General features: G+C 43.5%; 7 protein-coding genes across 15 annotated transcripts in view; 3 read left to right on the forward strand and 4 right to left on the reverse strand.

Annotated features, from left to right (window-relative positions):
* The window catches only part of LOC110497855 (receptor expression-enhancing protein 1), an 8591-nt gene extending 8454 nt beyond the window's left edge, over window positions 1–137 (reverse strand). For both annotated transcript variants that reach the window (XM_021574287.2, XM_021574286.2), the window contains exon 1: window positions 48–137. In XM_021574287.2, coding sequence (XP_021429962.1) covers window positions 48–79 — 32 coding nt within the window. In that variant the 5' untranslated portion in view covers window positions 80–137. The remainder of the gene's footprint in view (window positions 1–47) is intronic.
* An 821-nt stretch (window positions 138–958) lies between these two features.
* Window positions 959–5818, reverse strand: LOC110497858 (charged multivesicular body protein 3). 5 transcript variants are annotated; one of them, XM_036954815.1, is made up of 7 exons: window positions 5746–5761; window positions 5264–5386; window positions 3874–3934; window positions 3495–3674; window positions 3125–3246; window positions 2715–2826; window positions 2393–2577 (listed from the first exon to the last, which is right to left on the reverse strand). In XM_036954815.1, exons 2-7 carry the CDS (start codon window positions 5279–5281, stop codon window positions 2444–2446), a joined length of 627 nt encoding a protein of 208 aa, XP_036810710.1. In that variant the 5' UTR covers window positions 5282–5386; window positions 5746–5761; the 3' UTR covers window positions 2393–2443. The 5 variants fall into 5 exon arrangements, with proteins under 5 accessions (XP_021429965.1, XP_036810710.1, XP_036810711.1 ...); XM_021574290.2 differs by lacking the exons at window positions 5264–5386; window positions 5746–5761 and adding an exon at window positions 4576–4781 and having other exon boundaries at window positions 959–2577; XM_036954816.1 differs by lacking the exon at window positions 5264–5386 and having other exon boundaries at window positions 5746–5818.
* A 5396-nt stretch (window positions 5819–11214) lies between these two features.
* Window positions 11215–24443, forward strand: LOC110497859 (heat shock 70 kDa protein 4L). Its single transcript, XM_021574292.2, has 19 exons — window positions 11215–11586; window positions 13016–13073; window positions 13214–13354; window positions 13619–13741; window positions 13902–14001; window positions 15533–15666; window positions 15785–16029; window positions 16126–16202; window positions 16352–16503; window positions 16660–16766; window positions 16903–17036; window positions 17410–17606; window positions 18384–18458; window positions 18546–18692; window positions 19299–19424; window positions 19555–19662; window positions 19859–19978; window positions 22932–23093; window positions 23212–24443. The coding sequence occupies exons 1-19, from the start codon at window positions 11480–11482 to the stop codon at window positions 23392–23394; spliced, it is 2496 nt and encodes an 831-aa protein (XP_021429967.2). The 5' UTR covers window positions 11215–11479; the 3' UTR covers window positions 23395–24443.
* A 198-nt stretch (window positions 24444–24641) lies between these two features.
* plk4 (polo-like kinase 4 (Drosophila)) lies at window positions 24642–34374 on the forward strand. Its single transcript, XM_021574294.2, has 14 exons — window positions 24642–24867; window positions 25604–25699; window positions 26181–26276; window positions 26431–26545; window positions 28102–29080; window positions 29189–29280; window positions 29408–29718; window positions 29821–29925; window positions 30038–30140; window positions 30698–30847; window positions 30990–31218; window positions 33163–33256; window positions 33390–33640; window positions 33786–34374. Exons 1-14 carry the CDS (start codon window positions 24838–24840, stop codon window positions 33883–33885), a joined length of 2751 nt encoding a protein of 916 aa, XP_021429969.2. The 5' UTR covers window positions 24642–24837; the 3' UTR covers window positions 33886–34374.
* A 219-nt stretch (window positions 34375–34593) lies between these two features.
* LOC110497861 (inositol-tetrakisphosphate 1-kinase) lies at window positions 34594–74217 on the reverse strand. Of its 2 annotated transcripts, none has more exons than XM_021574296.2 (11): window positions 73932–74217; window positions 73214–73402; window positions 65115–65139; window positions 53480–53605; window positions 49995–50112; window positions 42035–42133; window positions 41461–41501; window positions 40725–40890; window positions 38740–38807; window positions 38454–38616; window positions 34594–37877 (listed from the first exon to the last, which is right to left on the reverse strand). In XM_021574296.2, exons 2-11 carry the CDS (start codon window positions 73306–73308, stop codon window positions 37543–37545), a joined length of 1236 nt encoding a protein of 411 aa, XP_021429971.1. In that variant the 5' UTR covers window positions 73309–73402; window positions 73932–74217; the 3' UTR covers window positions 34594–37542. The 2 variants fall into 2 exon arrangements, with proteins under 2 accessions (XP_021429971.1, XP_021429970.1); XM_021574295.2 differs by having other exon boundaries at window positions 73877–74217.
* Window positions 74218–80691: 6474 nt separating this feature from the next.
* LOC110497862 (putative E3 ubiquitin-protein ligase UBR7) lies at window positions 80692–88488 on the forward strand. 3 transcript variants are annotated; one of them, XM_021574299.2, is made up of 12 exons: window positions 80692–80985; window positions 84427–84544; window positions 84934–85067; window positions 85214–85274; window positions 85371–85466; window positions 85658–85711; window positions 85849–85954; window positions 86235–86380; window positions 87282–87479; window positions 87699–87864; window positions 87992–88053; window positions 88280–88488. In XM_021574299.2, the coding sequence occupies exons 2-12, from the start codon at window positions 84428–84430 to the stop codon at window positions 88352–88354; spliced, it is 1215 nt and encodes a 404-aa protein (XP_021429974.2). In that variant the 5' UTR covers window positions 80692–80985; window position 84427; the 3' UTR covers window positions 88355–88488. The 3 variants fall into 3 exon arrangements, with proteins under 3 accessions (XP_021429974.2, XP_021429973.2, XP_021429972.2); XM_021574298.2 differs by lacking the exon at window positions 80692–80985 and adding an exon at window positions 83948–84047; XM_021574297.2 differs by lacking the exon at window positions 80692–80985 and adding an exon at window positions 84108–84246.
* A 4968-nt stretch (window positions 88489–93456) lies between these two features.
* LOC110497863 (BTB/POZ domain-containing protein 7) lies at window positions 93457–120938 on the reverse strand. The gene is made up of 11 exons (XM_021574300.2): window positions 120565–120938; window positions 112882–113114; window positions 109724–110860; window positions 99601–99809; window positions 97306–97381; window positions 96818–96978; window positions 96508–96651; window positions 96195–96384; window positions 95921–96099; window positions 95333–95734; window positions 93457–95204 (listed from the first exon to the last, which is right to left on the reverse strand). The coding sequence occupies exons 2-11, from the start codon at window positions 112961–112963 to the stop codon at window positions 94455–94457; spliced, it is 3330 nt and encodes a 1109-aa protein (XP_021429975.2). The 5' UTR covers window positions 112964–113114; window positions 120565–120938; the 3' UTR covers window positions 93457–94454.
* Between the last annotated feature and the right edge of the window lie 6682 nt (window positions 120939–127620).

Here is a 127620-nt window from a genome sequence, read left to right on the forward strand (position 1 = left end):
GTGGGATTTTTATGAAAGAAGAATGTGATTTAAAAAAAAATACTTACACCACAAGTCTAGAGATTATCCAAGAAACCATTGCGCTGAGAAGGGGACGGAACGTGCTGTCAACAGGGCGGAGTTTCCTTCTTGAGCGTTGGCAGTTGCCATTTGACAGCAGCGTCAGCGAGGACCAACCACGGCGTCAAACGTTCCGCTGCACGCAGACATGAACGTGATACAGAATATTTTTTGTCTATTTAAATAGTTACTGGCCTAACTAACTACCTGATGTGGATGTTCATTTTTTAATTGAACACTAACTAGGAAGATTGTGAGGTTGTAGTGACAACACCAACACCTTCTGTGAAATAGAAAAAGTGAGCAGACCAGACAGGGTAAATGCTATTCAGAATCATTGGGAAGTCACTAGCCTAACTCACCATTTAACATTTCAACTTCAATCAGGTATCTTCAGAGTTGAAACATCCCAAGGATCCCTGATAGCATGGACCAGGCAGTCTGGATTAAACATCTCAATAGTATACTATAATTGCAATACACCTGTAAATGCTCAGTTTCAGAAACAATAGTAATTCAATATAATCCACTGGCATTAGTTGAGGCTTGTAAATCATTTTGGGAAGTTTTCCCTAAAACATGAGACCGCTACAGTGCTTTTTTGGACTGGTAACCTACATCAACAGAGGACAGAGATAGGGTTTGGTTACATTTGGTTATAAAGCTAATCCCTTTGAAGCCAAGGGAAAAGCAACCCAGACGAAAGATGCACTGTTTCGCTCTAAGACTCTCTCTCCTGAATGTGTTTTCACAGATGTTGCTCTTTCCCATAAAATAAAGCAACAAAAGTAGTGGCCTACCAACCGAACGAAACACACATTTGTTCACTTTTTCCTTTCATCCTACTCGTCCATTTTCCTGAACTTTCAGGTAACATTCAAGTATTGAGAGGCCAGGCAACAGTAAAATCATTCATGTTTATTTCCATAATTTCCTGGCCACATAAAAAACAAAAGTATGCACAGAAAAAAAACAACCCATAACACACAGGATCTGAAACGAGACTAACCAATCAGATTTTTTACTGAATAAGCAGAACAAATTTAAGGACAACAATACACAGTTAAAGAAGCACGATTTCAACGTCCAAAATCGGTTAGAATTTGCATTCCTTTTTTTACCCCTCCAAACAACATTATATAAAGAAAATAGATATATGCACTGTACAGATAACTTTGCTTTTTAGATCCTGTGTTTCAAATGAATAAATGAAATACATTGATTGTACAAAACATTAAGAACACCTGCTTTTCCATGACAGACTGACAAGGTGAATCTATGTGAACGCTATGATCCCTTATTGATGTCACTTGTTAAATCTACTTCAAATCAGTGCCGATTAAGGGAGGAGACAAGATAAATAAGGATTTTTAAGCCTTAAGACAATTGAGACATGGATTGTGTATGTACGCCATTAAGAGGGTGAATGGGAAAGACAAAATATTGAAGTGCCTTTGAACAGGGTATGGTAGTAGGTGCCAGGCACACCAGTTTGTGTCAAGAACTGCAACGCTGCTAGGTTTTTCATGCTCAACCGTTTCCCGTGTGAATCAAGAATAGTCCAGCAACCAAAGGACATCCAGCTAACTTGACACTACTGTGGGAAGCATGGAATGTTTTCAACACCTTGTGGAATCCATGCCCCGACAAATTGAGGCTGTTCTGAGGGCAAAAGGGGGGTGTAACTCCTTATTAGGAAGGTGTTCCTAATGTTTGGTATACTCAATGTATATTGTTTTACATTTTAGATTTCAGAACTAGATCAGAGTAGTGATGGATTAAAGTTTCATGAAATCTAAAATTTGATGAGTCACTCATTTAATGCCGCAATGTAGAGCAAGACATTTCCATTACGGATTAGATATGTCAGTGACCGGCTCAGAGTAAGTCTCTGCCCACTGGGCACAGACGTCAGCTCGACGTCTATTCTATGTTGGTTCAAGTAATTTCATTGATTAGATGTAGAAACAACGTTGATTCAACCTGTTTTCGCCCAGTGGGTGGTTAATCCACCCTATTGCAGGATGAAGCCTCAGCTTCCCCAAAATAATCAGACCACACTCATCACTTTAGATAGGCATGAGCATTCTTTCAGCGATCTTGGGATTAATATAGATTTTCGCAACATTGGGTAGGTTTCTAGGGTTACCCAGATTATATGCAAGGTCATAAAAGCCAACTTTCATAAGAACAGATCTGATATGTTATTTAGCCCTAAGCATTCAAAAGTTCTCAGCCCAAAGCTAATCAAAAACAATAATGTGAAAGAAAGAGACAATATGTTTGAGAAGAGACTAGATTAACCCTAGACCAAAATTGTCTTTGTTCATACTTGAGCAGGCAAAAATACTTTAATGGGACTAAAAGCAGTCAAAGCTCAATCTTAGCTCCTTAAGGCTGCCAGTCTAGACTGCATCTCCTCAATGTCCTCCTCCGACTCATCCTCTGAGGCTGCGGCAGGAGGCTCCATTTCAGGTAGGGCGTCTGTGACTTTGCTAGGCGCTTTGCCAAGGGCGCCTAATATGGAACAAAACACCAGGGGTCAGCATGTACAACATTACATTTTTACCATCAGCCCCCACCAGACAGGTGAACATTTACAGCCCCAAACAACTTTTTGAGACCAGTTTCATTACCAGAAGGACCATCTTTACCTGCTGTGATCTCAAAGAGGATCCTATCAACTTCTGCCTCTGCTGCCTCCTCCATCTCATCATCCTCCATGCTTTCAAAGGTATCCTCCAGCATCTCCTCTATGATACCAGCCTGTGGGACATACACAGCACCAAAAGGTTATATCAATAATCAAACAATATTTACTAATTTATTCTTCAATATAAATTTGAACATAGTGCATAATATTGTTGGTTATATTAATTGTATGCTTGTAGCTTCAGATCGTAGCAGTGGTTCAAAACTGGACGGCTTCCCTGAGTCTCTCTAAAGAGGGTTTCACACCGGTACGTGACGCAGCAGCAATAGAGCAATGCACATGAGCAGTGATGGATTTATGTACCCAACAGTAACACAGAGGCCACAGTGTGTCAGCGGATATGTGACTGACCTTCATCATCTCCTTGGACAGCTCCCTCATGGTGCCCTGGATCTCTGGGATCTTCACTAAGCTCTGCATGGCTTTCATGACCTCTGTGCTCTTCTGAAGGGCGCCAGCTACACGCAATACAGCTGGAAAAATAACAGCAGAGTCACATACCAGACACCACCCCTTTGTAATGTAACACGCAGCATATTACATGTGCAGTACATATTCATATTAGGGCCATGACTTGACCACTTGGCCTGACCAGGAAAAACTCTGCACCCCTACTAGCTTCCAGTGTTACAAAGCATTTCTATTCATTTGTCATCACATTAACTTATCCTGGGCATTTTGTAACTGGTGATGCTACATCAGTAGTTTCCTTCACACTCACAAAGCTGGTTCTTCATGCTGAGGAGTACAGAGTTCATTTGGGCTTTGGAGGCATAAAGTTTGCTGACTGCACGCTTCGACTGGACCATCTCTTTTGCAAGAACCACACACACGTCCCTGTGTCCCTTTTTAGCAGCATCTTTGATGGATCTCTTTACCTTCTCCTCCTCCCTCTGAATGTCTGAGATAGAAGAGGAACAATGAGAGACCACTAATATAATGTAATATAACAAACTAATGTAGAACATTATGACAGAAGTTTGACAGCAGCTTTCCTTGGTGTTTATATTATTATAGTGTATTGTTTTTGCTCTCTGACATTCTTAAACCAATATTGGACTGGGCTTCACATAACGTAGCCTTAAAGTACTTCTTCTCACCTCGAATTTGTCTGTCAATCACTCTCATCTCTTTCCTGATTTTGAGTGACCATTCATTTACCTTAAATGACAGAAAAAAGTGAATTAAGCTTCAACAAATCACTAGTAAAATATTACACTCAGATGTGTCATTCACTGTCAAGCTTAAGGAAATGACGTGTAAACAATTTTTTCTTCTTTCGTGTGAATTTGAGGCAGAACCATGTACAGTCACGTTAGATTGATGGTCGTTTGTTTACATCCAAAGATGGTGCTGGCTGCTAGTGTGTAAATGAGCAACAGGCCAGCAGCCATAGCATTTGGGGGAATAAAGTTTGTAAATGTAGGCTACAAATGATTCCAATGCAAGTAGCTAGCAAACAAGCACGACTTATATTGAAGGCCATAAACTAGCTAGCAAGTTAGCTACTGTGTAGCTAACAATCAAACTGAAATGGTAATGTTAGCAACAATTGGCTTACGTTAGCTAACTCGTAAACTGCCGTAGTAAACGTTAGCTAGCTACATTACAATATTATTCGATTCAAGTTTAAATAAGACGGAGATCGTGATGAGAGGTATTGGATAAACGTCGCCCTTGTTACAGTACCATAAATAAACAGAGCAAGCTAGCCTAGCTGTTAGGTTCTGTACCTAGCTTAGAATTAGTTGTTTGGCTAGCTGTCAAGCTCGTGTCGCCCCTCACCAGAAGCCTTCCCTTACCAAGTCTTTTGGTGGTTTATCTTGTGTTTTCCCGAACAGTCCCATTTTCATTACAACGATTACGTTAGCTAACCTAGCTAAACTGGTAATACAGAACACAACAGAAACATTAGCATACACCCTCTACCACTTTCGGATCCAAGCTACGCCACTTCGCCTCCCAGGCCACGTTCCAATACGTCAATGCTCCACCCTACTGAAGTGATGGGGAAAAGTACCCAACTGTCATACTTGAGTAAAAAAAAGTAAAGATATCTTAATAGAAAAAAGTAAAGATACCTTAATAGAAAATGACTCAAGTAAAAGTCAATCAGTAAAATCTACTTGACTAAAAGTCTAAAAGTATTGGGTTTAAAATATACTTAAAGTATCAGATGTAAAAATATAAATAATTTCAAATTCCTTAAATTAAGCAAACCAGCTGCCATTTGCATGACCAGGGATATTCGGTTGAAGTGCGTGAATTTGAGTATTTTCCTGTCCTGATAAGCATTCAAAATGTATCAAGTACTTTTGGGTGTCAAGGAAAATGTATGTAGTAAAAAGTACAATATTTTCTTAAGGAATGTAGTGAAGTAAAAGTAGTAGTAAAGATATATATTTTAAAAAACTACTTAAATTGTACTTTGAAGTATTTTTACACCACTGCCCTACGATGTCAATCAGATGCATCTAACTCTTTACGTACCTGGCGGAAGTCATTCATTTTCAATAGAGCAGTCCGGAACGCTACGTTGGGGGTGCCGCGCTCGGCTACGGTGCGTTATGTGTACCATATGCGTTCAATATGTCCTACTTGTGCATTGTTTCACTGTAGCGAGGTACAAACAAAAGTACACACACTGACTCCAACTAGTTAGTTTTTAGCAAGTTGAAAAGCGAAGCACTACATACGCCAAGTACGGGGAAATGCGGTCAAAACGTATATGCGTCCTGTGGGCATGAAACTAATGTTGCGCTAGTTTATTCAATATTTAAAATGATAAGGTCGTTCGTCTACTTAAATCAATAGACCCTGGCCAAAGCATATAACTATATCAGAGATAGGCCAAGTAGATGTACGCTAATTGTAACACCCTGATCATTACTTATTACTTATCCGTATTTTTTAAAACTGCATTGTTGGTTAGAGGCTCGTAAGTAAGCATTTCACTGTAAAGTCTACTACACCTGTTGTATTCGGCGCATGTGACTAATACGTTTTGTTTCACATGTCTTGTGCTTGTCTCCACCCCCCGCCAGGTGTCTCCTATTTTCCCAATTATCCCCTGTGTATTTATACTGCGTTTTCTGTCTTGTCAAATTGTCCTAGCGTGGTTTCCGTGTGAAACAAGTTTTTGTTTTCGAGTCCTCCCGGTTCCGACCTTTCGGCCTGCGGTTCTGTCCCTTTTAGAATCTGCCTTGTACTACGAGCCTCTACCTGCCCTATTACCTGCTCCTTTGTTATAATAAATATTCTGAGAACCGAACCATCCGCCTCCTGTGTCTGCGTTTGTGTCATATCCTGAGTCGTGATTCTGTGTCAAATCTAATTTTATTTGTCACATGAGCAGAATACAACAGGTGTAGATTTTAGTGAAATGCGTACTTACAAGCCCTTAACCAACAACGCAGTTTTAAGAAAAAGAAGTGTTAAGAAAAAAATATACAATTAAAGTAACAAATAATTAAACAGCAACAGTTAAGTAACAATAACGAGGCTATATAAAGGGGATACCGGTACAGAGTCAATGTGCAGGGGCACCGGTTAGAGGTAATTGAGGTAATATGTACATGTAGGTAGAGTTAAAGTGACCATGCATAGATAATGAACACAGAGTAGCAGCAGCATGAAAGAGGGGTATGGGTAGTCCTTTGATTAGTTGTTCAGGAGTCTTATGGACAAATCTTTTCAGTCTCCTGAGGGGTAATAGGCTTTGTCATGCCCTCTTCATGACTGTCTTGGTGTGCTTGGACCATGTTAGTTTGTTGGTGATGTGAACGCCAAGGAACTTGAAGCTCTCAACCTGCTCCACTACAGCCCAGTCGATGAGAATGGGGGCAGTCCGGGATTCCTCCGATGGCATTGAGGAGTACACCACATCAGTCACTGGCTTCATCAATAAGTGCATTGAGGACGTCGTCCCCACAGTGACGATACGCACATACCCCAACCAGAAGCCATAGATTACAGGTGTCCAAGAGGCTTCTAAACAGCTTCTACCCCCAAGCCATAAGACTCCTTCCTGCACATCTAATCAAATGGTTGCCCAGACTGTTGCCCTGACCTCAACCCCATCAAATACCTTTGGGATGAATTGGAACACCAAATGCAAGTCAGGCCTAATCGCCCAACATCAGTGCCCGACATCACTAATGGTCTTGTGGCTGAATGGAAGCAAGTCCCTGCAGCAATGTTCCAACATCTAGTGGAAAGCCTTCCCAGAAGAGTGGAGGCTGTTATTACAGCAAAGGGGGGACCAACTCCACAAAGTGGGGACCAACTCCATATTAATGCTCATGATTTTGGAATGACAAGTTTGACAAGCAGGTGTCCACATACTTTTGGTAGAAGCCGCAGGTACACATTCAGCACCATGTACAGTGACATGATGAACGCAAACTAAAACTAAGGACTGGGGCGTATTCATTAATCCGATTCTGTTGCAAACAGATCTTTGGAAATACTGTTCTCTCTTTGGTACCAGTTTACCTTGTGTACCTAAAGGCTGCACCTGTTCAATTTAGGCCAGAACACATTTTGCTCAACGCATATTCTGTAGTCCACTACAGTGTTCTTGAGCTTTGATTGATTTGTTTACAGCCTCCATAATACTTTGGTATGTATGAACATTGAGACATGCTAGGCTAGGCTTATGTAACCGATGTGAAATAGCTAGCTAGTTAGCGGTGGTGTGCGCTAATAGCGTTTCAATTGGTGACGTCACTAGCTCTGAGACCTTGAAGTAGTTGTTCCCCTTGCTCTGCAAGGGCCGTGGCTTTTGTGGCGTGATGGGTAACGATGCTTTGAGGGTGGCTGTTGTTGATGTGTGCAGAGGGTCCCTGGTTCGAGCCCAGGTAGGGGTGAGGAGAGGGACGGAAGCTATACTGTTACACCTACATATTTGTATCATGAATGATGACATGACACTAGGGGCTCTATTAAATCCGTAATCGTGGAAGTTCTGCGTTACAGCGTGATTGAAATTTAAAGGCAATGTCACGCGTTAGCAGAGAATGCATGAAAGAGAGGGACCCGCCTCTACTATTTTACTGGTTTGTGACCCACTGACACCACCCCCAGTTAGAGGGGAATAAGGCAACCCAAGAGTTGACACACACAGAAGCCTTACAAGTCCTCAACTGGCAGCTACATTAAATAGTACCCGCAAAACACCAGTCTCAACATCAACAGAGAAGAGGCGACTCCGGGCCTCTGGCCTTCTAGTCAGAGTTGCAAAGAAAAAGCCATATCTCAGACTGGCCAATAAAAATAAAAGATTAAGATGGGCAAAAGAACACAGACACTGGGCAGAGGAACTCTGCCTAGAAGGCCAGCATCCCGGAGTCGCCTCTTCACTGTTGACGTTGAGACTGGTGTTTGCGGGTACTATTTAATGAAGCTGCCAGTTGAGGACTTGTGAGGCGTCTGTTTCTCAAACTAGACACTCTAATGTACTTGTCCTCTTGCTCAGTTGTGCCCCGGGGACTCCCACTCATGATGATGCTGATGCTCCAGATACTCAACTAGTATAAAGAAGGCCAGTTGTATTGCTTCTTTAATCAGAACAACAGTTTTCAGCTGTGCTAACATACAGTGCCTTGCGAAAGTATTCGGCCCCCTTGAACTTTGCGACCTTTTGCCACATTTCAGGCTTCAAACATAAAGATATAAAACTGTATTTTTTTGTGAAGAATCAACAACAAGTGGGACACAATCATGAAGTGGAACGACATTTATTGGATATTTCAAACTTTTTTAACAAATCAAAAACTGAAAAATTGGGCGTGCAAAATTATTCAGCCCCTTTACTTTCAGTGCAGCAAACTCTCTCCAGAAGTTCAGTGAGGATCTCTGAATGATCCAATGTTGACCTAAATGACTAATGATGATAAATACAATCCACCTGTGTGTAATCAAGTCTCTGTATAAATGCACCTGCACTGTGATAGTCTCAGAGGTCCGTTAAAAGCGCAGAGAGCATCATGAAGAACAAGGAACACACCAGGCAGGTCCGAGATACTGTTGTGAAGAAGTTTAAAGCCGGATTTGGATACAAAAAGATTTCCCAAGCTTTAAACATCCCAAGGAGCACTGTACAAGCGATAATATTGAAATGGAAGGAGTATCAGACCACTGCAAATCTACCAAGACCTGGCCGTCCCTCTAAACTTTCAGCTCATACAAGGAGAAGACTGATCAGAGATGCAGCCAAGAGGCCCATGATCACTCTGGATGAACTGCAGAGATCTACAGCTGAGGTGGGAGACTCTGTCCATAGGACAACAATCAGTCGTATATTGCACAAATTTGGCCTTTATGGAAGAGTGGCAAGAAGAAAGCCATTTCTTAAAGATATCCTTAAAAAGTGTTGTTTAAAGTTTGCCACAAGCCACCTGGGAGACACACCAAACATGTGGAAGAAGGTGCTCTGGTCAGATGAAACCAAAATTGAACTTTTTGGCAACAATGCAAAACGTTATGTTTGGCGTAAAAGCAACACAGCTGAACACACCATCCCCACTGTCAAACATGGTGGTGGCAGCATCATGGTTTGGGCCTGCTTTTCTTCAGCAGGGACAGGGAAGATGGTTAAAATTGATGGGAAGATGGATGGAGCCAAATACAGGACCATTCTGGAAGAAAACCTGATGGAGTCTGCAAAAGACCTGAGACTGGGACGGAGATTTGTCTTCCAACAAGACAATGATCCAAAACATAAAGCAAAATCTACAATGGAATGGTTCAAAAATAAACATATCCAGGTGTTAGAATGGCCAAGTCAAAGTCCAGACCTGAATCCAATCGCGAATCTGTGGAAAGAACTGAAAACTGCTGTTCACAAATGCTCTCCATCCAACCTCACTGAGCTCGAGCTGTTTTGCAAGGAGGAATGGGAAACAAATTCAGTCTCTCGATGTGCAAAACTGATAGAGACATACCCCAAGCGACTTACAGCTGTAATCGCAGCAAAAGGTGGCGCTACAAAGTATTAACTTAAGGGGGCTGAATAATTTTGCACGCCCAATTTTTCAGTTTTTGATTTGTTAAAAAAGTTTGAAATATCCAATAAATGTCGTTCCACTTCATGATTGTGTCCCACTTGTTGTTGATTCTTCACAAAAAAATACAGTTTTATATCTTTATGTTTGAAGCCTGAAATGTGGCAAAATGTCGCAAAGTTCAAGGGGGCCGAATACTTTCGCAAGGCACTGTAACTTTAGTCCGTCCCCTCGCCCCGACCCGGGCGTAAACCAGGGACCCTCTGCACACAGACAACAGTCACCAACGAAGCATCGTTACCCATCGCTCCACAAAAGCCGTGGCCCTTGCAGAGCAAGGGGAACCACTACTTCAAGGTCTCAGAGCAAGTGACGTCACCGATTGAAATGCTATTTAGCGCGCTAACTAGCTAGCCGTTTCATATCCGTTACACTCGCCCCCCTTTTGTCCTCCTCCTTTTCCGCAGCAACCAGTGATCCGGGCCAACAGCATCAATGTAACAGTATAGACTTTACGTCCGTCCCCTCGCCCCGACCTGGGCGCGAATCAGGGACGCTCTGCACACGTCAACAGTCACCCTCAAAGCATCGTTACCAATCGCTCCACAAAAGCCGCGGCCCTTGCAGAGCAAGGGGAACCACTACTTCAAGGTCTCAGAGCAAGTGACGTCACCGATTGAAACGCTATTTAGCGCGCACCCCCGCTAACTAGCTAGCTGTTTCACATCCGTTACACTGATAACAGTCATCAGCAGGGACTTCGTAACGTTGCATTCACGGTGAACTCTGCATATGTGGGTTTAATCGGAAATTATCTTTACATTTCTATTGTGCAATCTGTAATCTGGACATGTCCTCCCCACATACTGAAATTGTGTTTTATCCGCCACAGTGTTATCATTGGAATGTGATACAAAACGAGGCAACAGTGTGCTTTAGAACCATGTTGATGCCTTGGAGCTGTATGGTAGACTGTTTGGAGTGTATATCCAATTGGATAAAAAATATATAATCATAATATTATGTCCCCCCCACTTCTAAAACCAAAATTGCGCCCCTGATATTAAGGACAGGTAGTGGAAATAATTCTTATTCTGTAATAATTTACACCAGTAGCCAAACTACATGTAGTGGTCTGCAAATTGCATTTACATTTTGCCTAATGGCATGCTTCTCATGGCAAATTCACTTATCCCTATACCAGCAGACAATGCCCTACCTACACTGTCACTCATGATGTAAAGGCTGGTTCTCTTTCTAGGATTTCTAGATTTTTCTTTCAAGGATTTCTGGATTTTTCTTTCGTAGATGCTCTGTCGCACCAATCAAGTTCACCTTTGGTGACATGTAACCAATAACAGATAGCAGAGGGCGGGTTCTAGAGGCATTCGCGACTGCTCTTTGCGCATGTTTGCTTGGATTACCGGTTGTTACGATTGAAATTGAGAGAATCCTGTGGACATTTTTCCTCCCTGGGATTAGGTTGAGTGAGTTGGCTATAAAGATTTGCTTTACATAATAGCTAGTAGCCTAATTCAGTTAGAACTGTAAGAGCAAACTGTCTCAAATATATGCTGAAAACGAAATAAATAATTTAAAATAGCCTACAGTCTCGCATAGTGGAATATTTTATTTTCTCATTGGAAAGGTGTCAAGTGTCAATCGTTACGGAAAATTGCGCAAACTAACAGCTACACTCATTATGTCAGTAGTAGGTATTGATGTGGGTTTCCAAAATTGTTACATTGCTGTTGCGAGAAGCGGCGGGATTGAAACCATTGCCAATGAATACAGCGACAGATGTACACCGTAAGTATACCATTGACATCAATATATAGAATGTGATTTTGCTACGTAATGTTTGCGACTGGATGCTCGCTGTAGCATACCCTGATGGCGTAGTGATAAAAAAATGCTCCAACAATGGATGCTTCATGTGTTATGATGAATATTTTACATTGGATGACATTACATTGGATTGTATTTTTTCTTCCATGTAAATTTATAGTAATATTTGCAGTTTTGGTTATTACTACGTTATAACGTCTCCATTCTCAGAAGTCTTTGTTGCATGTTCATTTACCTAATGACCTCTTAATAATTGCAGCCGTCTACGTAGTGCTTGGAATGTGGCCTTTTTAGTTTCATTTGACACTTTTCTATCATATTCTGTGATATTGTCTATGTCTATATGATATTTAATGCATCGTCATAGCCTATATCGACATTGACCAAATTGTTCAGTATTAAAATATATTGTATCAAATCTCATGTCATATAGTTTAAAAAAAATGAATATCCCTGCATTACTCTAGTTTTCAAGTAAGCTTTGTTGTGGTGTAGTTTTTTATTCAAAGCGCATCAGCTAAATGTATAGCTCATTTTATTTCTTGCGAGTGTCATTGAATTGCTGGGAATTGACTGCTGTCATACACTTTTGCTCTCAGACTTAAAAGTACTGTATGACAAATTCCCATATGGACAGAATAATTTGTACAAGATAAATATAGGCTATAGATGGGCTGCTTGTAGGCCTACTGTATGTGAATATGACTATCACACACAAATGTTATGACATTGGATTAGGTGACTGTGAATACATGGGCATTTAGTTTACACCAATTCCTCTCAAAACTGCAATCTTCCCCTGCTCCTCCTAACAGGCCACTATGCAAGGTGCACCAATACTCTGCGTGAGTGAGAGGGAATGTAATGACCTGGGTTTTATTACAGGATGTTCTTGCTCAGCCTCATTCACAACTCATTTTCCAAATAACTTAACATCTGACATCAGACCAACTGCATAGCCCACAATCACAATGCCAATTGGGCATAACCTCAGACATAACATAGCATTGCAGTGTACAGCTCTCATAAAATTAATTTGATGAGGAGGAGAAGGAGGGGGAAGATGGGTAGGTTGAGCAGAGTAAGACCTTCAATACCAGTTGACGGAATTGAGTCTTCCATTCAAGGAACCTGGATCACTCTGTGTCAGCAAGACAATGCAATGAGCTGATGGAGGAAGTGAGTCAGTTAAATGAGTTTAAAAAGTGATATTTTAAATGCGGATCTTCCTTACACTTTGAAGGTGAACTGTTCTATCTTACTGTCCTAATTTGTCGTTTCTTCATAGAAATTCACTTAATAATCTGTAGATGTTCAACCTCCATTGCCTACTATTAACCATTAGGCCTATATTATATTTTTGATGTGTTTATTTGTTTTGGTTCCCCAGGGCTTGGGTGTCTCTGGCCTCCAAAAACCGAACCATTGGAAATGCAGCCAAGGGTCAAGTAAGATGATCAAATGAGAACAGTTTTTATAATGTAGTAGTATTATTGTGCAAATGTCATTTTGCAGATCAATACTTTTTTGGAAATGGTCAAATTGGTCAGCATCAGATCACATGACTAAAAAAAACTATTTATTTCAGATTATAACAAACTTTAAAAACACAGTCCATGGCTTCAAGAAGTTCCATGGCAGAGCGTTTGACGACCCATATGTCCAGGGGGAGAAACCCAAGTTGCCTTACAGCTTGCACAAGCTGGCCAGTGGCAACACTGGAATCAAGGTAACACCACTGTAGACTTTTCCACTGTGTTCCCTTTTCACTGCACTCCATTTTGAATATGTTCCCTTTAGCTCCATCACCCCAAGCTCCATTGTCATTATGTAAATTACTGTTGTTATTTTGCTCAATTGTTTGTATTTTCCAATGTGTTTAACCTCCAAACCATCTTTTTTAACCAGCACTGACACCATCAAACCTCCTCTGGTTTCAGCTGGTTTTCATATAGTCTAAATAGTCTCAACTAAAACTGTGTCCCATTCATAGGTCCGTTACCTGGATGAGGACAAAGTGTTCACAATTGAGCAGGTAACAGCAATGTTGCTGACCAAGCTGAAGGAAACTTCTGAGAGCTCCCTGAAGAAGCCAGTTGTGGACTGTGTGATCTCTGTGAGTGACAACAATATATATATACTGTAATACACTGCAAATGAAACTAGTCAACGTAGTATCAATATGCTACACGTGAATATACCTTGATATTAGCCAAAGTAGTTTTTTTCATCCCATTTCAAATGTATAATTTTCTAACAAGAGTTTTGTTTCACAGGTCCCAAGTTTTTTCACCGATGCAGAGAGGAGGTCTGTGATGGACTCCACCCAAATTGCAGGGTTGAACTGTCTGCGTCTGATCAATGACACCACGGCAGGTCAGTGATTCCCACAGAGTCATCAAGGTCATATTCTGTGATGGATATGTCTATAGCACAGGAGGTTGGTAGCACCTTAGTTTGGGAGGAGGGGCTCGTGTTAATGGCTGGAGCGGAATTTGTGGAATGGTATCGAATACATGGTTTCCATGTGTTTGATACCATTCCATTTGCTCCGTTCCAGCCATTATTATGAGCCGTCCTCCCCTCAGCAGCCTCCACTGGAGATTTATTGGTGGTAGTTGTCTAAATCATTCATGTGTATTTAATTGTTTCACATTATTTCAACCAACAACTTTAGTTGTTTAGGAATATCATTATCCCAAAATAGGCTGGAGTTCCCTAGAGACAGCTGTTTTTCAAGTTGTTGTTTTCTCACCTGTAATCAGCAGGCACTGACATTCACAAAGTGTACTTGAAAATGCCCTTTGTAGGAGCAATGTCTAGGCCTATAAGAAGCACAAACATATCATTGTATAAAAAATATATATATTTTATTGTCACACACACTGGGCAAGTGCATTGAAATGTGTTGTTTTACAGGGTTACCGTAGTAGTACGGCACCTCTGGAGCAAATTAGGGTTAAGTGCCTTGCTCAAGGGCACATTGCCAAATTTTCCACCTTGACAGCTTGGGGATTCGAACTAGCGACCTTTCGATTATCGGGCGAACACTCTAACCGCTAGGTAACCTATTATGTTATATTAGGTTTAGGGGACCAAAATGACTTGATAACACATACATTGCTTCTAGTCATTTCCATCCACTAAAATGCTCTTATTCATGCAGTGGTGTAGGGTTAGAGCAGGTGTCCCCAATTACATTCAGCCGCTGGCCGATTCTTTTCTTGAGCGGATGGTCGGGAGGCCGGAACATAGTTATAAATTATTTGTACACTGCAAATTGACTGCAAGAAACTCCAAACAGATATAGTATTTCACAAAAACATAATCATTTCAAATCTTGATTACATTGGGATACGATCACATGTAATAATAATAATAAAACGAATACATTTCATTTGTATAGCGCTTTTCATTAGTGTTCTCAAAGCTCAAAACAAATACTGATAATCAAACAAAATACAATAAAAATATCATACATTTAGAATCAGGGCATAGCAATAGTAGACTAGGTGCTAAAATGACTTTGCAGATTAGGACTATAAAATAGTCTGTAGAAATGTGTTTCAAGACCCGTTTTAGAAGTTCAAGTTGATGGAGTGGCTCACAGATGGTCAGGGAGAGCAATTCATAGAGGAGGGGCAAGGGAGTAGAAGCCTCACTCCCCATAGTACAAAGACGTGTCTTGCGGACTCAAAGTAGTATGCCTCTATTTATGCATGGGAATACTTAGGAAAATATTTCCTAAATTAAAATCACTTTACGCTCATTTCCTGGTGATTGTAGAGTCTTTTATGTCCAAGAACATTGTTTTTATTTAAACATTTTTTTTTTTTACAAAGTTTGTCTCTTTTTGAGGAACCCTGCATTAGAGTGTCTCTCTCAATTTGTTGTTTCTAAATGGCAGTGGCCCTGGCCTATGGGATCTACAAGCAGGACCTGCCCACCCCAGATGAGAAGCCACGCAATGTGGTGTTCGTGGACCTGGGACATTCATCATTCCAGGTCTCCATATCAGCCTTCAACAAAGGCAAACTTAAGGTGGGTTCTTCTTCCTAAAGAAGCAGAGGCAGTCTATCACTATTTATCACTATTTCCCACCTGTATTTTTCTTTATCTCTTCCATATGTAACCCCTAATTGTCTGGTCAATTAACCAGGTACTGGCCACAGCCTTTGATCCCTACCTGGGCGGGCGTAACTTTGATGAGGTACTTGTGGAGCACTTCTGCGAGGAGTTCAAGGCAAGGTACAAGCTGAACGTGAAGGAGAACCCCAGGGCTATTCTGCGGCTGTCTCAGGAGTGCGAGAAACTGAAGAAGTTGATGAGTGCCAACTGCTCTGACCTTCCCATTAACATTGAGTGCTTCATGAATGACATTGATGTGACAGGCAAGATGAACAGGTACACATATGGATTTGTGACTCCTTTGTTTAGCTTCCTATAGAGATGTATATGCAATAATAATCATTCCACTTTCCCCCTTCTTTTCTTTTTCAGAGTCCAGTTTGAAGAACTGTGTGCCCCATTCTTGATGAGAGTAGAGGCGCCATTGAAAGCAGTTATTGAACAATCAAGTATGTCATTTTTATCAAATCTAATTTGATTTAGTTGATGAACATTCAGTGATAGAGATAGTACATTTGAATTCAATAGTAAAACTGAAAATGTATTATTTGACCCTCTCTGTGTGGGTGTGTGTGTGTGTGTGTGTGTTTTGTGTCAGAGCTGAGCCGGGATGAGATCTATGCAGTGGAGGTGGTAGGAGGAGCCACCAGGATCCCTTCCATTAAAGAGAGAATCTCCAAGTTCTTTGGCAAAGATGTCAGCACCACACTCAACGCAGATGAGGCTGTGGCACGGGGCTGCGCTCTTCAGGTGCTCACTTCCCTCTCCTCTTACAGTGATTGAAACCTCAGCCATCAATTTTATATGCAGCTGATGAATAATTTGCTGGAATATTTGGTGTGTAACAAAGTGATTGTGTGTTTGTGTCCTTGTTTTGGTGTGTGTTGTATGTGTGTGTGTGTGTAGTGTGCAATTCTGTCCCCAGCGTTTAAGGTGCGTGAATTCTCTATCACTGATGTGGTTCCCTTTCCCATAACCCTACGCTGGAAGTCCCCCACAGAAGATGGAGTCGGGTAAGGGCACATACTGAGCTGGCTCTATAGAAAGAAACGTTCATTTGTGGGTACTGTGTTGTTTGTAATAAGATGCGAAGACATTACAACACAGGGATTTCCAGGTCCTCATTCAACACCACTGTCTGTTCTACAGAGAATGTGAGGTGTACAGTAAGAACCATGCAGCACCCTTCTCCAAAGTCATCACCTTCCACAAGGACGAGCCCTTTGACTTGGAAGCGTTCTACAGCCTCCCACAGGAGCTGCCTTACCCGGACATCAGGATAGGTACACCTGCTTATTCAACTAAGCCCTCTGCAGTTCATAGAGGTCTTCTTTCATCTTTGATGTACCTGTTCAAGGAATTGGAAGGTGGTCTCACTGAACGTAAAATATTTAGCTGTTACACCCTGGCTGGCACTTAGCTATTCTGCCTTGAGATCCCCTTACAAGACAGCTACTATATGTCTGTCCTGTGGTTGGCTATTTGCAATTGTTTCTTGGTGGCCTGCCTGATGACGAACATTTAAACCATATAGTGGGGGTCATCATCCTCCTTCCCCTGTCAATTCTCCAGTGTGTTTGTGTAATTTAATGTTACTCCATCAGGTGTGACATTTGAATGTCTCTCCACCTGCCTCATCCTTTCTGGCTTTCTCAGGGCATTTTTCTGTTCAGAATGTGGTGCCCCAGCCTGATGGAAACAGCTCCAAAGTGAAGGTCAAAGTGCTCATAAACGTGCATGGCATCTTCAGTGTTTCCAGCGCCTCCCTGATCGAGAAGCAGAAGGGTGAAGGAGAGGATGTTCAGATGGACATGGAAGCCACTGTGCAGAATGAAGGAAGGCCAGAGGACCAGGTAACAGAAAGAGAATGAGTGTGAAGTTTTCACCTGAATTTCACACTCTATTTTAAGATTTAAGAACGCATGTCAAAGAAGCCGTTGTTTTAATCTTCCCATTTGAATGTCTTATGTCTAAGACATAGAGCACTGATATGACTTCATGTCTTTACCTGTGTGGTTATTTTTACTCAAGACCATTTTCTCTCTATTCCTGGCTCTTGAAGCTGCACCCCTTTCCTCCCATTGAAGATGACATCTATAACGATATGAACTATATGGGGGAGGTTTTGTGGTCTGGTCTCATCTGTGGAGCACTGGTCTCATTAAGGTTCATCACATTGAGCCTGAGAGAATGTGTATGTTTGTATAACCGGGCTTGGCAGTGTGTGACGCCAAAGGATACATGGAGCCAGTGGAATAGCTATTAAGTTGAAAATACTTTCCACGTCTTCATAGCTCTATCCTTCATAGGCTGTGCTGTGCCTGTGTCTGCTATAAAAATCATCCTCCACTCCTTTGATATGATCAGGATGTCAGTGTATTTGAATGTGTTACTCATACAGATTATAACATTCTAATTGGCATCCTTGAATAGTAGATAGTTTGATTACGTTAACAGGAGGGGTGTGCTGCTTGAAGTAAGCTGATTTATATAGACGTAGGTGTAACATTATTAATTACATTACTAAGGTGTTCCATAAGTCAAAGCTACTGTAATTAGAGCAGGAGAGCAGCCAAGCGTTGATTTTAAGATTCAGGTGATGTTGCTGTGAGAGTGTCCTACTGTCGCAGACTAAAATGCAGGTAGACCAGGAGGGTCAAGGCCAGGGGGACCAGCTGAATGAGGACGCCAGCCCCTGCAGTAAGGTGAGTACGTGAATCATAAGAAACTATAATTACACTTCAACTTTTATGTCTTGTGAAGCATAAAACATTTTAAATTTCCCAACAAAGAACGGAGTCCCTGGTGAGAAGCAGGACCCAGCATCAGGGGCTTTAGGCAAGCCTAAAGTCAAAGTGAAAAGCACTGACCTTCCGATTCTGGCCAACACCATCAGACAGCTGGACAGGGGGGTGCTCAATGACTTTGTGGAGTATGAGGTAAGTCACTCTGAAGTCCCTAACTCCCCAACAGCTGAGTCAGATTCTCATCGAACCAAGAGAAAAGACTTACTGTAATGTAAAACTTACCTGCCTTGTTTAGTTCAAAGACATAAAACACAAGTAGTAAGGGTTTCTGTAGGAAGATGAATCATCTGCAGCTTTGGAACTGTAAAGGCATGTTCTACATTAGTTGTCTCTTTCATGTTTTATCTATGTTGTACACTTCTACAAAACTGGCAGATGATGTAGCTAACGTGCCCTATATTTCTGTGTGGCCGCCTGGGAGTGGGTATTAGAGGAAGCGGAAGGCTGATTTTGGCTCTCATTGTTGCCGACGTCAGTGTGCTGCTAACAGTTTAGCCTCCTTCACTGTCCCTGTCCCCATACCGGGCTTGATCTTCTGCTTCGCAGCACACATGACAGCCCTCCTTGAAAAGATGCTAATCATTTGAGCTATACATAAGGTACCCATTGGATAGGTCCATCGGTGACATTTCAAGCTAGCTGTGTTGTGAGCTTATGGCATGTGAGAGTGTCCTACTGTGTCCTCTGTTACACGTGTCTCACTTTGTCTCTTCCTCTCTTCCTCTCTGTGTCCCTCAGGGCCAGATGATCGTCCAGGATAAGCTGGAGAAAGAGAGGAATGATGCTAAGAATGCTGTGGAGGAGTATGTGTACGACCTGCGGGACAAACTGTGTGGCATCTATGAGAAGTACACCACGGAGGAGGTAAGAACCTAGATGAACAGTTTCCTTTTATCAAAGAAATAAATATGGCCACATTGAACACAGAATAAGTCTTTGGAATACATTATGTGTTTGCTGATCCCTGTTTTGGCCTTTTTCACCTTTCAAAAAGGACAGTAATCGTCTGACACTGATGCTCGAGGACACAGAGAACTGGCTTTATGAGGAGGGAGAGGACCAAGACAAACAGGTCTATGTGGACAAGCTGGAAGATCTCAAGGTTAATGTTTATTTAGGATAAAGGATTTCTATATCTAGCCTCTGCCTGCACCAGTCTGCTATTATAGCAGTTCTGAAATCAGGAGAAAGAAACATGAATAATAAACAAATATATTTGGGGCATTTAGGTGAACAGCCTGAAGGTTTAGGAACGTGACTTGATTTGAGTGATTTATTTGACTGATGTCCTTTTCCAGAGGTTTGCCCAGCCCGTTCATGACAGGCACAGGGAGCAGGAAGACAGGCCGAGGGCATTTGAAGAGATGGGCAAGAAGATCCAACTTTATATGAAGGCTGTGGAGCTTTATAAACAGAAGGTAAAAACTGGAATATTTTTATCTTATAGTTCAGCATCCTTTCATCCTTGAGCATCTTTGAGATCTCTTAGTTTTTTGGATAGTACTGAAAGGCATTGAGGGAGTTATTATACGCTGCCCGTGTTGAACTGGGCAATAGCCTGTCAACAGGCGAGAGCGGGGAGGCAGGAATGCGCTTCTCAAATGGAACAGTAATATGCGCTGCTTGGTCATGTTGTCAACAAGGCAGTATGGTGCAACTTCCAGAAACATACACCTCTTTTTCATAAAATAAATGTTTGCATTTTCAAATTAGTTTTCATTGAGAAGGCAGATAAACTGTTTTTCTCAAAAACAATCACTTTTGCGTGGGAAAAAAATAATCCTATTAAGTACTGCACGTGCTTAATTACATCACTTTTGTTTCAAGCCGACTTCACCGTCAGACAGAGCGGGGCACCTGGCTCGCGCCCAGGAGGCAGCCTGGTTCCAAATCTAACCCAATCAACTTTCAGCCATTGCATTATACATCTACACAGGCGCCCGGGCGGGATTAATCGAACCCCCTCCCACTTTAGAAACATTTAACCCATTCTATGATTAAAATGGTTTTGCTCCTCATTGGGAACATGGTTTCTGTGGAGTGATGTCATTACAGCTCAGTATAAGACACTAAGAGACAATTTATGCTTGATCAGAAAATGTGGTCAGAGGCGTCATATGGATGGTGTGACGCAGTTGCGGAGCCTCCAGAGGCACGCAGTACGACATCGCCGTGAGCCTCTCAGATCTTGTAACAATGCGGATGGCTCCGTATAGCTCCGTATTGTCTTGAACGGTTGACCGTAGGTGAGGGCGCGAGTTCCTGTATAAACACAAACTCACTTCCTTGACAACTTCCTTCACAACAGCTCTGCACTGCTCGGCGAAGCACAAGAAGTATGAATGACCTGACTTCTGCACAGACCATATCACCGTAAATGCTGCATGACCAATGCAGACGTCAGATTGACCATGCAGCGCCTTTAAAGCTCAGTGTGAGATGCAGTGAAATGAAGCTGAGCCCATTTATAATACCTCTATTTCTCTGTGAACTACTACAGTCGTTGCCAAAAGTTTTGAGAATGACACAAATGTTAATTTTCACAAAGTTTGCTGCTTCAGTGTCTTTAGATATTTTTGTCAGATGTTACTATGGAATACTGAAGTATAATTACAAGCATTTCACAAGTGTCAAAGGCTTTTATTGACAATTCCATGAAGTTGATGCAAAGAGTCAATATTTGCAGTGTTGAACCTTCTTTTTCAAGACCTCTGCAATCCGCTCTGGCATGCTGTCAATTAACTTCTGGCAGCCCATTCTTGCATAATCAATGTTTGGAGTTTGTCAGAATTTGTGGGTTTTTGTTTGTCCACCTGCCTCTTGAGGGTTGACCACAAGTTCTCAATGGGATTAAGGTCTGGGGAGTTTCCTGGCCTTGGACCCAAAATATCAATGTTTTGTTCCCCAGCCACTTAGTTATCACTTTTGCCTTATTGCAAGGTGCTCCATCATGCTGGAAAAGGCATTGTTCATCACCAAACTGTTCCTGGATGGTTGGGAGAAGTTGCTCTCGGAGGATGTGTTGCTACCGTTCTTTATTCATGGCTGTGTTCTTAGGCAAAATTGTGAGTGAGCCCACTCCCTTGGCTGAGAAGCAACCCCACACATGAATGGTCTCAGGATGCTTTACTGTTGGCATGACACAGGACTGATGGTAGCGCTCACCTTGTCTTCTCCAGGCTAGCTTTTTTTCCAGATGCCCCAAACAATCGGAAAGGGGATTCATCAGAGAAAATAACTTTACCCCAGTCCTCAGCAGTCCAATCCCTGTACCTTTTGCAGAATATCAGTCTGACCCTGATGTTTTTCCTGGAGATAAGTGGCTTCTTTGCTGCCCTTCTTGACACCAGGCCATCCTCTAAAAGTCTTCGCCTCACTGTGCGTGCAGATGCACTCACACCTGCCTGCTGCCATTCCTGAGCAAGCTCTGTACTGGTGGTGCCCCGATCCCGCAGCTGAATCAACTTTAGGAGACGGTCCTGGCGCTTGCTGGACTTTCTTGGGCGCCCTGAAGCCTTCTTCACAACAATTGAACCGCTCTCCTTGAAGTTCTTGATGTTCCAATAAATGGTTGATTTAGGTGCAATCTTACTGGCAGCAATATCCTTGCCTGTGAAGCCCTTTTTGTGCAAAGCAATGATGACGGCACGTGTTTCCTTGCAGGTAACCATGGTTGACAGAGGAAGAACAATGATTTCAAGCACCATCCTCCTTTTGAAGCTTCCAGTCTGTTATTCGAACTCAATCATTATGACAGAGTGATCTCCAGCCTTGTCCTCGTCAACACTCACACCTGTGTTAACTAGAGAATCACTGACATGATGTCAGCTGGTCCTTTTGTGGCAGGGCTGAAATGCAGTGGAAATGTTTTTGGGGGATTCCGTTCATTTGCATGGCAAAGAGGAACTTTGCAATTAATTGCAATTCATCTGATCACTCTTCATAAGATTCTGGAGTATATGCAAATTGCCATCATACAAACTGAGGCAGCAGACTTTGTGAAAATTAATATTTGTGTCATTCTCAAAAATGTTCGCCACGACTGTACACCGCTGCTCTGTTGGGATTGTGCTAATTACTTTCCTATTCCATATTCAGGACACCTCTGATTTCCTTGTTTAGTCTTATCAGTCCTCTGGGGCCTGTACACACTTTTCAAAGCTAGTTAGGTCATTGTCATAGTAAAGTAATTGAGCAATTGTGACACTATTGTGACTTAGTCTGTCTCTGGGTTTAACCCAGGATGTATGTAATAAACCATCTGTGACATTTTTATTAATTGATTTGTTTGTGAGGGCATAGACAAGGTGATTTACTTAATGAGACAGAGGTGTGCTATCTCTAATTGTTTTGTTTCCTATCTACACTCAGGATGAGCGTTACCAGCATCTGAATGCTGAGGAGATGAGAAACATGGAGAAGTGTTTAAATGAAAGCATGGCCTGGATAAACAGCAAGATGAATGCCCAGAGCCAACTCACCATCGCCCAGGACCCAGTCGTCAAAGTAGCAGACATAATTTCCAAAATACAGGTGTGTGATAAGTGTAAATGATTTGACCATATGACATACTATTGGCCCATCGTCACCAGGTACTGATTATTTTACTAATACTGCATCCACCTATCTTCCACATATACCTATACTTTAGGAACTGGATGAAGTATGCAACCCAGTTGTCAACCGGCCGAAGCCCAAAGCAGATGACGTGTCAGAGGAGAATGACGAGAGCAACGGGGCCCATAACAGCCCAAGGCAAGGAGCTGGCGGGAGGGGAGTGGCAAAGGGTAGCAACCAGACAAAGCCTCCTTCAGCAGAGATGGAGATTGACTGAGCCCCTTTGTCAAATATCCTCTGCTACCAGCACTCTAGCACCCATCAGACCATTTTGACAAGGTCTACCCAAACATACAGTACAAAGTGTATCCGGGACCATTTTTCCATGTCCACCACCACTCAATGGACTGTTTTGTGCATTTGTGTTCAGAGTCCCCCTGTTCAATTTTTCCTTTTGATCTTTTTTTGACTTTCTCTACTATGTTACAACTGTGTGCTCCTCCCTCAGAGGTTAGACAATACCTTATATAGTCATTAACTGTAAGATTAGATATAGATGAAAACAATTCTGGCTCTCCTGAGAACAGTTTTTCCTAACCATAAGTGTTTGCATTTCAAAAGGCCCATAAGCATCAGATCTCTAAGGTGACTCTTACTGCACATAAGCTTGTAGTGGAACATAAGTAGAATTACTGTCTGAACAATCGCTATGGCTAATTAAACTATTAGTAAAATATGTATGCAATAATACATATTATATATATTTGTATTTAATATATGAATTTGAAAGGATGTCTGTATGCCTAGATACTGTAAATATTATTTTAGTAATTTAAACTGGCCAGTGCCTATAGTTGTGTATATAGAGGATGCATTCCTAATGTTGTTAGCGAAGAGAGAAGAGCAATGGGCTGGATGCCTATTCCTTTACTTATTTTCATGCATTTCCATATTTTGAGTCATGAGATTTAAAGATGGAAAGTAATAAATGTATAAATAAATAAATGTATGTACTCACTAATGTAATTCGCTCAGTATAAGAGCGTCTGCTAAATGACTAAAATGTAAATGCATTATTTGTCTTTAAGACAAACATTGTACTATTTCATTCCCGAGAGGCGCAGCGGTCTAAGGCAATGCACCTCAGTGCTAGAGGTGTCACTACTGACCCCTGGTTTGATTCCAGGCTGTATCACAACCGGCTGTGATTGGGAGTCCCATAGAGCGGTGCACAATTGGCCCTGCGTCGCCCGGGTTAGCGTCATTGTAAATAAGAATTTGTTCTTAACTGACTTGCCTAGTTAAATAAAAAATATACATGTATTTGACTAAAGTGCTAAAAAAAAGTGTACTCAATGATCTTCATATTATTTAAGACTTTTATGCTACAAAGCAACTTTAAATGTCAAGTTACTAGATGGGAAAGTTGTTTTCACAGGAGGACCCAATGTTATTTTAAGGCATCTAGTGCTTTTTGTTCCCGAAAGCTCTCCTTAGCTCGAGAAGGCAACATTTGCTTGTTTTTATATGACGTGTATAGTCACGTGACCACGAGGGTAACGGGCGGATATTTTCAAAATGGAAGATATACGAAAGTTTTGGAGGGGCAACATTCATTTGTTTTTATCAAAGGTCGTTTATGGCCGCTGATGAGTTTACCTGGATGAACATGTTTTGAATAATAATTTTGTATCGATTGGGAAGACAAATAAGAAGCAAGATGAGTGTTTCAATCGGCGATAAAATCGAGGTGAGTTGTCGACCTAGCTAACACAGTACAATTAGCTAGCAAGCGAACGTCAGTTGTCTGTAAACGTTACCAACTTTGCATAATTCGTAGTCAGCAACGCAGACGAGTAACTTTTATTTAGCTAGCTGGTGGCTAAAACTAGTAGCACTGGCTACTACAGCCGAGTTATTGTTGATTATTTTGACTGAGACATGTCCCCTGCGATTTACCGCAACGGTTTATTGTTGCCAGGTGACGGGTACCACAACGCCTGCTCATTAGCGGGAAGAGAGCCGGGATAATTAAAGGTTTTGGTTGGCTATATGACAGAGACAGGTGTTTTGATGTTTTACTTCTGACGGTTGGCTAGCCATAACGACCAAATGGTAACGTTAACATTAGCCACAGTTGTTGTAGTCTAGTACTCAGTCACTGTATGTCTAGTCGGCTACATGACACATATCAGAGAGAAGATGTTCGACAAAGTTTTAAATTATTTATTTCAAAACCTGACAACTAAATGCAAAGCCAGTGAAGATGAGGAGAGAATCTTATTTACAGCTGGGGAGCTAAAGATTGAGGTATCACATCAGAATCATCCTCTGTCAAAGATAGCTGACAGCCAAATCCATTTCTAGGACATAGGCATAGCTATAGGACATATTCTAGTCATATTTGTTGCAATATAAATATTAGCTTATTGATTTTGGATTTATATATTGCAGATATGTGAAACTGTTTTCATTCTCTTTTTCAGGATTTCAAAGTTCTCACCCTCCTTGGTAAGGGCTCCTTTGCATGTGTTTACCGGGCAAAGTCAGTGAACACTGGCTTGGAGGTGGCGATCAAAATGGTAAGAACGTATAATAATAAAACAAAAGTTGCTATACAGTCCACATCCAATTACTCTTATGATGTAAGCTTGTTTCATGCTGTTCCTGTATCATGGGGCGGCAGGGTAGCCTAGTGGTTAGAGCGTTGGACTAGTAACCGGAAGGTGTTTAAAAACACATGTAAGAGCTCATCAGCACACTTTTTGTCAAGTGCAAGCAGACAAATCACAGGTTTAGAAATGTTGACAGGCTCCACAGTGAAGACTTAACCACTCATCATCACCATCTCACTACCAGGTGGTGTTTAGCAGTCTTGTATTTTTTCTAAGCCCCCCTCCCAGGGGTCACCTGGGGACTGTTGGAAGTGTAGACAGTCTGTTCTGTTCCTGGATAGCTCTCACTCTCTTTGTGGAAGACCAATCGTTTGTTTACCACAAGACTAAAGCAGTGTATTATAATGCTCACTGTATAATTATCTCCATCGTTCCCCTCTCTGTTCAGATTGACAAAAAAGCCATGCATAAATCTGGTATGGTCCAGCGCGTGAGTAACGAAGTGGAGATTCAGTGTCGATTGAAGCATCCGTCAATACTAGAGGTAAGCATGGTTGAACTTTGTTGGGCCAGTTTTGGCATATCTGATCATTGTTGTGCTGAAATTGGTGCTACTTTAATAAGGTCTTATTTACTAATTTACATAACTGCGTTAACCCCGATATAACATTTTGGCTTGTAATTTTGCTATTTTGCAGCTGTACAACTACTTTGAAGACAGTAACTATGTGTACTTGGTGTTGGAGATGTGCCATAATGGAGAGATGAGTCGATACCTGAAAGACAGGAAGATGCCCTTCTCAGAGGATGATGGTCAGTCTCATTGTTTACCTGAGAGTGCATTAGGCTTGGGCAATCTACAGTTTATACTGGGTTATTTCGAAGAGTATGATTTTCAATTCTGTTTAAAAATATACAATAATAAAAAATATTTACCTTTTTTGTTGGGGACTTTGCGTTAAGTATAACTAAAAGAAGTCTTACACCGAACATCAAACCGGCCGCGCGCCATCGTGCACAAATTGATTTTGTCCCCCCACACCAAACGCGATCACGACACGCAGGTTGAAATATCAAAACAAACTCTGAACTAATTATATTAATTTGGGGACAGGTCAAAAAGCATACATTTTCTGGCAATTTAACTAGCTAGCTTACTGTTGCTAGCTAATTTGTCCTGGGATATAAATGTTGAGTTCTTATTTTCTGTACAGCACTTCAGCTGATGCAAGAAGGGCTATATAAATACATTTGATTTTACCTGAAATACACAAGGTCCTCTACTCAGACAATTAATCCACACATAAAACGATAACCAAATTGTTTCTAGTCATCTCTCCTCCTTCCAGGCTTCTTCTTGGGACTTTATGGCAATTGGCATCTAACTTTCTTAGTTACCATGACCACCGACCAAACTCAGTTCATCTTTCAATCACCCACGTGGGTATCTCCTTCTATACACCAATGAGGAGATGGGAGAGGCAGGACTTGCACTGCGTTCAGCGTCACAAATAGAACTGACTTCTATTTTAACGCTTGGCAACGCATTTCGCTTGTTGGCGCATGCACGAGCAGTGTGGGTGCAATAATTGAATAACATGTATGTTTAAATTTATTTTGCAATGCGAGCGGTGTGGTCAGCATGTAAGATGTGTAAAATAAATTCTATACAGCTCAGGACGCTAAGTGGCTGTTGCCTAAATTGTTTTGTGCGCCAAGGTAATTGTTGATTTTTTTTTAACTTCATTTTGTAAAATTAGCATAACCTTTCAAACCATACCCTGTTTAACTTCTCCTCTATTACAGTAAAATTATGTCTCTGTGAGTTTCGGTATCCATATGACTCAAATGCAAATAGCGAGTTGAAACTGTTTGTCAGAGAGGAAGAAGTGATCTCTCATCTTTGTTGTTTTGAGTGGTAGGGTTCTCTCACCAAAATCTGTCAAAAATAAGCCCTGTGCGTTTCTATGCGCTTATTTTGAACCTAAGCTTGTCGCCTGCCTTCCCGCCTTTGGGACAATGACACCCATTGTTAGGGCGGAAACATGAGCATCTCGTCATTATATACAGATCTCTGGTGTAAATGGGAAGGTGCACAGCACAGATGGAGCAGACAAGACCAAAAAGCGGACATAAACGGTCATAAAAAAATGTATTTACAAAAAACTTGATTCTACAATTCAGGCATTTGGAATATTGCTCAAAAACATAAATTAGAATTAATCAAATGAATTTGATATATTGCCCAGCCCTACAGTGTGTCAGTGATACATCTCTTAACTTATGAAATCTACGTTAACATGTCTTGACACCTGTCCTCATTTCCTTTTATAACAGTTGTTTTCATTTGTTTTTTTTTCACGTTACAGCACAGCACTTCATGCATCAAATAGTGAAAGGTATGCTGTACTTGCATACACATGGCATCATGCATCGGGACCTGACCTTGTCCAACCTGCTGCTGACGAGCAATATGAACCTTAAAATAGCTGACTTTGGCCTGGCCACCCAACTGAAGCTCCCCAGCGAGAAGCACTTCACTATGTGTGGCACACCCAACTACATCTCCCCAGAGGTGGCCACCCACAGTGCCCATGGCCTGGAGTCTGATGTCTGGTCTCTGGGCTGTATGTTCTACGCCTTCCTGATGGGCCGGCCCCCATTTGACACAGACACAGTGAAGCACACCCTCAACAAGGTGGTTCTGGGGGAGTATGACATGCCCAGCCATGTGTCCCAGGAGGCCCAGGACCTTATCCATCAGCTGCTGAGGAAGGACCCTGCGCAGCGGCCCAGCCTGTCTGCCGTGCTTGACCACCCCTTCATGACCCAAAGCCTGCTTGCCAGGACCAAGGAGCTGAGCCTTGGTGAGCCAGGCTCCATGGACAGCGGCATCGCCACCATCTCGACAGCCTGCACCTCATCCACCTCAGGCAGCAGCCGTCTCCAGAAGAGAGCAGCCAGGCATGTGATCGGACCTGCCCTGCCCAACCGCATGGCACATATCTCCACATTGCCCCGGCCGCCAAGCAGCGCCTGCTTTGAGGGGGTTGAGCAGTGGCAGCAGCACTCCGACAGAGTAGGGAGGAGCAGGGCAGTTCTGGGCTGGGAGAGTGGACGGCCCCACTCCCGGTACCTACGGAGGACTCACTCCTCAGACCGGTCTAGCTCCTCTGTCACTCCAGCCCAGGGGATGGGGCAGGCAGAGCTGGAGAGATGCCACTCTGAGGAGATGCTGACCGGGTCGGAGAGACTGGCCTTTCCCATGTCCTCCAGCTACAAGGACACTCCACAACCCTTCGCAGAGCATGGAAGGCTCCCATCGGTGCCTGTCAAACAGACAGCCAGGTAAGATGTGACCCCAGTGTGATGTAATTAATAGAATGTATTTTTTTAATTAAGATGGCTGCGTCTGTCTGACTAACTGATACATGTATGTACCCTTTATTTCCTCAGCTCAGGATGTTCATATTCCATACAACCACCACATCCACTAAACCTGCAGTTACAAGAGTCAGAAGGTGTACAGAATTGGTTCAGTAAAGAAGGTATAGTACACCTACTTGTTTCTTTGCTGTATCTTAATCTTATATCCCAATGTAAAGATTTAAAAGCTCTAAAATAAAGATTTTCTCACAAGCTTGACCGCATTGTTTGTTCATCCTGCCTCACTAGGCCTGTTTCCGAGGCCCACTGATGTCACCTCTCACAGCAGCAGTGGCAGTTTCCATAGTGGCAGGGAGCCTCTAGGTGTACACAACACCCGGAGTGACAAACCGGCAGGCAGAGGCACCAGTCCTCACCTCCACCGCAACACCTCAAACACTGACTCCTACAGGGAGAATGGGCAACCCGGTCATGGGGAAGAGTTGCAGAGTCTATCCAAACCAAGTGTAGAAAAGGAGAAAAAGTCCCTGAGAAATGTGCTCCCTCCTTTGTGTGCCTCAAGACTGAAATCCATCAGACAGAAGACTAAAAACGCTGTGGTAAGACAGACGTACACCCTAGTTATCCCCCTGTCTATTCAACTGATCTGCTTTCAATGCCTGCCTGCCCTACAGCTGTGGGTTCCGTCTCCTTCTCCCCAGGTGAGCATTCTGGATACAGGAGAGGTGTGTATGGAGCTTCTCAAGGGCCAGGGCCCCCAGGAGAGGGGCAAAGAGGTCCTCAGGATATCCTGTGATGGTTTGATGGTGAGTTTCAGGAATAACACAACACTTCATATCCTTCAGAGAAGATGTATCATGGTATGTCTGTGAAATAATGGCAAAACACTAATGTCACCCTTTGACCATGATCCTGTAGGTCACTATTTACCAGCCCAATGAGGGGAAGGGTTTTCCTGTGCTAGACCGCCCCCCTGCTCCCCCTGAAGACATCTTGATCTGCAGCTATGAGGACCTACCGGGTACACCTCAATACCAGATAGTGACATCTCGCAGTGACATGATTTAAAAACCACAATTTGGGGTCTCCTGAGTGGCACACCAGTTTAAGGCACTGCATCGCATGCAGTGCTAGATCCATTACTACAGACCTGGGTTCATTCCTGGGCTGTGCCACAACCGGTATTGGCCGGGAGTCCCATAGGACAGCGCACAATTGGCCCAGCGTCGTCCAGGTTGGGGGAGGGTTTGGCAAGTGGGGCTTTCCTTGGCTCATCGCACTCGACTCCTTGTGGCGGGCCGGGTGCCTGCGGGCTGACTCTGGTCTCCAGCTGAACTGTGTTTCCTCCGACACATTGGTGCGGCTGGCTTCTGGGTTAAGCTGGCTGGTGTTAAGGAGCGCGGTTAGGCGGGTCATGTTTCGGAGGACGCATGCCTCTCCCGAGCCCGTTGGGGAGTTGCAGCGATGAGACAAGATCGAAAAAGGGGGTAAAATAAAAAAAAAAAGATGTAAAACCACAATTCGATAAATATGTTAGAAATCTGATTTCAACTAACCTTTGTCCTCTGTCTTCAATAGAGAAGTACTGGAAGAAATACCAGTATGCCTCCAAGTTTGTGCAGCTGGTAAAATCCAAGACTCCCAAAGTTACCCTCTATACCAAGTATGGCAAATGTATGCTGATGGAGAACTCCCCTAATGCAGACCTTGAGATGTGCTTCTACGATGGTGAGGATCATTTACAAAGAATAAATTATATGAAACATAATGACCTTGAAGGATAAGGTGTATTTTCCTTCTGAGATTGAAAAGTTGTTGTTGCACAGTTAAACTAAATAATCCTGACCTGTGGTCCTCTATGCTGTGACAGGAGCAAAAACCCACAAGACGTCAGAGCTGGTCCGTGTGGTGGAGAAGAGTGGGAAGTCGTACACGGTGAAGGGAGAGGTGGGTCTGAGTGGCCTCAGTCCAGAGAGCAGGCTGTACGTGAAGCTGTCTGACGAGGGCCACAGCATGTGTCTGTCTCTAGAGACGGCAATCACTGCAGAGGAGCAGCGCTGTGCCAAGAGCACTCCCTTCTTCCCCATCACCCTCGGCCGGTGAGCAAGAGAGCCATGACTGTCTGTTAATGCAGGACATTGTCACGTTTGGAAGCACTTAATTTCTAAAATGTTCAACTTCATATTGATCTCCAGCACCACCCCAACATCAACATATGTGAAAATGGTGCATTTCTATGTTTTTTGTAGTAAAAAAGAGAGGAAGATAAGCGTTTCCAATGACATCATCAACCAATTAGACAATTGGTAGAAAATGCCTTCTCATAATTGGTTAAAATCACATGAAGCTCATTGATGTCATTGGAAACACTTATCTTCCTCTCTTTTTTACTACAAAACATAGAAACGTGCCATTTTCACATACATATGTTGATGTTGTGGTGGTGCTGGAAGTGATGAATATGAAGCTACATTCTTTTGACATTTCCCTTTAAAGAAAGCACCATGTTGCAGAATGCAGACACTATTTCAGTTCTAATCAGTCAGTCATACTTTGCCTCCTAATCAGTCAGTTTGTTGAGATATCCAGTCACCTGTCAGTCAAATCAAATCCAATTTTATTTTTCACATACACATGGTTAGCAGATGTTAATGCGAGTGTAGCGAAATGCTTGTGCTTCTAGTTCCGACAATGCAGTAATAACCAATGAGTAATCTAACCTAACAATTTCACAACTACCTTATACACACAAGTGTAAAGGGATGAAGAATATGTACATAAAAATATATGAATGAGTGATGGTACAGAACGGCATAGGCATGATGCAGTAGATGGTATCGAGTACAGTATGAGATGAGCAATGTAGGGTATGTAAACATTAAGTGGCATTGTTTAAAGTGGCTAGTGATACATTTTTACATACATTTTTACATAATTAAAGTGGCTGGTGTTGAGTCAGTATGTTGGCAGCAGCCACTCGGTGTTAGTGGTGGCTGTTTAACAGTCTGATGGCCTTGAGATAGAAGCTGTTTTTCAGTCTCTCGGTCCCAGCTTTGATGCACCTGTACTGACCTCGCCTTCTGGATGATAGCGGGGTGAACAGGCAGTGGCTCGGGTGGTTGTTGTCCTTGATGATCTTTATGGCATTCCTGTGACATCGGGTGGTGTAGGTGTCCTGGAGGGCAGGTAGTTTGCCCCCGGTGATGCGTTGTGCAGACCTCACTACCCTCTGGAGAGCCTTACAGTTGTGGGCGGAGCAGTTGCCGTACCAGGCGGTGATACAGCCCGACAGGATGCTCTCGATTGTGCATCTGTAAAAGTTTGAGTGCTTTTGATGACAAGCCAAATTTCTTCAGCCTCCTGAGGTTGAAGAGGCGCTGCTGCACCTTCTTCACGATGCTGTCTGTGTGGGTGGACCAATTCAGTTTATCCGTGATGTGTACGCCGAGGAACTTAAAACTTTCCACCTTCTCCACTACTGTCCCGTCGATGTGGATAGGGGGGTGCTCCCTCTGCTGTTTCCTGAAGTCCACGATCATCTCCTTTTGTTTTTGTTGACGTTGAGTGCGAGGTTATTTTCCTGACACCACACTCCGAGGGCCCTCACCGCAAACTTGATGATTGAGTTGGAGTCGTGCATGGCCACGCAGTCGTGGGTGAACAGGGAGTACAGGAGAGGGCTCAGAACGCACCCTTGTGGGGCCTCAGTGTTGAGGATCAGCGGGGTGGAGATGTTACCTACCCTCACCACCTGGCGGCATCCCGTCAAAGTCCAGGACCCAGTTGCACAGGGTGGGGTCGAGGCCCAGGGTCTTGAGCTTGATGACGAGTTTGGAGGGTACAATGGTGTTAAATGCTGAGCTGTAGTCGATGAACAGCATTCTCACATAGGTATTCCTTTTGTCCAGATGGGTTAGGGCAGTGTGGTTGCGATTGCATCGTCTGTGGACCTATTGGGGCAGTAAGCAAAATGGAGTGGGTCTAGGGTGTCAGGTAGTCCCAGTCCTTGTCACTAATCTTGCGCCTCTGTTTATCCCTCCCAGAAGACCTGCCAACCCAGACTCCCCTTGCCCCTTGGGCGGTGTTGCCCCTGTAGATGTGGCATCACCGCCCAAGCACCTACACATTACTCCCTCTGTGAGTTTCTCCTGAAGCAACATTTCACATTCTATCAACTAAGCTATTTATTCCATCCATTTTTATTTAGGAAGTGTAAGATATTTCTGGTGTTTTTATTTTGTTGAATCTTTTTCTCTTCTCTAATCTTCAGATGATCTCATATGATGGGTCTGACTTCACCTCGGCTAGCGTGAACAAAAACTGCTCTCCGCTGTCGGTCAAACAAGACCACACAACCAACACAGGGAAAGTGCTTAAGTCCGTCTTTGTGCCAAACATTGGTTGGGCCTCACAGCTGACCAGTGGAGAGGTGTGGGTGCAGTTCAACGATGGCTCCCAGCTGGTGGTGCAGGCAGGGGTCTCTTGTATTGCCTACACATCCCCAGAGGGACGGACCACCAGGTACTGAACACTTACACAGCACACTGACCCATGGCTTCACCACCCTTTCATACAGTGCTATGTCAATGTCCATCTTTTGTCATTTTGATATGAAATGGTAATTGTCAACCCCTTTTTGCTGACATGTTCCTGCTTGTTGCTCCAGGTACAAAGAGAATGAGAAGTTGCCAGAGCTTGTGAAGGAGAAGCTGCACTGTCTCTCCACCATCCTGGGCCTGTTAGCCAGTCCAGCAGCACGCCGCTGAATCAAACAACCTCAGCAGCATTGCAACGTCCCAGTAAAATGCTGTTGCAGGGCGGAGACACTTGTATAGGCTTTATACCATGACATACATACCTCTCAAGTGTGCTTGTAAATAGTGTTTTTATGTACAGATGACAAAATTATGAAAATATATATTTTATAAAGTGCCCATGTTGTACAGTATAATCTTGTAATTGTAATTTTCTACGTTGTCAAACCATAATCTCCATGAAATGTCAGATGCATAAAAGCTGAAGCAATAAACATCTGCAGGCTGGGTAGAGTTCAGTCGCACTTTGGTGTTCAGGGGTCTTTTGTTCTTTGTCACCTGCAACAGCATGACTGGGTAAATGTTTACAACAAACTAAAATATTAAAGGATGAGCTGTTATGTTAGCATACCTTACTGGTGTATGGTATTAATATGCAGGACATGAACATGAGGCCTATCAAGTGTAAGATACCCAATACAACATTGTGGGAATTAATTTAATAACTTACTGTTTCTCATTATCTGGGCTGAAGTACTAGAATAGTAATGGCAATTTCTCAACGATATTGGTTTAAAGGGGGGATTATTTTATCCCCTTTTGGTTTAGCCATTTAATAAAGTAATTGTTTAGAATTAGTTTCTTTAAAGAACTGATACATAACATTTTCAGATGGAAGCTCAAAGCAATGACATTGTCAGGGTGAAAAAATGATAAAGGTTGTAAGTAGGGGTAATATTTATTTCCCATTTAGAAGCACAATGAAAAACAATGTGAGACACAGTATAGTTGTGTACAGAAATGTCAGTGTTTTCACAACATACTGGGCATGGCTTGGTTAAGACATCCTCTCCTTTGTCACTGTTTACAGGGTTGAGGATCTGTGTCTTCACTAGGAAAGGCTTTAGGAGCATTGCTACTCAACGCTAGTCCCGGAGGGCTGCAGGTGGAATGGCTAAACGGTTTAGATTGTCAGTCATTGTCACTAGGCCATTGGGGCTAAGTAACCTCTGTGTCGATTCAATTTGCTAGCCTACTTATTCTACGTACATGCTGAAGGACTAAGAGCCTGTGCTCAAGTAAATGCCCTATTGTTTTTACATTGAGTTGGCAGCCCTGTACTCTTTTCCTTGCACTTCAACTGGATGCTTACTAAGGGTGACGACAGTGGCAACTAAGCTGCTTGGTCTCGAAGTTCTGAAGTTGGTTGGCAAATGAAACTAACTATTTCACTACTCGTCTGACAAACATCCATTGTTTGTTCAACTTGCTCACTCCATTTAATAAAAAAATAATTTCCCCCCATAAAATCGCTAAATAAATTGTTCTTAGGAAATCATGACAAAGATGTTAACATTTACATTTCAGTCAAATAGAAGTAAAAACTAAATGGTTCTCTCACAGTGAACATTAGGAGCAAATTAGATGTTCTCTCTTATTTTGTGCCACCTCAAAAGGACAGCAGCTGGACAATAGGATTCATACAGGGAGTTTGGCGTCTGTCGATACCAGCTATACAAGAGAGCGCAGCAGGTGGACTACAGGGTGTTTCACTGTTTAATAGGTGCAGGAGTCTGCTGTCAATAAGGCTGAAAGTAAAAACAAACAAAAATATCCTTAGCATTGTAATCAAGAACAATTAATTTAATGGTCACAAAAATAAACTTGCCGATTTAGTGTGTTCAATACCAATTGAACATACTGTTCCATTGAGTCGTAATGGAGGGAGAGTTTCCTGTGTCCAGTCATTTCAAGTCCATAAAACAGTACTGTGTGACAGTCAGGTTATTTTCACTAAAGCATTGGAATTCTTCTCGAAAACACCCACATATACAAACGGAATGTGATCCTCATCTTTCAGCTGGAGGAACGCAAATCAAGTTGAGAAGCAGGGACATGGACTTCTTAGTACTTGCATAAAACACCTGTATAAACCTCAACCACATCTGACATAAACACTCAAAGGCCTTTATAAACATTCCATATTTAACTTGGTCACATGAAGAGATTTATTTTTTCCCCTTTTACTGCTGACAAATGTTTATAAATCAGGTGTGATCAAAAGGATTATTCAGGCATTCTCAGACTTTCGTGCTACATACATCTTGATAGAAAATATTTTGTGTTTTCTGTAGTTGTGAAGACTATGAAATTGACATGACAAGAGCCTTGCCAATAAGATGGCACACAAGAAAGTAAACAGCGTTCAATTGAAATTGTATCTAATGTAGGGCTGGGCAACTTGGCCAATATATATTATCACAATATCTTTCCCCATTTTGATGCTATGGCGGTATTTGGCATAATTTTAGTTGAATTTTAGTCTGAATAATGAAAGTTCTGAATATGTTTTATGAGTAGTGCATGACCCTAGGATTGCAACCAACAAAAACATTTCTCCATGCTGATTGTTATATACACAACCAAACTAGGGCAACACTGATAGTGAAGTAGTCCCAGCTTTTCATTTATATAGCACTGTATCAACAGCTCGTTATAGACCTTCGGTGTCAAACTCATTCCACAGAGGGCCAAATGTCTGCCGGTTTTTGGTTTTTCCTTTCAATTAAGACCTAGAAAACCAGGTGAGGGGAGTTCCTCACAAGGTGAAAGGGGGATACCTAGTCAGTTGTACAACTGAATGTCTTCAACTGAAATGTGTCTTCCGCATTTAACCCAACTCCTCTGAATCAGAAAGGTGCGGGGGGGGTGGGGGGCTGCCTTAATCAACATCCACGTCTTTGGCGTCTGGGGAACAGTGAATTAACAGCTCTGCTCAGGCGCAGAATGACAGATTTTTTACCTGGTCAGCTCTGGGATTCAATCCAGCAACCTTTCGGTTACTGATCCAACGCTCTAACCACTAGGCTACCTGCCACCCCACTACTAATTAGTGACCTTAATTTATCAATCAAGTAAAAGGGAAGAGCAAAAACCTGCAGACACTCGGTCCTCCGTAGCATGAGTTTGACGTGTTAGACGGTTTTGTAAAAATCCATACTGGTATGAGGATCCATACCGGTATACCTTAAAAGACGATAGATATCGCCCTAATCTAATGTCCACCAAGATCCCATGACTTTCTTGCAACAGAGTGGGCTCTTCCGCTTTAAGTCAGTTAACACAGGCAGCTGGTCCAAACCAGTGGAGGAGTATTAGAATACAGACAATCCTCTAGCCATACATCCCTTCTACCCTAACCACACACGACAGAGTGGCATTCAGACACACATCACTAGTGAGTTTAAATGCAGGAAATGTGTGAACGTGCCTGTGTGCCTGGAGCATATGTTTAATTGCCCTTTTCTTTACTGCTGCAGTCAAAGGTCAGACATGGCTAGTCCCCCAACCACCTCATGTGGACCACTTGATTACAGAGATTTCACAGAGAGAAACTAAATCAGCAACTAAGCAAGCGGAGTTCCCAAAAGTTCACATTACTGTAAGTCTTATTAAACCAAACAAAAAAAATCCAAAAGGCAGAAAAGAAAAGATCAAAGACCCAATCACCATCAAGATCTACATAGAAAAAGTTGGTTTTAGATTACAGATATATTATACTTAATATCATAATTATTATGATTATTATTCATTATCGTCACCATTATCATCATCTGTTTTTGTTCGCGGTTAGAACAGGGTGGGGGCTAAGGGGGAAGAGGATGGCAGTCATTGGGAGGAAGCCTTGGTGGCTATCGTGGACACACAGTGTTGCTGGAAGTTGGGGGACATGGCTGAGTTACAGCCCAGTCTCTGGCGGGGGCCCTTCAGGTTCCCATCCCCCTCCACGATCCAGGGGCTGCTGCTGGCGTCCTTCCCCAGCATGCTGCAGCAGCCTGGGGAGTCCGGGGTCGGGGCTGTGGGCACCGTAGCGATGGGGGTATGGCTGGATGCCAGGCTTTTGGGCTGCCCGCTGGCTGGGGGGCTGTCGGGGGAGTGAGCCTGAAGCACACTGGTGATGTGGGTCAGGAGGTCGTTGAAGAACTCTGGTACACCCTCGTAACCTGGAGAGAAGAGGGTGAGCCTTGAGACATGGCTTACCGATGCTTATATCCCACCTCCAATTCAGAGGGCAGCTGATGGTAACAGTACCGTAGAGGTAAATTAATAAAATTGTCTTGTAGTTATTTTAGGACTTCTTGCTTGTATTTTGACTGCCTAGCTTCTGTCCTTGAGGCACAAAGGGTGAATGTTTGTGAAAGTAGGGATTAGCTCAGTACCATTCTCCTCACACTCCAACCGTCAAAGGTGGCAACAGAGTGCAACCCGAGAACAGTGTTACCATAGCGACAGCCCTAGTCAAGAGAGGCATGTTAGACTCGCCTCTGAGCGTGCTCAATGCTCATTTAAGACTGCTGATGACATCATTGTTGAGCTTACTCTCTCCGAGACACCTAGCCTCCGTCTCCAAGCAAGACCATGTCATGCAGGCTATCAATGCCTTAAAGCAATCTGTCAAAGACTTGAGATGACATACTGGTAGAGATGGTAAAACTGAGTATGAATGCCCATCCATCGTAGACTTCAACAGAAACACACATCTACTCCTACTCCCTACGGCAGAGGAACAAACCACTCACCAGGGAATGCATTGATGTCGATGACGGCGTGTTGGCCCGTGAGGTTGTTGATGATGACGTCGATGCCAAACAAGGACACGCCCAGCGCCTGTCGCAAGGACCTGGACAGCTCTCTGATGACATCATCACTGGGTGGCTGGGACACCCCCTCCACGTTGTCCCTCTGTGGCAGGAAGGAAACTAAGTCTGAGTCTACTGAACTAGGGGCATTTAATAACACTGGTTTTAAACAGATTTAGGTGATATGATTTTAGTGATTTTAAGTATGTTAATGTTTTGTACTTACAGAAGTCAGGTCTGAAGAGGACTCTGGCTTTGATACATTATGACTGTTGAAGAAAATTGCTTTTCTGTCTGTAATGGAGAAAACATGTACTTTAGTCAGATGACACATTACCTCTACTGAACTATTTGTTATGGGTGTACAGTTCTCATCTCAGGCACTAGGAGGTAGCAAAAACTAATTTGAGCGACAAATGTCCAGCAAAGTCCACTGGTTGATGGAAACAAAGGCACAGGAGCAGCCATAAACAATGAATGAAGTGGTACCAGTATCACATTCAAGTTCAAGTGCACTAATGGGAAGGTACCGCGCAATAAAAAAATGGACAGTGATGTTAACATCAAATAAATTCTAGGCTTGCGTATATTAGCTGCCGTTGGCCTCGCGTGCATGTGTCCTCAAGATTACATTACCAGAAATCCCATGAATAATATTTTTGTTTGAGTGTTAGAGGGGTGCTCTATTCCCTCCAACAAGCATGCAAGATCCATTCATTCCTCACATGTGCTGCTCAATTATCTTAACCATCTCTAATCATTATAAAAACAAACACTAAAGCCAAAGTAAAGCCTAATGAAGAATTTGGATAATTTAACACATGAAAATAAACTCAATGTCTGGCAAAAAAATACATATCTTACGCACACAACTCCTACTTGTAATGGTCATACATCACTCCATTTCAATGGCCTTAATAAACTGAGTGTACTAAACGTTACGGACTCGTTCCATGACAGACTGACCAGGTGACAGCTATGAACCCTTAGAGGTCACTTTTTAAATCCACTTCAAACTGCAATGCTTCTGGGTTTTTCACGCTCAACAGTTTCCTGTGTGTTTCAACAATGTTTTGTACACAATGTATATCCCCATTACCAGTCATGTAGCTGGTAATAGGGATATGGCTGGTAATTTGGTAATTTGGGATTTCCCTCAAGCAAAAACAGACAATGACTACAAATGTGTGCCTTGTAGCGAGGTTCTAACAAGACAAATGATTACTCCCTTTACATTGGGTAGGGCTGGAAATCAATCTAACACCAAGCGATGGCTTTATAAAGAAGGAGAGGGTGAGGAAGGATTGAAGTAAAGCAGGACTTTGTCCGAAACGAGCCCAGGGCCTCGGACTACCAGGGTGTGGTAATACTGGAAGCGTTAGCTACACAAATCATTCCCAGGAAAGCTGAAGGAAAGACCCCTAGGCACATATCACCTCTGCTGGGAGCGTGGGCGGTGGGATGGGACCTTATCTTCGCCTGACACCAGGCCCTCTTTCACAACACTGAGGTGCTTAAACACCCAACCCCTCTCTCCTTACCTAACACAGTCCTCCCTTCTCTACCTCCCTTTGTTTATAATCCATTTTGTCTGCTCTATATATAGTGCGGGTTTGTTTTAAATCCGGCCAACGCCCTGGCCAACGCCCTGGCCGGCACTCTGTATACAGTAGCATAGGTGTGGTGCGTGTGTGGCAGGTCGGGGCACTTTACTGCATGTTTCACTGTGCTGCAGCACACAGAGATGACCCTAGTCTCTTTCAGAAGGTAAAAGCCGACGATTCCACTGAAGCCCAGACTGGTTTGCATGAGGGCTTTTACTGTAGTGGATGCAAATGGTGCAGCTTATTCTGTCACGGAAAAGGGCCACATTCAGATTACTTCAGCCTAATCAATGCTCTGATTGCCTCATGATGTTTGGTATCGAAAACAACTGATTGCCATACAGGAATAAGATATGACAGTACACCATGCTCTTCCTCTAGAGAATGAAATCAATTAAAGAAAAAACAAGTTGACCAACATTTAGAAACAACCAAGTCCACTGCACTCCCTTTTTTTAAAGAGAGTGGGAGTCCAGTCTTGAAGATGTTTAAAAGCCTTTATGAGGTATTTTATTGGGCCTGTTAGGAGGACAGCAGTGCTGTAGGCTTTCCTCAGAAATGGCACGCTGTGTGCCCATAAATAGACAGTCTCCTGGATCCTCCTCACCTGCTGGTCCAGCGGGGAAGTTCTTGAGGGATGGTCTCTCCACCAGTGTGTAGGACTCCCCCACCACAAACACCTTGTAGAGCACCGCATTGTGGTTGATGAAGCTCTGGATCACACACGGAGGCTTCACATCCTTCAGGTCCTCCTCACTGAAGATGATGGCCATCTGTGGAGAGGGAGAAGAGGTCATCAATACAGTTCATCTCATTTCATTCATAAACTTGTCCATATACCATAACATCCATCTAACCCGTTTCCACTGACTTGACTGGTTCAATGACAGAAACATGTATGAATGTTGACCATAAGGGCGGACGGAGAAGCGGCTATTGATTGGGCTGACAGAACTGTAGAGTGTTTGATGTGTTAAATGATTATCTAGTTAGAGACACTAATGGATTACAGGGATTTAGCTAACGATCGAGGGTGTGATTAATCTGTGACCCTAAGCGCAGGTTGCCTAGCGGTTAAGAGCGTTGGGGCTAGTAACCGAAAGGTTTGGTTTGAATCCCTGAGCCGGCAAGGTGTAAAGAAATATCTGCCCTTGAGCAACACAGTTAACCAACAACTGTTCCCCAGGCGATGATGACGTGGAGGTGGATTAAGGCAGCCCCCCCGCACCTCTCTGATTCAGAGGGGTTGGGTTAAAAGCGGAAGACACATTTCAGTTGAATACATTCAGTTGTGCAACTGACTAGGTATCCCCCTTCCCCACCATGACCCTGGTGGCTCTTACCTCGTGGGAGTTGGTTCCATGGGCTACTCGTGTTTTGCAAACTGAGAGATGGAGGGAGAGGAAGAAGAACAGGTTGAAAATGTTTGTGAGGAAACCACACTTCCCCAATGGCATCCGTTGAGAAAAAACATGACCGTCACAAGATGACAGAGGGTTATTTTTACACTGACCACAACTTTCAAAAGCCCCGCTCCATAAATGGCTGTCTGCAGACAAGAAAGCTAGGTAAATTGGACATACAAGGTGGCTTAAAAATAGAGGAGGGTTTGAAAATAATTAAGCTAAAAATTAACTTCCAGAAGTTAAACCAAGATATTTATAGTTCAACACTGAAAAGTAACATCAGGATTAAACCACACCACTCTCCTAAATAATAAACTAATTGCGGTGTAGCTAATGTGTGGATACTAAAACCAGGTTGTTGTTTTTTTTAGAGTGTTTGGCAGTTTCCCCCTCACTACAAATTGTTTCCTAATGTCAACCCCTACAAAGCTAGGAGGAAGGACCCTGTGTAATCATCTGGGTCAAGTGACAATTCCTCTTCCTCTATCAAACTGGAAAGGGAGGGACTTACTAAATGGGAAAGTGAGTCCATGCTTCTCAATCTTCTCCAGTGTATCTGGACCACACTCTGTGTTCAGAACCATGAACGGGGGAGAGCAGATTCTCTCATCTAGTGAGGAAGGGAGATGAAGAGAGGGAGGGGAGACAGAGGAAGGAAAGGAGATGAGTAAGAGAGTAGGAACTAGGAAGGAAACCCCCATCTTAATATCAGAGAATCTGTTGAAGGAAAATAATATCTAAGCATGTCATTCAGAAGTCCTTCGTTTCAGCCTGACTATCCAAGAACAGACTCTCACGCACACAGAAACTCAAAACACACTGACTGACGCCAAACATACCCTACTCACACAGCCAAAACACAGACAAGAAAGCTACTTGTCATCTGATAACAGAGGCAGAAGGCCATCTAATTTTAGATACACAAACACACCACCTGTGTGTCATTGCTTTCCTTTATACAGCTGGATTAGGGAACCCCAAAACACACAGCTGCCACCTGAGCAGAGGAGGTAGAGAGGAGAACAGGCTCCTGTTCAAATAAATAAACAAGAAAGCTGCCAACTCTGTCTGGCCTGCTCCGCCCAGAGACGCCACAGCACCAGACAACACATAGATCAGGACCAGACAGAAAACAACAATGACTACTAGACCGACAGACAACATACACCAGACAAGTCCACAGCTCTTCCAAAACCAGATAGGGGTACATACAGTACATGCACAGTACACATACTCAGGATGGGAGTGCTTGTCACCCAGACTGTGTAGCACTTTGGAGAATTGAATCAGAGCTTCATTCTCATTGTTTACATAGTGGCCTGCAGCGGTGGCTGTTTCTCCATCTCCTCTCATAAGACTTGAAGTAAGAGGTTCTGCCATCCCAGGAAATGACGGACAAACATCCTGCAGGTAGAACACAGTAAATCTGCCCTCGTGTAAGCCGATACAGCGATCCAGACTAACGTTTTCCCCTGGTGGCACCAGTACATTATTTAGAAGCGCCTAAAAACGTTCTCCTGGCGTAACGCAATAGAACAAATTAGTCATTTAAAAAAAAAAAAAAATCATCCATGGTGCTTTATTGAAAAAAATACTACGGAGTGATTATAGTATGATTAAATAAATAAATCAAATCGTCAAATACATCCCAGCAGGAATGTATGATTGAAGTATTTTTATGTGCAACATAAACCAGTGATTGACATGAATTTTGGGTTGACAATTAGGCTTTTGTTGCTATATTTCTGTCAAAATAGGGCTCCAGAATTTTCTGATTTTGCAAATGGCCAATGTGCAGTTTGCGTGCGCCACATCTCAAAGACATACCGGAAACATCCGTTATTTAAAAAAAGGTGTTCATAATATGATTATAATAACACCCCTAATAAAGCCGAAACCCTCCTCTCTTCAGCTAGAAAACAGCATACCTGTTTTCAAAACTGTGTTAGTGTTTTACCACAACTTATTTTTAAATAATGCATTTCTCTCACCCTCATAATAGAGTCCACAGCTGGAGGGAGAGGGAGTGGGAGTGAGCCACAGAAGCCGACCGGAAGACCACGGCAAAACGGGCACTGCATGGGCAGGGTAGGCTCTTTCATAGCAGAAATTAAAGCACTTTATTTTAGGTGTACTGTTTGACCAAAATCATAGTTTTAACTTGCACAGCCAAGTCAAAGGGTCGCAAAATGCAACTAAATGGTCGCAGTTCTGGAGCTCTGCTATATTAAAGTTCTGGAGCTCTGCTATATTAAAGTTCTGGAGCTCTGCTATATTAAAGTTCTGGAGCTCTGCTATATTAAAGTTCTGGAGCTCTGCTATATTAAAGTTCTGGGGCTCTGCTATATTAAAGTTCTGGGGCTCTGCTATATTAAAGTTCTGGGGCTCTGCTATATTAAAGTTCTGGGGCTCTGCTATATTAAAGTTCTGGGGCTCTGCTATATTAAAGTTCTGGAGCTCTGCTATATTAAAGTTCTGGAGCTCTGCTATATTAAAGTTCTGGAGCTCTGCTATATTAAAGTTCTGGAGCTCTGCTATATTAAAGTTCTGGAGCTCTGCTATATTAAAGTTCTGGAGCTCTGCTATATTAAAGTTCTGGAGCTCTGCTATATTAAAGTTCTGGAGCTCTGCTATATTAAAGTTCTGGAGCTCTGCTATATTAAAGTTCTGGGGCTCTGCTATATTAAAGTTCTGGAGCTCTGCTATATTAAAGTTCTGGAGCTCTGCTATATTAAAGTTCTGGAGCTCTGCTATATTAAAGTTCTGGAGCTCTGCTATATTAAAGTTCTGGAGCTCTGCTATATTAAAGTTCTGGGGCTCTGCAGTAATTTCCTGGCTATCGGAGATAAGGCAGCTGGTTTGACACAGAAAATCAGTGTCCGGGCCAAACCAAGCGCTGGCATATTGCTGCTGATGCCAAAAACACAATAGAAACACTACAGTGTTTGTGTTGTGTGGGCAATGTGATGTCGGTGCTTCCGGTGAGTTGTGCTGAGGTCAGGAGAAGCCCACAGGACTGTATTACACTGGCTAGTGGCTATACCACTGAATGCTGCTGAGCTGTGGTCGCAGATAGACTGCACAGACACACAGCTCAATGATCACATTGTGGATGTGGAGAGCATACATCAAATACAGAAAAGGTAGACAAATCTCACACTTTTCTGGTTCATACACAGTCAATGAACTATATTTTTTTCAACAGTAAACAACTTCATTTATCCACCATCTTTACATACACTACACAAGATAACTTGCGCTTCAGACCAGTCAGGGAGTGATCGCCCAGGCAGTCATGAGCAGCTGACTCAGGAGGGGAGGAGTGATTGGAGGAAGTAGGGGGATCACCAAGGTGTCAAAGCCATGGGTCTGCTTCCCATTTTGCCAGCATGCGATTTGACCTATATGTAATGTAGCCAATCACAATCCCCTAATACGGATAGGGTAGGTTCTTATCAAAACAAAACCTTAAAAACAAGCTGTCTTTTGTTAGAATAATCAACAAAAAGGAAGCAATAAATTACCAACAGAACATTTAATAACAATACAAGGATTAACTTAATGAAATACAAGTTAAAAGAAATGCGTAAGTATAGAACGCTTTCAGACTGATTTTAAGGTAGCTAAACATACATTAAAAAATAACCTAGGCACAAACAAACATCACTTGATTGTTAATACAAGACAAAATGTGATTGTACTCTGTGCTCCTTAACTTGTATTTGTCTGTGGTGCTCCTGTTCTGTCAGTGACCATCAATGGAGACGTGGCAGCAGCCTAGGAGTGTGGCGTGATGAGTGAGACAGAGGCCTGGAGGGTTTACCCATCACCCCACTGAGCTGAGCTCAGAATTCACACTCACTCTGCTGTTGTTGTGGGAGGGGATAGTAATGTCGGACTAACGTCACTCAAAAACAATCCAAAGACCCAACATGTATTTTATCTGTGAGAACAAAAACTGACTTTAAATCCAAAAAGACCGCCATCACATGTTCCCATACCTGTGGATCGTGACTTGAGCAAAAAAAAACAAACAAAAAAAGCCCATTTGGAAGCATCAGGCCCAGATACAGAGAGACGAGAGGAGATATGAGGATGGTGAGTGAAGCACACGGTCTGTGTGTCATGCGTTGGCGTCGTGCTTGGCCCTGGCCGTTTGGCTCTGAGTGCAGGGGATCAATCTCCTCCTCTGTCTAAACACTGTGTGCACTCAGCAGACGTTTACGGGACGTCAGTCCGACTCGAGGCAGACAGCATACACTACTGGCTGGCCTGACGCTGTGGAACCGCTCAGAGTTTGTGGATCTGGAGTAGGACAGTACTATACAAGACCCAATACTACCATGACAAAACACCCAATTAAAATGAGAGATTCTCATCTTAAAAGGATGTTATCAATAGGGTTTGATCCTTAAAGGAAAAAACAGGACAGTCTTAAGGAGGCCTGGCTGATTGGAATGTTCATACCAGACACTAGTGAACTCTTTCTATAAAGGCAAGCAGCCACAGGTGAAACTGACCTTCACATTTTCTTTGCAAAAGTTATCAGCATTATCAAAGGATTACCAAGTAGGCCTATACTGGTACAAGTCCAGTGTTAACAGTAGATTGACATCTAAATGTTGCTATTTAAGGCTACATTCCTAGTATTACCAGCTCCTCTTCTATTCCCTTGCTCAGAGCCAAACCAGGGATGTTTTCAATATGTCAAATTGAACTCCAAACTCTGTGTGCCCTGCAAGTAAACCCATAATTCTCCATATCCCGCTGTAAGGAGTTTACAGTGAAAATAAAATGAGCCATTAATCTTTGTGAGAGAACAACATCTTCAACTCGGCGTCGTAGAGCACCTCCACTGACGTCTTGATTAACTTCATCAGATCAATCGAACAGAACAGGTCCATAAAGTAACAGTGAACTGCTTTAAAGGCAGTCTTTATGTAAGCAAGGCAATCAATCTTAGTGGTTTTTATTCAGCCCATACTGACTATTCTGTGCTGGGGATGGGCCTGGATGTGTCTGTGCGGTCCTCAGCAGTCCCTCCACAGCTCGTTTTCTTTCATCTGATGAGCCTTTGTATAAAGATTGACTTATTGCATCAGCAGGACACTTGTTATTGTTGGTCGCGTTTGAACCACAGAAACATTAGATTTATGTGGACACCAAATACTCCCCACATAACAAAGCACTACCATAATCTGGTTAAACAAATACCTCAAGAGTCTGGTTCATTTTGATTCCACAAAAACATCTGTTCATTTAAGGGTGTCCTAGTCCCAGTCCCTTTCTTTTGAAGTGGAAAAGAAATACCAAGACGAAGAGCACCCTGAATGAGATCCTTCACGTTGTACAGCCTGACGACTGTTGCCATCTTTACAAACACCAAGTGAAATATCGAGGCAGCAAGGCTGACTTCTAAACGGAAAAGAGTGGATTCCACCACCTAAAGTAAACAACCGCCCTGCCAAAACAGACTTCGACAACACTCTGGAAAGCTGATGAGCGGAACAATGAGTCATGTGGTGTAGAGGAGACTAATGGGACCAGGAGGACTAACCCCTGTCTAGTTAGGCAACCCCTGTGTAGTTAGGCAACCCCTGTGTAGTTAGGCAACCCCTGTGTAGTTAGGCAACCCCTGTGTAGTTAGGCAACCCCTGTGTAGTTAGGCAACCCCTGTGTAGTTAGGCAACCCCTGTGTAGTTAGGCAACCCCAGTGTAGTTAGGCAACCCCAGTGTAGTTAGGCAACCCCAGTGTAGTTAGGCAACCCCAGTGTAGTTAGGCAACCCCTGTGTAGTTAGGCAACCCCTGTGTAGTTAGGCAACCCCTGTGTAGTTAGGCAACCCCAGTGTAGTTAGGCAACCCCAGTGTAGTTAGGCAACCCCAGTGTAGTTAGGCAACCCCTGTGTTATTAGGCAAACATTTCACAGGGCTGTCTACTGATCTCCAAGTACAGTTATAGAAGTTTAACATGTATCAGCTTACACACAAACAAGCACAAAGCTCTAGTGTTTCCTCCCATTGAGTACTATTCTCAGCCACTCAGGCAGCCCTCTCATGGCAGGCTCTCCGCAGCCTCTGGTACTGGGCAGCCAGCACTGCACTGGGGCTACATGGTCTCCACTGATAAGGAGGAGGAAGTGGCCGTGCCAGAGTGTGCACTTTGGACTTTCCACTCTCATTACAACCAAACAGGAAGAGGAGAAGAGGTTTCATGCCAGACAAAATCTGTCCACGAAAATAAGATCACAAAGTGAGGAATTTTTTGTAGAGGTCCATGAGTGTCAAATTTGGTGAACAAAAATGTTTAATTTCTAATTTGCTACGTGAGGCTTATTTGGTCAAACAGAAGTTCCGTAATGGTTCGGTTGTTACGAATGCATTGATAAGTAGAAGTACCAACTGTACATCAGCGTTATGCTTGTTGTTCACATGCGCATCTGCCCTCTCATTGGCTAGAATGGTCCCACCTGATCTTGCCTCCACCTTCGAGGACATGCATTTAATCTCCATTGTTAGAGCGGTCACAACTATCTTGTCAATATAATAGAAAATCTTTGCTACAACAACCCTCCCCTCCTCTCCTCTCCCCTCCATGCTCCCACCAGCACCAGCCACGGTTGTTGACGACCAGAGCGGAGTCATTTTAGGTCACTGGTTTTGGCTCGATTATAAAATAAATAAATCACGGTTTTCTGTAAAAAAATTGTTTACATTAATTGCACTGTGCATTATGTGGGTTAAATGTTGTAATACTGAATAAAACCATTAATAAAAGTCCCATGGTGGTAATGACTGACCATTATGGCATAATTTATTCACATTACTTAATCAAAAATGTGTTTTATTTGATGACTGTTTTATTTGCTGACTTTTATGACTGCTGAACACCAACTCCCAATCACTTAGCTCATGTATTTTCGGGCTCGCAAAGCAACTGCTTTCTATCCCTCTCGATTAAGTGTTCACTCTTCTCTCAGTGTCTGCTCCTCACAGAGCAGACAAGTTAAAGCAGCCACGCAAAGGATTATGGTCATTGTAGTTAATTACCACTTTTATGCACTAAACTATGTAGAATATTGGCCTGTTGGAAACTACAATTCCCTACATCGCACAGTTCAGACTTGAACTGATTTCTCTAAATAAACTGCACATCGAGCGAAATGGAATTCTAATAACTTAACCGACGGTCAATTAGCAAAAAAACTAAAGAATAACCTACATTTCGGTCAATCGCTCAGCACTATTGACTACAGACACGAACACTTTAATTCACGAGTTTTCTTCTTGTCATGTTGTAATGCGATCTGACGGTTTACATTTCAACATCCCAGTCCAACCTTCCAGAATCTTCTAGGTGAAAACTACAGCATCAGAGTATTCAAAAGGTTCACCACTTCAGTCACTCAATAGCAGATGCATCTCATCATTATAGCAGGCCCCTTATCCAACCATGTCCGAAGACCCCCCCCACATAGTCGTGTGAACCCATAGGACACAGAGGCTTTCCTAAATACAGACAGCTTACAGACCTTGTTACATAACCACCAACATGTCTATTTGGGAGAGAAAAAAACTGCAATTTTCGGTGTTATATTTTAAGCAACTGACGCCACTTTACATTCGGAGACATCTCTGATCTATTCCTCTGACCCAGGGTTACACTGAATCGTTCCATGTAGCTGAACATGCCACCCACAAGCACTGCACAACTACACACGTGTACAGTACACGTCACACACAAAAAATGTGTACTCAAGTGGGCACACATGCATACACACACTCTTTCGGTCTCTGTCTCTCTCTCCACCTGGTGCGTGCGAGTACAGAAGGGTTTTCATGTAATGGCTCCAGGTTTATGTCCCATGCCATGTTCTCAGTAAATGAACAGCAGATGAGTCACATGTGTGTTTACAGTAGAGAAAAGCTTTGTTGTTAATGTGCCATCATTCCACTGCTCTGCTCCAGTCTCTGGACCCAGACAGGCTACACAGCCAGCCCACTGGGGACCATATGGTTCGTGTGACAGAAGATCTAGGTGCTGTTGGCCTGCTGGATGACAGCCTCCTCTAGCTAATACAGCTTTAGTCCATCACTGGAACCAATGCACACTCTGGTAGAGGCAGGAGCCAGGTTCACCAGGGGTTCACAGAGGGGAGAGAGGAGGGATGGTGCTGTCGTAGTGGGAGTTATGTGCCTGCATAAAGCACCTGGTAGGAAGCACAACTACAGGGTGACACGATCCACCGCTGAAATACGTCACACCACCATCTCCTGGTCACTTTCTCAGAAATTAAATCAAAACAATTTGTTATCACAACCAATCCTTGACACAACAGATAACTCACTCAAAAATTCCCACGTAGACACTCCTATGGGATCTTTTGCGATCTAGGACGGGCAGTGGCACTGGGTATATTGGGAGTTAAATCATACCAGCGTGAGGCAGTGCCAGTGCTGCATGTGTGGCTACCTTGCATGCAGTCCTCTATCCTGTGGATGAGCTGGTAGGACTTGCAGCGGTCCAGCAGGGTCCTGATGGCTGGGAGGGGATCCAGCACGATGGTCTCAGGGTGGGCCTCAATGTAGTCCTGAAAGGAGGCACCACACACACACACACACGGGAGATTATGAGGGAGCACACATCACAGCTAATGTAGGCAGTCTGGACACTGTGCAACACTTACACCTCACAGTAGGACAGGGCTCATGTGTATTTCCATTTTGGTACCCTGCTCATTCCTTCATGCCCACTGTGTTGTGGTGTGTCATCATCCCTGTGCCCTGCATGGCAGGCTGTTAGGTCAGCGTGAGGTTTCCTGATTTATATAACCACACCCCCATCTCTCTATCCTCCTCGTCTCTACATTCCATCCTCTTCTCCAAGCCATCTCTCACTCTCTCCACTTTCACCTCTCTGCACAGTCCTGCTTCCTGCCAGCCTGTCATCATGTCAGTATTTTAGCTACTCTTCAACACTGGCAGATGCTTTGGCCTAAACATTATGCAAAACAGTCAACACCCCCCCCCCCCCCCAGTGAAATCTAATTTTTCCGTAAATACATTTAGACATAGGCTACATTAGACCTCTTTGCCTAACAAACACACACACACAAACACACACACACGCCTGCCTACACACAATCTATTTTCCTAGAGACTGAACATCCATCTGTGTTGAGTATGACTCCTGCCAGCGCTGATCAAAACGGTAGTGTGGTTACATAAGACAAACATGTTGCCATCAAAAACTAAAGCCAAAACAATCTTCCAGTGGTTTAAAAGAACTGACAACTCCTCTGAATTTTGGCCATCAATTTGCTTAAAAAATATATAAAAAATGTGTGAGAGAAAAAAGGGTGGGACAGACAGTGGATTCCTCCATGGGGATTTGAGTGTGGCAGAGTGTGCTAGGTAATAATGGAGAAAGACATCAACCTACAGGTAGCTGCCATAATAAAAGGAAACACTTTCGTAAATGAGGGTTCTGGCGGCTCTTATGGTGTGGGGTGCATTTCCTGGCATGGTTTAGGTCCTCTCAACCCATTAAGGCGACCGCATGCTTCCCAGCTGAAACAGCTCTGAAGGCTTTGTCCATATATGATATTCTTCAAGGCAAGCCAAAATTGGTAGCCGAAGTCTATGCCACTTCTTTTGTAATTGGTAAACAGTAAGGATTCTTCATAAAAGACTGTTGTCATTCAACGAGAGACTGCTCGTTTACATGCACATTTTTTTCACTGAGAAATACCTCACCAAACATCTCAGCTAGAGGTAAAAATTGCACGACTAAGATCTCATCAGCAAAAATAGTCTAAATTAAATTACAGATTTCTTGAGTCATTTTAGATCAATTTGGTCTATTATGAGGAAGTGTATACTGTATACTATGGTGTCTCAAAATGGACAAACGGTACTATTGGCGCTTTTTAAAAGTTTTTCAAGCGAAGGTCTTAAGGGAGTATGTGAACACACTCGTTGGTTTAGGCACCAGAGGGCAAGGGAAACACCAATAAATACATAGCCATTCTGAGCGATCACTTTCAACCTATGGTAAAGCATTTCTATCCTGATAGGAGTGGTCTCTTCCAGGATGAAAATGCCCCCATCCACAGGGTACAAGTGGTCACTAAATTATTTGATGAGCATGAAAACGATATGCCATGGACGCCCAGCAACCAGATCTCAACCCAATTAAATACTTAAGAGAGATTCTGGAGTGGCGCCTAAGACAGTGTTTTCCACCACCCGCAGAACATTTTCTGGTGGAAAAATGGTGTCGCATCCGTCCAGTAGAGTTCCAGACTCTATGGCAAGGTGCAGTGAAGCTGTTCTGGCTCGTGGTGGCCCAACACCCTATTAAAACACTATGTTGGTGTTTCCTTTATTTTGGCAGTTAAATGTACATATGCAAATGAAACGGACCAACATATTAATTATGTATAACCCAATTCATAGGCCTATACTTGAAGGCCATGCAAGTCCAAGTGTTTATTGATGGTATTCTTCACAATCAACAAGCACTAGCTGTGGTTCCCTGTTTTGCAATAGAAGGCGGTTGTGGTATTTCCCCCTAGAAGTCCTCTAAAGAAAATAATACCACATTCACCTTAATCCACAGGATATGGTTGATGCCCATTAAGATGTAAACAAAGCCTTGCAGAGTTAGAGAACATCTAATTCAGTTATAGTCAAAAGAAGGTATGCAAACTATTGGGCAATGTTTCCACAATGAAGTCCTCATTCCCTAAACTACAGGATGCAGTAACAGGTCTGATCATTAATGCTGTTTATTTCCATGCCACTGAATGACGGACTGACTAAATGCAAGGCTATATGTGACGTTCAGTGGCAGGGTCAAAGTTCAATTCTAATCTCCCTGAAAGAAAACCTGCCAGCCAACTGCTTGTAATATTGCTGCGTAGCGTCTCTGATAGCAATAATTACTATGCCTTCACACAGCAAGATGGGGATATTCTGAGTCATAAAATACCTACAGGAGGGAGTGGAGATCAAATCAACAGTTGTTAACCAACCCTCCCTTTCAACCATCCTAGTCATCTGCAGCCAAGATCGATATCATTTCAAGAGGTGGGGTCCTTGACGGGCTCTATTGACAGGTACAATAGGCTTGAAGAAGAGGACTGGCCACCCCTCAGAGCCTGGTTCCTCTAGGTTTCTTCCTAGGTTCCTGCCTTTCTAGGGAGTTTTTCCTAGCCACCGTGCTTTTACATCTGCATTGCTTACTATTTGGGATTTTAGGCTGGGTTTCTGTATATCACTTTGTGAAATCAGCTGATGTAAAACATATATATATATATTTTTTTAAAAGGCTTTAAATAAATTTAATTGATTGATCCCCACTTTTAAATTGGCATAAAAGAAAGGAACTGAACATTGCGTGCTGATGTGCCATTAAGATTAATATATAAAAAAATCTGAGAAGCATTTTGTTCTGTTGATTATCTGTCCCTTTTGAACATCCCCATCTTTCCTTTCCAAATAAGCAGTCAGCAGCAGCGTAGTCTCAGTCCCTGGCAGGGAGGATGGCGTGACTGCGTGACTCTGCACACGATAACAGCAGAGCCCTCTGAGTCATCCAGAAACAGAGGAGGAGGGGGAGGGCGAGAGAAGGGTGGCATGGATGGAGACCGCATCTAACACCTTTTAAAGCACTGCCAGATCGATCCACACAAGAACAAACACACAGCAACCATCACCACACACCTCACACTTCAAAACACATTCATTTCAAACTGTTCCCACTAAGAGACACAAAATGAGTGCACAACATTCACAACACAGGCTGTTCCTGTGAGATACAGAAATACATGACCACTTCCCCCTCTAATTAGCAAAACCACTAATTACCAGACGTGTTGTAGTGGTGAAATCTGTTAGTGGTGTTGTGGAATCATAGACTGTTGGCTGTTGTAACTCAGGCCCTCCTTCCCTCACCTGCACTCTCTGCACCAGCAGGACTGACTGGGTGTCGTTCTGGTCGGCCTCCAGGATCAGGTCGGTCAGCTTGTGGATGATAACATCTAGGGGACCTTGCTCCTCCAGGGGCTGGCTCAGGTCCAGCTGGGAAGACACAGGAGAGGTCAGGGGTTAGAGGTCAACAAGGAAACATTAACAAGGAAAGCTACTGTACTACCACTTAGCCATAACCACTGTCTTTTTGTTTTGTATGTTTTTGGTAACACTCTTGCTAAACAATGTAAAATGATGCCGCAGGGGGTGTTTCCTTCCTGCAGAGATACAGAACTAGCTCTGCCTCAACAGGCATAGAGTTATAGGATAGGTCTGGCTGCTGTGGTCAGTAGTGTACTGTAGGTCGATACTGGTGTTGTGTGGGGGAGTTGTGTGGGTCAGTACATATACCCAGAGAACGTACACCCAAGCACACACACACACTCTCCAGAAGAAGTGACAGGCTTTGGGGCACAACGGTCCCTCTTCTACTGGGCTACATGATGTGTCCAAATCACAATGAGCCTCTATTGTGATCTAAGCTGAATGGATCCACTGTGGTATGAGGGAGGGAGGGGTAAATGTGTGTGGAAGAAACCGTATGTACGGGTGTGTATTCTGATTCTCTAAATCTCTGGGTTTGTGTGCTTTAGACCGTACCCTTTTCTAAGACCCTTTTGTCTCCAGCAGAGGGGCCATGCATTTCTAACCTGAAGAAACGGCTCACTGATAGTGAAGGGCTATTTTGATACACACAAATCAGCAAAGACAGGACAGGTGAACAATAACGTTCAGCACAGAGAGATGTGAACATTGAAAAGCTGCTGAACACTAGCATGGTCTGGCAGTGTAGGGAAGAGGACAGGTCTTATGCTTGGATCACACCGGCAGCGTTCCTGCGCAAAATAGTACGCAGCATCATCTGGATACGGACGCAACAAAAATTCTAAATTCACCTTCTGATACCATTTCTGTCAAGCTGTCTACGCATACAGTTTGACGCATACGTTCGACAAATCCAACATATGCACCACACTGAACGCACTGCAACGATGCTGCAAAGCAAATCCCATTTTATTTGTCATATGCACCGAATAAAACAGGTGTAAACTTTACAGTGAAATGCTTATTACAAGCCCTTAACCAACAATTCAATTTTAAGAAAACAGCAACAAGCAAAAAAACATTAACATAAGAATAACAAATAATTAAAGTGCACCAGTAAATGACAGCGGGGCTATATTGTCAAGTACCATTGTCAAGTTAATTGAGGTAATATGTACATGTAGGTAGAGTTATTAAAGTGACTATGCATAGATAATAACAGAGTAGCAGCAGTGTTCCGGGGGGGGGGGGGGGGGGCAATGCAAAGAGAACAGTCTATAACAAGTGTGGCTGGAGTCTGACAATTCTTAGGGCCTTCCTCTGATACCGCCTGGTATAGAGGTCCTGTATGGCAGGAAGCTTGGCCCCTGTGATGTCCTGGGCCGTATGCACTACCCTCTGTATTTCCTTGCGGTTGGAGGCCGAGCAGTTGCCATACCAGGCAGTGATGCAACCTGTCAGGATGCTCTCGATGGTGCAGCTGTAGAACCTTTTGTGGATCTGAGGACCCCTGCCAAATCTTTTCAGTCTCCTGAGGGGCAATAGGTTTTGTCGTGCCCTCTTCACGACTGTCTTGGTGTTTTTGGAGCATGTTAGTTTGATGGTGGACGCCAAGGAACTTGAAACTCTCAATCTGCTCCACTACAGCCCAGTCGATGAGAATGGGGGAGTGCTCGGTCCTCCATTCCTGTAGTCCACAATAATCTCAAATGCAGAGTTTCATTGGAAATGAATGTAATTCTGGTGTACCAAAATGCAATGATGCAGTCAGTGTAATCGAAGCGTTAGTGCTGGGCAGAGCCTGTCAGTCGCAGTACAGGGCAGGCTGTTTAATCATTTTAGGAAAAATAATGGATAGATGACTCATTAGCCTAACCTTGGTCCTGATCTTGTAAATGCTTAGAAATTGAATTTTAAAAAAATCATCTAATCTAAGAAAGACAAACATGTACTGTACCAATCGACACACCTTTATCCAAATTTGGTTCAAGATTATGAACTAACTTTTTGTCAGTAACACTAACCAGGCAATGGTTTACTGTATATTATGTCATCATGTATGTAAAGGTGACACTCCTTTCCATTATGTTAGGGATTAACTAGAATCTCATACATACAGTAGGTCTACATTGTATTGTCTGAGAACCTTTATGCAGAGCAGGGAACAATAATCTCTGTTAATCCAGAAGTGAAATCTAGCATCATTTGGGTCAGATCCGTGATTAACTTCTGTGTTCATACGGGTTAGAAATGGAAAGATCTGGCAAAAACGAAGTATTCACCCTCGGAAACTCAGCCCCCCTCCAATCGACGCACTGGAGCAGTTTAAGCACTACCTTCGCCCAAACCTGATACGTCCAAATAACCAGTGATGAAAACCCCCAAAAACGTAACTAATGCAGCTCGTTATCTCATGCATCCCATTCAGTCCTTTGGTCTACACGCAGAATCTGCCCATGGGAGATTAAGGGAGGGCACACACACACACACGCCTGGGTGTTCCTCTTATTTACAATTACATTGGAGCAATTTAGCAGACGCTCTTATCCAGAGTGACTTAAAGTTAGTGTGTTTATTTTAAGATAGCGAGGTGGAACAACCATGTTTTATAACCTTCCCCTCAAGATCTATTATCTTACATTTACCCCCCCCCTCCTCTGTGGAGAGTCCCTGAGTGTCCTCCTCCAACTCTTACAACCTAAAACTTCTTACCTGGGAATATTAGACTCATGTTAAAAGGAATCACCAGCTTTCATATGTTCTCATGTTCTGAGCAAGGAACTGAAACGTTAGCTTTCTTAAATGGCACATATTTTACATGGAACATATTGCACTTTTACTTTCTTCTCCAACACTTTGTTTTTGCATTATTTAAACCAAATTGAACATGTTTCATTATTTACTTGAGGCTAAATTGATTTTATTGATGTATTATATTAAGTTAAAATAAGTGTTCATTCAGTATTGTTGTAATTGTCATTATTACAAATAAATACAATTAAATAAATCAGATTAATCGGCATCGGCTTTTATGGTCCTCCAATAATCGGTATCGGCGTTGAAAAATCATAAAATCGGTCGACCTCTAATATATAGGCACTGTATATACACTATACTGCAACAAACTATTAAAAAGACAGGGCACACAACACTAAAGGAGTAGTCGAAGCACACAGGGACAATTTAGTCAGTACTGAGACGGAGGTAGCTAGAGAGGACACGCTGCACCACTGCTTCCAGGGTTCGCCCTCCAACCAGTCTCCTCTTACTCGCCGTCTCTTTGGTATGGGTTGGAGAGCAGGCAGAGGGGATTTGGCTGTGCACCACTGAGGCGCAGTTTCTAATCTCCTAAATCCACAACAGAGAGGTCCTGTCAACAGCCTGCCCCCACCTCACACACACAGGACTTCACACCATACACCGGAAAGCAGTAGTGTAAAGTACTTAAGTAAAAGTACTACATACAGTGGGGCAAAAAAGTATTTAGTCAGCCACCAATTGTGCAAGTTCTCCCACTTAAAAAGATGAGAGGCCTGTAATTTTCATCATAGGTACACTTCAACTATGACAGACAAAATGAGAAAAAAAATCCAGAAAATCACATTGTAGGATTTTTAATTAATTTAATGATTTCTGGCTCTCACAGACCTGTAAGAGGCTCCTCTATCCTCCACTCGTTACCTGTATTAATGTCACCTGTTTGAACTTGTTATCAGTATAAAAGACACCTGTCCACAACCTCAAACAGTCACACTCCAAACTCCACTATGGCCAAGACCAAAGAGCTGTCAAAGGACACCAGAAACCAGGCTGGGAAGACTGAATCTGCACTAGGTAAGCAGCTTGGTTTGAAGAAATCAACTGTGGGAGCAATTATTAGGAAATGGAAGACATACAAGACCACTGATAATCTCCCTCGATCTGGGGCTCCACGCAAGATCAAAATGATCACAAGAACGGTGAGCAAAAATCCCAGAACCACACGGGGGGACCTAGTGAATGACCTGCAGAGAGCTGGGACCAAAGTAACAAAGCCTACCATCAGTAACACACTACGCCGCAAGGGACTCAAATCCTGCAGTGCCAGACGTGTCCCCCTGCTTAAGCCAGTACATGTCCAGGCCCGTCTGAAGTTTGCTAGAGAGCATTTGGATGATCCAGAAGAAGATTGGGAGAATGTCATATGGTCAGATGAAACCAAAATATAACTTTTTGGGAAAAACTCAACTCGTCGTGTTTGGAGGACAAAGAAATCTGAGTTGCATCCAAAGAACACCATACCTACTGTGAAGCACGGGGGTGGAAACATCATGCTTTGGGGCTGTTTTTCTGCAAAGGGACCAGGACGACTGATCCGTGTAAAGGAAAGAATGAATGGGGCCATGTATCGTGAGATTTTGAGTGAAAACCTCCTTCCATCAGCAAGGGCATTGAAGATGAAACGTGGCTGGGTCTTTAAGCAATGATCCCAAACACACCGCCCGGGCAACGAAGGAGTGGCTTCGTAAGAAGCATTTCAAGGTCCTGGAGTGGCCTAGCCAGTCTCCAGATCTCAACACCATAGAACATCTTTGGAGGGAGTTGAAAGTCCGTGTTGCCCAGCAACAGCCCCAAAACATCACTGCTCTAGAGGAGATCTGCATGGAGGAATGGGCCAAAATACCACCAACAGTGTGAAAACCTTGTGAAGACTTACAGAAAACATTTGACCTCTGTCATGGTCAACAAAGGGTATATAACAAAGTATTGAGATAAACTTGTTATTGACCAAATACTTATTTTCCACCATAATTTTCAAATAAATTCATAAAAAATCCTGCAATGTGATTTTCAGGATTTTTTCCCCCCTCAATTTGTCTGTCATAGTTGAAGTGTACCTATGATGAAAATTACAGGCCTCTCATCTTAAGTGGGAGAACTTGCACAATTGGTGGCTGACTAAATACTTTATTGCCCCACTGTATGTCATTTTTAGGGGTCTGTACTTTACCATTTATATTTCTGCAAACTTTTACTTCACTAGATTCCTAAAGAAAATAACGTACTTTTTACTCCATTCATTTTCCCTGACACCCAAAAGTACTCACCACATTGACAGGAAAATGGTCCAATTCACACACTTATCAAGAGAACATCCCTGGTCATCCCTACTGCCTTTGATCTGGCAGACTCACTAAACACACATGCTTAGTTTGTAAATTATGTCTGAGTGTTGGAGTGTTACCCTGGCGATCCATCAATAAAAAATAAAATGTGCCATCTGGTTTGCTTAATATACATTTAAAATGGTTTATACTTTTGATACTTAAGTATATTTGAGCAATTCCATTTACTTTTGATGGTCCATTTAAAACCAAATACTTTTAGACTTTTTGTCAAGTAGTATTTTACCGGGTGACTTTCACTTGAGTCATTTTCTGTGAAGGCATCTTTACCTTTACTCAAATATGACAATTGAGTACTTTTTCCACCACTGCCGGAAAGAACAGGTCTGTCCCATGCAGCTACTCACGTCATGGCTGTAGCATGATCTTGCTCCAGAGTAACCACAGAACTCAGTGCGAAGCCATTGATGTCATGCTAAACACTAAAATCAGAAAATGGCATCTGACGTCTTTTGGAGCCCCCCAGGGACAGGAGTACAGGCCATGCCTGTGACAGACATCACAGAGAATACCCACAATAGAGAACCGTTCAAGGGCAGAATGTTGAGCTTTCATGAGATTAAGGGAGCTACGTAGCGCCAATGAAGCTACGTAGCGCCAGGCTCCTGAATCTCCCTGGAGTACATAGGGCAGTGTCCTTCTCCCTCCTCACTGGGAGTGTGGAGGCACCCCACCAGGCTATCCACACTGCTTCGAGTCCACTACTCATTTCTCTTCACTGTAGGTTTGAGATCACTGAGAAGTAGAGAGGACATGATCTCCATGGCGAAGATGACAGCTGCTGAGCCTATGCTCTAGTGACTCTGAAAGCCTGGGAGAGAAAGAATGGAGGACGCTACTGCTGAGCTACTCTCATCTGAGGCTTCATTACTGAAGGCCTGCTGCTCCCAGCCTCCTCTCATGCCAATTCCATCATACCAACTCCAGATGGCTGGGGTGATACCATGCTCTAGATATCCGAGAGATGAGCATCTCTGTCAGAGATATAGATAACATCCAGGGAAAAAAAACTAACATTTTAGCACTCCCAAGATCATGCTACAGAGGGCTAGGACTGGGGGGGAGGAACACAGAGTGATCTTCCCTGAAGTGATGTAATACTTAATGTTCTGTGCTCATACAATATTGACGAGAGCTGCAGACTTACTCATTATGCATTCTTTATCTTGGCTTTGAGGTAGTCATTTACAAAATAAAAATAAATACAAATAAAGTTATTTTTTTTACATGAAAATGCACTATGAAATAATGACATTAAAACGAGTGTTTTAATGAAAATGCAAGCCTAAAATAGTGAACGTTCAAAATATTCCTTTGTCTGTCGGGTCCCCACATACATATATATATTTCAGTTGTGTGTATTACTTGCTTTTATTTAATTACTTTAGCAAATAAAGAATTTGAGGCAGTAACAGCCAGGCAGCAAATCATCTAACATTCTCTGTTCTCCCCATACGGAACGGTCTTTAGTCATACTATTTAGCTAGAATAGCCTGCCTACGTACAGTGCATTCGGAAAGTATTTAGACCCTTTGACTTTTTCCACATTACACCCTTATTCTAAAAATGGATTAATAAATAAAAAAATCCTCCCCATAATGACAAACAAGTTGACATTTTTGCAAATTTATTCAGTACCAGTCAAAAGTTGACAAATACTCATTCCAGGGTTCTCTTTATTTTTTAAAACTATTTTCTACATTGCAGAATAATAGTGAATACATCAAAACATGTGGAATCATGGTAAACAAACAAGGGAAAACAATCCATTTTAGAATAAGGCTGTAACGTAACATTTTGAAAAAGGGGTCCAAATACACTGTCAGACAGAGCTGCAGCAATCAATTTACTAGTTCTTTAAAGATGATAATGCATACTTTCACAAACTGTCACTCGCGCTCGTCATTGGGTTGTCTGCATTCCTCTTTCATGCAGTGGCCTATGTCGTCTGTGTGTATTTAACCTAACATAGGCGTAAAAGTCTTAATTACCATGTTTCGTCAATAAACTATACAGAACAAAAATATGAAAACACAACTTACAACTATTTCAAAAATGTAACCGAGTTACAGTTCATAAGGAAATAAGGAAATTTAAAGAAAACCGTGAGGCCCTAATCTATGGATTTCACTTGACTGGGCAGTGGTGCAGCCATGGTGGACATAGGCCCACCCACTGGGGAGCCAGGCCCAGCCCGTTAGAATGATTTATCCCCACAGACCATCCTGCAGGTGAAGAAGCCGGATGTGGAGGTCCTGGGCTGGCATGGTAACACGTGATCTGCGCTTGGGTCCAGTTGGACATACCGTCCAGAGAAATTAACATTAAATTCTCTGGCAACAGCTTTGGTGGACATTGCTCCAGTCACCATTCCAATTGCACACTCCCTCAAAACTTGAGACATGTGTAACATTGTGTTGTGTCAATACTGTACATTTTAAAGTGGCCTTTTGTCTATAGCACAAGGTTCACCTGTGTAATGATCGTGCTTTTTAATCAGCTTCATGATATGTCACACCTGTCAGGTGGATGGATTGTAATGGCAAAGGAGAAATGCTCACTAACAAGGATTTAACCAAATTTGAGAGAAATAACCTTTTTATGCATATGGAACATCTGATGTTTTATTTCAGCTCATGACACCAACACTTTACATTTTTGTTCAGTGTAGGTAGAATATCTACTTAATGAAAACTACAACTCCCTTCAGCTCAGCATACGATTAAGTGAGGCCCCCGCACCTCTGATTCAGAGGGGTTGGGTTAAATGCGGAAGACACATTTCAGATGAATACATTGTTGGACAACTAGGTATCCCCCTTTCCCATATAGTTCTGGACTTACTTGCTCGTGAATTATTTGATTTCTCGCTAGAGAAACGGCACATTGGGCTCACAAAAAAAGCAGAAGTAAATGGAATGCAAGTAATTGAACAGACGTTGGTCAATCAGTTGTTTAATAACCTACCCCCCCCCCCCCCCCCCCCACACACCATTTTTAATAAATTGTTTAAGTTGTTCAGCACTAGTAAACACCCAATGGGTGGGCTGAAGATACAATATAAATCAATAAAATCCCACTGACTCAGTATTCCAAATAACCCCACAGTTATTGTTCAATCACTGCAATAGGTATCAAACTGGTTGAGTCAAGTAGGCAGTCACTTAAATCGCCTCAGTCAGGAGTCCCTGAATTAAGCTGCAAAATGAAATCCAAAAGATCACCCCCACTAGGATGTTGGATTCCTATGGCTAGTAGCTACTCCCAATGGACTAGAAGAGCAGTCAGCTACGTAATGCTTCTTGGAGTGAGTATTATCAATCTCAATGGGCTTCAATTTTAAAAAAAATATCTGTGGGAGAGATACAGTAGCAACCAGGAAATGAACTTGAAATTCCCTAGCACTCAGCGCATGATACATTTAATTATATTTTTCCTGGACAGCAATGGCCATTTTCCTTGATCAGTTCTGGCAGAGAACATCGGTGTCCCAAGTCTAGTGGGTTCATTTGATCAGCTCTGAATAATAAGGACAGACCAATGTATGGATCTCTAGGAGACGGCCGCTCACTCATAAGCTCAGGGCAAACGTGTCAATATTGATGAGGTTGTGGAAATCGCTTAGAGGAGGATCAGCATGAATGGAGGGAGTACCACATCAGGGAGTGTGTAAGGACAGATTGTGGATACATGAAAAGGATGAAGATTGAGGTGGAACAAAAGGTTCCTCTGACTCTTCCCTCTCTCCCCCCCAGACAGGCTAAAGTTTTTCCCACACTAGAAATATGAAATGAGCTCCCTTAGGGCCGACCGATTTAGGTCTGTTCACAGAGCATGATGTCACAACTGCTGCCATGCTCTATAGTGCTACATCTGTCATTGACATTAGTAAACTTCAATTTTCAAGAGGGACATTAAATATTACTTTATTGCAAGCTCTGCTCCAGTAAATGAGTGATAGGGATTAATGGGCCTAAGGAGGAAACGGTCCATCATGGCCCCAGAAAAGGTTCTTAGCAAAAAGACTCATTCCCTTTGCTTAAAATACAACAACGTTCTACGGCCATTTTTTGTCTGCATTTAAAATCAGTGAGGTAAGTCCCATGAATTAGGTATTAACAGAAAAGAAAAAAATTACCCAGACTGCATCAAAGTGAACCAAAAAGCCCTGTTCAAAGGAAAGTAAATTTCCCAAATGTTTATGCAAGAAATGATCGAGTTTAGAACATGATTATTTTGGTTGCCATTATTGACCTTGTTTACCACCAGATAGAGACTTGGACGTTATCAACAGGATCAGCTTGAAGACTACAAGGACATAAGTGAAGGCTGCGAGCCTGAAGCTTATCTGGAACAGGAGGTGTGTGGTGGGGTGGGTTTTAACCTTGATCAGACAACAGCCTCAGAGATTCACCACACATTCAGACCGACATAGTAAACGAGTTCTCCTTGTACAGTCACACACACCCCTCCAAATAGTGTAGAAGACAACATCCCAATTAAAACATATAGGCATATCACGACCAGACTGGCTCGCTATTGTGACTGATTCCTCTGGGAAGCACACAGACCTGTAAGAGAACATTGTCATGTTTCACTGGCTCAGGCTAGTGTGTCACATTTCATTTGAAAGGGTTAATTGCATCGAACTGTCCCTAAAATGTTTGCAAATATCAGGATCAGAAGTCAGTATTAAACAGCACATAAAAAAGGGGATTTAGCTAAATTTATGTGAAATGTGTTCTTTATCCTGTAAACAATGTGAAAAGACTGTTTGGGAACCTCTATGACCCTCTGTGCCCCACTCGCTCTGCCTCCCAACAGAGCATCTCAGTCCCTCCTCATAATAGGGGGTGACAGCTTTATACATGTACAACGTAACAACGCCAGAGCATCGTCTCCATGCGAGGAGGTCGTGCCACAAGAAAACCTGACTGGCACAGCCCTCACCTTCCAGGCAGCCCACAGACTAAAACATAAAATAAAAACTTGCAGGTGTGTTTACATTGTGCTCTCCCAATTGGCATTGACAGCACAGCTAAAAGTCTGAGCATGGGAGAGGCCAGAGATAGCCCTGGTGGTTGTAGACCTGTGTGTGTGGAGGAGAGGGGTGGGGGTTCCACAGGGTCTGGGCTGTAAGGAACTGCTGGCCTTTTGGGAGAGATGAGAGCGCTCTGAGAAACAAAGCACTGTTTACTTTGGGACCATTCCCTGTACGTCTTTCTGTCTGGGTGTGCTGGAGATATCTCCAAAAAAAAAAAAAGGAGAAAGATCATAAGACTACATAGAAAGAGTGAAATACACCACAAAAACGAGAGGCAGGGAAATGGATGGCTCTCGATTTCCTCCTCAAGATTTTTCAGTTAACTAACAGATTGCAGAGAGCTATTCAGAGCCCTGGGACACAGTCACTCATACTACACAACCTGCACATGACAAACGGTCACTAGTGTTTCAATGAAAGACAAAAGATAACGTCTTCCCGGATGTGAACACACATTTGGTTGTTGAAATGACCTGAGAAGTAATGCCCCAAGCAGGAAGCCCATTATTGGTGGTGCTCATGTTACTCTTGCCTCCTCACAGACATACAGAACAGGGGCCTGGGGAGCATCTACATGAGGCATCTATGAGGAGACGGTGGAAACATGCACACTGTTTCCACCACCGGCCGTTTACAGTAGAATATCTGGGAAATATCTGGGAGTAGGGAGACATGAAGGGCTGTGTCATATCCTAAAGAAGCCGAAACGTCCACACTGACAGGCCAGGCTACTGGATGGATGAGTGGACGAAGGGGATGGGGCTAACGGTGCTCATCAATCATTCTTCCTCCAGTATTCTCCCCATCCACCCGTGATATGAACCATGCACGCTCTACCTCAATGTACAAACCCAGGTAACATGTACAAATTCTCTGGATTTCAGCAGCTTTAGACAGGTGTTGCTCAATACAATATTCAATTTTAAAGCATGGACATAGTGGGCACGAACACCAGATCTCAGTTAGGCAACAGGAACAAACTAGAATCAAACAGTGTGTTCAAACATAGATCAAAGTTCATAGGGATTAGAACTAGGGATAGGCTATTCATCTGCATTATTTTCTGGATAACTGCTAAACTTTTCAAGTGTGTTGATACCAATGATGCATGTTCTTTGCAACCCATGACAACATCTGAACTGCAGGAAATAATCTTCAGACCTGCAAAATTCTCTCCACCAACAACAGGGGTATGAACAGTGCTTGTGTGAGCAGGATATTCCCCAATTAATCTTTTAATCTCAATTAAAAAAAAAGGCACAAATGAATGTGTTTGGGTAATTGAGTTAATGTCTTATTGAACTTACCTGGACCACTTCTATTCCTCTTTTCCTGAAAGGCAGATAAGAAAAAAAAATCAGAATGTGTACAATCAGTCATTATTCTAATATCCTGAAAATGTAGAGGTTGGGGGAAGAGACACAGCAATGCCTTAACTCCAACAGATTACCCTGACAAATCTGCAGACATTAAAACAAAATTGACTACAATTCTCCAGTGTATTTTCAAGCTCTCTGTAGTGGTGAACCAAAATGGCTACCAATCATAAGGGGAATCTCACACCATTACAAATGTTATGGCTGTTTTGAAGGGCAGCGAGATGGTTGGCAAAGAAACCAAGATAGCGCATGCACCTCACCACTTCAATGGTCCGGAGTCTGTCTCGCATAAAACATTGACAGTGATATACTTAAGTGCCAGACTTCAGCATCAGTGTTTAAATTCAGAACACACAAATCTTATGAAATTCTGGGAATGGAAACCAGTGGCATAACACTCAAGAATAGAATGTGAATTTGTTCTAGGAATTCATAAATAAATGGCCATTAAGTCTAAATTAAATCATCTCTGAATGCTTAGTCTGGGAGTCCAGGGCCAGGGAATGCCTTTACTTTTCAAAGACACAGCGATGGAGCTTTCGGTATAAATAAATAAATAAATTTAAAAAAAGGAAGGGTTGCTTGGCAACGCACCAACCTACAAGAGCGAAGTCCTTAGTAGCGTTTGTGTAAGAGACATCCAGCTGCTCTAACGTAATAAACCACAATGCTGTCCGACGACCACTGAAGGACTTGACGGTCTTTCATATCCACCCCAGTCTGCCCAAACAAACAGAAGTAGTATAAAGGCCGTTCACACTGCACCTTAGCTCAGGTTTAAGAGTGTCCTTAGCCCTGAGCTAAGGGAGAGCTTAGCCCAGGGCTAAGCGAGTGTTCATACTTGCACATTCTAAAGTCAGCTAGCACCAACCTTAGCCCAGGGCTAGCTGGCCCTGCACCAGAGCAGGGTTCGCACAGACTTTGGGGTTAGCCCCAGAAACACAGTGCCAAAATATTACGTGTGAAACGGGGTCAAGAGCAATGCGTAGACTGCCCAATCACAAGTGGCACATTCACTTAACTGACATGTGAAATAATGCGCATAAAAAGCATAAGTAATTTCAAACTATTTAATCCAAAAACATTGTTTGCTAGGCCAAACAAAAATGGTTGCAATGCAGGCTGGCTAAAGTCTTCACTTAGTAGCTTTACTTGGCTAACTCCACAGCTGGAATGGTAGAAAACTCAATTTCTGTTTTCATAGATTTCTATTGACATTTAATTGCATATATCCATGACAGTAATTGTGTTGCACTACTTCCCCTGAATCAGAAAAGTTGGTCTCATTCGTTCACAGCATTCGCGTGATAGAGTTTCAAAAGTGAAACATTGTTTACGAGGATGCCGACAGGAAAACAGCAAGGTTTATACAAACCATGACTGTTGGAAGTCAAATGCTAGGCTAGAAGCAACATTTAATAGCGTTAATAAATGTCTTGTTTATAACATTGGTTGCATGTCAGATATAGAATGTTGGTCACATGTTGTGTTTGTCCATTGTCCCAGGGCTTTGGAATACAAGTGTGAATCTTTAGCCCAGGGCTAAAGCTTAGTCTAGAGCCAGCCTAGCCTGGGGCTAAGACAGCCTGGAGCTAAGACAAAAGCAGTATGAAATGGCCTTAAGGGGCTGAGTTCAAGTTTGAGTGTTTTCCGTACTATAAAAACACAGTGATCAAAACAAATGTTAGAGGTCATCAAGTAGTGAGGACATGCAGGTCCTACTCATCTGAACATACAGACAAATATGGATGGAGGACGGAATGAACACTAAGCTAGGGTATGTGGAAAAACAGTGAACTTTCAGTGGGCACCATGTCAGAATGCTTGAGGGTATTTTTGTTTCAATAGAAGCTGTTCAAGCTTCTTAGAAATCTGTCAAGGCAGTGAGAGGGATGGGACATGTAGAAACCTGCTGGTTCTATGGGAGCAGTTGTCTAGATCAGATATTTCCTCATTATGAAAGCATGAGGTCCAAACGCAAACACGGAAGAGAGATGGCATCTTCCACAGAGCTGTAGATTTTAATGGTGATTAGCGGCCTCAATGAGACCGGGCTTTCTGATGACTAAACATAATTACATGCTTAGTTAGACACAGAAGGAGATGACAATTGTCACAAGATTAGGTATTTTCGGAGTAAGGCATAAAAATGTATTATATGAGTAAAACATTTTACTGAGCCGGCAATTCATAACGTTTGAATTCTGCTTTCTTACCAATGCATGTTGCATTTGGATCAGTTTGGACTCCCAGACTGATGCACTCATCTTAAACATTTGAACCAGGGACCAATGCCTATGGGTGAATTGTTACATCCCTAGTGACCACATAATGCAATCAGAAAGGAAGTCCTACTATAGTGGACACATTTTCTCTTTGTGAAACTGAAATGATACTTCAGACTATTGACAGCAATATAACCTACAGCTAGAAATCATGGTGTGTGTGTGTGTTAGGCCAATGGCACCATGCACACAGGCACACTCCAAACAAACCTTTGACCTTAGTGCAGTAAAATAGGTGACAAGTGGAGTACATGTTACAGCAAGGAATAACCTGCTACTTAGTACTAGGCGAAATGACACCCCCTTCAAAAAGGGATGGGCACGGTTATTCCAATAGCTAAACGCACGTTAGCATTTGATTACCTCGGAGAGCATTCATAGTAAAATAGCATTTAAGGTTTAGTCAAAAATGTAATCAAATTATCTACGCAACATAGCCTACAAGTATAGACCATTACATTTGAAACGTTAAACAGTTTAAATGACAGTGCCCCCCAAAACAAATCCGTTTCACGTGTAGCTTCTTAATGTCGGTCAAAGAAAAGTGACTATAGTCCATGTGTAGCAAGTGAGGTGGGAGATTTCTAAATCAATGCAAAATGTAATTAAAATGACAGAATTACATTGGCTAAATGATCAACCAACAGGTAGGTGTTTTTTTCATATGAATTGAGATGTAGACATTGGACAGAGAGCACAGCAAAATAGCCTCAATTAGCCTTGCTACTTTAGCTAGATAGTTAGTTGGCTGGCTACTGTAGCTAGCTTCTTTACAACAATTTGAAGCAGTCAAGACCGGCACTAACAGATGGTAACTTATGGCTGCAACAAGTTTGTCTAACTTGCGAGTCAGTTTGGCTACTTTCCATCCCCATCTCCTTGCCATAGACTGAGAGACAGAGCATCGCACTGTCTTTTTTAAAAACAAGATTTAAACCATCTTAAAATAAAAAATAAGATACTATATGAATACTTAAAATCATTTAAAAATGCCCATCCCTATTCCTTAATTATATTTTCCAAGAGTAGGCAAAACACAGAAGATTTGATTGTTCAAACCCATCACTAACCACCCTATAACCTACATACTACACGCCGAGCCATCCTCCAGAGGGAGTCATTTGGTTGGAGGGTTATGAAGAGATTTAAAATATTTGGAGGATTACATTGTCATAATCTGTGCTGGCTCAATCAGGTTGCCTTGAGTCAACAGCTCCCTTGGCAAGGTGAAAATCACTCACCACTGCCATCAGCAGAGAGAATCCACTCTGAAAAAATATCTTACCTAACACACAGACCTGCCCTAGTTGAATGGTTTTTGGTCATTTCACATTGTCTGCCCTTTAGGTGTTTTCACACGGGCTGAGTGTGACACTCCTAAAACACAGGCAACAGAGAGAAAGGATTGATTAAAGCCAGTTTGCCTGAGTGTTGTGGGTCCCATCCCTGCTTGTTGATACCAAATACAGCACTATTTAGCCATCAGCAGGCAGGGTTTACAGTCAGTTCTGCTGAGGAAATCCAATGCAATCCCTGCCCCACTTTACATCGCCTTATATAACCATTCACTCTGCTGGAGACTGATACAGCAAGGCACAATGTAAGGTAAGAGATACCATCTCCCTCTACTCGAGAGTCAAGCACATTGCACATACACCTACTAGGTGCTTTAGTAAAGCCTCTTTTCCAAATTCCAGTTGCTCAGGTTTCACAAACCTAACACACCCATGTTATAAGAGAGGCACCTGGAGCCACAAACCGCACCCACATACGCACCCACATCTTACACACACACGTATGTGTGGTAGTAGAGTAGTGGCCTGAAGGCACACACTTAATGTGTTGTGAAATCGGTTGTGAATGTATTGCAATGTTGTTTTTCAAATGTTTTAACTGCCTTAATTGTGCTGGACCCCAGGAAGAGTAGCTGCTGCCTTGGCAGTAGCTATTGGGGATCGATAATAAATACAAATACACAAACAATTGCTTCCCCCCCCCCCCCCCAATCTGCTGGTGTACTACTTAAGGCCTACATTCACCACAACCTCTCTGGTCATCTTTTTTTCAGTGAAATCATTAGACTAGACAAATTCATACATTTCTCTCAATGAGGACTCAAACAGTAATGGTGAGAGCCTCCTCCACACTAGTGTGCCACAACTCTTGTGCCCACACATACAGAACTCAGCATCACGCAGAGAGCAATTATCACATCACAGGAGACCAATCAAAGGTCTAATTAACTATGCTTCAAGTCATTTCCTCGCCATCTTAAATAAGTATGCCCCTCAAAATGTAGAACAAAAGATATAGCCCTTGTTGGGTCACTCCATACCGGACTGCCCTCAACCAGCACAAAAACATAATGTGGCGTACTGCACTAGCATGGAATAGACTCCGCGATATGCAACTTTTCAGGGAAGTCAGGAACCAATACACACAGTCAGTTAGGAAAGCAAAGGCTAGCTTTTGCAAACAGAAATTTGCATCCTGCAGCTCTAACTCCAAAAGGTTCTGGGACACTGTAAAGTCCATGGAGAATTAGAGCACCTCCTCCCAGCTGCCCACTGCACTGAGGCTAGGAAACACTGTCACCACTGATGAATCGAAAATTTCAATAAGCATATCTCCACGGCTGCCCATGCTTTCTTTCTGGCTAACCCAACCAACAGCTCCGCACCCCCCGCAGCTACTTGCCCAAGCCTCCCCAGCTTCTCCTTCACCCTAATCCAGATAGCTGATATTGTGAAAAAGCTTCAAAACCTGGACCCGTACCTATCAGCTGGGCTAGACAATCTGGACGCTCTCTTTCTAAAATTATCCACCACCATTGTTGCAACCCCTATTACTAGTCTGGCCAACCTCTCGTATAATTTGAGATCCCCAAAGACTGGAAAGCTGCCGCGGTCATCCCCCTCTTCAAAGGGGTAGACAGACAGGGCAGGATGGATATAGGTCTGTAACAGTTTGGGTCTAGACTATCTAAAGTCTTCAAAAGCCAAGTTAACAAATAGATCACTGACCATTTCGATTCCCACCATAACTTCTCCGCTGTGCAATCCGGTTTCCGAGCTGGTCACAGGTGCACCTCAGCCACGCTCAAGGTACTAAACGATATCATAACAACCATCGATAAAAGATGCAGCCATCTTCGTCGACCTGGCCAAGGCTTTTGACTCTGTCAATCACTGTATTCTTATTGACAGACTCAGCCTTTTAAATTATTATTATTTTTTTACCTTTATTTTAACTAGGCAAGTCAGTTACTTAAGAACAAATTCTTATTTTCAAAGACGGTCTAGGAACAGCCTGTTCAGAACGACCGATTTGTACCTTGGGGGTTTAAACTTGCAACCTTCCGGTTACTAGTCCAACACTCTAACCACTAGACTACCATGCCGCCCTTGGTTTGTCAAATGACTGCCTCGCCTGGTTCACCAACTACTTCTCAGACAGTTCAGCGTGTCAAATCGGAGGGCCTCTGGCAGTATCTATGGGGGGGGGGGGGGGGGGGGGGGGGGGGGGGGGGGGGGGGGGGGGGGGGGGGGGGGGGGGGGGGGGGGGGGATCACAGGGTTCAACTCTCAGACCAACCCTTTTCTCTGTATACATCAATGTTGCTCTTGCTGCGGGTGATTCCTTGATCCACCTCTACGCAGACAACACCATTCATGATACATCTGGCCCTTCTTTGGAAGCTGTGTTAACAAACCTCCAGACGAGCTTCAATGCCATACAACACTCTTTCCGTGGCCTCCAAATGCTCTTAAATGCAAGTAACACTAAATGCATGTTCAACCGATTGCTGCCAGAACCCGCCCACCCAACATCAAAACTCTGGAAGGTTCTGACTTAGGTATTTGTAGTTGTCCACATATTCTAGGTGTCTGGTTAGACTGTAAACTCTCCTTCCAGACATTAAGCATCTACAAACCAAAATGAAATCTAGAGTCAGCTTCCTATTTCACAACAAAGCCTCCTTCACTCACGCTGCCAAACACACCCTCGTTAATTAAACTGACTATCCTACCGATCCTAGACTTCTGCGATGTCATTTACAAAATAGCAACCAAAACTCCACTCAGCAAACTGGATGCAGTGCCAGCCGTTTTGTCACCAAAGCCCCATACACCGACCACTGCAACCTGTATCCTCTCGTCGGCTGGCCCTCACAACATATTCGTCACCAGACCCACTGGCTCCAGGTCACCTATAAGTCATTGCTAGGTAAAGCGCCGCCTTCTCAGCTCACTGGTCATCCCCAAAGCAAACACCTCCTTTGGCCGCCTTTCCTTCCAGTTCTCTGCTGCCAATGACTGGAACGATGTGCAAAAATAGATGAAGTTGGAGACTTCTCTCCCTCACTAACTTTAAGCATCAGCTATCTGAGCAGCTCACCGATCGCTGCACACAGCCCATCTGTAAATAGGCCATCCAGCTACCTACCTCATCCCCATAGTTTTTATTAACTTTTTTGCATACCAGTATTTCTACTTGCACATGATCTGCACATCTATCACTCGTGTTAATTTGCTGAATTGTAATTATTTCGCTACTATGGCCTATTTATTGCCTTACCTCCTTACTCCATTTGCACACACTGTATATAGATTTTTCTATTGCTATTGACTGTACTTCTGTTAATCCCATGTGTAACTGTTGTTTTTTGTTGCACTGCTTTGCTTCATCTTGGCCAGGTTGCAGTTGTAAATGAGAACGTGTTCTCAACTGGCCTAACTGGTTAAATAAAGGTTAAATAGAAAATGTCTGCGCTCTACGGACAATTCCTTCGACCTCATGGCTTGGTTTTTGCTCTGACATGCACTGTCAACTGTGGAACCTTAGACAGGCCTTTCCCTTTCATGTCTCAAGGATGATCAATGGAAACAGGATGCACCTGATCTCAATTTTGCATCTCATAGTAAAGGTTCTGAATACTTGTGTAAGTAAGGTATTTTTGTTTTTCTAAAAACCTGTTTTCGCTTTGTCATTATGGGGTATTGTGTGTAGATTGCTGAGGATAAAAAAAGTTTTAATCCATTTCAGAGTAAGGCTGTAACATAACAAAATGTGGACAAAGTCAATACTTTATAAGCACTTGCCCCAAAAATGTAAATGCATCAGTTTCAACTTTACACTGGGAAGGAACAAGAAAAGAGAGTTATTTGCATTTTGGTTATTGCCAGTAACAACAAATCACCTGCCCAATGAGAAACTGCTTGCACAAGGCAATAGGGAAACCCTGTTATGTCAATCACTAATTCTGTTTCATATATAAAAAGGCTGTCTATTCAGAGACATTGAGAAATTAACATGGCCCAGAAACAGTTACATGATAGATGCAAATTGAGCTCGAGCTCACGTTGGTTCCATTATTTGAATGTGTGTGAAATCTACCACAGATTCTGGGGTTTAGCCTACCCAATGTAAGCAAGTAAAGTGTTCTCTACAGACCACAGAATTTGTCATAGCCTCGTCAAAATGTGTATTCCAAAATATATCAGTTAAGAAAAGATGGATACATTCTTGGTTCTTGAGGCCATTAAATGGAGTGGACATTGGTCACAGTTAAAGAGATGATTACCTAGCCATATTTTCGAGACTGGATAAGTGTAACAAATAGCTACATACTGTAGCTACACTGCATCTCTTCAATAGTGCTGTCTATATCGCATCACGACTAACTACTGTACAGTGGACTAAAAATGTAACCACCAGTAGCAGCAGTGTTCTCACCACATACCTGCACAAATCAGCGAAGGCCTGAAAATTCAGCTTCTTCATCTTCTTCTCGCTGAGCCAGTAGCCCACTCTCCTGCCTTTCAAAAAAGTCTGCATCTCTCCACCTCACCTAACGTATGTTCTTAATCCAGATGTTAACAGTTACTGTCGATTCAACCTGGAAAACAGGAAACCGTCGTCTCACACAAACCTAGAGGGAAGGGATGAATTACTTAGCTAGCTAGCATTTCGTATTATGTGAGGAAACCAGATAGGTTGGTTCTCCTCAAATCTTCCAACTACTTTAGTTCGCTAGCAAACTAACGTTAGTCAGCTATAACAACAATATTCCGTTTATGACAGTGCTAGCGTACGTTAACTATACAGCCAACTTTACTTAATGTCAAATAACTATTAGCTACCTACATTAATGTTAACCAGATAAAACAAATGTGTCCCGTAGATAAATCGTCTTCCCCCCGCCTGATTGGCTAGCTGCATTTCCCGAAAATAGACTAATTTCTACAGATGCGCCACAACATAAACCAAATTATTACTAATAATATACATAGCTAGCTATACAAGGTGGTTTCTGGAAACATTCTCGAGCATAATGACAAAGCTCGAGGAGAAGCAGAAATGCACAGCTAATAAATATCAGAAGTTCAATAAAATGTATAGCTACCAGCTAGCTAGCACATTTCCTCCCTAAATGTCGTTGTCCTAGTAAGGATAGCCACCTAGCTAGCCTGATAGCTGTCCATTCTCCGTTCCGCTGGATGTTGAAGCTGAAGTTGTTATGACTGCGCGGAGGTCTTCTCTTCAATCTAGACTGGTCGAAATTGGACCCTAACTGACAGTACACACACACTCTCGAGTCGTGCTCATTTAGGTAGCCCTAGCGCGTACCCCCTAAACAACTATGCATACCGCTAGCTACCTTGCTGTCAAACAGGGCAGAGTTTTTCACCCTCATTAGAAAATAAAAGCACGTCAGCACAGCTTCAAAGCCATACTGTAATGTCTTTGACGTCAGTTTAAACAACAGCTCCCCTATGTGGCAGCAATAAATACTTAACCCTTAAAGGGAACGTGGTCTTATTTTTCTGGTAAAATGTGTGGATTCCATTAAAAAAATGTTTTTACTTCATCTGAAAAAACAACTACACTTTTGAAATGAAACACAACATATTCGAACTGTATGCCTCAACTCCCCCTAACACCTGCCTTTAAACCTAATGATACAGAAGGAACACATTATCATTCAAACTGGTAAATGTTTCTAGGAACTACCATTGCGCCATCTGCTGGTAAAATATTTTGAATGTTGAAGTTGGTTTTGTCTCAGAAGTCCTCAAGCAGAGTTTACCAAACTCAGTCCTGATTTGTTGTGTGTCTGCTGCCCAGAGGGCGAGGGCGCTACATATTTTGTGACTCGGACGATAGATGTGTCCTGCTTTGCTCTCCGGAGCAGAGCCCTGCTGAAAGGAGTGATAACTGGGGTGACGTTGAGTGTTGAGGTGGATCAACTGAAGTTGAGGATCCCCAGTGTCTGGGATGCACACTGTTCGGTGTGACAAAGACCCACTGGCGAGTACGAGACTGAGGAGACCCTGTCTGTCCTTCTGAATTTTGATGCAGAGTGTTTGCCGGATGACGTTATGCTAGGGTATATCCGTTTTCCTGTGAGAGCTGTTGTTTCGGAGCCCACTACGGTGTTTTAGGTGCCAATATTATGGTAATGTTGCAGCAGTATGTAGGAGGGAGATTCCGAGGTGTGAGAAGTGTGCAGGAGGGCATGGGACAAAGGAATGTGTAATTCTGGTGGAAAAAGTAAGGTGTTTCAATTGTGGGGGTGGCTATGTTGCTGGGGATCAGAAATGTCCTGTGAGAGTGAGACAGGTTGAAGTTTCCAGGGTAAGAGCAGTGCAGAAAGTGTCATATGCTGAGGCAGTGAGGACAGTTGAGAATGGAGGGCAAAAGTGAGGGAGCCTGAGAGGATCCCTGTGAGTAGTAGGCCAGGGTCATTAATTGTACCGCTGTTGTGACTTTTGGTTAATTAAAATTCAAGATCATTTATTGATTAATTCCTGGAATAATTCATTAACCGTTTTACCATTAATTCTAGATCAACAATATTTTCCGTCTGAGTAGGATAGGAAAAGTCAATCAGTGTTTGGTTTCCAAGGAACTGCGATAATTCAGTTCAATTTGCTGTGGCTGCAGCTCGAATAAACTTGGGTTTCATTGGCCGAGCAGCTGCACACAAGCCTAAGATCCCCATGCACAATGCCGAGCGTCGCTGGAGTGGTGAATCATGCTTTACCATCTGGCAATCCGACTGATGAATCTGGGTTTGGCGGATGTAAGGAGAATGCTACCTGCCCGAATGCATAGTTCCAACTGTAAGGTTTGGTGGAGGAGTTATAATGGTCTGGGGCTGTTTTTCATGGTTCGGGGTGGGCCCCTTAGTTCCAGTGAAGGGAAATCTTAACGCTACAGCATACAATGACAATCTAGACGATTCTGTGCTTCCAACTTTGTGGCAACAGTTTGCCGTGCACAAAACGAGGTTCATACAGAAATGGTTTGTCGAGATCGGTGAGAAAGAACTTGACTGGCCTGCACAGTGCCCTGACCTCAACTCCATCGAACATCTTTGGGATGAATTGGAATGTCGACTGCGAGCCAGACCTAGTCACCCATGATTTTAGGGGTGTTATGTTTGTTCCATATATAATGACAACCCGGGGCGTAGGTTTAACTACTTTTAATGAACATATACTTCAGCTAGAAAACTCCATGTTTAGCCATGCAAGGCATCCTTTAACCATCTGCCTAGCCTGCTGGGTAACGTAGTCTAAATGTTATTAACACATTACAACACAAGGGGAGGGGAGGGTTTGTTCGAAATTAGTAGGGATTTATTTGTTTATTTATTTTTTCTTAGTAGTACAGAATTAGGCAAACCATGAATGCTCGCAGACTTCAGCACAGTAGGTGGCGGCATGCGCCTTAAACGTTTGTTTTCTGACCGCCATTATACCAGGGACGTAAGTGGGCATTTCATATCAGTGTCGGTTGTTGAACGTCGGGGAACGCAGGTCGAGCTGGCTGACTGTTTGGAAAGCTGTGACTAGCGATCAATCGTTCATAAACAAACAATCAAACTTTACTCGGTGTGGCGACGGTTTGGCACGGCTGTGCTGTGACTGGGTCAGAGATGGTAGGAGATAGTGATGGAGAAGAAAGTGAAGCAAGTATGGAGCATAGTGGTACAAATAAAGGAGGGGGTAAGAAGGAGAGAAAGGGAGCAGGGGTTTGAAGGGGACCGAGAAGTCTATGGAGGCAGAAAGGAGGCAGAAAAGGAAGTTTGAGGAGACCAACAGTTTCCAACGCTAGCGGCAGTTCGGAGTTAGAAAGTGCCGAGGAAGAGTAAGATCAGACACGAGATGAGCATGGAGATGAGGAAGAGCAGAAAATGATTCTGAAGTTTAGGGAGGAAATGGGAGTTGGGGTGAAGAGTCCGATAAGGTTGACGGCTGTGATAAGAGTTGATTGGGGAAGTTGTCATTGCTAAAGTGCTAAGAGATGGAAGCGTGTTGGTGTTCTGGAAGGACATGGCGCAGAGGGAAAAAGCTCTGAATGAAGCAACTAGGGAAGTGTAAGGTGGTGTCGAGCAGCTGGAATGATCAAGCAGGGAAGCAGTGGATTAAAGGGGTGATAACAGGAGGGCCTGTGAGTGACAGCACTAAAGAGATAAGGGACAATTTGAGAGGAGGCGTTCTAGTGAATGTTCAAAGATTGCAAGCAACAAGGTGTGGAGTTAGGGTAGATAGCACGTCTATTCTGTTACACTTCAAGGACCAGGTACTGCCAAATATGCTATCAATAGCACTGCTTAAGTAGAGTCTAGAACAGAGAGGATTCAGCTAATAGTGAAAGCTGCTGGGAGACATCTGAGTATGACAGAGTTGACATGGGAAGAGGTTTGAGATGACCTCAATCAGCCGAGGATGGAGTCATGTATTACTGGATCTTAGTTATGGTAGTAGTACTACAACATAATGCTCAAAGCCTGTTGGCTAATGGGCAGGAGATCAAGCAGTTCATTGTAGATATGCCTGCTAAGGCTGATGTGATTTGTGTGCAGGAAACATGGCTCAAACCAAATGGGGAGTTTATTATACCGGATAATATAGTGGTTCATAGGGGGGGGGGGGGGATGTGCCACCTTCATAAAGCAAGAACTTCCCTACAGGATGCTAGGCAGAGGTATTGAACAGAAATATGTGGTGATGGAGTTGTGGTTGAGAAGTGGGGTGGTAGTGAATTACTATAATCCATGTCAAATACTGGACCTGGAAGTACTGGAGAGGGTGGCGTGCCAGGATAGAAGTAAGGTAATGTAGTGTGAGGATTTTACTGCCCACAACACGCTCTGGGAGGGGGGGCAGATGGATGGAAATGACCAAGGATGGAAAATCGAATGGAAATGAAAGATCTGGTGTGCCTGAATGATGGCCGAGGATTGATGTAGCCACAGGGAAAGAGTCTGTCTTGGACCTCACTCTGGTATCTAGTGTGATGGCAGGAATCTGTGAGTGGGAGGTATGGGAGGAGTCAACAGTAGGGAGTGATCATTACCCCATACTATGCACAATAGGCCGGAGGTAGGAAGAGGTGTCAGTGGCTGGAGTAGGCAGGTGGGTGTTTGGAACGGCAAAGTGGGATCAGTTTCAGGAGCTGAGTGAACAGGTGATGGCTCAGGTGGATATGAGAGGGGATGTGGATAGTATGAATAACTGGGTGAGAACAGCGTTAGTGTGGGCAGCTACTGAGGCTATACCTGAGATTTCATGGAGAAGGAGGAGGAAAGCAGTCCCATGGTGGACGGAGGAGATTGGACAATGGTGAGGAGTAGGAACAAGGCATTTAGAGTACTGAAAAGGACATAACTTTCAACATCTGATTAAGTATAAGCAGGCCCAGGCCCTGGTGAGAAGAATTATCCATCAGGCAAAGAGGTCATGTTGGCGTCGGTTCTGTGACACCATTGAAAAGGCAACACTTGTGGGAGAAGTGTGGGAGATTAGTGGGGAGTGGGATCATCCAGTGTTGACGAGAGGGAAGGATGTGGCAGTAACAGATGAGGAGAAGGCAGAGATGATGGCCAAAGTGTTTGTAGAAGTGTATAGCTTGGCAAATTTGTTAGAGGAGGGGCAGAGGGGGAGAGAGAGAACGAGAGAGGAGCATCCTGGAGTGCTGGATAGAAAGGAGGATGTAAATGATGCATTGAATGCACCATTTACAATGGCAGAGATGAAAAGGGCAATAGGTAAGGCTGGTTTAACTTCACCTGGGAAAGATGAGGTGTGCTTTGTTTTGTTGGCCCATCTTAGTGATGAGGCACTGGATAAGGTTTTGGTTTTGTACAACACAGTGTGGGAGGATGGGAAACTATCAAGCAGTTGGAAGAAGGCAGTAGAGGTACCAATCTGGAAGCCATGGAAGGACCCAACGAGGCCAACAAGTTATCGGCCAATAGCTTTAACATCACATCACATCACACATTTTGGAACATATGATTACGGAGAGGGTAACTTACTTCCTGGAGAGCAAGGGGCTGGTATCGCCACATCAGAGTGGGTTCAGGAAGGAAAGGGGAACTATGGACCCAGTGCTCTGTTTAGAAGCAGAGGTCAGGAAGGCTCAGGTGAACAAAGAGACTGTTGTAACTGTCATTTTTTTGATGTGCCTATGATATGATGTGGAAGGAGGGATTGTTTATCAAGCTTGATATTATCGGGTAGGAGGAAGAACGTAAAGGATTTCCTGTTTGGAACGTCTATCCAGGTGAGGGTAGGAAAGTCACTATCAGGCAGCTAGCTACTTGGTGGATAATGGTACACCACAGGGGATTGGGATTAGTCCTCTGTCTTTCTCAATCATGATCAGTGATGTTTACTCTCAGGTACAGCCGGATATTGGGAGGTCGTTATTTGCAGATGTTGGGGCCTTGTGGAAGAGGGGAAGAAATGTGCCATACATAGTTAGGAAGGTACAGGAAGCAATTGATGAAGTAGAGCGGTGGGCATTAATGTGGGGATTCAGGTTTTCTGTAGAGAAGGTGGGAGATGAGGTACGCTTGAAGTTATATAGGAGAAAATTGGAGAGGGTGGGGGCCTTCAGGTTTCTTGGGGTATACTTTGACACTGGACTGACCTGTGCAGAACACATTGAGAGAGTGGTGGGAAAGTGTAAGGTGCTAAATGTGATGTGCTGTCTGGCAGGGAAGGAGTGGTGGGGCTGGGCGTCCTTAATTGAGGACCATGTATGTTGCATTGATCCGATCTATAATAGACTATGGCAGTATAGCGTATGGTTCGACAGCCCGACCTCATTGGAAAGGCTAGATGTCATACAGGGGCAAGGACTCTAATGTAATGGGGCATTTCAGATGTCCACAGTGGTGGCACTATAGGTAGAGATGGGGGATATGCCATTGCAGATTAGGCGACAGCAGCTGGCAATTAATTATTGGGTGAACCTACAAGGACATGTGGTGTCACATCCTGCAAAATGGATTTTATAGACATGCTCGGAACATGGGTGGGTAATACCCAGGCGAAGGAGATGGAACTGTATGGAAGGGAGTTTAGTCCAACGGTAGCTATTCTTGTAAATCCACCATGGCTACTCCCGCCTCCAGTAGTTAATCTAGAAGTGTAGAGAGACTACAGAAAGATATGGAAGGTGTTGATCCATCTGATTTGTTTAAGAAACTTCTGGAAACTGTGCATCAGGATTTTGTGGCCATTTACACAGATGGCTCAAAAGACATACCGGGTCAGCATTTGTAGTGCAGGAACGTGGGGTGGAAGTCAGAAAACGTATTACAGATAATCTGGCTGTATATACGGCAGAGCTGATGGCCATACCGTTGGCCTTGCAGTGGGTGGAGGAAGTTAAGCCAGACAGAGTAGTTATTTGCTCTGATTAATGTGCAGTGTTAATGAGTCTCCAGTCCTTTAGCTCATGGAGCAGACAAGACCTGCTTTATGAGGTGCTACAAACCCATGGCAGGATTAGACAGATGGGTATACAGATCAGATTTACTTGGGTCCCAGCCCATGTGGGGGTGGAGGGGAACGAGGCAGTTGATGTACTGGCTAAACAAGCACTTAGAAGTGGGGATGTTGATGTGGTAGTTTCAATGAGCAAGGCAGAGGCAAAAAGCCTGATATGAACAGTGGTGCAGAGAGGGCAGGAGCAGTGGAAGAGAGATACTAAGGGCAGGCATTTATTTCAAGTACAAAGGAAAGTCGGGGAGGACAGCAGGAAGGGACAGAAGAGAGGTGGCTATTTTTACAAATTAAGGGTGGGACTCAGCCAGTTGAATAAGTCCTTAAATGTGATAGGACAGCATCCAACAGGAAAGTGTGATTATTGCCAGGAAACAGAGATCGTGGAGCAGGTACTGCTACAGTGTGGGCAGTATCAGAGGGAAAGAGAGAGGCTGAGATCTAGTATGAGGGAGAAGGGGATATAGGACATTAGTTTAAAAAGTATATTGAGTAGAACGTCATTAGATATAGTCTCAAATATTTTCTTTTTTTTAAAGAGCAACAGGGCTGGCAGGTAGGATTTAGTTTCTCCCTGTCTCTGGCCCACACTACACTCTAGGACAGTATGTGGTGGTAATGCACCATAATGTTGGATGCCAACTGCCGATAAACCCCACCGAAGAAGAAGAAGAAGCCATTATACCATAGAAGAATAGTGCATCTACAGGTGAGACACATTTCCGTTTAACCGAAGGGTGAAAAGGTTCCCGGCTTTCAATCAGAGACTGGCATGATCCATTGTTGACAAAAGGTATAATGTATTTATCACATGCTTCGTAAACAACAGGTGTGGACTAACAGTGAAATGCTTACTTACGGCCCTTCCCAACAATGCAGAGAGAAAGAAAATGGAGAAATAATAGAAAAGTAAAACACATAATAAAAGTAACAATAGATACACAATGAGTAATGATAACTTAGCTATATTCAAGAGGTACCAGTACCGAGTCCATGTGCTGAGGTATGAGGTAATTGAGGTCGATATCTACATGTAACTAGGAATAAAGTCAGTAGCAGCAGCGTATGTGATGAGTTAAAACATTTCATTGCAAAAAGGGTCAATGCAAATAGTCTGGGTAGCTATTTGGTTAACTATTTAGCAGTCTTACGGCTTAGGGGTAGAAGCTGTTCAGGGTCCTGTTGTATCCGGACTTGGTGCATCGGTACCGCTTGCCGTGCGGTAGCAGAGAGAACAGTTTATGACTTGGGTGGCTGGAATCTTTGATCATTTTTAAGGCCTTCCTCTGACACCGCCTGGTATATCAATTTATAAAGCCCTTTTTACATCAGCCGATGTCACAAAGTGCTATACAGAATAGAGGTCCTAGATGGCAGGGAACTCTGTCCCAGTGATGTACTGAGCTGTCAGTAATACCCTCTGTAGTGCCTTGCGGTCGGATGCCAAGCAGTTGCCATACCAAGCGGTGATGCAGCGTCAAGATGCTCTCAATTGTGCAGCTGTAAGAAAGAGGTCAGATGAAGCAGATGCTAAGCTACAGGACTGTTTTGCTAGCACAGACTGGAATATGGTCTGGGATTCTTCTGATGGCATTGAGGAGTACACCACATCAGTCACTGACTTCATCAATAAGTGCATCGATGACGTCGTCCCCACAGTGACCGTACACGTACATGCCCCAACCAGAAGCTATGGATTACATGCAACATCCACACTGAGTTCAAGGGTTGCTTTCAAAGAGCGGGATTCTAACCCGTAAGCCTATAAGAAATCCCGCTATACCCTCCGACGAACCATCAAACAGGCAAAGCGTCAATACAGGACTAAGATTGAATCGTACTACACCGGCTCTGATGCTCGTCAGATGTGGCAGGGCTTGCAAACTATTACAGACTACAAAGGGAAGAGCTGCCAAGTGACACGAACCAACCAGACAAGCTTAATTACTTCTATGCTCGCTTCGAGGCAAGTAACACTGAAATGCATGAGAGCACCAGCCACTCCGGACGACTGTGTGATCACGCTCTCCGTAGCCGATGTGAGTAAGACCTTTAAACAGGTCAAAATTCACAAGGGAGCAGGGCCAGACGGATTACCAGGACGTGTACTCCGAGCATGCGCTGACCAACTGGCAAGTGTCTTCACTGACATTTTCAACATGTCCCTGACTGAATCTGTAAAACCAACATGTTTCAAGCAGAACACCATAGTCCCTGTGCCCAAGAACACTCAAGTAAGCTGCCTAAATTACTACCGACCCGCAGCACTCAGGTATGTAGCCATGAAGTGCTTTGAAAGGTTGGTAATGGATCACATCAACACCATTATGCCAGAAACCCTCCAACATATCCACAGATGATGTCATCTCTATTGCACCCAACACTGCCCTTTCCCACCTGGACAAAAGGAACACCTATGTGAGAATGCTATTCATTGACTACAGCTCAGCGTTCAACACCATAGTAGTGCCCTCAAAGCTCATCACTAAGCTAAGGGACTAAACACCTCCCTCTGCAACTGGATCCTGGACTTCCTGATGGGCCACCCCCAGGTGGTAAGGCTAGGGAACAACACATCCACCACGCTGATGCTCAACACGGGGGCCCCTCAGGGGTGCGTGCTCAGTCCCCTCCTGTAGTCCCGGTTCACTTATGACTGCATGGCCGGGCACGACTCCAACACCATCATCACGTTTGCCGATGACACAACAGTGGTAGGTCTGATCACCGACAACGATGAGACAGCCTATAGGGAGGAGGTCAGAGACCTGGTCATGTGGTGCAGGGACAACAACCTCTCCCTCAATGTGGTCTGGACAAAGGAGATGCTTGTGGACTACAGGAAAAGGAGGATCGAGCACGCCCCCATTCTCATTGATGGGGCTGTATTGGAATAGGTTGAGAGCTTCAAGTTCCTTGGTGTCAACATCATCAACAAACTATCATGGTCCAAACACACTAAGACAGTTGTGAAGAGGGCACGACAAAGCCTATTCCCCCTCAGGAGACTGAAAAGATTTGGCATGGGTCCTCAGATCCTCAAAAGGTTCTACAGCTGCACAATCAAGAGCATCCTGATGGGTTGCATCAATGCCTGGAATGGCAACTGCTAGGCCTCTGACCGCTAGGCACTACAGAGGGTAGTGCGTACGGCCCAGTACATCACTGGGGCCAAGCTTCCTGCCATCCAAGACCTCTCTATATAAGGCGGTGTCAGAGGAAGGCCCTAAGAATTGTCAGACTCCAGCCACCCTAGTCATAGGTCCTAAAGGCTCCTTAACAGCTTCTACCATAAGACTGCTGAAAAACTAATCAAATGGCCACCAGACTATTACATTGACCCCCCCCCCCCCCATTTGTTCTGTACACTGCTTCTACTTGCTGTTTATTATCTATGCACAGTCACTTCACCCCTACCTACATGTACAAATTACCTCTAACCTGTACCCCGCACACCGACTCAGTACAGGTACCCCCTGTATTTAGCCTCGTTATTGTGTTACTTTTTATTATTTTGTAAATATTTTATTGACTCTTCTTGAACTGCACTGTTGGTTAGGGCTTGTAAGTCCACAGGTCGGTCTACAGTTGTTGTATTCGGCGCATGTGACAAATAAAGTTTGATTTGATTTGATACACCATAATTACGTTTCTCTTTGACGTCACAATTGCGTGACTTCACTTGGCCAAAGTCGCAGTCACAATACAGCCTGAAAAATCTTTGTTCTGTCGCAGACTCGCAAGTGTCTGTCTAGCCATTTCGCTCACCAGGTAAGGCTACTTGCAAGTAATTAGCGATATAATTAAAATAGTTATCCGCAAGTACTACTATAAAGATGACAACGAAGCATGCTTCTAGTCGAAATATTGAACGTTAGCTAGCATAATCTGTTGTTAGCTAGCTTGTCTGACGGAATGTTTTGAATATGCCAGCAGACAGTTGGAAATTATTTTGTTGCAATCAGTCAAGGTGAGATGACTAGCAAATCGGCTACAAATGTGGCAGAATTCAAATGTATTTACACTACATTGTTTGACTTTGGCCGTAGTGTTGTTTTCCTTACTCCCCCCACGTGGTCACTGACCGAGGAATGTAGTTATGTGCATATGTACATCCATCCATTTGAGTGGGTGTTTATTTTGTTCCAAGAATGTCTGTGAAGGAGGAGCGCACTGTGACCGTACAGGACATTCTGGAAGACGAGGAGCTGCAAGAGGCGTATGCTGTGTTGGCTGGAAGTGATCCAGATAATTGTTCCTATCCCCAGGTAAAGATGCTGCCTGCCCACATCTGTGTCGCCACATCCAGAGAACTGCCACTGACCCCAGATTCAGTGTGGCCTTTTGTGTCTTCTTTATGTTACTACATACAATATGTCATTCTACCCCCACCAGTCAGCTACCTACTCCTCCTGCCCCCTCCATTTTATTTTCTTCCCCCACCCTCAACAGACAATTACCCTGCCCACACCCCAATGGACATTTATATTTATCATTGTCACAGTTGTAAATATGTATACATTTATTTAATTTTTTATTATTTAATTCACACCTGCACTATTGGAGCTCGGAGCTTAAGTATTTCACCGTACACTGCAATTATATCTGTGACCCTGTGCATGTGACTACATATAATATCTATTCTATTGTGTTACAGGGATATGTGAAGAGACAGGCTGTTTTTGCCTGCAACACTTGCACACCCAGAGGGGTAGAACCTGCTGGGCTCTGCCTTGCCTGCACCAACCATTGCCATGATGGGCATGACATATTTGAGCTCTACACAAAAAGGTATGAACCTGATGTAAAGGGACATTCACAAATTCCAGGAGTACAAACAACACTAAGGTTTAGGTAGCTGTTTACATTTCCGTACTCATTGTAGTACTTGTTGAGGTCTTGAAATTGCTTATTTGCATCTATTTGTTTGCATGTAGGAATTTCCGCTGTGATTGTGGAAACAGCAAGTTTGGCGTGTTTAGGTGCCAGCTGAGTCCTGTAAGTGTCCTAATATCCTATCTACCCCTCAGTCATGTCATCCTGACAGCTGAAAACATTGATGCCTGATTTCCATTCTTCCTTTTCTCTTTGCAGGGCAAAGACCGACAAAACGCAAAAAATCATTATAATCACAACTTCCATGGCTGTTACTGTACCTGTGACAGACCTTACCCAGACACTGAAGATCAGGTATGGATTTGATTCCAGCATTACGCATCCTTCCCTTTCTCCATCCCTTCACATTTTGCTGTTGATGAATGAATACATGTTTTAGTTCTGTCTGAATCATAGGCTTTGTTGATATGCTAGGTCTCTAGGATTCAGTTCGTGTTGTTGAAAGAATTAAAAAACACCCTCTCATGCTTCCTCCCTCCCATAAGGTTAATGAGGATATGATTCAGTGCATCATCTGTGAGGACTGGTATCATCCCAGGGTATGTATCAAGGGGCAACATCATGATTGTTTTCAGGTGTGTTTTGAGATTTAATCTTTGTTAGCTGGGATAATGGTTTTGATACAAAGACCAGAATGATTACTTCTCCTTGACCATGTGGTCCTTCTCTGTGACAGCACCTGGGTTGTACGGTGGAAGACTCTGAGGAGCTGCAGGAGATGGTGTGTGAGACCTGCATGAACAAAGCCCCCTTCCTCTGGACATACTCCACCCACATTGCAGGTGTGTTATTCCTCCCACTAACAAAGAGCGAGAGCTAGGGATCCAGAGCTCTGGGCTTGGGTTATAACCCACCCCATACTACTTATGAACATACATATATTTCCATTTTGAACTAGTTAAAGATGGAAGATGTCAGTCTTCTTCATCTAGAGGTAATTTGGGCTAGGTTTTTAGTGCACAGACAGTGACGATGAATTAAACCTGATCACTATACAATGCCATGCCCTTTATGTACATTCTGCAGTTAAAACAATAGTAATGTATATTGTTGTTTTTCAAGAACCTCCTGTGGTCAAAGTGAGCCCCTGTAAAGGGGAGGTTGAAGTCAACAAGGAGGAAGATAAGGAGCCAGAGGACAAGAGGAGTGATGAGCCCTGTAAGAACGGGGGCGAGGGGTCCTCTACCAGCCCCAGCTGTCAAGAGAAGGTAAGGAGAGCCAAGCTTTGACTTTTACAATTGCGTTTGAAACCTAGACTCCTAAGTGCATGACTCACCACTTGCACCAAGCAAATGGGAATGACATCAGGGTGAGGAGAGGAATTATTGGCTGTGTTTTCATTGAAGGCAGACATAAACACACATCTATACTTAAGCAGACATTTGGTTAATACTGCCTGCTAAACCAATTCATACATTCTTCAAGAGTCATTCGGCTCCCGAGTGGCGCAGCGGTCTAAGGCACTGCATCTCAGTGCTAGAGGCGTCGCCACAGACCCTGGATTGATCCCGGGCTGTATCACAACCGGTCGTGATCGGGAGTCCCATAGGGCGGCGCACAATTGGCCCAGTGTCGTCCGCTTTAGGGGAGGTTTGGCCAGGGTATAGGCTGTCGTTGTAAAATAAGAATTTCTTCTTAACTGACTTGCCTAGTTAAATAAAAATCCACTCAGCTATTTGGTGTGATTTGCGGTGTGTCACCTGACTCCCAGCAGATGGCAGTGGAGGGTAATGTATTGTGCGGATGCAAACAGTGGACTCCTGTTCTTGTTGTGCTGCCTGGCTGCCCTCCCCTTTGGGTAATTAAGGAAGAAATTATCCATGGGACACAGATTCCCCTGCTCTGGGGACTGGCTTGGCCAGGCTTCACAGTTCAGCTTACTGTAAACAAGACTGATTTCATCAGCCCACCCTCTCATTGTGTCAACTCCTATTAGAGAGCTTGTGTGTGTTGCTTCTGCGGGATGTTGTATTTATTTATTTTTTTAAATGTTTAAACAAGCCCCCTGGATTATGGGATCGGTCCCTCTTCCTCTTCGTTCTCCACTAACACAATCCTGAAAAGACTAAAACATAATGCATGTTTCCTTGCTTGCTGTCTTGTGTCCAGAATGAGGCTACGAATGGGAGGACTGCCTGCAAACGGACTCACCAGGAGATGACAGGCCTTCCTGTGAAGAGCCAGGACAAGACTGTGTATTGCAGGCTGAGGGAGCTGAAGACACGGGGCCTGGAGAGAGCTAGGGAAGGGGCTGTGTTCTGGCCTTACCACTGGAGAGCCAAGCTGTGCACCTGTGTCAGCTGCAAGGTGGGTCACTAAAGATTCTTCTCTTTTGAGATTATGTATTTTGCCATGACTGATTTCAAGCACAGTGCAGCAACTGTGTTGTTTTTAGCTATTTGATGTGGAACAAATAGATTGCTGTATTGGACTTTACTGGTCATTCAGCACATTGTAGTGTCAGCCCTTTTAGATTGGATAAAGGTGTAGAGCTGTTTCCATTGTATGTTTGTTGTTTCTGCTCAGAGGGCCTACGTCGACGCGGGAGTGCAGTTCCTGCTGGATGAGTCAGACACTGTCCTGGCCTATGAGAACAGAGGCACTGTAGAGCAAGGACCTGCTAGTCTTGACAGTCTGCTCATGTCAAGCCTGAGTACTCTGGACCGCGTGCAGCAACTGGAGATTGTTTACCGTAAGGATGGGGACTGTCTTTTTCATTCCCTTGTTTGGCAGTTATTAACTGTAGATGAAACCTAACACGGTGTGTTTCTTACCATTTGATGAACTGGGTTGATGAAGTAAAATGTTCCCTCATTCAGAGTTCAATGAGATGCAGACTGAACTGATGACGTTCCTACGGCAGATAGCTGATGAAGGAAAGGTGAGGAGCTGTATGTTTGTTTACTGAAGACAAAATGTCTGGTGGTAGTTTCCAAGAGGGCCCATGAACACAGCATAGGAAACCAATATATGAGCAGTAGTCCATAGGTTACTTGTCATGTCAGCACTTGATTGTCATTGATCTGCTTGTGTCCAAACAATAGCTGAAGAACACTGTGGTCATTCACCTCTAATCACCATTGAACCACTCCTCCCCTCTCCCTCAGGTTGTCACAGCAGAGGCCATCCACCAGTTCTTTGGGGAGCTGATGTCCAGGAAGAGGCGGCAAATGAACAGCTGATGTCATTCTGCCCCTCAGTGGCGTTGTCTACTTGTTTTTTAATGTTACTTTGGGTTCATAGCAAAACAGTTTGATGTCCCTCAAACGCCTTCTGCTTTAAATAAAAGATGCTGTTGCTGAGGTTTGAAGTTGAACATTTTGCTAAAAGGTTCTTGAATGGGTCTCCATGAATTTCAAATGACATTCCTTGTCTTATGAGATGCTAATGATTTTAATCATGGACATTAAGTCTTAAGTTGTCAGACTTTCATTATGTGACACCTGACTATGCACTGCCATTCATATTGAAGCGTGACAATTTGATGGTGTCACTGGTATTAAATGAAACAGTTCATTCAGCATACTGTGTGAAGTGATTCCACGACTACTTGTCATTAAAATACCAGAAGGTACTGCTTTACTCAAGGTTGAACTAAATGACTGGACAATCCAGAATTATATTGAAGCAGTTTATTTCGAAGATGCCCAAGTTCCACACTGTTATGCACCATTTGAGTTAACAGTAGAAAAATAGAACACGTAAAACCAAATACAGGGATCTACAAAAGTGTTTTACATACAGCGTACCTGTTCAATTATCAAACACAGTTCCAGAGGGTTACATTTTAAAAAGGTACCTAAAACAAAAAAAACATGTACACTAATAACTAGCTACATGAGTTTTACAAAGGGCTATTTGATACAAGCTGGTAGAAAAGGCTTGCATAGGACAGTCACTTCTCAAATAACAGCCCAGCCTCTTGGCAGGGGAAGGCACTGACTTCTACAGTAAAGAGCAAACAGGATGTGGAGGGTTTTTATTCATGGGGAAACTGTCCTGGAAAATAAAGCAACTAACCAACATGGGGAGGAATCTAAAGTTTTGCATTTTTTCCCCATGAAGTAAATTGGAAGGAAAAGGGTTCTCTGCCCGGCAACTTCATTATCACAATGCAGAGTGAATATCTACATGTCCATGTGCTACTTAAGTAACTGCCCAGTGAAAATGTAACTTTTAAAAAGTTAATATCCAAATGTTGCAAAAGCATGAATTGGATTAAAAAATGTAAAAAATCCTTAGGACATATCTCTGAGAAGGATGAGCTGTCCAATCAGCAGTCTACTTGCGCATATATTTTAATGACCGGTATATGCCCACACCATTCCACCACAAAGCTGCTTCTGTAACAATTATTTTCTGGAAGGAAAAACTATTTAAACTCATATTGTAAGTAACTATAGGTCAGATTTCATAGAAATCTGGAAACACTGGGCAGTTTAAAAAACCAAATGGTATAAAACCTACAACGTCATGGTATTCCACACCAATAACAATATTAAAAACATTTTAATGAACTAAAATCAAAAGTTTGAGTCTGACCATCTTTCAGACTATCCTTTCTTGGTGAAATGTGGTGCTGAACACAACCTCACAGTGTAGTCCACCACAGCTACAAAACAGCTGAATAATTCATTTACAGTACCACCACTAAGATGTAATAAGGATCTGTTGTACAATATATTAAAATATTACATGAATAATTACGATTTATGCTCAGGATTTCTGAATGGTAGAAATGCATGTGACAGAGGCCATCAGGTTTAATCTAAGAATTATGCAGTTGTTCTGGAGCTCTTTTGTTCTAAAATAATGTATCCCCCTGCTCCCATGTGAAATGGATCATTTCTACAGTGCAATGTTGCCTGTATCATGGGTTTGTCAGTTTGTGTTAGAGGAGACATGTGTGGCTGATCTTACAGGATCTGATGGGTGCACTTTGGTTTCTGTAGCAACAGCCCCAGTAGCTCTCATACAGTATGCCGTAACCTCCGACGACAGAGAGCAGGTCTTCGCAGGTCCAGGATTAGCCAAAAGGTGGAGTGACAGTGGTTACATTGTACATGGGAACAACACAAATGAACAGACTGAGGACATGTGAATGGATAGTGTTCAAGGGTGAACATTAGATTCACACAAACAACTAGTAGAGCCAGTGGTGGCGTCACGCTTGATGGATCCCTTATGGTCACTTCAAAAAGTGGATTAAGACTTCTAATTGTTTATGCCATTAAAAGAGCAAGGTGGTTTCAAGCATATTGACCACAGCATTCTATGGTCGGTCTCTGGTTAACCATTTCAGATCAGAGCCTTGTGTTTATAGGTAAATACAGACCTGATTAAAAATGGAGTGTGTACAGTACTGAGATTATTTACAGTTACCTGGAATTAAACTACACACACATATTCAGCTGAAATAAAACATCTCCTGACTAGCGTGTTCATTGCACCATTATTTTACCCAGTGTACCTCAGTCCTTAACCTCTGCCCCCTCCCTCCCTCCCTCCCGTCTTGTTCCAAAAACCCCCAGGCTCATGTTTTTGAAAATACACTGTCAAGAAAAAGTATGTGAATCCTTTGGAATTACCTGGATTTCTGCATAAATTGGTTATCAAATTTGATCTGATCTTCATCTAAGTCACAACAATAGACAAACATAGTGTGTTTAAACTAATAACACACAAATTATTGTATTTTTCTTGTCTATATTGAATACATAATTTAAACATTCACAGTGTAGGTTGGAAAAAGTATGAACACCTAAGCTAATGACTTCTCCAAAAGCTAATTGGAGTAAGGAGTCAGCTAACCTGGATGTTGATGAGAGCTGCCTTGCCCTATAAAAAAAAAATCCACAAAATTTGAGTTTGCTATTCACAAGAAGCATTGCCTGATGTGAACCATGCCTCGAACAAAAGAGATCTCAGAAGACCTAAGATTACGAATTGTTGACTTGAATAAAGCTGAAAGGGGTTACAAAAGTATCTCTAAACGCCTCGATGTTCATCAGTCCACGATAAGACAAATAGTCTATAAATGGAGAAAGTTCAGCACTGTTGCCACTCTCCCTAGGAGTGGCCGTCCTGCAAAGATGACTGACTGCAAGAGCACAGAGCAGAATGCTCAATGTTAAGAAGAATCCTAGTGTCAGCTAATAGATTACAGAAATCTCTGGAACATGTTAACATCTCTGTTGACGAGTCTACGATACGTAAAACACTAAACCTGAATGGTGTTCATGGGAGGACACCATGGAAGAAGCCACTGCTTTAAAAAAAAAAAAAAAAACATTGCTGTACATCTGAAGTTTGCAAAAGTGCACCTGGATGTTCCACAGCTCTACTGGCAAAATATTCTGTGGAAAGATGAAACTACAGTTGAGTTGTCAGGAAGGAACACACAACACTACGTGTGGAGAAAAAAAAAGGCACAGCAACATCAAAACCTATGGTTGAGGGAGCATCATGGCTTGGGGCTGCCTCACAGCCTGGGCAATTCTTCTTAACATTGAGCATTCTGCTCTGTGCTCTTGCAGTCATCTTTGCTATCGTTGACGGAAAAACGAATTCCCAAGTTAATTAATACATTGTGCAGGAGAATGTTAGGCTATCTGTCTGAAAATTGAAGCTCAACAGAAGTTGGGTGACGCAATAGGACAACGACCCACAACACCGAAGTAAATCAACAACAGAATGGCTTCAACAGCAGAAAAAAAAAGTGTCCTGACCTCAACCCGATTTTAGATGCTGTGGCATGACCTCAAGAGAGCAGTTCACACCAGACATCCCAAGAATATTGCTGAACTGAGACAGTTTTGTAAAGAGGAACGGTCTAAAATTCCTCCTGACCGTTGTGCAGGTATGATCTGCAACTACAGAAAAACGTTTGGTTGAGGTTATTGCTGCCAAAGGAGGGTCAACCAGTTATTAAATCCAAGTGTTCATACACCTTTTCCACCCTGCACTGAATGTTTACACGGTGTGTTCAATAAAGACATGAAAACGTATAATTGTTTGCGTGTTGTTAGTTTAAGCAGACTGAGTTTGTCTATTGTTGTGACCTAGATGAAGATGGGATCAAATTTGATGAACAATTCATGCAGAAATGCAGGTGTTTCCAAAGGGTTCACATACTTTTTCTTGCCTTCGGGAAAGTATTCAGAACCCTTGACTTTTTCAATATTTTGTTACCTTACAGCCTTATTCTAAAAAGGATTCAATAAAAAAAAATCTCAGCAATCTACACTCATTACCCCACAATGACATTGGAAAAAACAGGTTTAGAATATTTGCAAATGTATTACATTTAAAAAATAAAAATAAACTTTATTTACATAAGTATTTGGAACCCTTTGCTGTGAGACTTGAAATTGAGTTCAGGTGCATCCTGTTTCCATTGATTATCCTTTAGATGTTTCTACAACATGATTACCAACTGTGGTTAATTGTATTGATTAGACATGATTTGGAAAGGCACACACCTGTCTATATTTAAAGGTCCCACAGTTGACAGTGCATGTCAGAGTAAAAATCAAGCCATGAGGTCGAAGGAATTGTCTGTAAAGCTCCAAGACAGGATAGCGTCGAGGTACAGATCTGGGAAGGGTACCAAAACATGTCTACAGCATTGACGGTCCCCAAGAACACAGTGGCCTCTATCATTCTTAAATGGAAGACGTTTGGAACCACCAAGACTCTTCCTAGAGCTGGCCGCATGGCAAAACTGAGCAATCGGAGGAGAAGGGCTTTGGTCAGGGAGGTGACCAAGAACCTGATGGTCACTTTGACAGAGCTCCAGAGGTCCTCTGTGGAGATGGGAGAATCTTCCAGAAGGACAACCATCTCTGCAGCACTCTACCAATCAGGCTTTTATGGTAGAGTGGCCAAACATAAGCCACTACTCAGTAAAAGGCACATGACAGCCCGCTTGGAGTTTGGTAAAAGGCACCCAAAGACGCTCAGTACATGAGAAACAAGATTATCTGCTCTGATGAAACCAAGATTGAACTCTTTGGCCTGAATGCCAAGAATCACGTCTGGAGGAAACCTGGCACAGTCCCTACGGTGAAGCATGGTGGCTTCGGGACATGTCTCTGAATGTCCTTGAGTGGCCCAGCCAGAGCCCGGACTTGAACACAGATTGAACATCTCTGGAGACCTGAAAATAGCTGTGCAGCGATGCTCCCCATCCAACCTGACAAGCTTGTAGCGTCATTCCCAACAAGACTTAAAGCTGTAATCGCTGCCAAAGGTGCTTCAACAAAGTTCTGAGTAAAGGGTCTGCAAATATTTGTTTTTGCTTTGTCATTATGGGTTATTGTGTGTAGATTGACAAGGGGAAAAAATCTATTTAATCAATTTTAGAATAAGCCTGTAACATAACAACATGTGGAAAAAGTCAAGGGGGCTGAATACATTCTGAATGCTCTGTATTTCAGAGACTGAAGAGGCAGCACAATGACAGACCTACAGGACCTCAACAGACCTACTTCCTGCCTGATCTGAACTAGCCTGAGCCTACTACTCATCAGCATTTCTGTGTAACATGCAGCACCAAAAAGGGGAAATCAAATGTAACCTGTCAGGTGAGGTACGTACTGGAGGAATGCAGAGAGAGGGAATACAAATGAGAGGAGCAAGAAAATGTTTTTACACGATTTTATCATGAAGATAACGCTGATTGAAGCTATGTGCTGGTGTTAACTAGTTTATACTGAGATCCTATTTATACATCTCCCAGTTAAAATATATCCTGAGGACTACAGTCCATATGTATATTATACCTCCTCAGCACATCTGAACTACATTTCATGGTTGACGATCATAGTAACGTCTTTGTTATGATCTTCTTTATGATAACATCTTTGTTCCTGATTCCCACAACTTTGAGGTCACAACAAACCTGTGGTGCAACAAGGCTCAAGGGAAATAGGCAAAGCCCCTCCCAAACAGTACTGCTGGAGTTATATTGTAAAACTGCAGCATTGAGGTTGGCTTCACCAAGCTTCAATACAACAGTCTGACAGTCACTGCTGTTTCTCCAACTAACCTACAGTCCTGATGCTGCTTATCTGTAGCACTCAGAGGAGACGTGAGGTGAAGACAGCACTATGTCATGGAGAAAGGCCTGGAGGAGGTAGGGTACTTACACACACACACACAATAAATAAAAATCATTAGCCACCCCTTCACACACACTCATTAGTGCTTTGCTGTCCATGACAGAGGGTTGTTTCCCTCACTTTCCCTTTTGACGACTCAACCCCAGGTCCTCCCCGAGGGTTATAGTGCAGACTTCTTGTAAGGGTAGTCAGGGTTGGTGGGTGACCTGCGTTCTCTGCTAGCCTCCTCGCTAATACTGTTCCTATGTGGCTGCTGGGCCCCTGAACCTGGGGACTCGCCAGTAACCGCCATCTCCTTCGGGCCTTCCCTGTGGGCTGATGACCGCTCCTCATACCCGTCTAGGTTTCCACTGGGGGAGCCACACAAGTTGCCAAGACCGTGAGTAAGGTCGGTCTCATTGTTTGATCGTCCTCTGGGGATGTGTCCTTCCCCAGCCTGGGGACCAGAGGGATTAGCCAGAGCTCCATCCTGCCACTGGGGGGGCAGGCCTAGGACGTCCAGGCGCAGGGGGTCAGAGCGTGCCTCAGCTGCCCGTCCCTGGCTGTCAGACATGTAGGAGGGAGGGTGGCTGGAGGAGCTGTGGCTGTAGAGGTCTGGCCCTGCATAGGGGGGCAGGGGGTGGCTGGATGTTGCGGTGGTTGTTCGGCAGGAGAAGTCATACAGATCAGGGAACTCTGCCTGGGCCTCCAGCTTTGGCTCTGGAGCGTGCCTCTTGCAGGAGTGACCATGACTGAGGCTGAGGCGAGTGGAGGGACAGGGGCCGGGGGGGAGGTGTGGGGCCGGGTGTGCCATGGGGCCATGAAGTTCGTGACCGTCCCTGTCCCCCATATGGTGCTCCCTCAGGGTCATTACAGAGACACCCAGAGCGATGTCAGGCATGAACTCCCTCATCACAGGCTCCATGCTCAGCTGGAGAGACAGAGAGAAGCACACCAACACGACTAGTTATACATGATTATACATGATCACAGCACAATACACTTCTACAGCTACAATGACCAAAAGCAACAAACACAGCATGACATGTGGACCTTCACCTGTGGTTCTGGGAGCAGGGCTCGGCCCTTGGCCTGGGGGTTGCTGCAGTCTGGAGGTGGAGGCCTGGGGGTGGAGGGGTAGTCTGGGCTGCCATGTTTGGCTGTGGTGTGGAGCTGGAGAAGAGTGTGGTTACAGGGGTAGGAGAAAGAGCGGGTGGGGGGTGGGATGGGCACACGAGGCCTCCAGGCCCCCTTTAGCTGGGCACGGCTGGGGGTGGCAGGGGGGTGGTATGGGGGTGGTGGGGGAGGCAGTGGGGGGTGAAACCCAGCCAGGCCCTCCAGGTCTGAGAACATGCTGTCCATCGCTGGGCTGCTGTTGACCCGACAACGACCTGCCTGGCGCAGGGCCAGAACAGGACTCTCGTCTCCAAAACGCTCCTCTGGGAAGAACTTGTAAGGGTTCTGAGAATAAACAAACAAAACATTTAGCATCCCAAAAACCTTCTACTATAACACACACACACGTTATTACGTAGTACACTAAGTGAGTGATACTTTTGTCTTTCAGGGAGGTCCTTAGGACAGAGGTCTCCCTTTAACAAGTCGACAGCCTGGTCCTCCCTGTACCCTACGGGGCTTCCCCCTCACCTGCAGTAGCTCAGTAGCCCCGTCCGCCAGGCCAAACTCCCTCAGCACACGCAGCTGCAGCTCATAGCTGACGGTGGGCCCCTCGCCACAGTTGAGGGCGTAGGCCCTCTGGACCTGGTCGGTGTGACTCAGCTCCTGCAGCCTCTGGACCATCTCCTTAACCACCGGCAGTCTGGGTACTGACAGGACACACCGAGGGTTGGTGGGCCATGTCAACGTTTCTAATATGTTATACTAAATGGCTTTCTTATTGGCACCAGTCTTGTCCTCTTACCTGGGATCTCATTGGCTACCACGGACGGAGCGGTGGTCTGGCTGCTGGCCATCTGCTGATGGTTGATCATGTGACAGCACTGTGGCACGGCGTTGTTGACCATGTAGAGGGTGTCTGGCACGTTGGACATGCGCACCAAACGTAGACGCACCAGATCTGTCTGTTCCACCATCATCTCATCCAGCACAGACTGAGTGGGGGAGGAGACGGGTTAGGAGTCGGTCATACCCTGGCCTGACCCAAACCCTCTCACAGAGATGAGAGATAAAATACTCTCCGTTAACCAGCAACCCCTCGATGCGGAGTGTCCTACCTTGGCCTCCTCCACGTATGGAGAGAAGAGACGTGGTCGCACATAGATGCCAGCGTTCTTCTGCCGTAACCACGAGTTGGCCTTGCCCCCCTCAGTCGTGGGCAGCATGTCCGAGGGAGGGGTGCTGATCAGACCCCTCTTGGTCTGTGAATGGAAAGAGGGTCATTTAAAGAGAACACACCAAGAAGGTCAGGTCAATCAACAACTAAGGCATTAATAGGGCATAAATGATAGATTGCACGATCTGTATTGGCAGCAATCAGAAACTGTATTGAAACATCCATATGACGCGTCATCCATGACTACTAACCGCGTCAGAGAGGACGTCGCTGTTGGCAGGGAGGATGTGCTCAGTGCGGATGAAGGGAAGCAGGGGGGACAGGATCTCCTTCAGCTCCTCCACATCCAGGTCCTTCCTCTTCACCCCCCGCTTGTTCACGCTGTGGGCTGTTCCGCTCAGCACGTTAGGCTCTGGGAAAAGAACCCGCCCACAAAACACACACAGTTGGTAGTGATTCTATATATAATTATGTGGTTAGTAAGGCCAACACACACTCGTTATTTTTTAACGATACAGTATTTTTCCAGTCGGGTTCAGAGCCACACAAAAAACAAAAAAATACTGCGATCTACGATCGTGGTGCTTCAGTCTCCCATTTTTAAGGATAAAACTTGGAAAACTAAATTATTTTATAGTCTTTTAGTGTATTTTGGAGGTGCTGGTACTGTAGGTGGGTGCTTTTCCAACAGCCATTAGAAGGTCTGCTCGGAGGGTAATTATAGAGTGTATCATCTTACCCCGGTCTGCCATCCTCTTAATAAGCTGCTGCTCGCCCCACTTCACAACGTACTTGAGAATGTCCTGCTCACTCGCCTGTGAAAGAGAGAGAGAGAAGAGGGCAGGGGAGGAGTGCGAGAGAAAAAAGATAGCGTGATGAGAGGGGGATGGTGATAGGGAAAGAAAGGTGTATGGACAAGGTTAAACATTGTAGTGTGGAGCAACATCTGAAGAGGCGGTTCAGTGAGGAGACTTGAATATGTGTTTGATGGTGTGACACGGTGTAGTGGTGGCTGAGAGTTGTACAGTATTTGTCTGATTGGATTACAACGTTTCACCTGAGCCGTCCTGTGCGACACCCAGGGAGCTTGGCACAGCAGAGCAGACCAAAGCTCAGTTTCAATTAGTGGCCATGTCAGAAGGCAATGCCTCCAGGGAACGTTCTCACTCCGTCTGTACTCCAGACGCTGTGTGTTTGGGTTTGTGTTTATGCAGCCGTGTGCGTGTTGCCACTCTTCACCAAATAATTGTCAACCCAATCATGCCCTAGCTGCCTCGCAGACGGGAGGAACTCTGGGGAGGTGAAAGGGGGAAATTCTAAAAAGACAGTTACATTTTTGTAACCAAAGCACTGACATTGCCCCATACAGTACATAAATAGTCAATACATTTAAAAAAACTATTTAGGATTCATTTATTGAAACTAATATCAACTAGTTATATTATAATGGAACACAATCTTCTGGAAGGCAGTAACCTCAGCATTGGCGCTTGTAGAAACCTATGGTTCAATGGCATAACATTGTTCAGTTAATTTAGCAGACAAGAGGCTCTTATTTCCAGAGCCCTATTCACAGTCAAGACACACCTATGTTATAGTAAAAAAACATGTAATATAACAGACTAATATAGAACAGAGTATTTTTCCAAAAGTTGCCAGTGCGAAGTGATGCGCATGTTGCTTCTGGAACAGGTATTCCCAATGAGTGATCATTTGAAACAGGGCTCAATTTGGTAAGGGTTTGATGGTTACGAACCAAAAATTGGTCTACTTTTCGATATACAGACGTTCGATTTAGTTTATTCTGACTGTTCTTTGGAATTTTCCAAATGGATTAATAATTCCACACGGAACACTGCATGGTGATGAATTATGGCTACGGCATCAGTTTGGTGAGAAGCCTACGCTCAGTCTTTATCAAACTCACGCGTTTGCACATTTTCAGTGTGGAACCTGTCTGTGTGTTCAGGGGGTTATAGCCTAGGCTAACCAATTCTAAATGACACTAGCAGTTCGCAAAGTAGCGTAAGTGGAGAATAGACGGGATACAATTTTTCCAAAACTGCAACTCGTTGTTGAAACACATCTTCCCAACTTCAATCCACCAGTCCATTTTAAATTAGTGAAAGGTGACATCATTTGGCAAGGAATGTAGGTTGTGTCTCCCATCATTTAGATATGTTTTTTATAGCCATTTATTTCTGTAGGCCTAATGGGAGCTTGTGTATCCCATCATTTAGATATGTTTTTTTATAGCCATTTATTTCTGTAGGCCTAATGGGAGCTTGTGTATCCCATCATTTAGATATGTTTTTTATAGCCATTTATTTCTGTAGGCCTAATGGGAGCTTGTGTATCCCATCATTTAGATATGTTTTTTATAGCCATTTATTTCTGTAGGCCTAATGGGAGCTTGTGTATCCCATCATTTAGATATGTTTTTTTATAGCCATTTATTTCTGTAGGCCTAATGGGAGCTTGTGTCTCCCATCATTTAGATATGTTTTTTATAGCCATTTATTTCTGTAGGCCTAATGGGAGCTTGTGTCTCCCATCATTTAGATATGTTTTTTTATAGCCATTTATTTCTGTAGGCCTAATGGGAGCTTGCGTGCAAACTCAGCACACGTGTGTTGAGGGAGCAGTCAGAACGCATTTGAGTGATTGAGAAACAGAGGGGAAAGGCAATTTAAGGAGAATAACTGTGTGATACTTGGCTTGGTCTCTTTTTTGTTGTGCCCCGCAAATAAACATGCACAACTGGAACACTTGAGTCAAACCAAAATAACGTAATCTTCAAGACAACATGAAAACAATTTTCGGGACAAAATGTAACTTGTCCAGTCGGGCAGTCACGAAAACCATTCCACCAAATAGTTTTACAGTATTAAAGAAAGAAAAATCTCTGACAGATAGTTTTGTAAGTCTGTTCGAGTACTCGATTACACATGCCCATCCATGACAGGATACGATCTTAGGAGTCTGTGGAGATGCATCCAGTTCAATCACACACACAGCGGCGTGGGTATCTCACCTGTAGGTAGTCTGACTGGATAGCGGTGAGCAGGTGCTCCTTGCTGAGCTCGTAGAGTACGTCAGAGGTCACGACCTGGCTGAACTCCTCACACAGGAAGTGTAGGGCCTGGCGGTGGACCCACTTAGAGCCGTAGGGCTGAGAGCTCCATTTCAGGATGGGAACCAGGCAGTCCAGGGACAGGCTCTCCACCACAATGTCCTCACAGCCTGGGTGAGGAGACAGGAACACAGAGCACAGGGGTCACATACCTCTAACACTCATATCACGGAGTGAACAGCACCTTTAATAGCCTGGTGGTCCAGTCAGTCTGTGCTTCAGCCAACCCCTCTCTGTGTCATGCCAAATATGTATTGTTGAGTTGGCTACAGCACAGTATGGGCCCAGGCTACATTTTTGTAAATCTATTGTATGGGAAGCCATACCCTGTCAGAACATTAGTAAGAGTATTAATGGGTGACTTAATTGAACCATAAATACCCCGCCACACAGTCACACAGGGGTCACTTCTGGAGCCATTCAGAAGCCTACAGTAGTTTCCCTCCGATTCATCACTACAGGGAGCACTCCCCCCTTTCCCCCGGCACCCCCCTCCATGCGTTTCCTAAATCAGAGCACATACCAGAACAGCAGGCAGTGGTTTAACACTGTTACACACAACCCCACAGAAATGCCTTTGATACCTTCACGTGTTCCAGTCACTCTACCTCCCGTTCACCACACTAACACAGCAGCCAGAGGGAAGTATGCCGCACACACACACACACACACACACACACAACACACACACAGTATACACGCACACAGAAAACACATGCACAAACACACACGCTCTCATGCACTCGTATGCATATGCACACACACACACACATTAATCAAAAACGAATTAAAAGTTGCAGAGGGTTATTAATTATTACTTGATATACTGTAGCCATTTGAACACATCTTGGGTGAAATGGAATTTCAGAAATGGCTATAGTGGCAGTCATAGTGGCAGTAGCAATTGAGATAGAACTAAAATAAACATCAAACAATCAAATGACATCAACTTGGATAGGAAACTAGTGCATGTCCACAAGGGAACATAAATAATTTGGCTTCACTTTTTGACAGTCAACTCAGTGGAAAATGAGAGCAGGCAGTGCGATGCCAGTGAGAGGCACACAGTGTGCCTCTGAGGCAGACGGAGATACTGGTCTGCTTTGAAGTGGCCCCTGCCCAGGCCCCATACTGCTGGCTCTGTCTTTAGCTTGTGGAGAAGAGCGGAGCAGGCTGCCCTGCCCTAGGCTTAGCTGGGTTATGAGCTCCAGTACCAGTGCTCCTCTGGGACTCTTATCTGTGGGCTGCGTGAGATCTGCTGCACTGCCATTCCCTTTGAAACTGCACTCTGGGAAATTGGACACTGACGCTCAGGGAGATGACGCCTGCCCTCCTCTTTAAATATATATATTTTTTCCCTCCTTCAACCGACACACACAGTTAAAGATACATTTTCCTAGATTTTCCCTTCCTTTACTTTTATTAGCTAGTCAGAGCGATGCAAAGCAGACCCCAACAGTGTTAAACGCAGGATGGAAATCCTGTGTCGTTAAGAGGACAAATGAGGTTGAAATGTGGACGCAGACATTTAGCCTTTTTATCTTCCATAAACAGCCTGAAGTGGGAATAGATTCCACACTTCCTTTCCTTCCTTCCTTCCTTCCTTCCCTACCGGTATCTCTTCTCTCTGTATTCCGCTCATTCTATCCTAATTTTCTCGCACTCTCTGAGCAGGGGTAGACATGTAGAGAGAGACACACACACACAGACAGACACAACTTCCTTTGAAAAGGTAAAGCTTCCCCAGTGGAGACCAGCAGCACATGAAAGCAGACAGCTCTGTTCTCTATTAGCCCATTAGAATGCATAGCACCATTCAGCCTTTTAAAGCTTTGCACCCTTATTATGAGCCGGAGATTAGACTGGGCATTATATCTAATACTTAAGCCATTTCCCCTTCCTCCTTCCCCTCTCTCTCTCTCTCTCTGGCACTATGCATTCACTGCAGCCTAGCAGACTGACTAGAATATCAACACAATGAGCATTATGGCAACTGCATCTGTGAGACGGCAATAACTGAGGATGTGGGCTTGCTGTTTTTTTTTAGCTCCATGTTTATGAAACAACGTTTCCAAACCCACTTAAGACATCAGCAGCACTCAGGACCAGTAAACACTGGTGGACTTGAATCATGTCTGATTACTCAAGTAACTAGAGCTTAATTTTTAGCGGAGGTCTCAAACAAAACAAAAAGGAAGGAGGAGAGACTAAAGAAGAATGATGGGCTTCACTCCGACTGCCTGAGGTCTAAGGCCAACTTCCAAGCAAACCGATTGCAGAGGAGCAACTGGAAATCCCCCTCTGCTTGGAACAATTAGGGTTCACTCATGTAATAGGTCAAGTTCTGCCTGTAACCAAAGATATGATTGATCAGACAGCAATATCACAGACCAAGACTCCTTAAACGTAACAGGAGAAAGTTGAACGGCTGACAGATTCTCCTAATGGAAGGTGCTATGACAGAACTAAGGCTGTTAGTCACACAGGGCCTATCAATAGCCTCTTAAATGCAATGGCAAGTTTAGATATCAATTCTGATCCCATTCACTACCACTCAAACACTTTCACATCAGCAAGCAACTCTGAAGACTGACTGACTAACGTTATTTATTGCCCACCCAGGGTGTGGTCATTCATGGTATTAATCAATTACTAAAACTTACCGCACAGGAATCATGATTGTAATGGCACGCATGTCTCCACAGATGAGTCATTACTCTCCCGCTCTGTCTGTCTGTCTGTGTGTGTATATGTGTAGAAAGGAAAATCTACATTGGTATGCTGATCTACTCATTATCAATGCTCTCACTGTGTTTGAAAAATGAACAAGGCTTTTAATATCGGCCAGGGTAAGTGAGAGTAAGTAAAAGAGTGAGTGAGCGATCTCTGGGTAGGGAGCTAATAGGGTTGATAACTGCTGATGGAGACGAGAGGCTCTCAGATTGAATCCTACCACCAGTGAGTGTACCCCGGCCTGGACACAGCTCAATCAGATGGAGGGGGAGCAGATGAGGCACAGAGAGGAGGAGAAGGAAGGGACTGCTAGCCCGGAGATAACTCGATGCGCATGACAGCTACCCCAGGTCTCTGACAGGAGGCTGAGGTCACTCAAGGTTGTCACATAGAAATTAAATCATGGGCCTTCTCAGCTCATTTGACACTTGGGTGAGCAAGAGTTTTGGCAGCCAACGGCGTGTCAGTGGAGGCTCCTCACAGGAGGATAGGGGGGACCATCCTACTCCGTGAATTTCAGAAAGATAGAAATTGTGAAACACCTAAAAAAACTAACATTTTTAGATAAAACTATACTAATTATATTCACGTCACCAAATAATTGAATCAAACACACGGTTTTGGAATGAAGGTCTATAGTTGCCTAAACAACACTCTGTTAGGAGCAACCCCCCTCCTTGTGGTACATTGACTTCAATACAAAACCTAGGAGGCTCATGGTTCTCACCCCTTTCCATAGACGTACACAGTACACTTCCGGAGGACATCCTCCAGAGCTCTTGCAGCATGAACTGACAGTTGAACAGTTTTGAAAAAATTTATTTCTTTAAAAAATTGAGAAGCAGCAGAGAGAGAGAGCTATATTTTGTTGTATTTTTTTCAATAGCTAATGCCGCTAATTTAGCCTACTCAACAACCTGACTCAAACAGAGAGGAATGCTATGTATGTTAGCTAGCTGGCTAAGGCTTTCCAACACTCCAACTCTTCCAAGTTAGGGTAAGCGTTCGGTTTTATTAAATTTATTGCCACCATGGCCCACTGATGTAACTACTAAACTGCTTGCTGTACTCTGTACTGCATGATGGTACACATGGATTTAATTGTGGGTTTACTAATGCGTTAGTTTTAGTAGCTATGTTGACTATGACGTTAGCTAATACTGTGACAACGTAGACTGTGTGTGAAGCGGTTAGCATTTATGTTATGAAGGTTTGGCTTGAAGAGGTTTGTTCACCTGGTCACAGACAGCTGTTTGTGGTGCACTGAAGTTCACAAACTAAAGGAAATGTGAGAGGAGAGCACGTAAATGCGAGAAGGAACTATACAACAAGGAAAGTGATGCTGTTTTTATGTGGCTGCTGAAATTTATCGGTGATCATCCGATTGTGTTGCAAAATGTTTCTTAAAAACGGAACAAAAAACGGGAATGGACCTACCTGAATTTGTCCAATAGGAACTCTCATTTAGTTTGTAACTGTTTGGAATAATGATTACACTGTCTGTCACCTTGTTCACTCCAATTTGTCTCTCGACCTGTGCACCTACATTATAAACTTCAATTTGTAGGCTAGGTTGGAGCAACCTCACGATGGGTATAGGGAAAATGTGAGTATCATGTAGTTGCCCAAACCTAACAATGTTACATTGGGCTGGGTGAATGGAATATGAGTGACAGCCATCCAATATGCTGTAATGGCCACGATCTTAAAAATAAATAATTGTTCTCCCTAATCTTAAAAACGGCACTGACCACCAGGTGCGTGTGTGTGTGTGTGACTGAGCGTGCAGGCATGTTAAAACGGTTAGGGGTGTCTTTGAGAGGAGGATAACTAACAGAGGAAAGAGAAGAAAAAAAACTGGAGAGATGGAAATGTAATTAACTAAATAAGACGGCTATCGTACAGACGAAATGAGAGGTCCTTGATACACACCACAACATGGGGTTTCATGGGAACTGATGAGATTGTTGCTTCTCTGTGGTCAAGAGAGGGGATATAAATACCCTATAGTAAAGGCTTGGAGGAGGGGGGGGGGGGGGATTTGAGGGGGTGACAGTTTGCCTGGTGCAAAGCTGCCTTGGCAACCCTGAGAGACATGGTGGTGTAGGGAGTAGTTTGGAAATCGATAATGTGAACGGGACAATATTGCAATATTATTTTTGCGCTAGTCAGCTCTACCTGCACCAAAACTTCAGTATTTTTCCTTCATAGCTTGTAAATAGTATTTTTCCTTCATCTTCTTTGAAAAGAGAGCCAATTTGTTTAACACTTAATTTCCATGACTGATCAAAACTGTTTTTTTTTTCTTCATGGCTCTCTTGTCCCTCTGCAGCAATATGTTTGGAACATTGTATCTTGAGGTCCCTGGCAATTCCCAGCCCTCGTACAGGTGTGAGGAAGATCTAGCCAGCTGTGTGTGTGTGTGTGAGAGCCATCTTTTCTACTGTGCCTTTATAACATGCAAACATGGAGTTGTGCTCCCCATGCTCTTTTAACTGCAACAGCACTTTGAGATTTACAAGAAAAGCTTTAAAAAAAATGTTGTAGGACAGACAAAGGTTAAATCTTCCCACTGTCCCGACAGCCCAGTAGTACATTGTTTCCTGTCTGTGATGCAGCTAGTGACAAGAGGCACTAATCCCTGTGTCTGTATGTATTTGATGGAGTGGGTGGGCAACAGCTATGATCGGTGTCTTCTTTACTACCGAATATGTAATACTGTCAAAACCCCACTGATCTCCAGCAGAGATGGAATGTAGCTGTTAAAGACAGATGTGCAAATGGACACTATTCTTTGACACATCAACCACAGTATGTATGGTTGAGATATAGAGATATATATATATATATTATATATATATATATATATATATATATAAAAATTCAATGATTTTTTGTTTCTCAAATATCAGAACCCATCAATCAGCTGGCAGATAATGGTGTGAGTGGTTTCTGTTAGTAGCACACCTCACATCCTGATCCCTGCCTAGCGGATGTGAGAAACACCTTCATATTAAAATGAACCTTGCAGGCATGAAGAGAGCAATCACCCCCCACAGGTTTAAAATCACATCACTCATTGGAATGGGAGGTGACGGTAATAAACTGACAATATCTACGCTCTTGGCTCCATCTGACCTTCTAGGGGGGGCTTCTGGGTGAACTCCAGTACTCAGAGTGACAGCAGCCAGAGAGAGGGAGAGCAATGGAGAGACGGCTGCGGTCTTGTGATAAATAAAAGGAGTGATGAGGCCCTGACAGGAGCGCTCGCTGGCTCTGCAGAGATGTGTGTATCAATTAAACTGTCTGTCACTGGAGACCTTCCTGGAACAGGGAGGGAGGACAGAGGAACAGTCCTGAACCGGACATGCTTTTTCCATTTACATTGGCCTACCGTCTGCAGCTGAGAAAAACACAATTTGCACTAAAACAAGCTATCAATATAGGGATTCTGTTCAGAGAGATGTCACCCCATGGTTACCTTTTGCTCGTTCTTGCATGGACTAATTTAGTTACATTGTTGCATGGGGGACATATTTTGGAGCTGGACCTATTGCTAGGCAACAGTCTGAGGCGTGAGAAGGTTAACCCCCTCAACTCTGTGACTTGTCAAGACGGCTAGTTGCAGTGCCTTCAGAAAGTATTCACACCCTTCGACATTTTCTGCATTTTGTTGTGTTAACAGGGTGGGATTAAAATGGAATGAATTGCCATTTTTTGGTCAACAATCTACACTGAACAAAAATATAAAATGCAACAATTTCAAATATTTTACTGAGTTACAGTTTATAAGGAAATCAGTCAGTCAATTGAAATAAATTCATTAGGCCATAATCTATGGATTTCACACGACTGGGAACACAGATATGCATCTGTTGGTCAGATACATTACATGACTAAAAGTATGTGGACACCTGCTCATCGAACGTCTCATTTCAAAATCATGGGCAGTAATATGGAGTTGGTCCCTCCTTTGCTGCTATAACAGCCTCCACTCTTCAGGGAAGGCTTTCCACTAGATGTTGGAACATTACTGCAGGGACTTGCTTCCATTCATCCACAAGAGCATTAGTGAGGTCGGGCACTGATGTTGGGCATTAGGCCTGGCCCGCAGTCGCTGTTCCAATTCATCCCAAAGATGTTCGATGGGGTTGAGGTCAGGGCACTGTGCAGGCCAGTCAAGTTCTTCCACACGATCTTGAAAAAACATTTCTGTATGGACCTCGCTTTGTGCTCGGGGGCATTGTCATGCTGAAACAGGAAAGGGCCTTCCCCAAACTGTTGCCACAAAGTTAGAAGCACATAATCGTCTAGAATGTCATTGTATGCTGTAGCGTTAAGATTTCCCTTTAATAGAACTAAGGGGCCCACCCCGAACCATGAAAAACTGTAAAGTTTCCTCCAGCAGAGTTTGTGTGGCCTACCACTTTGCAGCGGAGCCCTTGTTCCTAGACGTTTCCACTTCACAATAATAACACTTACAGTTGACCGGGGCAGCTCTAGCAGGGTAGAAATTTGTCTAACGGACTTTTTGGAAAGGTGGCTTCCTATGACAGTGCCACGTTGAAAGTCAGAGCTCTTCAGTACGGGCAATTCTACTGCCAATGTTTGTCTATGGAGATTGCATGGCTGTATGCTCGATTTTATACACCTGTCAGTAACTGGTGTGGCTGAAATAGCCAAATCCACTAATTTGAAGGGGTGTCCACATACACTACATGGCCAAAAGTATCTTGATTACATAAGCATTCAACATTTTAGAATCACTTTTAGCAGCGATTGCAGCTGTGAGTCTTTCTGGGTAAGTCTCTAAGAGCTTTGCACAGCTTGATTGTACAATATTTGCACATCATTATCAAGTTGGTTGTTGATCATTGGTAGATAGCCGTTTTCAAGTTGCGCCATAGATTTTCAAGACAATTTTAGTCAAACCTATAACTAGGCAACTCAGGAACATTCCATGTCGTCTTGGTAAGCAAATCAGGTTTTCCTCTAGGATTTCTTCTGTGCTTAGCGATTCCATTTCTTTCTATCCCCCCCCAAAAAACCTAGTCCTCCCTAGTTAATTTCTTTGACACAATTTTTAAAGTTTTACTTTAGTGTGTTGTTGCAAACAGGATGTAAGTTTTGGAATATGTTTTATTCTGTATAGGCTTCCTTCTTTTTACTCTGTCATTTAGGTTGGTATTGTCACGTAACTACAATGTTGTTGATCCATCCTCAGTTGTTTTCCCTCCCATCACAGCATTAAACTAACTCTTTTAAAGTCACCATTGGCCTCATGGTGAAATCCATAACCAGTTTCCTTCCTCTCTGGCAACTGAGTTAGGAAGGACGCCTGTATCTTCGTAGTGACTGGATACACCATCCAAAGTGTAATTAATAACTTCACCATGCTCAAAGGGATATTCAATGTCTGCTCTTTTCCGTTTTACCCATCTACCAATAGACCACCCCCCCGGTCTTTCTGTATTTGAAATATATCTGTGTTTTAAATTCACTGCTCGACTGAGGGACTTTACAGATAATTGTATGTGTGGGGTACAGAGATGAGTTAGTCATTAAAAAAATCATGTTAAAACACTATTATTGCACACAGAGTGAGTTCATGCAAATGATTGACCTGTGAAGTACATTTTTACTCCTGAACTTATTTAGGCTTGCCATAACAAAGGGGTTGAATACGCATCGACTCAAGACATTCCAGCTTTTCATATTCTATTAATTTGTAAAAATGTATAAAAATACAATTTCACTTTGACATTATGGGGTATTGTGTGTAGGCCAGTGACACAAAATATCAATGTAATTAATTTTAAATTCAGGCTGTAACACAACAAAATGTGGAAAAAGTCAAAGGGTGTGAATACTTTCTGAAGGCACTGTATTGGTTTTATTTAGCTGGACTCGGTCTGAGTAACCCCAGTGATGAACTGTTAGCCCCGCATCCCTGACCAAGTGAGGACGGCGTAAGAGGATTTATTTTTTTTGAGGGTTCTACTGGCGCCGGAAGACCTCTGCTTTTGCTCTCCTCCCGCTCGGAGGCTCGACCGTTGGAGATGTTGTGAGAGACTAAGCTCTGAGTGACAGGCCCAATGGACTGTTTGCACTCTTGCGCTTCTCAGTCACGCACAGGTGACCTGGATTCCGGACCGTGAGTGTCATTGGATTGGGGACTAATTACTTTGCTATTTCTTTTATTGGTTTGAAGGGGATCCCCTCTGTATAAAATGAACACTTTTAGGTATTAAACCCTAGTACCAGGTCCTTCCTAAATAAGTGTATATCTGTGATTTGAGTATTGAAACGTTAAAGAATAACTGTTGGGTTACACATGATTCCAGTTTGAGCTTTCTATTGAGACTCATTTTATTGCGATTACACCGACATGTCTTCATAATTCTGTATTACTCTTATTCTTTGATTTAGTTAAAGGTTAGTCACTACTTTATGGTTAGGCCTACACATACATCTTCACATGCCGCCTACTTATCATTGCCACACACCTAGATACTAGGTCCAAACTGATAGGTACACAGGTTCCTCAGAAGAGGGGGCTACAGAGATTAACGGGATGGAAAGAGACATGGAGATAAGCTTTTAGCAGTTGTGCCAATACTCAGTCTACATTAAAGTCTTGATGTTGGCTCACACTCCTGCCCTGTCTAACCTTTGATAGATTTCAGTATGCAGAGATGCAGTTATTTTATTTTTTATTTTACCTTTATTTAACCAGGCAAGTCAGTTAAGAACAAATTCTTATTTTCAATGACGGCCTGGGAACAGTGGGTTAACTGCCTGTTCAGGGGCAGAACGACAGATTTGTACCTTGTCAGCTCGGGGGTTTGAACTCACAACCTTCTGGTTACTAGTCCAACGCTCTAACCACTAGGCTACCCTGCCGCCCCATATATGAGGATATCTATCCTCAGTCAGACCCATACCGTCACAGAGCTAAGGGCAATATCACATTAAAATAGCACTCTTAGCATGAAAGATTGACTTTCAAATTCATGATGCGGCCCATTTATCTACCTTGGCTGACCTGATTTAAAGGATTTAAACCATTGAAGCATATTCTCACTAGCTGATACAGGCAGCCTCCCAGATTACCATTCATCCACACACACTGAACAGATTATAAAGGGATCTGGGAAGAACTGGACATGTAGCCCCAGGTTGAGTGTGAACACCAGCTCTCTGTGAACCATTCATTCATATCCGCTCTGAGCTGGAGTGTGACTGGACAGGACAGACAGACAGGACAGAGATGGTTGGTACTGTAACTTACCTTGTGCCAGCATGCTGAACTCAAGGAAGAGCGCGATGTGGTAGAGCTCCATGGCCTCCTCAGTGCGGGTGCTAGCTCCTCCCCTGCCCCCGGCCACCAGGACCTGCACCTCCCCCAGGCTCCCGGCCGAGGGGCTCCCCCTCAGCACCAGCCCCAGCTCTACCGCATCCGTGTACATGCAGTGAAGGATGACTCGCACGTACTTCCGCGGGATGATGGACTCGTCCAGCACGATGCGTGTGGGTGTCTGCAGCGTGCGCTCCGTCATCTCCTCCCCTGTGCGGATGCGCCGCTGCAGAAGGTTCCGGAAAAAGGGTGAGCGGGCCGAGAGCACGGCCTTGTGGGCCCTCAGGTCCTTGTCTGGGGAACTCAGCCCCCGGCAGCCTCCTGTGGCCACGCCCCCTCCAGCCCCCCCACTGCTGTAGGCCTCCACCAGCTCCGCATCGGAGGAGAAGCTGAGCAGGGCGTCGTAGTAACACATGTAGTCAAACAGCCCTCTCATGTCTGCCTCCAGGGAGTTGGGCGTGCCGAACTCCTCACTCAGCTGCACCAGCACGTCCACGTTCTGCAGCCTGGAGTCCTCCACCCCACCCACCCCAAACTCCCCCGTGTACAGGTAGTGCAGTAGTGCAGAGAACATGGGCACATCGATACCCGCCGTCTCAATGTCCATAAGGACCTCAGCTCCATACCCCGGAGAGGAGGACAGTAGGGTCTTGAAGAAGGGGCAGCGGGAAGCCAGCACGGCGCGGTGGGCGGGGAAACAGGTGTCCTGGAAGATGAGGTCCACGTCGGTGCAGTACTTGTGCTGGTAAAGGGCAGCCAGGTCACGCTGCAGGCTGGGTGCCTTGGCCCGCGCCAAGCTGGCATGGAAGCTCAGCTCCTTGAGGGAGGCTGTGCCCTCATACTCCTCCACCAGGGCGTTGGCATCACGCACATCCCACCCCGACAGGAGCTCCTTCATCTGGCGGGCATGGTCCGCAGAACGGCTGGACTTACGGCGCTTGATGAACCTCCTCTTGAGGGTGGCCAGGCCCAGGCTCTTCTTCTTCCTGTCATGGGGCTTGTCGTGACCCTGCTCCAGGCTGTACAGCTTGGACTCCCAGCCATAGCCCTGCTGGGAGTATGACGACGTCCCTGCAATACACACACAACATAACACAGAGGTCAGCTGGTTCAAATGTCCTGGTTATTTTTGAACAGGGAAATAAGTTATGAATAAAATCCTAGCATATGATACATGTATCTTGTTTTCCACAGCTGTTTTTTAAATGCGGTCAATTCCTCTGGCTCGGTAGCATTTAGAGTTTGCCATTTCTAGTCTGAAAGCATGACCCTAGGAAACACAATCTGTCTTTTCTCCTAGCCCCGTCATGTGACCTGTTCAGGCTGTCCAGACACACCACTCTGCTCGAGCTCCCTCACAGCGGGCTTGGCACTCCCTTGATCTAGGGCCTCAGGTCTCTCATTTCACAGATAATTCAATGTTATGAAAGGAACAGGCCATCATTATCAAAATGAATCACAAGCATCAATGGGTCTATCTGCTAATAAAGCTGACTTTGATTAAGGCATGGTTGGAATTAGACGGCAACAGGAAGTAAAACATGGACTACAACGTTGTGTGTAAGTTTGGGGGGGGGGGGGGGGGGGGGGTAGTCTTGCAATGCACTTGTCCACCTATACTTGCGTCAGAGGCACCACTGCCAAATAGAAAAGTCTCTCTGCCCTTCCTTCCCTGAGCATCCATCACTGTGACCCACATAGTAGTCATTCTAATACTGTGAATCATCCTCTGTCTACGCCGGCACAGCTAAGCTTACAACCAACAAACATTAGAACCGCGAAGAACATCCAGTTATTCTTTGCAATCTACAGGGCTTTCAACCCAATCAAATTTCCCTGAGCATGGACCGGTCTCTAGAACTACAGACAAGAAACGTGTAACAGGAAAATTACTATAAAAGCCTGGGGTTTTTCGTTAAGCAGACAACACAAAAAATGAATAAGCAGCCACTCCTAAAAGGCCATCAATAAGGCCCTGCAGTGATATATAATGAATGAGGAATTGATGCTTGGAGTCTGAAATGGGAATTAACAGAGGCAGCGGTGGATGACTGAACAGTTCTCTGCAAGAGCAGTCAGATCAAATAAAAGTTGAATAGAATGCAGCTTGAACACTTCCAGCCCAGCAACGCAGACAGATGACATTCATTTCATAAGTCAAGAAAAAAGAAATACTTCTGACTGACAGAACTCTTGCAAAAAAATCATAAGGCTCTCCAGAGGGTAGTGAGGTCTGCACAACGCATCACCAGGGGGCAAACTACCTGCCCTCCAGGACACCTACACCACCCGATGTCACAGGAAGGCCATAAAGATCATCAAGGACATCAACCACCCGAGCCACTGCCTGTTCACCCCGCTATCATCCAGAAGGCGAGGTCAGTACAGGTGCATCAAAGCTGGGACCGAGAGACTGAAAAACAGCTTCTATCTCAAGGCCATCAGACTGTTAAACAGCCACCACTAACACCGAGTGGCTGCTGCCAACATACTGACTCAACTCCAGCCACTTTAATAATGGACAAATTGAGGGGGGAAAATGTATCACTAGCCACTTTAAACAATGCCACTTAATATAATGTTTACATACCCTACATTACTCATCTCATACTGTACTCGATACCATCTACTGCATCTTGCCAATGCCGTTCGGCCATCGCTCATCCATATATTTATATGTACATATTCTTCTTATTCATTCCTTTACACTTGTGTGTGTATAAGGTAGTTGTTGTGAAATTGTTAGATTACTTGTTAGATATTAGTGCACGGTCGGAACTAGAAGCACAAGCATTTCGCTACACTCGCATTAACATCTGCCAAGCATGTGACCAATACAATTTGATTTTATTTGAAATCTGAGCCTAAAATCAGTTGCTGATTGAAATGTTACACTGGAAGTGAAAAGATCAACTCCAACCTCCCTCCCTCCACAATGACCTGTACATTCCTGTATCATGCATCACATTTAAGTATATCATTTTTCTATGTTCATATTCTTGCCGTGAAGGTCTGTTGAGGTCACTGATAATCAACACTTAAGATACTTTACTATAATACCCGTAGTGCATGTAAGAACATTGAGAACCTACCTATGAAGGTCTGCTGTATCTGTGCGTTTCCTCCTATACGAGGGGAGCATGAGTGCGAGTAGCTGGATGCATTGGCACCCATTGTGACTCTTCTTCACTTGTTGTTCTGGGATCTCCCCTCCTGCATCTTCATTCTGCCCGGGCGAAGCACTTCATTCCTCAGCCATCGGCTCCCTCTCTCAGGGCCGGGTCCTCTGGAGCCTCCTCTGACACCCACGCCCAACCTGCCATGCCTGAGAAGGGGCGATGGGGGGGGGGGGGGGGGGGGGGGGGGTAGCTATGGAGTGATTTGATTGTTTTTGAGTAACTTTGTTATTGAGTAAAGTGCCATGTGGATTAAGCCCCGATGAGACTGTTAACACAACTCAAACAGACCATACATCATGTCCAGGGGTGAAGGAATCTGTTACTCCTGATCTCAACCTCACATTACTAAAAAATAACAATAATACTTTTTCAGACAGAGGATGGACACAGTTTTTGCCCCTGAAATTCCTTTTGAAAATCTAAATCATGAACTTCCTCTTGTATAACACTGCATATATTTGCTATACGTGCAGAGGCTATATATATATGAGGAATAAAAACATCAAAATGTTGATATCATTTAATATCTACATCTAGATTCTAAACCATCCAAAGCTGCTCAACAGTGGCTTAAGGTTAGCACCACTTGAGACTGTTGCACTCTCTCGGCCTGTTGATTGGCAGGCAATAGTAAATGCAATACAGATGTATGGCGATCTTTGTAGGAAACCAGACCCCAGCCCTGTCCAGCCTACCTCTTTTAGACAAAAAGCCCCATACAAACTCCAGCTCAACCTCCCTCTCTCTGCAGGCCCAGCCCTAGCCCCAGTTCGCCCCTGCACCCAACCGCTCTCTCTCTGCAGGCCCAGCCCTAGCCCCAGTTTGCCCCTGCACCCAACCTCTCTCTCTGCAGGCCCAGCCCTAGCCCCAGTTCGCCCCTGCACCCAACCGCTCTCTCTCTGCAGGCCCAGCCCTAGTTCGCCCCTGCACCCAACCGCTCTCTCTCTGCAGGCCCAGGCCTAGCCCCAGTTCGCCCCTGCACCCAACCGCTCTCTCTCTGCAGGCCCAGCCCCAGCCCCAGTTCGCCCCTGCACCCAACCGCTCTCTCTCTGCAGGCCCAGCCCCAGCCCCAGTTCGCCCCTGCACCCAACCGCTCTCTCTCTGCAGGCCCAGCCCCAGCCCCAGTTCGCCCCTGCACCCAACCGCTCTCTCTCTGCAGGCCCAGCCGTAGCCCCAGTTCACCCCTGCACCCAACCGCTCTCTCTCTGCAGGCCCAGCCCTAGCCCCAGTTCGCCCCTGCACCCAACCTCTCTCTCTCTGCAGGCCCAGCCCTAGCCCCAGTTCGCCCCTGCACCCAACCTCTCTCTCTCTGCAGGCCCAGCCCTAGCCCCAGTTCGCCCCTGCACCCAACCTCCCTCTCTCGGTAGCTCCTCCATTGACCCAACCTGGACGTAACCCTACTCTGAACTGCGTTGGTCGGCAGTTTCTTTGGTTTGAGCTCTGAAATAGTAAGTTAACTGTCTGCAAGTCTTTATGCATGTGAGCAAATACAAGTGACAACTGTTAGTCATGGTGGTCTGCTACGGTCTACTATCAAAAGATAACACATACATTTATATTTTAGAAGACACTCTTATCCAGATCATAGCTTGAAGCAAAACAATGTTTGATACAAATCTAAAGATTATATGACCATCAACAAACCCATCCCACTAACCCCAACAAAGACACGTCCTGACCCTCTGGGAGGCTGGAGGGGAGCTCCAATGCGATGGGAGATCTGCTTTATCTCAGATGGATGTCCCCCCGCCCCCCGGCATGCTAATAAATCACTGTGTTTTCCCCCATAGAGCAGCACTATAACCATCCTCCCAGAGGCCCACTGTAAAACCACAAGCTCTTACTCAACACTCACACAATGGGAAACCAAACATTCACACGAATACACTCAAAACTACTAAAACTGTTTCACATATACTAAGTTATGGTTGATCTTTGTTTCATCCGAGGGATTTTTTTTAGTTAACCTTTATTTAACTAGGCAAGTCAGTTAAGAACAAATTCTTATTTACAATGATGGCCTACCCCGGACGATGCTGGGTCAATTGTGCGCCACCCTATGGGACTCCCAATCACGGCCGGTTGTGATACAGCCTGGAATCAAACCAGGGTCTGTAGTGACGCCTCAAGCACTGAGCTGCAGTGCCTTAGACCGCTGCGCCACTCGAGAGCCCAAATGGTGACGTAACTAAAAATAAGCCAGGCTTCAGGGAGAATATGGATTGGATTTGTGTAGAGAATTTTTATATCTAGGATAGAGGAAAAAACCCAGATGTGCTGTCTTGTTTACAAAAGGTCCTCTGAGGTGCAGTAGAAAGCAGAGCAGCAATGCATCCATCACATCAGCCAAACAACACACTCCCAACTTTACAGCCACTTTTAGAGTCCAAAACAATCATCTTCAAGAACCACATTTTCCACTAGGATCCTGGAAGCATATCTTAATGTTTGTAAAACAACAATTTCCTTGAGACCTGGACACTCGATGTCTCCTCAGCATCCCAAGTCTAACTCCACTCTCTCACTCTGATGTTGAATAGGCAGAGGAATGATGTCTGGGGGTGTGGGGGAGGGACACAGATTGGCTGGAGCAGGGTGCTGGGACGGGCCGGAGTTGGGTTTAGGGAGGGGAGTGGCAAGATGAAAGGCAAGGTGAGCTGGGCTATGTGTCACTAATGAGAGGTGACAGGGGAAAGGCCTCACGCCATGGCCCTCCCCATGCCCTCTCTTCCACTCTGTAGCTTGCAAACACACACACACACACCTCACCACAGTGGACTGGGTCGCTGTATTTAATCTGCCACTTACACTCTAAGAATAAAAGGTTCTGCATAGAACCAAAAAGGGTTATTTTGTTTGCTTTATATATTACACCCCTTTGTAGGATTCTTTAAATCGGAAACCCAGGGGTTCTTCTTCACTGAACCAGAATTAGTTCCATATAGCACCTTGGATTCCATATAGGATTCTAAATAGAACCTTAAGGGGTGCCATATGTGAAGCAAGCATAGAACCCTTTTTTGATCTATCCAGAACCTTTTTTTCTAAGAGTGTACAGAGCATCTCAGCCTCCCACAGCACATTACCATACAAAACACCAGGCAGGAATAGGACCAATCTATTATTCAAATGACAGTCAAGTCATTTTATCAATAATTTATATGGATTTCCTTATCAGAGCGTGTAGGAATAGAAAAAAGGAGACAGGCATATCTCTGGGTTCTACTCATATCTTCCTAAATTTCCAGCTCTCCCAAACCCCTCCTGTTCAGCCTTTATCAGATCACCAACAGTGGCTGTCATCCCAGAGTCCAGCTCACACATGCGCACAGCCATGAATTTGTATAAGGGAGACAGTAACAATTGGGATGATTTGACCTACTAAGTACTCTATAGTCAAAGCAGATGCAAAATGCCCATTTGACTTCTGTTTATACAATCCCCCTATAGTCCAGAGTTGCAGATAGGTCTAGTTTTTCCAAATGGTTACTGCGCAAATTCGTTCTATGATCCAAAAGGCACTGCACATTGACCAATCACAATGCAATTGACACCAAAGATAGACAGTTGATGACTGAAACACCAGCAGCAGAAAAGAGACACACATTCACTTCATTGTAGCATATTTTATCCTCTTTGAAAAGCGTCAACATCTTAGCAAAATTGATGCTATGTTATATGCATTTCCCTGGCATCAATAAAGCACCAAGGCCATGAACTAATAGTAAACTATATCAGTTCAATCATTCACAAGGCAATATATTAGCCTTTAGCGCTCCATGCCCCACAGGGAGTTTCTCTTCATTTACTTACAATGAAGATGTAGAAGGCTATTGATTTCTAAAGCATTCTCTATTCATTTGGGTTGCACTACCAGTTTATCGCTCAAACATCCATCCAATCAGCATTACCATAAAACAAAGCAGTCCCAAGATCCCATCAAAAAGGTCAGGATGTGTGACTCCCTGACCTGGAAATTGAAGTTTGGGACATCACAATGCTATTCTAATAATAATGGTATTTTACCAAGACACGTCGGCCAATTGTTGAACAGGAGAGTGAAGGGGGAATAACAAGTAGTCTCTCCCTGCGTCATTTTCATTGTGTGCTTTACTACTGTGCTAACTAATGAGCCGGACTCACACTGTCTGAGACAGCATGTCCCCTCCCCTGCATGTCCCTATATCTGGGGCCTTTGCTACTGTATCAGAGAGGTTTAATAAGCCTTCTAATGAAGGGCTGGGATAGCTTGGGGGTGGGGGTTACTATAGAGCGGGACACAGAGCTTGTTAGTATGATGACCACAGGGTCAGCCGTGAAATTGATGTGTCTCGGCACCTTCTGCTGAGCTCAGACCTGACCAAGACATCTTTACCCGAACTGACATAATGGATCAATCACCATTCAGTCAGTGACAGCATACACTCTTTCACTCATTTTGTGACCATTTCCAGTACATCTTGACATGTGGCTAGTTTCCTTGTCGTTCTGAAACATTGCCATAAAATGTCTGTTTCACTATGTTGGACAGATTTGGGCCAGAGCTCAGCACAGTCTATTCTAAAGAAAGATGTGAGAGCTGACCTGGATTTTATTATTTTCCCTACTTTTTCCTCAGGTTTATGGTCTTTCGTTAGACGTTCTGCTGAGTCGACAGGCCTAAATGTTTTTGCAGCATAAACTCACTAATCAGGAACAGAACTCTATACATTTCACTCTAAAAGGGGCAGTAAGAAACATCCAGCGATTTGTATTTATGTAGTCTGTGAGTCACTGGGACAGACTTACAGGGCCATGTCACAAACTGCTTAGCTCTGCAGTGCTCTGGTCCATCAGGCCAATCAGTTGAGCAGTGCAGCCGTTCATTCCACTGATTACAGCCTCTGTTAGGACAGCTACCATAAACGGCCAGAACAGACCAGAAAACAGAAGCACACTGGAGTGGTGCGCAGGGTCAGCTGTTTGTTCACCCGAATTGTGCTATAGACTAAAGTCAGACTGCATAATGATTTTTTGACAGGGGATGCAGGATTTTGTTTTGCCTGATTTAGATATGTTTCTGCTTATAATTTCTGACATTTTGATAGGCTATTTGTTAGTCAACTTGTCTATAATTAGATACAAGCAGCTTCTCTTTTGTCATTATATGTTGCCCTAGAAGACTAAATAAAACCTTGCTCAACAGAATAATGTAATAGATCGATAGAATGAACGCTACAATCCGGTTGACGTCGGTAAAGTTCTCTGTCATCTTTCGAGGAAGCAAGGATGTTTAGGTACTGGGAAGGAAATACAATAAAGCAAAAACAACAGGAAAGATTTTCTGTACAAAGTGTCAAAATGACATCAGCTTGACCGGTTGTCAGGAAAAGGAAAGCTGTGAAAACAACCCAATGTGTTTCTGATAAAATGTCAGTTCAGCTTCAATAAATATTTTACATGGTCGAAATACTATCAGCATTTATGGTGATGACAGCACCTCTACAGACCGTATCTAACTGAGCATTGCATTCCCTTAAGATGCAGGAAGAAAGAAATCATATTCCCACTTCCAAATTATGCCTATATTTGGTGTATAACTGTTATTATTAAGACTATAGCCCTATTTGCCCAGAAGTAGTATTACTAGAAAACGTGATGTATTTATTACCCCAAAATGTCCGTTATTCCAGAGGACAATTCAGAAGGGATAAGTTTTCCAAACTGCCTGGAGTTTTTTTTCTAGGTGTGCAGATATTTCAAGTCCAGGCGGTAACAGGCTACACTGATAACTGAGATTGGTTCCCAAGTTTCTAAACCATACCAAACCATCATTGGTATAGTGTCACCATAATATTTGAATTGAGGATGTGTGATCATAAACTAGCACCCTGACAAAACAAATAAACTAAGGACACAAAAGGTGGTCTTCATGTCAAAGCAACTCGTGGAAGCTAGTGAGCCTCTGTTATGCTCTGTGTGCAAATTAATGACCTCATCATTCAACAGTCTACCTTGGCATTACAAACAATGAAGGAACTGGATATCTATGGTAAACAGGCCTGAGCCGGAGTCTTCAGCCAGACTCTCAGGGTGACATTCAACATCTTGGGAAACAAAGCACTGACCTGCTTTTCCCAAATTTGGGTCAGCGTTCAACAGGAACTTTATTTGAGAATAAATCCACTGTTAATAACTTACCACCTTCAGCTCAATCTCTCCAATTCAGATGACTTACTTTGGCTAATTTCCTTGTGACAGAAGATATGTAGACCATGCACTTCAATATTGTGGGATATTTCTCAGGTTATGCAATAGTTGTCATTTCTGAGTAACTGTCTACATTTTACTCTGTTGCCCAGATAAAATAATACATGTCTTTATCTAGAAGGAAGGAAAGCAGGCACCACAAGGACACAAATCCATGGAAGCAGATAACTAATGGCCTTTGTCATGTTATAATGTATATTGGCTTTAGGCCACAGAGTAATTGAGTAAACATAGTTTTCATTGATATCTAGGCTCTACACATTCATCCTCACATTGCAAGAAGGATGCATGTGCCTTACTCAAATGTTTTTTTTTTTTTTTTTTTAATGTCCCAGTTTTCTTAGGACAATATAGGGCAAACCAGTCATGGCATCATTCTAATCAGATGCCTGTGTGAGCCATTCTGATTCATCTCAATTACATAGTGGTGGATTTCACACTCCATAGGCTCCTATAACCTAAACATCCTATAGGATACAAACAACTAAACATTCTGCTGCCTCAGTGAGGTATGCCCTAACAGACTAAATTCGAGTTGCCATAGTATAGGTTCTTAAAATGTTACTGTTGCAGTCAAATTCAAGTTTAATACATTGATCTGCCAACGATGGCAAAAAAAAAAAAAAAACATTCGAATTTTTGACATTGCCAGAAATGGGGAAACCTCTCATTTCAACGCCGCATCAGTCACTTCAACAGTAGGCTAAAGAAGAAATGTAGCTAGGCTACATTATTGCTATAGCGCGATCCGCCAACAACTAATTGGATAGGCCTACCGTGTCGATACTGTAGCAATAAATAGCAACAAATGTATAACTATTTGTTAAATTAGTTCGTTTTTTTTTTTTTTTTTTTTTTTACAATTTAACAAATGTTCTTGTTAGAGGAATAGCATATGGATCGGACCTTTCAGGGTAGCTGCATCGTAGCCTACAAATAAGATACCTAACTTAAGCCATAACATGAATGTCGTGGAGAGGCTTTGTTAGTATTGTAAGCCATACCACGGAGCCATTGTTGCCTTGCTGACAGCATTTCGATTATTCCTGCTAAACCCGTCGCATGCCAGCGTCGTATCATGGAATAGCCTACGCTCGACTGAATCGGAAACAATGACTCACAGTAAAAATGGACATTATAGCAAACAAGTTGAGTGATAAAAATAAACATTTCGGTAGCATGTTAGCCATGTTCATAACCCTGTAATTAGCCTACATGTCGGTTTCTACGTCCGCTTTGAGTTGCTCTTTGGAGACTTGACAAGTTCTGTAAAAATAAATATCTGGTCAAAAAGGCATTTGGACCTGCGATAGATCGTTGATTGAATAGTTTAAGGGGTCACTGTACCTTGAGCAGACTTAGCTTCTTTCAGAAATTATTCTCCCTTTTAAGTGGATTCCCGAATGAAGTTGTGATGATTTCCTTGTAGAAAAAAAATTGTCTTAACCTACGGCACAACTCCCCTTTGTAACACCGATCATTAAGCATAAATCGACGCCAAATACACAGAGAGAATCCTACATGTGCCTTTAGATCCACTTTGCCTCGACTTTTCAGCAAATTGCAAGTCCCTTTTCCGAGAATAGAAACTCAAGACGTGTTCCTTAGCTTGGATTGATTTTCCTTAAAAACACTCATCTTTGCTCGGCGCCTGGTTGGGTGGTGTGGCCTATCCAGACGCTGTTTGCTGACTGGTTCGAATCTGGAATTGTCAGCTTGCGAGCGCCGTCTAGCTGTATGTGCAAGCAATACAGGCCAATTTGATGATAGGCCTTCGCTCCAGTTTTCATGATATAATTTTTTAAAAAGTTAATTCCCATACAGAATTTACCCCATTGTTTTGCCCAGAAGGCTCATTCTTTTCTGTTTCCAAACTCTGGCCGGCACCCTAGTCTCACTGGGCCATGGCTCCGGCAGACTTGCACTTGGGGCCAAAGCCAGGACACCAGAGTGGCGCAGCTGTCTAGGCACTGCTTTGAAAAGCCAAGTTAACAAATAGATCACTGACCATTTCGAATCCCACCGTACCTTCCCCGCTGTGCAATCCGGTTTCCGAGCTGGTCACTGGTACACCTCAGCCACGCTCAAGGTACTAAACGATATCATAACTGCTATCGATAAAAGACAGTACTGTGCAGCTGTCTTCATCGACCTGGCTAAGGCTTTCGACTCTGTCAATCACTGTATTCTTATCGGCAGACTCAACAGCCTTGGTTTCTCAAATGACTGCCTCGCCTGGTTCACCAAATACTTCTCAGATAGAGTTCAGTGTGTCAAATCGGAGGACCTGTTTTCCGGACTTCCGGCAGTCTCTATGGGGGTGCCACAGGGTTCAATTCTCGGGCAGACTCTTTTCTCTGTATATATCAACGATGTCGCTCTTGCTGCGGTTGATTCCCTGATCCACCTCTACGCAGACGACACCATTCTGTATACATCTGGCCCTTCTTTGGACACTGTGTTAACAAACCTCCAAACGAGCTTCAATGCCATACAACTCTCCTTCCGTGGCCTCCAACTGCTCTTAAACGCTAGTAAAATTAAATGCATGCTTTTCAACCGATCGCTGCCCGCACCCGTCTGCCCGACTAGCATCACTTCTCTGGACGGTTCTGACTTAGAATATGAGGACAACTACAAATACCTCGGTGTCTGGCTAGACTGTACATCTTCCTTCCAGACTCATATTAAACATCTCCAATCCAAAATTAAATCTAGAATCGGCTTCCTATTTCACACACGCTGCCAAGCATACCCTCGTAAAACTGACTATCCTACCGATCCTCGACTTTGGCGATGTCATTTACACAATAGCCTCCAACACTACTCAGCAGCAAACTGGATGCAGCCTATCACAGTGCCATCCGTTTTGTCACCAAAGCCCCATATACCACCCACCACTGCGACCTGTATGCTCTCATCGGCTGGCCCTCGCTTCATATTCGTCGCCAGACCCACTGGCTCCAGGTCATCTATAAGTCTTTGCTAGGTAAAGCTCCGCCTTATCTCAGCTCACTGGTCACCATAACAACACCTAGCCGTAGCACGCGCTCCAGCAGGTATATCTCACTGGTCATCCCCAAAGCCAACACCTCCTTTTTCCGCCTTTCCTTCCAGTTCTCTGCTGCCAATGACTGGAACGAATTGCATAAATCGCTGAAGTTGGAGACTTATATCTCCCTCATTAACTTTAAGCATCAGCTATCTGAGCTGCTAACCGGTCGCTGCAGCTGTACATAGCCCGTCTGTAAATAGCCCATCCAATCTACCTACCCCATATTGTTTTTATTTACTTTTTTGCTCTTTTGCACACCAGTATTTCATCAACTGCACATCTATCACTCCAGTGTTAATTTGCTAAATTGTAATTACTTCTACTATGGGCTATTTATTGCCTTACCTCCTCACACCATTTGCGCACACTGTATATAGACTTTTTCTATTGTGTTATTGACTGTACGTTTGTTTATTCCATGTGTAACTCTTTGTTGTTGTTTGTGCCGCACTGCTTTGCTTTATCTTGACCAGGTCGCAGTTGTAAATGAAGACTTGTCCTCAACTGGCCTACCTGGTTAAATAAATGTGAAAAAAAACCTGCATCTCAGTGCAGGAGGCATCACTATAGTCCCTGGTTCGAATCCAGGTGGAATCCCATCTGACTGTGATTGGGAGTACCATAACGCGGTGCACAATTGGCCCGGGTTTGTGTGGGGTAGGCCGTCATTGTAAATATGGATTTGTTCTTAACTGACATGCCTAGTTAAATAAAGGTTAAAAAAAACTTTAGTTTTCGACCTTCATTTACATAACACTTACTAACTGTGAACTTTAACACCTTCTCAAAAAAGCATAGGTTGTTGATTCTGCTCTTCACAAGTCCTCACTGTCAGCCCTAGCTATGGAAACACATTTTCCCTAACATAAGGGTGTGTATACACTACTGTTACACTGGTGTTACAGTAAAAAAGCAGCAAAAGTGCAGTTTATTAATATTTTAAAGTCTGTAAGATGTGCAAAGGCTACCATCAAAGAGTGCGTCACAAAAATGTAAACAATGGAGCAAATGCATCTTATGATGACATCTATACATGCACATTTTTATTTGATTTCTAAGCCAACCCAATCTGTTTTGCTCCATAGATCGTCAGTTTTGTTGCTAAACAACCAACCCACCTAGATTATTTACCGACATGCAGCTGTGGAATGAAGATAGTTTAAAAAGTGATCTATACTCAATCAAGCCTATAATCAATAAAAAAAAATAGGCTATATACCTAATCAATTAGGCTATTTTCTGGTGTGTTTGGTCTTATGTGTATTATTAGGCTACAAAAGAAGTAGGCTAGATTGATAGTTGATTGCACTGTCGGTTAGGCCAGAGTTTCCCAAAGTCAATCCTGGGGCCACTCTGGGTGCATGTTTCGGTTATTGCCCTTGCACTATACACCTGATTCAAACAACCAAAGCTGGTTGATGAGTTGGTTATTTGAATCAGTAGTGTAGTGCTAGGGCAAAAACCAAACTGTGCATCCAGGGGGCCCCCAGGCTTGACTTTGGGAAACCCTGGGCTAGGCTGTGGTCTTTGGTGTGGCGTTCAGTCATCATTGAAGTACCAATGTCCTCCAACGGAGGGCGATATGTTATATAAAATGCATTCAAACCATTGGCACAGATTGTGGTGGAATTTCTTTTGTAAATATGTTTTTTTCCCCTGATTACTTTAATTCACTTGTTATCACAGTAGCCTATGTGATTATTCAAATATTACATATTTACAATGATTCTCATGTGGTTGGTATAGGCCATAAGTTCCTAAATCTTGTAGGCCTATTTCTCTTTTGCACTTTTCTATTTACACTAGCATCCTATAAACATTTCCTGAATGACAATATTAATGTGCATTGAGAGTAATCCACTCTGGTCAAATCTGTTGTCATGGATGTCACGTCTTTCAGTTGGACCTCACAAACTGTAGCATACACCCTGAGAATAGAGCTCTCTAACTGGAGTGCATCACACTAGACCTTTAGATAAGTATGTTCACAGTAACCAGACAGTAACCATATTTACTCTTTCTGAGTCTCAGATAAGGAATATCTGTTTCAGCCATACCCATAACCCCCTGCTTCCTAGTGACTTATGACACGACATCGCTTGCTGTTACTTTTGTTGTGTGGTTGGTTATTTTAATGTTTGGTGCTGACCTTATGTCACGCCCTGACCATAGAAAGCTTTTCATTCTCTATGTTGGTTAGGTCGGGGTGTGACTAGGGTGGGTCATCTAGGTGATTTATATTTCTATGTTGGCCTGGTATGATTCCCAATCAGAGGCAGCTGTTTATCGTTGTTTCTGATTGGGGATCATATTAGACAGCCATTTCTCCTTTGTGTTTTGTGGGATCTTGTTTTTGTGTAGCTGCCTGTGAGCAGCCCAGAACGTCACGTTTTGTTTTTCTTCTGTTTTGTTTGGTGAGTTTATTAATTATTAAACATGTGGAATTCTACGCACGCTGCGCCTTGGTCCAATCATTATAACGATCGTGACACCTTATTGCCTCCCATGTAATCTGATTATACATTACAAATGTGATATGGCTGATTCTACACCAGATAAATATTAACGTAGAATTCATCATCTGTGAATAAACCTTTGTCATAGTGGGCTACAGTCAGTGTCACTGGTTTTATTTTCTCAAGGTGTCACGCAAGTAGGATTAATTTTGTGTTGAAACATTTCCATATCATTTTTCTATATCATTTGATTGCAATTAAACCCAATCATATAAAGCCCAATCATACCAGTCCTCAATACATTTGGCCAGCCTCTATGATTGCATGTATACTAAGTTTTTTGACAATGGTGTGTTTTGGAGTCTGGGCCCTGTTGTAGTGACTCCTCCCTTTGGATGATAATGATGGGAAGGCTTGATGAAAGCCCAGTGTCTCTATCTCAGAGGATGTGCTGCTGGGAAGTTTTCCAGTGTTACTGAGATAGGACCTGCTGTTCAGAAGCTGTGAACCTGACGTTAGCCACACAGGATTAAGTAGAGTGATGTTTGCTCTTTTTAGGGGACCCACAGGGTTCCTTGTACGGACAAAAGCGGTTCTGCAGGACCACATATCAAATATCTACAGCAAGCCACCCAAGGACAAGATTGGGCCTGGGGTAGGAACCAACACTCCTCATCTCTCTGTCCTTATTAACTTATTTCTTGCAACCAGAAAAATAGTGTTTTGGAAGTGTCCCATTTGGTAATTGTTTCGTTTTGTCCATATTACCAATTTCGTTATCATTTTTGCATTCTTTATTTTGTTGCCTGCAAATGTTTGAAAGTATATGTTATCTTATATTACCATTCAATGTCACTATTGAATGGTCAAGTTGGTCCATGCAAAGCTCATAGGAATTGAACTAAAACAAAGCTATTTCTGACGAATTGCGGCCCACTGAACTCCTAAAATTACACAAGCATCAGACAAGAAACTACAACACTCCAACAAAGTTACAGTCTGAGGCAGCCATATCTTAGTAACACGTTACTTTACATTCTCTAATGTAGTGAATTCAAGCGAATGGGGGTTTTCCAGCTAAAAGAGAAAGATGGTTTATTAATAAATGTATTTGTATTTATTTAAGTTAGTAGTGCCACGCTTTCCCCTCGGAAAAGAGATCTGATGACAGAGTTGTGAGACAGAACCTAGTGTTGGTGCAGCCGTCCGCTCAACTTTCCTCAGGGTTTTTAACTGATCATTTATGGGTGTAGCTATGAAGCCCAGCAGTGCCAGGGGAGGATGTTGTGGAGGCAGGGGGATGGAGACTGTGCAAGGGAGACCATGATGTAATATAATCACAGCAAAGGATCATGACCCGCTGGGGGGCAGGTCAATTGGTCGGCCCAGCTGTGAGCCTACAGCACGAAGGAGAGAGAGGGCTTGATAAACAGGGAGAGACAGAAAGTTGGTGTTTATGAGAGAGAGAGTGGGAGGGAGGGGGGGGGGGGGGGGGCGATGGGTTTTACACAAATGCATAAAAACCTGACCCAGGTAATTACAGTGTTATTACATGACCAAGGAGTTACATTCAGCTGTTGCCTGTTGGCCTTTTGATTGTTTTATATTCTAAATGTGTATGTGGTCTCTTTGTTTCCCTCACAGCAATCTCTCTTCACAATGTCAGTGTTTGCATTCGCTCTCCTGGCTCCAGCTGGATGGATCATGCACCGTATACCAGTTTACCGCCAAAGACCCCCTCCAGAACCCTGACTGGGCTACACCACCATGCATAGTATGACATCAGTGAAGCATCAGAGAAAGATAAAAACATTGCCTAAATGTATCTTGTCTTAATAATGTCTAAGATTAATAAATATATAAACAGATGAATGAAACCACAATAATTTACCAGGTGAATGGTATAATGTTTCATATTTTCAATTTATTTTGTTTCTAAAGAGGTGGGATCATGACATGTAGTATTTCAGTTGATGGCACTGTAAATGCATTATGGATTTGTCCCTTAAATTAGCACTGCTTCTATTTGCAATCATACATCTGCAGTATGTGCCATCCTATCTGACTCAGATCAATAAAGACAAAGTTGGCACACTGTTGCATTGTTGTTTGTCTTTATTGCAGACATTAAATATTGTTTCAGCAGGCTGGCCCATGGCCAACTATGTTTTCGGCTTCAGAATTCCAATCTATATGTGACTTCCGTTGAATCCGTGATTTTCTTCTAGTGGAATGCGTGATTGTCTTCTAGTGGACAAGAAGTACCAGGAACCAGTGCGTCAGCCCAGGCTCCAGAGACAGGATGTTGTTACTTTATCAGCTGGAGAGGGGAATACTTTAGTCTGGGTTCTTGGCACACACCGAGATCCGTTGAGAAGGCTAGTTAAGCTCATAGTGTCCATTCTCTTAGGCTCAGAACTGAAAATCTTGTTTATCTTTGGAAAATCTTGTTCGTCTTATTTTAACTGGGGTGAACTTGGAAGAATTACAATTACTTAAAAACCATTCATGATGTAAATAGTCAGTTGCCATAACCCCCCAGCTATGAAAGCAAGAAACTATAGGAGCAATTCTCTCTCACCCCTAACTAATGTGGATCAAATGGCCTATGTTTACCACAAAGAAGTACAGTAGTTTGATAGTATATTTTCATACTGTGCATACTGTCACAATACATTGTTTAAAAATGCGACCCCTGATGCTTTATAAGTTACAGTTACAAAATCTCTGATAACCATCTGTTGCTTGATTATAAATTAGCCTATATAAAATAGTGATATATAGCCTAAGAGGAGTAAGTATGCCACCACGTTCGAACTTCTCACTTTGATTCTCAGTTGATGCAAAATTGCGAAATGAGCAATAACAGTCTCATGTTGAGGCGGGTGTTAA

Source organism: Oncorhynchus mykiss, chromosome 19, assembly GCF_013265735.2.
Source record: "Oncorhynchus mykiss isolate Arlee chromosome 19, USDA_OmykA_1.1, whole genome shotgun sequence".
Lineage (NCBI taxonomy): Eukaryota > Metazoa > Chordata > Actinopteri > Salmoniformes > Salmonidae > Oncorhynchus > Oncorhynchus mykiss.

Excerpts from the sequence above, each read along its gene's own strand:
- LOC110497863 (XM_021574300.2), bottom strand. The coding sequence starts at position 112,963 with ATGGGTGCCAATGCATCCAGCTACTCGCACTCATGCTCCCCTCGTATA. Across the intron at positions 97,382-99,600 it reads TCCAGTCAGACTACCTACAG|GCGAGTGAGCAGGACATTCT; the intron begins GTGAGATACCCA and ends TCTCTTTCACAG. Across the intron at positions 96,652-96,817 it reads GCGACGTCCTCTCTGACGCG|ACCAAGAGGGGTCTGATCAG; the intron begins GTTAGTAGTCAT and ends TTCCATTCACAG.
- LOC110497858 (XM_021574290.2), bottom strand. The coding sequence starts at position 4,626 with ATGAAAATGGGACTGTTCGGGAAAACACAAGATAAACCACCAAAAGAC. Across the intron at positions 2,827-3,124 it reads TGTCCAAGGAGATGATGAAG|GCTGGTATCATAGAGGAGAT; the intron begins GTCAGTCACATA and ends TATGTCCCACAG. Across the intron at positions 2,578-2,714 it reads CCTCTTTGAGATCACAGCAG|GCGCCCTTGGCAAAGCGCCT; the intron begins GTAAAGATGGTC and ends GTTCCATATTAG.
- LOC110497862 (XM_021574297.2), top strand. The coding sequence starts at position 84,203 with ATGCCAGCAGACAGTTGGAAATTATTTTGTTGCAATCAGTCAAG. Across the intron at positions 84,247-84,426 it reads TTTTGTTGCAATCAGTCAAG|AATGTCTGTGAAGGAGGAGC; the intron begins GTGAGATGACTA and ends TTTTGTTCCAAG. Across the intron at positions 84,545-84,933 it reads ATAATTGTTCCTATCCCCAG|GGATATGTGAAGAGACAGGC; the intron begins GTAAAGATGCTG and ends ATTGTGTTACAG.
- plk4 (XM_021574294.2), top strand. The coding sequence starts at position 24,838 with ATGAGTGTTTCAATCGGCGATAAAATCGAG. Across the intron at positions 25,700-26,180 it reads TGGAGGTGGCGATCAAAATG|ATTGACAAAAAAGCCATGCA; the intron begins GTAAGAACGTAT and ends CTCTCTGTTCAG. Across the intron at positions 26,546-28,101 it reads GCCCTTCTCAGAGGATGATG|CACAGCACTTCATGCATCAA; the intron begins GTCAGTCTCATT and ends TTCACGTTACAG.
- LOC110497859 (XM_021574292.2), top strand. The coding sequence starts at position 11,480 with ATGTCAGTAGTAGGTATTGATGTGGGTTTCCAAAATTGTTACATTGCT. Across the intron at positions 13,355-13,618 it reads GTGGCAACACTGGAATCAAG|GTCCGTTACCTGGATGAGGA; the intron begins GTAACACCACTG and ends TCCCATTCATAG. Across the intron at positions 16,767-16,902 it reads CCCACAGAAGATGGAGTCGG|AGAATGTGAGGTGTACAGTA; the intron begins GTAAGGGCACAT and ends TCTGTTCTACAG.
- LOC110497861 (XM_021574296.2), bottom strand. The coding sequence starts at position 73,308 with ATGCAGACTTTTTTGAAAGGCAGGAGAGTGGGCTACTGGCTCAGCGAG. Across the intron at positions 65,140-73,213 it reads GCCTTCGCTGATTTGTGCAG|GAAAAGAGGAATAGAAGTGG; the intron begins GTATGTGGTGAG and ends TCTGCCTTTCAG. Across the intron at positions 42,134-49,994 it reads GATAGAGGACTGCATGCAAG|ATGAGAGAATCTGCTCTCCC; the intron begins GTAGCCACACAT and ends CTTCCTCACTAG.